Source organism: Pyrgilauda ruficollis, unplaced genomic scaffold, assembly GCF_017590135.1.
Source record: "Pyrgilauda ruficollis isolate IOZ18807 unplaced genomic scaffold, ASM1759013v1 scaffold28, whole genome shotgun sequence".
In the NCBI taxonomy this organism is placed as follows: domain Eukaryota; kingdom Metazoa; phylum Chordata; class Aves; order Passeriformes; family Passeridae; genus Pyrgilauda; species Pyrgilauda ruficollis.
In genome coordinates this window covers 76,063-220,100 of record NW_024524155.1, presented here as the reverse complement: position 1 = coordinate 220,100, position 144,038 = coordinate 76,063, and the positions used below count along the sequence as shown (strand labels likewise).

Below are 144,038 nucleotides of genomic sequence, written 5' to 3'. Positions count from 1 at the left end.
ATTACACTGTATAGCACAATATGAGCTCTTAGATACTTTCTTAGTCATTATCAAAGCATAACCCAGAGCCCATGACAAAAGCCCAGGTAAAGTACAGATGCATCAGACTTACGATTATACCAGCAGAAGGCAAAAAATGTTCCCTTGTGAAAAGGGCTGACATACAATGTATGATTACAGAAACAGAATGATTACAGAATGAAAGGTTAGACTATTATTTTAGACAGTACGGGGCTGAATAGCTGCTTAAGGGATTACAACAAACATACATCACTTAAAGTTGCAAAGAAACAAACTAATGTTAGGATACATAAATATTTCTTACCCTCAACAGAGTATACATTCTGTTTCGTGAAGGACTGGTTGGAATAAAGTAACAGCTCCCCAAGAGCAGTATTAAATCATCAACCAACCAACTTGCTTTCCTTCACCTCTGCTGTGGTTATAGCAGCTGTACAGTCATATTGAACTTAATCTTTCACCTCCCAGAACAATTGGCATTTGCAACTTGGACAAGTTTAACAAATGTAGCACATTTCCAAAAGTCCTGTGGAAAGGTAAAGAGTTAATAAATAAAGCCATAGCTGTTTGTGTGTGCTAATAGTTAATTGTCCAGCTTCTATCACACAGCTATCTATTGACCATCATAACCATTTCCTCTCAGCAGGCTGCTCAGCAGCCACAGCCTGAGCTCAAACAGCTCAGACAAAAGCTTGTCTGACAGCAGCAACAGCTTTCACCAAGATATACACAGGAAGACAGACCTCCGTCTTCTAAGCATTTCCAGTGACTTTTGCTTGACTCTAGCTCTTCAAGTTCTTGTATGCTAGACAAAACGTTTCTGCAGACTTTTCTGAGATGCCATAGAGGAGGAGGACAAAAACCCTGGTGCAAGAAAATGGCGCTGGGAATGTTGTTACACATTTGCCAGGAGTTTTATTTGTATCAAGCTGTGAAAGGCCATGTAAATCACTAATCCATTTAGATGTGCTCCTATACAGTTGAACTCTTGTTCTTAGCGCCTCCATCATGGATGTATTTTTTTTTCCAGACTTGAGATCCTCAGGCAATTTTTCTAAGCAGGCTTCAAAGTATTTTCTACCTGGCTTGCTAAGGTAAGAGCAATATACACTTTGTTCATTCCAGCATATATCTTAGAATTAACAATTAACACATCTTATACTTTAAAGGAAATGCATTTTCAACTTGCCCTTGTCTCTACCAACACTCAGCTAGTGACAGCTCTCTTTGTATCTGGTTGCAGTTTTAGTACTTTGGAAATGGTGAACTAAAAGTTAAAATTAAATGTAGGCCACAAGCTGAAAATAGAGTTAAATTGTTGGTAACTTGACAGTCTGACCGAGCCTGTCCTGGAGCACAGTGCTTCACTGTTCATCCTCAATATCCCTATTCATGTTTGATTTCCATCAAAAGCATTAACCATCCACTCTCCCCTAGGGACTGCATTTCAAACCAAGATTTCATACTCTTTCCTGCATGGTTTTGCATGTTGAATTGGTTTATACTGCTCAAGAACTGAAAATACTATAAAAAAGAAAAATCAGGTTTTAGTAAGCACACCACTTCAGAAGCTGAGAACAGCTCCCCAACAAGCTAGTGATATGCAAGGACTCATTATTTTGTTAGAGTTAAAATACAGAGATTCAAATTAACTGATCCTTTTGCAGATTAATGCTATGCATAAAATGCAGTGCATCTAGATAGATGGCATACTTGGAAGATTTTTCAGCATCCTCCCTATACTGAACACATACCATTAATCAAGCAGGAGATAGTTTCACATTATAAGCTACATTACAGCATAGCTTATGTTTTATTAGTGCAAGAGTCTAATTTCATACATTAGACATTCCCTGTTAGCTGCCATCTCAGAGAACTGGCTGACAGAGGGACCCAACTGTTTTAACTACTGCATTTAACTTTTATCTAGACAGCAGCAACAGGTGTCCATTTACACACTAAACACTGCAGTATATTAAAATTTATAATACACCCTCTTACCCTAAGATAAGGGTACAAGATCTTACCATATTTGCCAAGATCTATGTTGGATTTCAAGGTTCAAGGTCTACTGATACTCTGAAGTGTGCCTGTGGATTCTACCCTTTCTACACCAGTACAGTAAACTGAAACACTAAACTGCTATAGGAAATTAAGATCAGAATGCAGCTAAATTGGGGCACTATGCTCTGTTAAATACAGCTATCTCTGTTTTCAAGTTCAGTACCAGCATGGAATTCCACCTAATATGCTTTAGAAATTACCTCCAGAACAAAAGAACTGCTTAACTGGCAGCCTGGTATGAAGATTATCTTCAGCATACAAGACAGATTGGTATCTGCACTGTATTTTTTCAGTCCTTTGATTCTTTGTGTATAGGGGAAGAATGATGAAATTCTACACAACAAAGTCTTGTACAAACCTGAGCACAGCACATCCACATTCTAAAAATGCTCCACAGATGAGCACCAACAGCACATTTTTAGCTACTGAACTATTCTTATAGTACCTATGCCAAATGTGAGTTACAACAGTCTTCAGGAAAAAAAAAAAATCAAACTAAGAAAACAATCTTATTACACACTGAAAGGACAGTTAAAAGGAACTGAAGATACAGGCCATTCCCTTGTTTATAACCACTTAAATTTTATTTTACAGTATATTTGTGACATTTTATGTTACTATAACCAAAGATCAGGGTTCTTTACAAATGTAATGGCTGCCATTTGATGTAAACGATTAAAAAGTGTCTCTACATATTAAAATTTTACATCATGATTTTGTTTTATTAAATTGAATTGCTCTTTGTGCCATCAGTTATTAGTGGAGAGGAACTAATTTAAGCAAAAATAGTTTTCAGAAATTAGATGTAGAAACTGAGAAGCCTGGATAAGATTTCAAAAGACCACTCTCTCATCACTGTAAAAAGGAAGAAAGCAAATTAATTCACTGAAGTTGCAATGAAGAGTCAACCCAGTCCATTTGTATTAAGGCTTCTTTACATATTATTGAATCCCATCATGCCTTTCATATTCCCAGCAGCACCTTGTTGAAATTGTCTCATCATTGACTGCAAACCAGCCATGCCACCTGCAGAAAATAAGTGAGAACATGAATGTGTTAATGAACTCTGAAGCACAGATCTCTTGCTTGAAGCATCATTACTGTACACATGCTATTCCAGTAATATCCAGAGGCAGAAGCCCAAACCGTCAAACCATGTTGAAACAACTATTGAAAATAAAGAATGGAGTGAGTAATTACAGAAGGCTGTGCAAAACACCAGGCTTTAAGATGACTCATGCATTAAGAACTAGACAGAAGAAAAAAACTTGATGGAACGACTATTAACAATCAGTAAGGTTCAGTTATGGGAGTCCTTATTTAAAGTTGCTCTTGTCAAATTTAATTACTTGAGCAAATCTTCGATGAGAAGGGAAGTCTAGGAAGATTTGTTTTACCACAGACATCTTTCACCATTCCAAATGCTCATTTTGAAACCAGAATCCAAATGAAAGACTAGATTAAGCACTGCTAAGTGCATAGTATTTGGACTCAACTTTCTGATTCTTGTTAGAAACCCTAGAAATACTTAATACTGATATATATAATGCAGATAGTCTCCCATCCCCTTCCTCACTTCTGTGTCTCAAATGCTCCACTATAACTGACAGTCCTCTCTTGAAGCTATAAACAGTCAGCACATACCCATATGATGAAGAACTCTTGGATCCATCATCTTTGCCATCTGCTGATTCAGTTTGGCCAGCTGAGATGGGTTCACGTTCTTGGACATATCACCGCCTAAATAAAAAGAAAAGAGCAATTGTAAAAAAGTGGATTAACAAATGGTGCTAGAAATAAAATAAATCCAAATGTTACCTTCTAATTCTAGATTCGTATTAATGAGTTCGTTATTAGAAGTTACTACATCAGCCACTAAAAGTCCATTTAGGATCAAGACTCCCTGCACTCCACATAACAGACTGAAGTGTTAGTACTGTAGTAGTAATCAAGTCTGCATTGATAGAAATACAGTAGCTTTCCTTGCTAAGTTACACACTGGTGTCATGAAGAACAGTGCAGCTCTTACCAGTGACATAAATTTCACATGTCAAAAATGAGCAAGCTACAACTAATTTTCTCCTCTCCCAAATCAGTATTTTCTCATTTCCTCTGTATACACACATCAAGTGACCTCCCCCTCTTAATAAATTTTAGGGTGGGGTATCGGGGTAATAAATTTTAGGTGTTGGTTTGGGGTTTTTTGTTTGGTTGGGTTTTTTTTTTTACCTTTGAAAAGCCCTTTGATGCCTCCCATCTTTTTCACCATCTGTGCAAACTTAGTGTATTGGGTCAAAAGCTCCTGAACATCTCTGGTAGAAACACCAGAGCCTCTTGCTACTCTTTGGATTCTTCCCGGCTGCTTACTGAAAACTTTGGCACCATCTGTACTGTCAAGTTCTGCAATTACAGTGTGGAAAAGAAAAATCCATTGAGTCACTGACATTAAAAACTGCTACAATTGGTAACAAACAGCAAACCTGTTTTCATTGTTGAGAATTTAATTTTGAGCCAGAAAATAAAAATTTAGTTTTAAAAGTGACAATGCAAAATTTTACATAAATCACTGAGACATAATATTCTAGGCAGTAATACTAAGAAGCTCTTATCTCCATATGTTAATCACTGTGATAGAAAAAAGCTGTGTGCATTAAATTATGCTCTTGGGATACTTGCTCTTAAGCCATATTAATGGGTTTAGCACAAGGGTAAGAGCATACTGCTAAAGGAATTGCAGGTGGACTAGAAACAACACTTTGAATTCCAGAGACCAGGCTACATCACCAAGTAAATTTGAGGGTGAGTAGGAAAAAGACAGCAATGCCAGATTAAAGATTAACATATCTTATTAATTTGCAAGTATAGCATTAATAACTTATGAACAGTTACAATACAATGAATAAAAGTACATTGATTTCCAATAGAATGGAAATTATTTGAAATCCCACCTACTCTATCTCTAGATATTTAGATTTATTAAGAAATTTGGAGACACATGTGCTCCTTGCTATTCCCAAGAATGTTAAATTTTCTGTCATTGTACATGCTGCAATATGAATTTTTGTTTCCAGAAAGATCTCTCTAAATAAGTTTGTTCAACAATCAAGAAAAAATAGTGGGTGAAATCTGTACTACCTTGATCATTCATACTGTCCATTATAGTCATGAGTTTCTTTAGCCTTGCCATCGATTCCTGTTCATTGCCTTTACTCATGAAGTCAGTTCCAAAACCAGGGATCATGCCCTTGTTTCAAGAATGGAAAACAAAAGCTGTGTCAAAACAGGCAAAGCTAACTTTAACTAAGCAGAAAGAAATATAGAGAGCAACTGTTAGTTCAGTAGTCGCATACTGCAGTAGGCAAATAATTTCACCTCTTTAAAAAACAGTACACAGATATAACAAATTTCAATTAAGAGTTTTAAAATAAAATTATTTTGGGGATAACTAACCAAGATCTGACTGAATGGTCCCATTTTCATGATGTTTTGGAATTGTTCATACATATCTCTTAACGTAAATTGACCTGAAGCACAACAACAAAAGAAAAGTTAGCAGAAGTCACACCAGCATTTTGCTCTTACTGTCCTTTTTTAATTATTCATTGTATTTATAATGTACAATATTACTGTACTACATAGATAAACCTCTTCACTACTAATATGGCTAAACAGTTTCAGATGGCACATGCTGAACCATTAAGCTAGTTTTTCTGCAGTTGTAGTCTGACAGACATTGTTTAAAAAACACAACTTAATTTAGTTGGCTGCCACATTTACTGGAGAAAGAATAACTATTCTTCACTGTACACATGAACCAGTTGTTTGTGTCTACACACAGCACAAATTAACTCAGTGGCCTCTGTCACAGAGAACCTGCCATGGTCAGGTCACTGTAATGCATCTGCTATTCAGGCCTTGGGAAGTACTTACCATGTTTTAGCTTTTCTATGAGTGCTTCATTATCATCCAACTTTAACTCATTTACTTTATCTATCAATCCTTCAATATCACCCATACCTGGATAAAGAAAGCAGATCTGAAATTAGCATTAAAAAAATACACTTTGACTTTCCATTATCCAATTCTAAGTGTCTTTTAAGTACAGTTGTACATTGGACATACCAAGCAGCTTGCTGATGAAAGGCTGTGTTTTAAAGGGTTCAAAGTCATCTATGTGCTCGCCAGTTCCAATAAAAATAATAGGACTCTTTGTGGCAGCAACTCTGCAATAAAATATATTTTATGAAATGGCCTCTCAAACACCATCCATCTTTTACACTATAATCAGCTAGGCATCATCAACACTATGCATTCTGTCTGAAGTATCTGCCTTACTCCTCAAAGTGTTAATGAAAAAACACCCAGCACTTGGATGTTTAGCTCATAGTTAAAAATATTTTTCTCCAATTAGTACTTTATAGAATACAAATTCTGTTTGGAAAAAAAATCAGAAATAGATTTCTGCTAATTTTCATTGCTGAGTTTAAGAAACTTGAGAGGAAAGAAAGAAAAATAAATCATCTCCAGTTTATCCTAATACTGGGATATTACTGATACATACACTGATACTAATGATAATACTGTCACATGAGAGGCATTGATTACAATTTCTTCAAGGTACCTCATACAAAAGACAATCTCATTTTGAACACAGGAAAAAGCTCAGACATAAGAAAACTCAGAACCTTTCCACCACACTGGCACTATCCTTTAGATAAAACTTAGTTTCCAGTCCACAGACAGTACAGAGCAAACACAGCACACTTAAAGCACACAAGCATACGACAACTTGAATAAGAGCAAAAATGAAAAATACCAAAAGCTTTAGTCTTCGAACACTATACTATAAATAAAGCAAAGTACATATGGCAATTTACGAACTCTTAACACTTCAGGTCAAAGACGGGCAGGGAATTAGCAAGTCAGGGTCAGTTATTTTGACTGTTTTGACAAAACATCTCAGCTCCAGACAAGCTGTATCATTGAAAGGCAGTTGAAACAATCATATAAGGCTGAAGATAAAATGTAGCATTTTCTGGTCAAAACTCTGCCAAGATACAGCACATGGGAAGTCCAACAAGAATGGAATTTGGCTAAGTATGACTGCAGACAACTTTTCATCAAGTTTCTGAAAACTGCCAATCCCAAAGTTTGATTTGCATTATAGTTTTAAGGTCACATATGATGAGATACAGTTTTTCCCCTTTTGGAAAAAATATCTTGAGGTGCAAAACACTTCATTTAAGGCCTATCTATTGAGCCCAAATTTATCTTTCTGGAAAAATGCCTAATACACAACAGGCAATGAATATTGCTTGATGCTGATTTCAGAAGACAAAAGTCTGACCTGTGACAATACAAACTACTGTACTGAAAATACATCCTATCACTGAATGCTGATGTTAAGTATCATCAACAGGTGATCCTACCCACTAGAAGAAGGATAAGAATCTAAGTGTGACTGTGACTTAGATTCTGTGCAGTGTGACAGTGACATTCCCCAGGACAGGTTTCTGTGAGACACTAACACATTTTGTGGCTGGCTGTGCATGGCCAGATGTTTGACACTATTCTAGCACCATTAGTACTTACGCGCTAAGAGCTCCACCTCCTTTGGCATGTCCATCCAGCTTAGTAACTATAACAGAAGCTACATCTACTTTGTCTTTGAAAGCTTTAGCTTGAGCTTCACAAGCTTGGCCAATGGAAGCATCCATAACATAAACAATGTTATCTGGTTGCTAGGAGAAATGAGATACACAAAATAACTTCTTGCTTTATTAAACGACGTTCATGCATTATTATTATTATATAGTTTCAGTAGCAGAACTTACTGCAATAACAGTATATAATAACTGTATGCTAGAGTTTAAAACAGGACCACTGTTTTATGAACAGTATTATCTAAGGACCATTAAAAAAACTCTGATGCTGAATGACTATACGATTTATCTACAACATAAAACATTACAATTTAATACGTATGTGCTTATTAGTTATGCTTCAAGTGATTTTAGCCAGTATCTTTAGCAAGATACTTTTAGCCAGTATCTTGAGCCAATAAGATAATTAGTATCTACAAGCATTTGATAGCTAACATCTTCCATTTGGTTTTACATTCAGATATTTAAGACATCCATGCCTCTAAAAATGAGTTGGCATTACCAGGAATTGTTTGGGAAGTGTTATATTGTCATGCAAGACCACAGAATCAAACAAATAGCCAGACTTTTAAAATCCATAGAAACAACAGCTTCATTTACATATCAAAACTGTTGAAAGTGATCCAATCATCTTCTCTGTCTCAGTACAACTATTTGTGACAATCACAGAAAGTTTAGTATTCATAGTTAAGGGAAACCAGACCAGACTGGCTCTTTCATCTAGTTTTTCAATGCAAGGATCCTGAAAAGGGAAAGTTAAAGCAGGAATGGCAGTCTGATTATATGCAAGCATCCTTGAACAGAAGAACAGAATTAAAACCATAACAAAACTGACAAGCACTGGTCATTCAGCCTTTGCTTATTCATATCTGTTTGTAATTTCTAATATCATCTAGGAGTTAAAGAACATTAGGATACAGATTAATCAACCATCATCAAATGCCAAATTACTATATTTTTCAAAACTACTCACTATGGCATTAGCAACTTGTAACATTTCTTCAAACAAAGAGTCTTCTTGTTTGTGACGTCCACTTGTATCAACAATAATTATTTCAAAGTTTTCATTCTTAAATTTCTCAACACCTTCTGAGGCAATTATTACAGGATCCATTTCTGTATAACTAATCAAAAAGAGAAACAAAGAGATTCAGAATTTCATCATTTGACTATAAACTTGTTAACAATAAGTCTATCTGGATTTCAAGAGGGAACTTCTCTTATGTAAAGCAAAAATTGGTTACAAATATGTCTTCCTAAACCATTTACCCTTATTGCTCAGTGAACTGAAGCACAAAGCCTGAAGTCTCACCTGCTGGAAGCTGCAGTAAGTTCTACAAGACCCTCTCTCAAATAAGATTTAGCTGAGCATCTAGACAGTTCACCTTCAGTGAATCTCAGGGGAAAGTTATTTACTGCTTTATAAAAAGACATTTCAGGTCCACCTCTGTCTCTATTTGATAATAAAAATTAAGCAGCCAAAAATTACATCCTTTGATCTGTGAGCTACTTCTCAAAAATCTGGCCATGTCTGGTAAAAGTCTGTGAACTGCTATACATTGAGTAAGTACTATAGGGAATTATTCCTGGATACCTGATCTCTTTGTACATTATCCTACCTGCTACTCCTGGCAATATACTGAACTGGACAGAATTTTCATCTGAAAAGAGCAAGTATTACTCAGAATATATTATTAAAATGAAAGCAATTAGGCCATGCTAGATGGGGTTTAGTGCAAAATGTTCAGAATAGAACAATACATAATTGAAATAGAATTGTTCTCCAAAGTGTTTCTGAAAGATGCTTACCTCCCATAAAAGGGAATTCTTGCTTTTGTGGCATTCTGCTTTAACTGGTCAAAAGCACCTGTAAGACAGGCATAGTCAAGGGACTACTTAAGGAAATCCTCAAATATTATAGATAGAGAACTACATCATTAAAGGCTGTCTTACCTGCTCTGTATGTGTCAGCACATATTAGACAAGTCTTCCAGCCTTTCCTCTGATAGAAGTATGCTAACTGAAATGAAACCCAAAACAAGTGGTTACACCAAAGTCCCACTGACATGACACTTCTAACAGCCTGAAGTAACACACAGAGGACACAAACTCAAGCCAGCCCTTCTATAACTGAGGCCACAGAGTAAGACTGTTCATGGTTAGCATGGCCATGATTTAGAAAAGCATGTTATAAATAATTATTAATGGCAAGATGAGAACACCGGCTTGACTCTGCTTCTGATTGCAATTTCTTGAAATGGCAGTCTCTAGGAATGACTATAAATAACTTAAATTCCCATTTTACTAACTCCTGAATTCTTCTTATTGTTAATAATGCAGATTGGACTAGCATGTAGAAACTACCCAAAGCAATACTTCAATATCAAGTACCATAATGGCTACAACTTGTACAGCTCTGTGTTTTTGTACTTTCAGAGGAACAAAGATATTTCCATTGAAAGGACATGTTTTAAAGTAGTGGACAGAATCCTTAACCTTCCTACAACACTCAGCTTCACAGGTGCTACATATATTCACAAAACACTGGCCAAATACAAACATTCAAAATAAAATTCACCCACATAAGCACTAAGAAAGTCTTCTGAAATCAGAGCAGGCTATACTGAATATTTCACTCTGTGTGCATTTCAAAAGGAGATGACAAAAACCAACGAAGATGTCTCTTTTTTCCACAGGATAATTTCTCCTCACAACTTGGAATGTATCAAGCTCTGTCCTGGGGTGAATAATGAGTGAGTTAAGTGCTTATGGTTTAAGACAGAAGGGCAGATTAGTGAGGGTGATGCTGTTGTGGGTGCTTGTTACAAGCCACCTGGTCAGAAGGAGCAAGTGGATGAGGCTTTCTACAGGCAGCTTGAAGCAGCCTCAAAGTCACAGGCCCTGGTTCTTGTGGGGGACTTTAACTACGCTGACATCTACTGGAGAAGCAACACAGTGAAGCACAAACAGTCCAGGAGGCTCCTGGAAAATGGAAAGCAGAGATTACAACTTCCTGTCACAGGAAGGGGACAATCCCACAAGGAATGGTGTGCTGCTTGACCTTACACTAACAAACAGGGAAAGCCTTGTTGCAGATGTGAACATATATCGATTCAGAGCATTCTTTTTTTAGCCTTAAAAAAATACAAACACAAGTTCCCTCAATGAATCTGGGGCTGGAAGAGGTTTCACATCACCAACTTACACTTAACTGATACTTTGCATCTAATACAAAGGCCAAATTCCACAGTTCTGCTAAATAAGTAATGGAATGAACACCCATTCTTAGTATTTAGTCTTAAACCTAGAAAGTGAACTACAATGTTGTGGTTTAACTAAGTACAAGGAGAAAAAAAGGTTCTCTTATTGTTTCATCAAGAGTTCATTTTGAAAAATCTTTGAAGGAAGTCCTACAAGCCATAAATTGCCCCAAAAGAATATTAGTTCAACATTCATTTCATCTCAGAAACCCCTCTGCAAATGTATCTTTACATGGTATTGAGTTAGAACTTTCCTACTAACAAAATCAGAACAGATCACAAGCCAATTCTACCTAAGGAGCCCAATGACCACCAGCTTCCCCAGGCAAAAAAATAACCAAAAAACCCACAAAACCAAACCCGACAAACAAACAAACCAAAAACCATGCAAAGAGATCCACTGCAGTTACCTTTGAACAAGTTGTTGTTTTACCACTTCCTTGCAAACCAACAAACATTATAATATTCTGTTTTCCTTTGGTAGGTGTCCATGCCTTGACTCCAGGATCTACAAGCTAAAAAACAGAGTAACATAGATAGCAGAACCAAATTTCAAAAGCACAGAACAGTTGGTGTCACAGTCATGCTAGGTGCCTGGTTTCATATTCAAAGGAGAAAAACAGTTTTTGCAGTCTCATCTTAATTTGGCTTAGATTTTTCTGATTTACAGTGAATAACAACAGCCCTTACAAGGTATCTGTAGGATATAATGTTCTACATAATAATTCTGCAACAACAACGTTAATTTATTTCTAACACCAAGCACAGTCAGGATGGCCTGTATACATGGCACAAGGATAACAACAAACACAGAAAGGTGACCTCCACCCCTCTTGTTACTGCTCAGGATGGGCTTCTTCCAGGGAGAATCCTACAGCACAGAAGGCTTCTTAGGGCTGCTGCCTCACTTGTGAAATGAGTAGTAGGTAGATACATTCCTGAAAGCTACCATATCTCTGGGCACAGACTACAGAAGAAGAAATGACTACACTGTAAATTGGAAAGAGGGCAGAATACAGATACTCAAGTCCTGATTTGACCAAGCAGAGCAATGAGAACTGTTGCATTGAGCTGCTGGGTTGTTACTTAGCACTTTTCCAAAGGCTTGTAAGTAGTTGGAACATGGGGGTAGCAAAGCTGTTGTCCCAGAAGGACAACCAGAGTTAGACTAGAAACTAGCAGTACTTTACTCTTGTCTTTACATCTCAATTAAAGAGTAAGAACAATTGAACTTGAAGCTTAAACTCAACTTGATAGTTAACTTGAAGTTAGTTTGAGAAATGCCCAGGATGTAGTTTCAATGAGAACACTGCTGTTTGCAGTACTGCAGTTATGCTTTCACATCAGAAAACTTAACTGCAGGTACCACACAACCACCTAAAAGCCTGGCTTGCTACTGCACTACTGCCAAGCCCAGACTGTACAAGGAAAGTGTTGAATTTTGAAGTCCTACCTTAACAAGCTCTTTAAAGACCGCATGCTGGATCATTTTTCTTTTGTTAAGGCCAGATGCCATTTCTTCAAGATCAATTGCAGACCTGAGTTTGAGAAAAGCATGAAACACTAGCATAACTTAAAGCATCACTTGAACCTAGTAATAAAGTTTTTGAAAATGCAACAGCACCCTGATTTGTTCTGAGCTTTCAGATAGGATGTACTTCAGAAGTGACATGCACTGGAGACATTCTTATGCGGAGGACAAAAACAGGTTTCTAAAAAGCATCTTTCAGACTTGTATTTACCTAAATTGATCTGAAAATAGGCAAAGTAACAGTGCTAGTCACATACACAGATTTATTTATAGCCAGTACAAGAACATGTGAAGATGATGTGTCTAGGAAGTAATGAAAAACTTGTTTATCAGACGACTCAACTGATGACAGAGCACATTTTCGAAACAAGCCTGTAACAGCAATAAATGGCTAAATTTGACCAAAGACTCTTTTGATGGAACTGGGTAAACACTTAGTTCAAACAGCTATTTTCCTATTAAAAGTAAACTGGGTGCTTCTAAAAAAAAAAACTCCAACATATTAAGTTATAGATTAGTTGTTCTTTTGTAACCTCAAATTGCAACTTTTGATATGTGTAAAAGTTAAATGCATTTTGATTATTTCACTTACTTGACATTTTCTCTAAGTTGCTTCACAAGTTTGATATTAACATCAGCTTCCAGTAATGCTGTACATACTTCTTTTAACATAGCATTTAAAACCTTTGGAGTATAAAAGAAAAATCAGAAAAATTGTTTTACAATACACAGAGATTAACTAGGCCACTATTAGGTCAAAATAAGAATGTGAAAGTCTATTTATGATATAACCATGGCTTTCACAAATTAAATGCGTGTAGTCCTAACATTAAATCAACTGTCACAAAGAAAGTCTGTGCATTTGCTCCTACGTAAAAACAATTTAAATCTGAAAGGGAAGGGCTCTCAACTGTAACAACTGCACACTAAAGAACACTAACACAAAACACTTCCTACTTATGGAACAACATAAGTATTATTATGGCCAACAGCTCACGTGGCAGCAAGACTTCCTGAACTCCCCTCTGGGTACTCCTTGGAGAGTACACCAAAAAAACCTCAGATCACAACACCATTTCTCTAACAGTATTCCTCAGCTAAAGATGGACACCCTGCTACCTGCATTTTCAGTAACTGGACTGCTGCCCTGATTGTATGCCTTTTAGGCAAGCGGGTGCCTCTGCTAGAAACTCTGCTTATTCTGAGTTTCCAAAGTCTTGAACAGAAAGATTTTTCTGAAAGTAACACCTGCATAAATGGCCTCATTTTCACATCTTGAGCTCTTGCAGGAAAAAAGTTTCCATTGATGAAAAAAATTAAACTGGGCTGTATTTAATTCAATTAAGGATTTTTTGTCTCCCGGCAGAAGATACATTAAAGCATTTTCTCTGTGCGTAAGTTCTAACCCTCCAGCTCTCAATGAGGCTATTTTTTAGTTACTTTAAGCCACACATCTTTCTGCCTGAAAAGAATTCCTAGCAATCTGTGTACTCAGAGACACTTTGAAACCATCACATTAGTTAGTTTTCCATCTTGCATTGAACTCCTATGACAGAACACACTGAGTTCTACTTTAAAACTCTTACTTAGGGAAAACACAGGCCATACTAAGCCAAACAAAATTCCAGAACCACACACTGGTTTGAACATAAATGCAGCAAACTCCTCACAATTAAGACAATTAAGCTTACATTTGTTCTTCCACATTTCAGCTTCTAGCAGCCTAATACACATCTACATAGTCTGCCTGTGCCCACACACATAAATCAGAGCAGGCACCTACCTTCCATCCAAACTTAGGCACACACTACCTCCACAGAACACTCATCGCCCTAAATACAGCCACCAGGCTCAAGGACCCTTTGACCATGGGACCCACTATGTCTGAGGTGATGACCCATGTATAAATCCAGTTTTAAGTTCTGGCAGTACTGTTAGGGGGTCAAAACCTTTAGTAGAAATTTTACTTGAAGGAAAGAAAAAGTCTAGGTAGCCCAGTTCAAGCTTCTCATCAGCCTTTAAGAACATTTCCTCAGAACTTTTCCAGTGCTAATGCCATCACATTTGTACACTACATACCTCTTCATTGATAATTGTGGCATTGCTTAGTGAGCGCAATGCTGAAGTTATTTTTCTTCCAAGATCTGCCAGAACCATTTTGGCGGTTTCAAGTACAACTCAGAAGGACCTGGAAAAAAAATTTAAAGATAAAATTAAAAACTAGTTGAAGCTATGCCTTCACAAATTAATTATTCAAGTAACTTTTGGGTAAGAATCCTGCTTTGCATTCCAGAAAGTGCACAAGTTTTACTTTTTAAAGTTATTTTTAGGAAATATTGGCCTGAAGTTAATTTTAGGCAATCCTGATGGCCTACTTAAAGAAAGAGATACCACACTTCCATTAGGAAGGATTTCACTGTGTTGAATAAATGTGCACTGAATTCACCATCAAAAAAAACAAACAAAACAGTCCAGACAGACTTCCAGAAAGAATTCAAATTGCTTTTCATCCTCCTATCAGCAGTATGCTACATGACAGAATAAAGTTAAGCAGAACAGCCTAGAAACTCTGCATCTTGCAAGGACAATACGACCAGAAGCAAAATATTTTGCCAGCAAAATTCAACATTATTTATCAGTTGCATTTTATGCAGCTTTCATTAATCAAGCTGAATTTCCCATTTCAGTAATCCTACAAACATACCTGCATTTTAATAAGCAAAATTCATACTGTAGTTTTTAATGGCTGTATTGGAAAAACAAGACTATTTTTGCTCACTAGAAGCACAAATCTCACATATAAGCCTAAACCATACCATAATTTACACTTAGGAAACCATAAAAAGTTAATTTCTGAGGGGTACCCATTCTAGTCAACGTGCTAAACCACCCCATCCCCTATATTAGGTGGCAAGATATTCAGAAGAACACATGGTAGAATCAGCAATCTAAAATTCTGATTAAGGGCAAACCAAAACTTGTCTGAAGAGCAAAAATTTGCAACACCACAGCTACTGCTGAAACGGAGCACTTCAAGTACTCCTTGTTTATCTTCCACTTTCAGTGTTGCTGTCCTGTACTCAGCTGAAACAACTTCCTTGCTGATAGCCCAAATTGCAATCTCACATTTGATCTCCTTTCAGAACTGAAAGCCAAATTCTCAATAATGGGAGTCTCTGTAATCAAAACAGGTGAGAGTTTCAAAGATGATTTGCCTCAAACGAGAAGAAAACAAAGAAAGGCCAGCCCATTTATTGAAAGGAAGAATGCACCACTAGCTACATTCTGATTTTATTTAATAGACAGGGCATCAATGTGGCTAACAAAGCAGCTCACTGTATACACACATTGAGATTTATCAGCTGCACAAACCCCAAAAAGCATGGTTTAAAATGCTAAAATGTTTTATTATTTATAAATAATAAAATATATATTCCAAAACAGCTAAAACAAGAGGCTCCCATGTAAGCCAACCTCCAGAATGCTTTGTCTAATTGAGAGCTACTATTGATACCAACCTGGTAGGTTAAACCAGCAATAAAACCCCAAAAGCACCTGCCAGTCTCACCCACCCTCCCCTGATACTAAGGTCACAATGCAGAACAAAGTCTCCAGGAGCTTCAGAAGATGTAGGATAAATAAATCTCATGTAAGTACAGGAGTTGGGTATGGCAAATGACACAAATAAATATATTTACACATTTTAGATTTAATGTACATTGAATGTACGGGCAATGATATCCATTACAATGCCATCTCAATATTAAATTAGAAAATAAGTCTGTGTTTCCTAAGGAACTCTGCCAGTACAGCATCTGCAAACCAGTACACTAAAAGAAATTGATGTCCGTCTTCTTACATTGCTGGAAGGGGACTTCAGGTTAGCTGAAGTGGTAAAACTCCAAGGTTTCCTTACAAGGCCTACAAGTCATATTATTGCAGAATAATTCTAAAAAAGCATTATCTTTAATAGGCTCTACCAAACAGCCTCAACAAAACAGGTGTGCAAAATGTTTTCCAGGTCATTTTCTGTGATAATCAGAATGTGCAAGAAAAAACAAAGTCCCAAAATCTTTAAAAATAGTGCTGCACCTCAGTAAGCTTTGAGCTGCTAAAATGGCAATCAGTGACAGAATTTAACTATAACTCTCGGATGTATCAGCTGAGAAATTTGATAGGATGACCAACATAGAGAAGTCACGGGAATACTCCATATTTAAAATTAGTTTCCAGAGTTCCACATCTCTCCAAATACAGAAGATTAATTATGTCCTAAGATATGAATGTTTCCTCTGCAGAATTCCAAAAGGCTTACAATAGGAATAATTAAAATCCTTTGCTAAGGAGATGAGTTTCAGCATTTTCATATAAACTGCTCTTACCAGCACATTAAGAAATCGTAAACCAGAATTTCTAAGGGCTGCCAAATACAGAAATTAATAGACCTTGTGACACAGTCCATCCAAGTTGAGAGACACCCTCCAGACAAAAAGACACTCGAGATGTTTCAGCAGGTAGCCAGCTTGGGCTGGCAGACAGCCAGAAGGGCATTAGCAGTGAGTGCACTGCAGAAGGTGTGTGTGCTGAGCAGCCCAGTTCTGGGCAGAACATTTACAGACTGCAGCCCCCCACAGACACACGGAGCAGGGCTAAGTCCGGCCGGGCCCAGCACACAGCCGGGCTGCCTGCAGCAGGCTCGGGCTGAGCAAGGCATGAGCTCCACACAGCCCTCCACCAGCAGCAGCCTGGGCACCGCCACACTGAGCTCCAGCTCATGGGGCTGCTGCAGTCCCAAGGGCTCCGTGCTTCGCCATAAACGGGCATTCCATGGAAAAAGGGGCAGCAGAAATAGTGGACGTCTTACTATGGCATAGCAAACCAGCAGTGAAGCAATTCTGAGACAGACTGCCCACCCCCCAGCATAAACCTCCAACCAGATCCCTCTAGCTAAACTAGCAATATCTAATGTGCAGGGTTTTGGAAAAAAAATAAGATTAACAGGTAACAGCAGTTTAAACAGCTGCTTTAAAAGATAACAGCTGTTTAAAAAGATAACAAGCAAAAGGTACACTTGAAAACGGCACAATAAACTTGTACTACATGTACACATCCATGGATTAAGACCAACTGCAAGTCTAACACCGTAACGGAGAGGCGGCAGTTTCACATCTGGGAATGCCTGGAGCTACCGTAGCTACGCTCAACCTCAAATGAGGAGTTTCCACCTTCTAAAATTACCCGGCTGACGACGGGAAGGCGCCCCCAAGGCAGCAGCAGGGAACGGCTGTCTCGCTTATGGCCCAATGCCCTCGTTTTCACGGGAAAAGGATGAGGGCAGAGCCCGGTATACGTGCCCGGCCGCTGCCTTTGCCCTGGGCAGGCACGGACAGCGGGCGGACAGCGGCGGGGCGAGTCCCGTCCCGGTGCTGCGGCTGGCAGCAGCTGGGGCCGGGAGGCCAGACCTGCTCCCGCGGAGCTCCGGCGGACTGAGGGCCCTGCCAGGCCGGGCTGCCGCAGGACAGACCGCCGCCTATCCCCGGGGTCGGCAGGCACCGGCGCCCCCTCCTTCCCCGCCGGGACTGGGCCGGGGATCCCTCCGCGTCACGAAAAACCGCCGCCGGTCGCGGTCCCGCTTACGGAGCAGCCACGGCGGCAGCGCGGGCACTCACCGGGAGCGCGGCGCGAGGCCCGCGGCGGAGCCGTGCCCAGCCCAGCCCGCCAGGGCAAGGCCGCCCAGCGAGACTCCGCCGGATCGCGAGGAGCCGCGGCCGCCGCCGACCAGGCAAACGTCAGCACTGGCCGTCACCCCACAGGCCCCCGTTGGCTTCCGTTTCCGGGACGTGCGAGGGACCGCTGCGTCGTTAAGGTGGCACCGTGTAAACGTCTACCCGGCACCCGGCTCAGCACAGGCGAGAATTGTGCAGCACCGCCTTAAGGCGGGGAGAGAGGGGTTGCTGTGGGCGGGGCAGGGAGGGCGAAGCTCCTCCCCCCGCGGCGGCGCCTCAGCGGGGGCGGGGCCGGGCGCAGAGCCAAGCGGCAGCGCGAGCACACGCCAGGAGAGGGCGCCGAAGGGCGGGGCCGAGCATGCGCACAGGGCCCCTTCCGGTCGGTGTCGCCCTCCCGCATGCGCACGTGCGGGTGGGTGGGCGCGCGGAGGGAGGGCTCCTCCCGCGGCGCGCACGTGCGTGAGGCGGCGCGCACGTCGGGCCCAGGGCGCCGTGCGGCTGCCAGGGCCGGGGGAGGGGGGAGCGGACCCTGGGCGGGGGGCAGCGTGCCCGGGCCGGGGCACCGCCCCCTTCCGGCGGACACCGGCCCGACGCCTCGGCTGGAGCCGAGCCCTGCCCGGCTCCGATCGGGGCCGGCCGCGCCCGCCCGTCCGTCCGGGGGCACTCGGGCCGTGCGCGGGTGCCGTGCCGGGAGCGCGCGGTGTCGGGGCGCGGGCGCGCCCGGCAGCAGCGCAGCAGGACGGGCTGCGGGGTGACCCTCAAAGGCAGCACAGGTCGTGCGGAGCCAGGCTGCTCCTGCCGCGCCGAGACGGCTCTGGGTCTTAGGCTTGTCTTGTGCAGCTTCACACGTGTTCACAGCCGCCCTTCAGAAGTTTGGAAATAGCGGTTTGAGCTCATTTACAAACGCTGCTTTCCGCACTCGATGTCACCTTAAGTTAACATAGCTTTCTGTTTACTCCCTCGTTTATGCCTGGATGTAATTTCATCAGCGTGCTACAGTCAAACATTTTGTGGCAGATGAAGAAAGGAAATGTGGGTCAGTGCAGAAGCTGTAAATTTGCAACTGAACCCAAAGGATGACACGGAAAACTTCAACACCGGCAGTGCGTTAAAGCTGTAGTCACATAGTGCTATGCTGAATAAAGTCTAAACGCTGCTTAGTCTCAGGGGGCATGTGCATTTTCCCATTGCAGATAGGAATCTGGAAGACCCCCTCCAATTTTGTGACTCAGTCTCAAGCATCTAGTATGAGTGTGTCCTGTTTATTAATGATTGTCTCCTGGGATGGTAAACCTACCCTGATGATTGTGTGTTAGCAGAAATTCATCATATGATACAGTACTTCCCCAAGTAATGCCCTGCTTTGCTTGGGTTGTGCTTCTTGTTTGGGTCTTTGCTCCAGCATGTCCCCTTTAGGGTGAAAACAACTTCCTAAGCCAACACACAGGGACTGTCACACAAAAGCCAGCTCTGACACCAAGGAGTTGTCCAGCTGTCTAGGTACTTGGAGCTGCAAACTCACTCACTGTTGCCCTGTGGTTTGTGGCTCCCACAGTCACTCAGATGGAGAGGCAGGACAGATCTTTCCCAGGTGGAGCAGGCCCTCTGTTGGATTTATGGGAAGAGAACCAGCTGGGAGCAGCCTTTACTGTCTGTGACAGGCATGCAGCCCTCCCACCCAAATGGGCTCTTTCCTAGGAGAGGCATTGCCAAATGTTCCAGGGCATCTGGGAGTCAGTCTTCATGACTAGAGCACAGACAGGCCTCCCTAGGACTTGAAGGCTGAATTTTGATGGAAGTAGTTCGTGTTAATTGCAATTAAACGTTCTTATTTTTCTGTGTGTGTATGTACACATACTTATGTGTATGTATATGTCTACACATGCACATATCTGCCTATGTGTATGGGCATAATGCTAGAGCTATAAGCTCTGCTTATATCTTGCTTATATCTGCTATAAGCAATTCTGCATCCTTCCATTTTTGAGGTCTTGTCTGGACACTTCCTAAACAGTGCTTGGGTTACTGTAAATAATCTTGTTAGAAGTGGTTTTCTTCTCTCCCATATGCTCTAATATATAAAAATCTCATTGAATTTCACATGCAGTCATTCATATTGATTATTCACTTAACACAAATCATTCAGCTCCTACACACTGTATTGGTTTGTGTGGTGTGCATATATAGCTTTCTCAGCTTCCTGACCCCTTTACAAATATAGTAAAGCACATGGGAGCTTAGTAGTGAAACTTGAAAATGCTGAACTGTTTCAGTTAGGAAACTAATACTTACTATTTTCTCTGTTTCAATTCTATGATCATGTTTTACTTCTGCCATAGGAATTTTTAGCCAGTGTTTTAGCATAGTTTATGTAGACTCCAAAATCCTATGTCAGTGAATAAATTTTATTTTTTTTTATGCTACAACTTCCAAAACTTACCATGGATGGTTTCTGTGAAAGATAATATGCTATGGTCACTAGCCTTTATTATGATCTCTCAAATATTTTTTCTGAGTTTTAATGATTCAGCTTTTTGCCTAGGTCTTTCAGTGAAAGGATACATATATTCTTGCCTCATATTTGCTCTTCATAATTAACATACAACCTAAAGAGTAGATTAGGTTCCAAATCTTGAACTACTTTGTGTGTGTTGTACATCTGAGCAATCTGTGTCCTTCTATTTTTATACTGTTTGCATAAATAGTGATTGCTGCTGCTTCACTATGTGCAACATCTTTAAACATAATTAGCTTTACAGTTGCCATTCAATGGCTTTTCAGCTCATATGCTGCTGATCAGGGAACAGAGTGGACAGGGCAATCAGGATCAAGCAGCTGAAGTAATGAATATAATTTCATTTCTGTAGTCTAATTGTCAGGCCATCTTCAGAATCTTTTTTGGTTTAGGATTCTTTGCTTACAGGCTTGTGCTCTGATAATATTTTTGCTAATTTTCTCTTTCAAAAATGCTCCTTGTTAATATCCTGACTGGATGCTATTAATTAATATTCTGAGAAATCAAGTTGTACTTTAGTCATCTGCATCCTTGGCATTTGCTTACATTTTGTGATTGTATTTTGTGAAGTGCTGATGCAGTATAGAACTATAGGCAACCATATTTGTTCCAAGGTGTGTCATTTAGAATGTATGACTTAGGCTAATCTTATTTCCCTGATTGCCACATTTGTGGAGACATTTAGAGCCTGTAGAATTTGGCCTCATGCTAATGCTTGTAAAAGTTGCCAGTGGAAAAATATCAATGTTTACACAGTTCTTTTGCTCTCTCAAGGTCCTGCAGTTTCCCTCTCTAACATACATATATGTTTACATGTAGATATATGATAAAAGAGTGGAAATGAGAAAGCTTTATGCCTATGTGTAAAAACTTTTAATTGTTAAATAATCAAGATATGTTTCACTGCCTCTTTGGGTCATTAACCTGTTTCTGTTTTTCTAATCTCTTTTGTCTGAATGGCTATGTCCTGCTTTATTTCTTTCACCCTGATGAGTACAGGACTAGAGTACCAGATCAGTATCTGTACCTTACTGGTTTTATTTTCTTGCAGCATTGGACAGTAAGTGAGCAGAGGCATTTGTCCTGCAGGTCGCATTTCTTTAGTTTTTTTGCATTTTCCTCAGAGATGCAAATATCTTCTGTGATGTGGCTTTTTTTTTTCTTTTTCCCTCAGAATTGTTGCATTTGAATAATTATACTGCCCATTTTAATTAACTAGATAGTCCTGTGATAATTAATAGTGCTTGGGCTGAGGATAATGAGGAACTGGTAGAGGTTTCTGCTGCTGTACCCTGAGTAGGGAATGTGGTGTTCTCTCTGTGCATAAGGAAGACTGTTTCATGTGAGACGTAAAAATATACCAGATCTTTGTGCCACACAGAAATAAAAGCCTGGTATTTGGTGATACACATGTAGGAAGGAAACAAATGTCTGATGAACAAAAGGGAAAAAAAAAAAAAGTGGTGGGGATGGGGAGATAATATTCGGAATGAAAACTAGGATAGGATAAATGGAAACCAAAATGGTATCCCCACAGACAAAACTTTTTCTGTGGGCTGTCAGTTCTCTGCCTTCTCCTCCTGTATCCCATTCCTGTTTCTGTCAAGATGTTGAGCTTATACTTTTACCTCCAGCTGAGGAGAACTGGGCATGATTCCAGCGTTAGCTGGAGTCAGGCTTTTTCCTTCTTCACACCTCTCTCTGAATTAAAGTGTACATGCATCCTTAGAGTAAAGTCCTGAATAAAGTGGTTGACCTTTAGGATTAGTGTTGTTGCAAAGACAGCCTTAGCTATTACTGTAACTTAGTTGGTGTTTTCTGACTCACACACTGAAGGCATGAAATGTTATTGACAAACTTCCATGGAAGATACAAATTGATTTATAGTAAAGTGACTTATTTTAACTAAAGTGAAGTCTTACATATTTTGAACTGAAAGAACATTGTCCATGTTCTCACTCCAATGATTTTTGACTAACCTTACTTGGTAATTACGGGAATGTAAGTGAATGAAAGATTCTATTTGTTTTTTCTATTTTTTTTTCTTTTCTTATGAATGTGGGGTTTTCCGTATTGAGAATTTTAGAAATTCCGAATATTTATGTGTGATGGAAGACGTTACTGTTTTAAAGCAGCTGCTTAGCAACACTGCTTGGCTGTTTCACAATCAGCCAGCTCTTCCCACACACTGCAGTGAGATGTACGTCATTTCACGGTGACTTGCATTCCAGCTTTTCTTTTGAGTTTGTCTTAGATCTTAAAGAAAATTAAATAGCAAGAGTTGGAAAAAAGAACAGGAACCTTTGGTGTCTTAACTTTTTAATAATCAGATGATTAATGCTTTAATATCCTTTTGCAATAACCATGTTCCAGAAGTTGCAGCTAAGAAAACCTGGGTGAAGCCCAAGAGCTAATTCAAACCACTTGGGAAACCCCCCTGACAATCCCCCTCAGCTGGGTCCCAGCATTTGATGTATAGCTGGGGCCATGTGAACCTCCACTGCCCAGATTTCTAACATTTTCAGTAGCAGAAAAGGCTGCATTTGGTAAGAATGGATGCTGGAGGAGATAACCAGTGAATTGACCAAGCTTTCTGTTTACATGAGCAGCAACACAGGAATCAGGGGAAGTAAATAGAGGAATCTGAATCTTGAGTTTGAGATTGAAGTCACCAAACCACTCTACCTACTGGCAACTACCGAATGCTTTTGCTGTATTTAGCACTTAAATGCAGATTACAAAGCCTGTCTCTCAGTCAATGTCAGTAAAGCACAGATAAGGTGATAAGACCCTTTTTGCTTCTTGTGTTCTATCATGGGGTCTAAGATTGAAATATTTTTCTGTCAGGGCTAAATCTTACTGTTATGATACTAACTTATAAATTTTTTTCAGTTCATGTAACCGTGTAATAAAACACTCTGACAAACCTTTTCCAATCTGTGCATTCCCTGAGAAACTTAAATATGAAGCTAAGATTTCAAAGTGATATACTGGTCTGAATTGCTGATTGTTCCTACATACTCAAAATATTCAATATCAAGAGTATCACTCAAAATAGCAATTGAATAATAATCATTGCAAATCTTCTAATTTAAGAATAAACAACATATAATTAAGTACAAATTATTTTTTTATGGATTCACTTGTACTGGGAGCAAACCAGCTTTTTAAGAGGTTGGTGTACAATTTAATCTTGTGACTTGAAAGTTGAGGGCAGTCAGTGCTGTAAATTCAGGCTTTTAACAGGCAGTGAGGGAGGAGTATCTGATAAAATCAACCTAACTGATTGTGGAGGATGTGCTGCTTTAGTACAGTGTTCTGCATACAGAGAAGAAACTTCTCATCATACTCTAGGAACAGACCAAGTGTGTCCAGCATGTTCTATCATGTGTTTTGTTATCTAGGAATTAGCATGTTCTCCAATAGGTAAAGTTATCAGATGATAATTTTCACAAGACAAGAAGGGGAAGTAGGATAAGAAAAAACTAGATTCTTTAAATGTTTCCTCTCAGTCTGCAGGTGAAACTAAAGTGGAATAAGTATCTTTAAAAAGGATGAAAATGTGGGTTTCTGTAATGTGACAAGTATAGTATGTGTTTTTGTGTTTGTGTGTATGTGAAAAAGTAATTTAGTACAAAGCTTCATATCCAAATCTGTAGAAGTGATTTATTCAACTGAAATATCCTTTCAGAAGAGATAAAAATAACATGGCATTTTCATGTTAACATTTATTTGTTAAAATGATACCATACCAAAAATCTTTTCCACTGTTGTGTTTGATAAACTAAAATGGGATGTTACCTATAATTGAATGAATCATCAATTGTGGGAATTGGCATTAATTTCCTTTGTTGTGACAAGTGATACCTGTGTGAGAGAGGTCTCAAGAAGAATACCAAATACTTCTAAGTTGTTAGTCATTGAAACGTAATAATGGTGGGGGAAGCTAGGGATTGTGAAAAAGTATGAGACTTACCTTGTTTAAAATTTAACTTCAAAGCTTCTTTCAATTAACCAGTGTAAAAGACTTAAACTAATAAAATGAACTCTGGTTATATTTCTGTTGGAAAAAGATTCCAGTTACTTTCTACCAATAACTATGTATGCTTTGGGACAGAAATAATATTTAGAATTCCTCAGGTACTTGGTATACTAAGGTCACATATTGTTTCTCAAAATATTTAGCCAAAAAGGGCAATACTAAAGTTTTAGGGATGTGGTGTTTCTTCCTTGACTTGGTTCTCCAGTATTATTAAAACATGAATTACTAAATTAACCTCGTATTAAGTAACACGGCTGTTAATATTTGCTTTTCTCTTCTGAGTTGGAGTATATATCTAGAAGACCATAAGGTGCTTGCTGCTGTGGTTGCCTTTGCTAAATCCTCTTCTTTCCTCTCCTTCAGTGACATGTAATCTTCTGTTGTCATTTGGAAATCACACATTGCTTGTCTTCAATCCTGTATTTTGCAGGGGCGTTCAGATGTTGGTGTAGCGGTGCTCTCTATCTGGTGTGAGGCTTTGTGATGTTTTCTTAGCTTCTGTACAAAGGCTGACTAGTACCAGGGTGATAATGAGGCTTTTTGCAATGTGTTAATTAAATTTTATAAATGCATGTTGAGTAAATCCAGTGGAACCGGTTTTTGAAGTAAAATACAAACACTACGCACTCAGACTTCCTCCATAAACAAATGATTGTGATTCATCTTGCAGTGTTTCATGAACTGTACGTTTCTTTCCTGGTTAGTTGTCTGTTCAGTGAGCACAGTTGGCTTGCACACTCTCCATTTCATGTTGTATACATTTCACGTATGTAACAGGTACTAAAATAATATATAAAATACTTTGCTATTTTCGTTTCTTCTTTGAAGATCCCTTTTAAGGCGATACTGAGATTCTCAAGAGTGAACAATTTGTTAAACACGAGGGTGGAGTTGATAAAACCGTACCAGCAGAGATGCATATTTTCATATTTGGCACTGGTGTTTCCTACTTGGTGGCAATCTACACATATTTACATACTGCAAAAGTAAATGAGTTATTGTGGTAGCTGTTGCTCTTTCTTGCTTTGACAGGAAGGAGTCGAGTCTCCGTGTCAGAGTTCAGTGACAGACTATACACACAGGTGTGGAGTGTTGCACACACAGCTTCTGCTCCAGCTGCCATTTTGTCATCTCGGATGAAGTCTGTTCAGACCTCCTTCACCTTTTTTGTTCCTGCTTATTGTGCTTTAAAATATTAACTGATAGTTAGAAAGGAGCATTTCCATTTGTCATTTATTTTTCAGGGTCAGTGTTTCAACATATTTTCTTTGAGCTGCATATGTGTTGTCCTTAGGACTTGTTTTGTACAGATCATACAAGAACTTGTGTGCGTCATGCTTTGTTTCACAAGGAGAGATCAGAGGGCCCTGTGGGTCAGCGTTGTGACAGGTACTGTACAGCCTGAACTCAGGGAAGGGATATTCTGGATTAGAGGAAGATGGATGTGCTGCCTGTGTCCCACTGAAGGTGTGTGTTTCTCTTCTGTGGAGCTGGAGCACTGAATAGTCTGGAGAGCTGTCTGTCACTAATGTTGGCCAGGAAAGGTCACCCATGCCATGAGGGAGCAGATCCTATTGACACACTAGATCTGGGAGGAAGAGAGCTGAAGTTCTGTATTTGTGGTGTGATGTGGCTGGCCTGGTGGTCTAGGAACACTTCCTGCATTTCATTAAATGCTATATATGAATTTGATACTCTTAACAGGCACTATAACAGCTGGATGAGCTCTCTTGCATAGTAATAGTATTGTTTTAAAGCAAGTGCCAGATGTAGAGGCTTATTGCCCACAGGCACTGATCTGTTCAGCTGCTAATATCAGCTTTCTACTCTCTTGTTCTGTCTGTAGCACAGCTTTTCCCCTTGCTCCTTCAGATGTTATCCACCTCAGCAAACTGGCACCTTGGCACTCTGAGGGCATGTTGTGGTGCTGATGGTCTCATTTAAGCTACAGTTAGATTTGCCCACCTTCCCTTCCCATAATAGCTGGGTTTACTGTGCTGTGTCATGTCCATAGAAATCTTCCCCGAGCTGCTTGGAAAAATCACTGTGCTTTTGGGATGTTCATAACAAATCTGCAAATTGTTGGATGGGCTGTGAGTTTAGCAGGATGGCTGCTCATTAGAGGTTTCAAATTAAAATGCTGACAAGCTGGAGCTGCTGCATTGCACCTGTTGTGTTGGTGTTGCTGCTGTTGCAGCTGCTGCCTCTGTCTGTGTTCCTCGCTGCAAAGTGTGCATCTTTTTAGGAGCTGAAGTTCTGGAGAACCTAACTGTAAGCACTTTGGAGCAGTGAATTGCCTTCCTGAAGTATAGCAACTACCAATGGTAATGGTCCATCAGGGCTTTGGAGCATTACTACTGTACATTTAATACATTTTAAACCAAATATATCTTAGGGAAATACAGATAATTTAAAGTTTCTGCTGCTTACTACAGGGTATTCAGGATTATCTGTTTGGGTCCATTTTCACATGTGTTGAAAGAACCATTTACATTTGCAGTCTAAAGAAGAGAGCCTTTTGCACTAATGAATGATGCTTTCTTTAATCATATTGCTCTCACTACGGTGCTTAAGCAAAAACCATTTCAGAGACATTTAATAGTTTAAAGGTTTTCAGGTTTCTGATTCCTATGCTAGCCTTAAAATTTTTCACTCTTTCTAGCATTTCCTATCATCCACAGGAAAGATTAAATATATTAGCATAGAGAAACTTGTAGTGTGTTCTGTAGATTTATTTTGAACCTGGTTGCCATCACGCTTTTCTGTACTAATATTCCCACCTGGAACAGCAGTGCTAACAAACCTTGCTTTTTTTAAAAAAAACACCTGTAAAAGCTGTCAAATTTCCTTTTTGTGAGTGATGCACGTACATGTCAAAAAGCGCAGTCACTGCCCAACATGTTGGCAGTCTAAGTAAAACAAGAAGCAAACCAGAAGGGGTGGAGAAGAGGGGACATACCTGTTTTTAGACATACCATCTGGTTTTAGATGAGACTCAGTAGATGGGTTTGGTATATTTTTTCAGGATTAGATTAGTGGCTGCTTTTTGGTGGTGGTGGTTGTCTTTTACGGGTTTGTAGCTTTGACCTGAGATGTGCCTTTGTTTAGAACCAGTTCAATAATCCTCAAAGCATTGAGATGTCCAGACAAAAAGGAATTTCATCTAGTTATTCTTTTGAGGAAAACATAACAAGAAAAGAGCGGAGTACAGGCATACAGCAGATCTTGTGCTGAATGCCAGTTAGGAACATCATACTCTTAACATGAAATTGGGGGATATAAGCAGGATGTTGGCTGCAAGATGTGAAAACTCTGGTAAGAGTAAGTAAACCTTTAGCTGGAGTGTCTGGTTCTCAATACTGCAGGTCAGAAAGGATGAGAGAGTCCAGCAGATCCAAAGGGAAATGTTGAGAATCTTCACACACTAGGGAAAAAAAAAAACAAACCAGGAAGGGTCTGGATAGGCAAATCTTGGTTTTTCTTGGAAAGGAGACTGATGTGACACGTGATGAGTCTTCAGGGAAGTAAATAGTTACTGTATAATAGAAAGGAACAAAGTTTTCTGTTTCCATTGTGCGTGGGGCAGAAAATACTAAGTAGTGGCAGAGGACATCTAAATCAGTAATTAAGAAGGGTTTTCCTTTCTAATATTGAGGCTAGTCAAGCACTGGAATAGATGGCTAAGGGTGGTTTTACAGTCCCCAGCATTAACAGTCATTTTTAAAAGAGCAGTTTGAAGAAGTAATGACTCTATTGATTGAGCCTTGGAAGAAGAAAAGATTAGTGTCTTCACATGGTTTCCTTCTGAATCTTTTTTCTAGATGTCTTTAAAAAAAAATGTGCTAAAGTAATACAGGAAGATTCTGGAAAAATAGCAAAATTTACACTGTGGTTTTGCAAAAATGTATTGGTTTGCATCCATTCCTATTTTCCTTCTCATTTGAAATATTTTGATAGTTTAGGTAATGTAAAATGTGTTGTGAGTTGAACTGTTGAACTGTGCATTATCCCCAATTTTTTTGTAAGTTTATTAGAAAGATCATACATATAAAAAGAAACTTGTATTTAAAAAAAATGCCTGCATTCAGGCAACTATTCAGTTTTGTAATTTCTCCAACAGTTCAAAAACATCTTTGATGTTTTTTATATCTTAAACTGAAACAATATCACTTTGGTGGCAGCCCAGACCATCATATGTGAGTTATAAATTTATAAATATGAAAATAATTTGAGATTTCAGAGAAGCAGTGCATTTATTTTACGTGGCAAAGTTATTACAATCCAAATCTGTCATTGGCTGGAAAAGCTAACAAAGGCTGAAAAATGCATGTGAATAATAAATCTTATCCATCTGGTGTTGTTTACGTCTTGCAACTGTATTGTACTGGTCATCACTTAGTCCACATGATCTGCATATGATTGTTCAAGGGTTTTTGTTTGTCTTGATTTGTAGATGACTTTGATGAGCTTGTGGTGAGTAACAATGATGTTGTGCTCAGAAATATCGCTGAAGATTTGCGGAATCGTTTACCCATCGAGGCAATGTTTACTTCAGAACATCAGGCTGTTCAGAAAGTAAGCTAATTGTTGTGGTCTGCTTTTGCTGAAGCACATCATTTATTCTGATAGCATTTTTAGCAGTAGTTCATAGTAGAGAATGAACATGGGTTGAAGTATAGGAAATCTCAGTTTGGTTCTCAGGTCTGTTGTTCTATGTTTGCATGACTCCAGGAAAGTTGCTTCATAGTTTTTAATACTTTGATCATATGTTATTTGGGATAGCTTTCATTCTGTGTGGTATGACACCTGTCACAGTGATTCTTCGGTGCTAGCTCCATAACTCTAACAGCCCCCTTAAAGACAACAGGAGCACAGGGCCAGTGTTTTGCTGTTGCCATAATGTGGGCAGCCCAGAGATGATATCCAGCTCTTTCAGATTCCTGTGGCTCAGAAACAGGTGGGCTGTGAGTTCTGTGGGAGGAGAGTGCACCTTTCCTATTTGACCTGTCAGTATACAAGGAATGTTAATGCATTTCCCAGAAAAGTGGTGTGTGGCTCTTCAGTGGGAGAAGTGGATTGGCCATATGCAGTAAGCCTGGAAAAGGGAGGAAAACTGAGTAGGAGGATGAAGATTATGCCCCTTGAAATGATGAGAAGGCAAGCATCCCAACTAGTATATTTTTGATTGAAAGTGACACCCATGTTAATTAGGGGTGCTTCTGGATAGAGGCATAAGGCACAATGATGAAAATAGTCAGTTGAGGCTGAGAAGCAGAATTGACATTTCTGCTAAATTTAAGTTACATTCTCCTCATTAAAAGAGGAGAAAAATCTTCCTTTGCCCTGTATGTTCTCTACAGCCAAGCAAGCACTGAAGAGACAAAATTCACATAGGGCTCCCTACTCAGATATCAAAACCAACTTGCTTTTGTTTGTCAACTACCACTTACTGGCTATCTCAGTGGAATTTGATGACCCAGTTTACGTACAGGATTTCTGTAGGTTTTTTTTTTTGTTTTTTTTTTTTTGGTTTTTTTTTTGTTTTGTTTTGTTTGTTTTGTTGGGTTTTTTGTTTGTTTGTTTTTGTTTTTGTAATTGTTGCATAGGGAAAAACATGGATCTTGGGGGTTTTGGGAAAGGTAGGATGGTGGGACAATTAACGTGTGATTTCACGGTGTAAGTGAAGTTAAGAGACTTGGTTATGCCTTTCTAAGGTTTTGTTCCTCTTCTCAGATACACCAGCATCCACTGCCCGTGATTCATGTTGATGCATTCCTTTATGATGATGATGTTGTTGATTCATTGTGTGAGGAGGGGAAAATGAGTAGGAGCTACTGCACAGAGTGTGGTTCATACAAAACTGCATCTTTAGGTAAGTGTTCTTTCGGGAACATGAGAAACAAATTGAGTTTAACTAAACTGGTTTGTGCAGTGACTCAGCTGGACATGACAACATCCAGCTGATGGGGGACTTTGTCCAGTCTGCTGCAATATACAGGCCAAAATTATTTCCCATAACCAATGGAAGGAGCCTCCTACACATGTAAGTTGAATTAATTTGCAGTGTATGAGTGACAATTGTTGCCCACAAAAACTGGGCAGGTAAGAGGCTAGCTATGTATCACTGGAGAGGAAGATGCAAGAGGAAGACAATACTGTAGAGTCCATGCAGTAGCCTGGGTCTCCTCTCACATGCCAAAAAACAGTAGAAAGCACCATCTGTCTTAAAGCTTGTGTATGGTGTGGTACAGATAAATGCTGCTGCCAGTAGAGCACAGCCATTGAAGGAATGGTTTATTTGGAGAACGTTCCATTCATTAAAACTTTGGAGTTGAAATTAAAGTTATTAATATGTCTGCCCATAAAAAGTTTTGCACAAATTGTGTTTACTACGTTTCCTTTTTCAGTTAAACAGTTCCAAGTTACTTTGTTTTGTATTCTTTAACATACATTACTGTGCAGAAAAAGGTAATTCAGTTTCATGAAGGATTTCAAAATTCTCCATGTAAGGCAAGGAATCCTCAGACTTGGGACAGGCTGCTTGGCTGATTACCTCTGATTTGCAAACCCTGCCCTAGTGCACTAGTGCAGGCAAGAAACCACACAAGTTTTCAGTGAAGATAATTCTTCAGGTTACTATTTCAATGGTTAATTACACAGTAGTTAGTACTGCCCACCCAACACCTTTGTTCTGTTCTTATTTCCCAGAGTTTATTTCGCATTCCTTTTCCCTCATGGAACTGAAGTTTCTTTATCACCATGTACTGCCTGACCTGACAGGAAAGGTAGTGGTTGACGTTGGCTCCAGGCTTGGTGCAGTGCTATTTGCGGTAACTTCCAGCACAGGAATTCATATTTTATTACTGTGACAAACATTTTCCCTCTTTTCTGACTGCCTACTCTCATTACTCAATATTGGATGGGTCATTCTGAGAGGCACCTCTGATCTGACTCTCTGAATAGTGTAAAGTGCTGTTTACTAGCAATTTCAGTTCTTCTTCTGTTCCTCACAAGAGGGACTACAAATGATCTTTCTTATGGAGAGGAAAAGTCTGTTGTCCAACAGAGTAGCATATTGCTGTCACACATGCTGCTCTTTTGCTCGTTCCTGCTGTCTCTTTCATAAGCGAGTTTGTCCTCTTATGTCTTGACCATGCCTATATATAGATTAGTTATGTTAAATTCCTTTATGAAGCTGATAAACTGTTAAAATATACAAAGGAAGACTTTGATATGAATTTGTCTCCAAAAACATATTGTCCTGCTCTGCATTTTAAAATGCACATAAAATACTTCTTCGAGAAACTTGAGTGCAATTTTGATTGCTTTTGGCATGGCTGGTACAACATATGGCCAACAGCAATGCAAAACACACATTACTACTTTCTTAAAAAAGTCAATGTGTGTTTAGGGCTCAATCTTGCAAACACTTGAGCATGTGATTTTACGCATTTGAATAGTCTAATTTTGGGATCACTCAAATGAGGAAAGTTACTCCCATTTGTAAATATTTGCAGCATTGGGTCCTTAAATGGTAGCACTTCGGCTAGGCTGAATTTTTTTTTGAAGTATTTAAATGCTTGTATTATTATTATAGTAGAAGATACTTTCAAAGCACTCTTTCAAAAAAGAGTTCTGCTTTGTAATATGGTCTTGCCTTGGAGGAGGGGTGACTTCACAGGTTGCTTTTCTACTCTCTGAGTTGAATGGTTTCAGAAAACCTTAATAATGAAGTTGTAATACATGTGGATCTCAGATATTCTGTATCTTCAGCATTGTTTGTCTTTGCCATTGTTGGCAAAGTGTAATTATTGTGCTCAATGGAGACAGTGGCACTTGAAGCAGTATCTTTGTTAGGGCACTGTTTGCTCAAGTATTTGTACTTTTTTTCTTAACATTTCCAACAGCTTCCCAAAATCTTAGTCCAAAACTGAACTATTTTTTGGGCTTAATATTAAGTCATAATTTAGCTTTTTTTTTTTTTTTTTTTGCATATATATCTGTGTGAAGCATCTGAAAATGTCAGTAATACAGTAACTTAGAGAAGCTGACAAAGACTTGATATCAAAATATCCCACTATATTATTGGTATATTGTCCTCCATTTTCAGTCATTTTCACTCTGTTATGTCTCATGTTTTTGTTCTTTTCTCTTGATATATTCTTCTTCAGTTCTCCCAAGGATCAAAAATGACATGTAGAGTCTTTTTCCTTCACACTATTTTCGTAATTTGTTTTGTACACCTTTTTTCTTTCTTAGACTATTTTCCATCTGTTTTGCAGTTCAAGTGAACTTGGAGCTTTCCTTTTCTTGTTATTTTGATGTGTCATTTTGGATCTCTTGCTAACATTTGTGAGGCTTAAGTAGGAATTGCCAAATCAGGAGCTTAGCTCTGAAAAATATTTCACATCCACTGAAAGACATTTCTCAACTCATTGTTTTAAAATGTTTCTTTAATCTTAACTCGTGTTTAATTCTCTTCTTTTTAAATGAAAATTTTGAACTTGTTTTAAACGCATCACAGTTACTAAATTTCCTTTTCCTAATGTAGGGTTATCTTTATAGCTCAGCTTCCCAGCTGTATGGAGTAGAAATGAATGCAGACTTCTGCCAGTTGCAAGAAATGATGATTACAAAGTACGAGTTCATTGACAGAATAAAGGTAACTTAAATATATATTTTAGTTTTTGTATTTTTAACCACTGTGTACAAGGTATCTGGTTTAAGTGAGTGGCTGGTAAATCAGCATTCTGAGAAGTATCTGCCTTTGCTTGTTTTGATCCTAAACAAAGGCTTTGCATTAGGAAAAAAAGACCTTATAGTAAAGAGGAAGAGGGAAAGTATCAAAATATTAATCATTTAGCCTTTTTCGTGACTGGACTTACCCATTGGCTCATACAAAACAGATAAATCTTAGCTGATTCTCCTAGGGAAATCAGTGACATCATTGCCACTCACTTTTGTGAAACAGAGTGTATAAAGAATTTCTGTCACAAACACAAAAGTAAATGTCTGTGATTCACTTTTGTTAGCAGAAAAATGTTTGTAGGATTTGCAAATTTTCATCTAATGATACTTAAAGGACTTAAAATTATTCATATTTCCTTTCATAGAATCTCAGTGTATATGTACCTTCCACAAAAATAACGGTTTCTAACAAAATGCTATCATTATGGGAATCATTTCCCTAGTTTCATTATGGGAATAGCTACTAATATTTTAAAGAGGAAAAATAAATTCCTTTCTGGACCAGACCCATTATTTTGTTACCAGCAAAAGTTGGTAAATAGAATATGCTAAGTAGAATACTGGCTTTAATCCTGTGTTGTATGCATGTGCTCTTGAATGGAGTCACATGAAGTGCTGAGTATGGTAATTTCTTGGGTATTAAGGTAACCTCATTTTAACCTAGAAAGAAATAATAAACATATTTAATATTTAACACAGGGTAAGCAGTACCATTGGGTTGCTCAATTCAGTCGCAGTTGCTGACAGTTTATCCATAACCTTTGGGTTTTGCTTGTGTTTTGTGTTCATAACACTTTACTGTGATGAAACTGAAAGTACAGTTAGGAGCTCTGTCAGTTCAGTGGAGTTGGAGATCTATAAGCATGCTTTTCAGCCCTGTATATTTTTTATTGTAAGCTTTTATGTATTTTCTTCACACCTTGTAATTCTGCTGAAGTATTCATTTTGGAGCATAAAGATAAGATAATAGGTTTTCAAAGCAGTGCCGGAGGACTTAGCTATTTGAGTCTCATTAAATGCTAATTTAGTCATGTGACTCCTGTTATCACACTGCTTTGAACATTTCAATCTTATATTTTTATTTCACCCCCAAATGAGTTCTCTCTAGAGGTACATATCAGGTTGAAAAATTGTGAGAATCCAGATGCTGGTCATAATTCATGACACAAGTTTGAAAAACGTTCTAGAGACTCTTCCTAAATAGAGATTGTTTTTTTCAAGATATTCTGAATTTTTATTAGAATATGTTCCTAAAGGATAGCAAAGTGAAATGGTACCTTTAGTGGCTAAATCTTTGAGCGAACCTTGTGTTTCTTTGGTCAACACTTGGTTTGTTAAAGTACATAGAAGGTTGCTCAGCATCTTTTGCCATTTGAGGAAACATTTAGCTACTGGGAGGAAAGTAAACAGTTGAACAGATCTTAGGAAACTTGAGACTTCAATTCAGAAATTGACTGTAGTCATGAAAGGCTTGGTGTGTATTTCACTGGATGACAGGGCAGTTTTAAAATCAGTTGCTGCCTCCTCTGTTGTGCCGGCACACAGCCAGTCAGATCAGAGAATGGATTCAGCTGAAACCAAACCCAGCAATACTGGAGTTTTGACTAGAGCAGTATCTGAGTCTGGCTCATTGTGCAGCCAGACATGCTTATGTGGTCCCAAATTCCCCAAGAGGAGTGAGGATATGTTTGGGGAGAATGAGGTGCTTAGGTCACTTTGGTCAGCATGGTCACTGACTCTGTAAATGCAGAGTAATTTTAGGTCAAGTCTTAAGCATCATTCAAGTCAAGGAAACATCAACATAAACTTTCCAGTAGTTTAAGCATCTTTCTGAGTTGTGGTTTAAAATATTAGGACTGCCATTAGTATCCTGTCCTGTGCATGGGGTTATTCTTCCCCAGGTGTAGGACCCTGCATTTGCATTTGCTGAATTTCAGAAGGTTCCTCTCTGCCCATCCCTCCATAGTATCAGCCACACCTCCCAGCTTTGTGTCATCAGTGAACTTGCTGAGGAGGCATCTCCCCTTCATCCAAGTCATTTGTGGATAAATTAAACAATACTGGACTCAGTACTGAGCCTTGGGGGACACCAGTAGTGACAGGCCTCCAACTAGACCCTGTGCCACTGTTTAGGACCCTCTGGGATCTGTCATTCAGTCATTTCTCAGTCCTCACTGTCCACTCATCCAACCCTCATACCCTGCGTTTGCCTCTGAGGATGTTGTGAGAAACAGAATTGAGAGCCTTCTTGAAGTCAAAGTAGACAAAATCCTCTGATCTCCCCTCATCCATGCAGGTAGTTGGTTCATCACAGAAGTCAATCAGATTGGTTAAGCAGGACTTCAGTGAATCCATGCTGACTACTACTTATCCCTTCAAAAGATATTCCAGTTTACATTTCTCATCAGATCTGGGATGCATAATAATAGAATATCCTGAGTTGAAAAGGACCCGCATGGATCATTGTGTAAGACAATAAGATTTCTCTGTCTTAGGAGGAAATCAAACACATCAGATTGTTAATGAGCATCCATATTTTCCTGTCTCGCTTGTTTTGAAAAATGACATGATGTGCTAATATCCTTTTTGGTAGGTGAAGGTAGATGAAATCAAAACAGCTCCTCTTGTGCTGACTGGAGAGGCAGTTGTTTAGTAGGATCCTCCAGTGCTACTGAGAATCCTGCCTTTCCAACATTCCCAGTCCCAATATCCATTGTGAGAATTCAGCTGTCAAATCTGGATCTGTAGTGTCTTTTCTAGCTATAATCCTTCAGTAACCCACTGACCCTGTGAGATGCCTTTTATTATCCTCAAAATAGCTTCAACTAGCTTAACTTCTTTCCTGAAATCACTGGACATTCGTGATAAAATACAGGGAAGTTAAATGTAACAGCCATCGCATACACCATCTTCTCTTTTATGGCACGCAGTTCTAAACCAAAATTCAGATGTACTTTATTTTACTTAGCATAATGGATTAAGTATCTTAATTAGAAGTTAAACCTGATTTTTTAAAAAAAATTTTTGAAAGGTTATTATGATTCTGTATGTCAGTTTTATCTACTGTAAAGCCAGTGAAATACCTGTTTTTGTGACTGGTTCAAAAGGGTGGTAGCAGCTGCTGTATTAGGCTAACAGGCTTCATGACTTCTCAAAGGCTGTATTTGTCTCTTAATTTATGCCTTGGGAAATTTCTCTCCTTCAGGTGGTTCATGCAGACATCTGTACTCAGCCCTCACTTCTGCAGAAGGCTGATGTTGTTGTAATGAATAATGTCTTTGAATATTTTCTTGACAGACAGGAACAGGCCAGGTAAGCTCTGTGTCCAAACAAGTTACCTATTTCTTTAGCAATATCTGCATAACCTTGTGAATAATAGAAAACCTTAAGGTTGTGCTTTTTGAAGGCATATACATAATTTATATAAGGAAATTGTTTTATACCGTCTACTTCTAATTGTTATACTTAACTGCTAAGGTGTTCTGACAGTTGTTTATTGTTAAACCCACTAAACACTGCTGCTTTGTTTACACAAACCCTGGCTTGCATCCTTGCACTGATATGTTAAAATAGTATCTTGCTGCTAAAGAATCTGGGATTACTGTATCAGCATAAAGCTTAATCTTCAGAAGTAAGAGTCACTGTCTCGTTGATGTCAGAGCTTTAATATATACAGACTACAAAGCATGGTTATGAATGATATTTCTAATAGATATTTGTAAGGATGTGGTAGCAAACAAACATGTGGCTAAGGTTCTCTTTCAGGTACAAGGCACTCACAGATGATCTTTTGCTAATCCAGCAGCATCCGTTTAAAGTGTAAATAACTTGATCATCGTAAGTTTAGAATGGGCAGTCAGAAAAAAGGAGTACCTGTGTCTCCACTTGGTCCCAGCCAAGTCTGTCATTCTGTACCAGCTTCAGCTGAGGCTTGCCCTGCTGCCCTGGATACCAGGTGATAATACCAACCAGCGAGGCACAGAGTGGATGGGTGACAGATAGTGGGTGTTTCAAAATGCCAGGAGATATATTTCCAGGCACAGGACTGAGAATTCATTTGATTCTGTCATAACTTGGGAATAGTGGTTTAGTGTTGCATTACTAGCATGAAGACGAATGACATTTGAAGAATGCTGGAAATTAAATTCTTTTTAGTCTGAATTGCTGTGCTGTGAGAAATGATCTTACTTGCAAAACAAAAAAAAAAAAAAAAAAAAGGGAATGCTGGGGGCTATATTTAAGTACTCTGATTACTAATGTCTTAAGAGAAGTACTTTGTCACGACTGTACATGAAGTATGTATGTAAAGAGAAGCTTGCTGTGAAGCTTAATAAAGGACTGCACTTCAGGACTGGATTTTCTTCAAAGCAAAGGGGCCAAATATCAATGTTTAATCTTTGTTCATAGTGAAAGTCTTGACAATACCAAATTATATGCATGTATGTATGAGAATTATAAAATTACAAAATCTAACATTGTGAGGCCATGTATTCCCTGTGTTTTTAATACAAAGCTTGGTTTTATTCCTGCAAATACATTTGCTTAGATATTAATAATGACTGATAAGCATGTATTGCAAGTCTTTAAGCTTAGTCTACCACTGGCCAATAAACTGCAAGCGTTAGATTCATTGTATGTCAAATATGTGTGGTTTTTCCCCAAAAAACTGGTCACCTACCTTTAAATATGTTTCAGAGCTTGGAAATTTGTTGCTTGTAATGTAAGGAAAAGAGGGTCCTTATTAGTGACAGTTCCAAGTCTTGAGGAATCACTTTCAAAGCTCCAGGTAAGTTCCCTCGGCCTGTTTTAGCTGACACATTTTTTATTTTCTGTTAAAGCAGCATTTCTGTAGTTGAAGTTAGCTGCTTGCCAGTATTGCTGTAAGGAAGGATATATAATTTTGTGCAGAGGTTAAAAGGTGGAAGACTCAGGATTCTCTTTTGAGGTTGACCACCAGCACAATCTCCCTGTACTTCAATTGTCCTCATGTGAAAAGGAAAATCCCAGCCTCTATCAGCAGGCTGCATGAATCACTGTATTAACATGTGTATTAATATGGCAGTATGAGCTTTTGGAAGTACAGATTAGTGAGAGATATGGTCTCCCAACTAGCCAAGTGACTACCATCAGGCGTCTTGAATCAGTTACTTAGCTTTAAATTGCAGTTGGAAGCAAACATAAGGACAGTGCATCTTTCAAAGATGCTGAATTCTCTGTGCTGCTCCCAATGGGCCACGCTCTGCCCTCCGTCCGTTCTGCCATCGGTCATCAGTAGATCATGTGTGTGATACCTGGTCAAATTATGTGGTCTAGCTTTAGTTAGGAGACAAGATACTGATCAGACTTACGTATAAACTTTCTCGCAACAGTAGTTAGTTTTAGAGAGATTGAATCACTTGTTGCCTGTGGGTGAAGTAGATCCTCAGGCCCAAGAGCAGCAGTGGTGTCATTTGAACTTTTCTTGGAGCCGGCTGTAGTCACAGAGCAGCTGAGAAGCCCTTTGTAGCCTTGATACAACACTCCCTGGGTGTAAAAGAAGAAAATACCTGTGATTCTTCCATGATACTGTTAGCTGCTCCCTCAGCACGTGTCACTCAGAGAATGTCACCCTCTGAATTAGGATGCTTGAGGCTTACACAAATGCATAAAGAAAGGCAGTTGTAATATGCTAACAAAATATCTAGACTATTGACTAGATAATTTTTAAAGTTACCTCTATTATCTCCTATTTGAGTTAAAATGGCTTTTCCAGAAATTAATTTATCATTGCCATATAATTTGGAATGACTAATCTCTCATATTATGTCTTGCCTTCTTAATGTTGAAACTCCTTAACCTTGAAACTCCTGCTGTTTCTTAACATGGTGTTGATTTAAGAATCTGCTTTCATTGTTTCAGACAGATGTACAGCTCAGTCAATGGGTTGAAGAGGTGCAGCTGAACTATGATGTATATATAGAAAAGGATGTTGACAGAGAAGCACTCGAACAGATTCATTTATACAAGATTCTCTAGTACCTGGAAAATTTACTGATATCCTTATGATATATATTTTGGGCCTAAAATGAACTTGGATGGATTTGTGTGAATAAATCAGGTCAAAATTCATATTGTGGTTAATTTGAGTGATATATGTGGTTTTTAATGGAAAAGAGTATTTTAAAACAGGTTTTAAAAGGTTTTTAAGGTTTTTAAGGTTTTCTTACTGAGGCATTTTGTCTCAACAGGGTATTTTGACTTTTGACTTAGGAGATATCCTCATGATTTATTTTTTGCAGAAATGTTAAAAAGAGCGTCTATATAGTAATGCTAAAAGAACTTCTGGTCATCAGTAGCATTGTGCACTACCAATGTTTGCTAAATATATCAAACCTAAAAATAGTGAATTCTTATTGATGTGATTGATAAGAATGCATTTAGCATAATGTTACGTAAAAGCTGTAGTGCTGTTTCATTTTGATATAAAGCATTTATTCTTATCATTAACAATATTTATTAACAGCATCATCTTTGGTGTTCCTCCTATGGAATTTTTAGGTTTTCTCTCCAGGTTCTGCTTGATAACCAGATTATCTATTGGCATATGTTATGAGAGAGGCAAGTTCATCCATTTAGTTAGTTGTCCTTAAGGTGGATATTAACATAAAATACTGAAGGACACCGAGGAGCCATGGAGAATTAATACAGCAAATCCAGGATGATGAAACTCTTTCCCTGCACTTCTTCTGTGGATGGTAGGAAGTGTAATAAGGGGTTAAGAAGCTGAAAATTCTGAACAGGTGTCATGGCTTAGCAGAGGCTTGGTGGTGGCGTAAAACAGTGGAAATTCGTAACAGAGCCTCCTCAGAGAGAAAAGATCCACATACGCCCACCACATTTATATTTAGATTTTACGTTCTAAGGATGTAAAGCTTTTACTCAGCTGAAGAATGTTTCAGGTTTTAGCAAACATTAACAATCCCAAGTGCAAAAGTATTAAAACTTCAGGAGTTTTGGACTAAGCGTGTTGTGAATTTAGAAGCATTGTTAAAAAGTTTGCTGCACAACTTATGTCTAGTGTAAATGGAAAAACATTGCATTGGATTTCAGTCTTCAAATGATGTACAGGTTTGTGACTTTGATAATACATGCTGTGAGCAAAAAGGATCAGTGGCCTATAGGCACTCACCAATTAAGTAAATAAATGGGACTGTAGAAGGGATAGTGAGTTTTAAGAAGTCTTACTTTCATGTCCTGTTCAGAGTGGAAGAGGATGTTTTAACTTGAGTGATACTGAACTGCTGCTCAAATACTGTGTTGAATCTATTCTTCATGTGTTTAAAAATGTAAAAAGATGGAAAGCTTTTCTTAAAACATTTATTTTATTGGTTACTTCGTTGTCAGTGAGACAAGTGCCCCTAGAAAAGAAGCCTAGGAGAGGCTAAGCAACAGCATGGAGGGGTAATGCAAGGCTAACAGATCTAATAAGGAGAGAATAAAAATGAAGAAAAGAAATGCATGCGCAATTCAGAATGGGGAAATGAGCACTGTAGTAATCAGTACAGTGGAAGCTGTGACTGAATTGGAGTATATAAATAGGCTGCTATAAAAGGAAGACTGAATGGGTCATAAAAAGCTACTTCATAACCTTACTACCATGTGAGAAGAAAACACCATGCTGGAATGTTTTTTACTTTTTCTAGAGTTCCTGAAAGATCTCTCAAATCAATTGTCAGGACTTGGGGCTCATGGTACTGAGTATGATCTGTGCCCTGCACCTTGTTTTGGTAATATGGGAACTACAACTTTCATTGCAGTTGTTTCCCCTCTTCATGCTGAGTCTTCAAATACTTTTTTGGGGTGTTGATCTCAGATTTAAAAAATTCAATAGACTGGAGCAGATCACCAGCATATTTAATGACATCTGTATCCTCTGACTGAAAATAGCATGCACGCATCTGGAGCTCATATGCAGCAGAGGGTGCAAAAGGGAAGCTCCCCCTGTCTTTTTTAGACATCAGGACAAACTCAAGAGGTGAGTTCAAGCTGCTGAAATGTGTGTTTTCCTCTCCTGACCTTGATGGGTCCTCAGTTAAAATCCTCACATTGACACGTTCACTGAGAAGAGGTGGTGGTAATTCAGTTCGGTTTTATCAAACTCGTGTTAAGAGACATATCTCCTCTGTCCTTTTAGAAACCTCTTCCTAACTTGACTTCATATGGCCAGAGATCACAGGGCCATTCTTTAGGATGTTATGAGCTGCCTAACTCACCTACTGAAGGGCTAGAAACAACTAGTGCATCAAGAAGGTAGTAATTGTTTCTTTTCCAGCTGGCCCCTTTCAGTCCTGTTATACATTCCCACACACAAGGGTGGCAAAGGTAAATGGTGATGTAGTTTGCAAAACCTCGTGTGAAAGGAGGCAAATCAGTCCTCCCTGTGCAGGCTCAGAAGACCTCAGACATCAGCTGAAATTCTCCCAAGAGTGTGTGTATTGCCTCAACTAAGGTTTTGCTTGTTCAGCTTGAGGAAGCTGCCAGAGTATATTCAGCATGTTGAGTCCTTGTCCTTAGTTCTGCTACTGCTGAATTGCATGGTATTTGGCCAGTGATTGAACTTTTCTCCTCCTTGGTGTCTGCAGTGAAAATAAGAACAACAAATCCAAAATCAGAGCAAGGTTGTGAATTAATTGAATATCAGTTGCTTTGAGATTGTCATATAAAAAATGTTAAACAGCAGAGCTCTTCTTTGTAAAGTGACCTAATTAAAAAAACCTGAAAGGCAAAGATAATACCAGTACCTCTCTGCGATACTTTCTGGCTCTTTCCTTCACCTGACAGCATTGAAAAGGAAGCACAGATTAGCCACAGTACAGTGTTGAAAATGCATAAATAATTGTTTCCTAGAACTCTGTTTTTACACTGCCCTTGCTGTTAGCTGGCCCCTGGTATTGGGAGGAAGGGAGAGGGGAGTATCTGGTACCCAGATTTTTGGGCCTGCGTGCAGGGCAGCCCTGTGACAGCTGCTGGAGATGTCATGGTGGCTGCCACAAGCTGCCAGCCCGAGCTGCTGGCTGCCCTGCACAGCTCTGGGGCTGCACAGCTGGTATGTGCTGCCACTGCCTGTGAAACACAGCTCTGTATGGCCTGACAGAGGTCCCAACCCATGCTACAGCAGCAGTACACTCTGGTCATGAACAGCTTGTAAATCACAAGATTTCACTTTTGTGGGCCTGAATTAGAAAAAAATAATGAGGGAGATGCATATCTGCAGCACTTAAAATCGCCAGAAGTTTCTGTCACACATGAAAGGCAGCTCTGCTATTCCCCAGTAGCATAACTTCCCATGCAGTACCCTGGTTTCTGCAGAAAGAGCCATCTGAAATTTGAATCCATCAAGAACTAGTAGTAGTAGTAGTAAAAGAAGTACTCCGTAGTAGTAAAAGAAGAAAAAAAATTAAAATATTCTGGATCCAGTGTAGTAGCACAAAAAAAATGTCTAGCTATAAGAATTATAGATTCACTTTGCAGACAGGAAATGTTGCAAATATCTTTACTTGAAACTGTTTTCAAAAAAATCACCAAATGCCTTGTGAGAACAGCCTTGGCTTTCAAAGGTGTGTCATTTTCCATGTGCCTTTTTTCACAGTAAGCAATATTGGAAGGGGCTAATGGGCCATGCTGAGGAACACTTGACAGTGGAGCAAGCTTGAAAAAACCCAAATCCAGCTCCTTCATTCCTCACCATCTGTATCCTCCTCTCTTTCCTAGGTTTCTCCTGTCTCTTGTCTCTTCTCAGCTGTCTTTTCTCTTGCTGCTGCCAGTGCCAGGACCAGCCCATGGTGCAGCAGGAGCTGTGCCTGAGTGTGGCTGCAGCCTGCACATTTTCTCTGTTACTGGAAGGCAATAATAGAAAATGTGACTGGTAACTTCAGCTGAGCAGCTTTTAGGGTTCGCTGCAGGCTGGAATAATGACAGAAACATTTTTAAGAGGTTGCTTTGTACTCTTCAGGAATTCCTGGTGGGGACTCCAGTGAAAAGAGCAGACCCTGCTCCATCTCATCTCTGAGACCTCACAACAGACTCAGGCTCTGGCTGCCCCCTGCCCACCGTGGTAAAGCAGGAGTTGACATGCACAATGCCAGTACTCTTTGCCAGCATTTTAACAAATGGCCTCTCATATGCCCTTGGGCTGTCACAAGCCCTCTGCTGTAGAGGGAGTTGTATTTGTAGAAATAAGTGGGAGAAGAAGGCAGTGCTGCTTTTCCAACAAATGCATGTTAAATGCTCCTAGAAATGTCTATACTTCCACTCATTCATTATTTGAGAGCAGATTAATGAGACACTGTGTTTTGGGGAAGGGAGATGGAACATCATGCTTAAGTGCACATGTTTTTTAAATTCCTTCACAGAAACACAGTGCAGCTTGTATATCTTTAAAAACTGACATGTTTGTGTCACCCTAGGGGTGAGTCTTTTCCAACAGGAACAAGGTAGCAGTATGCTGGAAGGCTTAGTTAGAACTGATCACCTCCAGTATCCCTTGTAGCTTGTAATGTAGGAGTTCTCTATGTGAACACATGCTGGAGTTATTCCCCATCCAACAAAGAGATATTAAAACCCCAAACCCAGAAGTTCACTATTAGTTGTAAGTCTTTTGTACTAAGCATTTGCTTCCCCCCTTTTTGTCTGCTGCATGACCTGTGTGATGTCCCAGATCCTTTGGCAGTTGTGGTATTACTTTACCTGGAGACCCTGTCTGGGGGATTTTTGCATTCATGCTTCTCTGCAGACTCCCCTCCTTCCACGTGGTGGGACAGAAGAAGAAAACAGTTTTCATTCTTCATCACAGGGTGCATCAGAGGTCCAGGTTCTTCTGATATGCCCCTCTCTCTGTGAACGTGGCTGTGATGGTTTACTTTCCATCAAGCCCCACCAAACACCTATGGGGCAGGTGGGGGAGAGGGAAGGTTCTGCATCTTTGCTCAGCTGTGCTTCCAGGGGTTTACCCAAGCAGGGAAGGCAGCCAGCCAAAACTGTCAGCCTTAGCTGGAAATAGCAAGAATAGACAAAGTTGGCAGGAGATTTCATGCCAAAATTTGAAGAACAATAATTTACCAGAGTTGCTAGCAGCCCCGACAGAAATCAGGTCCCAATTATCTGCAGTATTGTGTGAGCATATATATTGTGTATGTGTGTATATATATCCACCAACATAATGAGACTGCTTATCCTCGAGAGTCAGCTGTGTACGCAGACAAAGGTAGAAGACAGGAAATAATATTTCCTATTTTCCAGATGGGGCATTGAATTTTGTGTAGTTATTGTGATTGTGTAAACGAGGTAATTGCACACACATGGTCTGCTGTAGGATTGCTGAGTGCACTTTTTGTGGTCAGTATTTTTAGGGACTTAAAATTGGGAGCATGAAAATACATAGGCGTTAAATAATCTCTATTTTAAAAATTACATTAAGAAGATAAGTAGTACACAATTTACTGGTGGGGTAGGGGCTAAGGGAGGGGAACAGAACATCACTGACGGCTTCCTGGCAAAACAATTTAAGACACAAGCACCAAGCTGACACACAGATAAACATTTTAAGGGCACTGGTGTAATGAAGAATTTGGGTGGAGCTGCCTGCTTCCAACTGCTTGGACCAAGAAACTAACAAAAAAAAATTACTAATTTTAATAGTAAGCTAAACAGAAAGTTAACAAAACATCAGGCTTAGCATCTTAAAATGAAACTTAAGCATGATGTTGTGGAAGTGCTTGCCAACTAACTAGGGTTGGATGCTGAGGAGCAGTATTCTCTACTAGAGATCACAGATGCCTGCATGTTTTTCTTTCAGTCCTGTGTAAGGTGTACATGCTGAGGATGTAAGTAAACAAGTACATCAGCTTTGTAACTTTGAATAGTGAGTACATTTCAGTTAGGAGCTGTGGTAATTAAGGAGAACAATTATTTGAGCTAGTAAGCTCAAGTAATCTTGAACTACTATGCTACATATATGCGCTAGGGGTGTCACTCAGAAGTCTACACAGGAGCATCTCGGGCATTTCCACTGATTCTTTCCCACTTGTGTATGTTAGAAAGACTGAACTAGTGACTGGTAGGTCATTGTCAGCTCTCCATTCTTGCCAGGGCAATAACCCAAAAGGTCATCAGCAAAAAAAATCCAAACCAGAGCCAGGCAATGAGGGGGTTGCCAAGCATTCAAGGATTTTATGGTCAAAACTGCCGCATGTGTGAGCACAACGTGGTGTCGCAACACTGTGAGTCTGTGTTTCTTAATGCACTTACTGAAATTAGTAAGGACCACCACCGTCTATTTAAAATCTCTGTGTCATAGACTGACTCTCTACTTCAGTGTCATCAAGGTGTCAGCCAAAAATTCTGAGGTGGCAGTAAGATTTGCTATGGAAGAATCCCAAATATGTACAGTTTTTGGCCCCCTTTTGGGAAGGGGCTGATTGTGGAGTACAGTACATGTTGTTGGCCTTTTTTTATTTTTAATGACTCATATTTTGGACCGCATTCCTGTTTGTCTTTCAATGCCAAACAGAAATTACTATTTAGGTCAAACTGCTGTTGTGGTACTAATAGAAGCAGACATCAGTTTTGCCGATGGATTTCACAGCTATGCATTTTGCAGAGTGAAGTTCCCTCTCTAGGCTACTTCTGACATTTAGCTGTGATGGTGTTAATAGCAGCTTCTAGTGCTGCCTCTGCCTTTTTACTTGCACATGCTCAGCTGGGGAATATAGCTGGGAAGTTACCTTTCAGCTATAGCTTTTTTTTTCATGCAGACTCTGAGTACAGCATCTTCTGCTCCCAGATCCAGCTTTCGGGCCGCTTCATGCTGCTGCTGCATGGTCCCAGCTCCTCCCTTTTCAGCTCTTCCTGTGCACTGGTGTGATCCAGCCTCTCGGCCTGTCCCTGGCTGCTGCCAGCTTTGCTATGTTCTGCTTCTTTTAGAGGGTTGTTTTCTAACTCTGACTCCCCTGGCTCTTGCTTAATGCTTCCTGATGAGTGACAGCTTTGGAGAGGAACCTCAGCTCATGCCCTGAAGTTTTCAGCCTGTGTTCTGGTCCATGCCTTGACTCAGATGCTGGTGTGTCTCTGAAGTGAGGTTTCTGCACTGCTGCCCTGGAACCAGTGCCTCAGGCATGCATGGAAACGGGAGACCTGCTAGCTTAGGTGCCAGAAGGCTGGCACCAGCAAATGGGGTTGCTGCAAGCCTCTCATCCCTTCCCATCAGGTAACAGTGAATTGAAGTATCTCTGCAGTAGAAAGTTGACACAACTTAAGAGCCACTGTGACCCATTAGATGGTCCTGAGCATGGGAATTGTTAGATAAAATCAAAGAGGGGTGGGCTGGTTTGGCTGCCTGCTGGTGTAACTCTGTGTGAGCAAGACTTCACTGAATTTCCTCCAGTTCTCATCATCTGAGTATTGGCTCCCACCTTCAACCCTGAGCATCGAGATTTCTGAAGATGGATCTTTAAACCAGTTTATGCACAGATGCTCAGACCCTGAGCTACAGCCAAAGATATGTGCTGAGAGAGAAAGTACAAAAATGGATTTGAGGTACCTTTGAATTTCTGCATTATCTGTATTTGCTTGCTCTGATTAAATAATATTTTAATTTGCAGAATAGCCAAACATGAGCTGGTTAGCAGTCCCATGGTCTCTACCACCAGCTAATGTCTAGAAGGCTGAAAGTACCTCTTAAGGCTACTATTTTCTTCCTTTTCATCCTCAGATTTTTCTGCAGGTAAGAGGAACCCTAAAATTACTTGATTTTTGTTCACTTTCTGAGAGGGCTGTGCTAACAGGAGCAGTGTGACTGAGCACAGCCTGATAATTAGTCTGATCTTACTTACATAGATAACAAGATGGTTTCTGTGAAATTTCCCAATCCCTTTCAAATGGATCCTCTTTTACAGTACATGGATGATATAAAATCCAACACTGCATTAATTTTCTCTTCCTGGTTTTGTCTCTTGTTTTTGGTTTCGTTCAGTGGGGTTTTCTTTCCTGGTCAACTGTTTCACCCAAACTTTGCATGCAAAACAGTTGATGCCACCCTGAAAGTCTCATAACAGAAGGATGTTCTTACCACTTACTGCTTTGAGTTGATAGTCCTGCTCTGAATTAACAGAAATTAGTTGCAGCACCCACATTTAATCATAACTGTGCATATGGTTTAGCTCTCACAGATAATAGGGATGAGTATTTAGTAGCTAGAAAGATGTATTTTACTGAGACTTTGAAGCAGACCATTCAACCCAGAGCTAATGGCCTTTCACTATTAGGCTAATGGCCTTTCATTATTAAAATAAATAAGGATTTATTTTATTTTACTGTCTTGTAGCTACAGTGATATGGTATCCAGATTTGGGATTATTCCTTCATTCTTCCTGCAAGTGGCTGCAAAGGGCATGGAGGGAATGGAGAAGACAGAGCTGGTCAGCAACTAATTCTGTCTCTTCCCCACGTAGGCCTTAATAGTAATGAAGGGCCTCGGCAGAGAGGAGAGCAGACAAACATCCTGCATGTGTGGATGATGTCCCTGCTCACAGCCTAAATTAACTGTCAGAGATATCTGGGCTCCAAAACAAGTATTTCCAGTGCACGGGAATGAGCTCACCTTACTGCTGTGATCACAGCACAGGAGAAACAAGGTGCAAACTTCTCAGCATCACCAGAGCAGCCTGGTGGCTGTCTGGTGGGAAAAGCAGTCATACACTGCTCGGTGCCCCAGAGAGGAGGTAAAGCCTCCAGATCCAGCAATGACCTGAGCCTAGTGCTAAGCCCTGTTCAGCACTGCCCCACAGCTGAGCCCTTTCCATCACTCCCAGCCCTGAGCAGCCGTCTGTCTGTTGCTGCTGCCATTGAGTTTGTTAATTCAGTGAGGACTTCTCCCCATAAATTCCCACTTTGCTCCTGGCATGACCTGGACTGTTTTTTCTCCCCTGCCTTGCAGAACCATCCCACCTCTCCCAGTCACGTTTCCTTTACTCTTCCTACAATGTTTTCAGAAATGTATATGAGCTATCCAATTACCTCACCCCTTGGTGAGGGAAGTTGGAGTACAGAGGTCAATAGACTGGGATCTCTTTCTGCCCAAACTGGTTCACCTGGGTATTGGTTCCCAACCAGTCTTCCTGTGAGGTGGGGAAGGGGCATGGCAAGAGGAAAATTAGGAGAAATCAGGAGCAGGAGGGCTTGTTCTGAAAGAATTAGGGGAAGATTTCTCCAGGCAAGGAGTCTACGTATCTGTCCCTGGGAGCTGGGATGATGCACAGCTGATCACGCAGAGGAGAAAGGGACAGCCATCCCTTTCTCCTCTCTGTGCTCCCTGTTCCCAGTTTTAGGGCACTGGGCATCCAATCAAGAGGAAGAGGTGGATTAGGGGGAAGAGGGAGCAGGGAACCAGCCGAGGTCTGGCAGCACCTAATGAGTGTGTAGCATGGGAGAGCAGTCAACACTCCTCCTTCCATGGGGAACAGCCCTCTGTAAAGTTCTGGTCTTCCACTGCTATGCTCATTGGCCAGAGAAGATCCTGAGCTGGAAGAGACCCTTAAGAACCATTGGATGCACCTGCTACCTGTGTTTTCCGGAGAAAGGCTTTCCAGACTGGCTAAAGGCTTTCCAGACTGGTTATCAAGAAGTCTCTTTCCCATCTCCACTGCACTCAGACCCTGGTCTTAGGAGCTCTCCCTGCAAAGACAAGGCTCAGCCTAATACTTTTAAACACCCCTGCCAGTGTTTTTTTCAGAAGCCATATTTATGGCAATGTACACATTAGACACAGATTGTTTAATTTGCATAGGTGCCAGACACAGAGATGCACAAAATTTGGCAGGTAAGCCCAGACGCAGAGGGTGTGAGTGTTGCAAGAGGGAGGAGACAGGGCCCTTGTTTGTGTTCCTGTGAGGATTGCTGCTGGCAGAGCAAAATGGGTTTAACTGGAAACCAAAAGGTTTCAGATCAAAGCTGTGAAAAATCTTTAAAACACATTCTGCTCTCCTCCTGCACTGCACCAGCACTCTCTTATTCTTTGCTTTAAGCAAAAACTTTGACTGTGGTCAAATAATTATGTGTGTGAAGAAGGTGCCACACGAGGCAGCTGCAGCAGGTTTTGGCAGATCAGCTAAGTGTGAGACATCCTGGTGGAACCTTGTCAGGTTTAGCAGTGATGGTTACACATTGTCTGCCTGCCATCTCCCACACCTCACTGCCGGGGTCCTTGCCCTAGCAGTGGCCAAAGCAGGGGCTTGCTGCCTCACCTGCACAGGCCTTCTGTGCCCTTCTCAGCATCTGCTCGTTTCCCCTGCTGCTGGGACAGACGGCGCTGGGAGAGGGCACAGCAGACATGGGGGAGCTAAAGCGTTGCAGATTGCTGCTGTTCATTCGGCAGAGCCCATCTGTCAGGGCCTTTAAAATGCATTCAGTCCCAAGATGGAGGTTTCCAGTTCAAATCAAGCGGCTTTAGTTTGATGCTAGTTAGTAGGATCTGCTCATAATGAACCAAAACTTGGATAGGCACGTCTGCCAAATCTAGCTAAGCAGTTCAGTGTATTAGCATAAGCAGCTTGCTACTCTTCCCTGCAGAGTGGAGCAAGGTGGGTAACACACCTCATCCTTTCCTGTTCACGGCCCAGGGTTTTGTCTTAAGCCAATAACAATGGTGGGCTTGTACAAAAACACAAAGCTATAAATGAGAATTTCCCTCACAAATGCTCAAATCCTGCTCTGCTACCTGGCAAAAGAGATTAATATTTTGTGACTATGATACCTAAGTAGGGGAGATGTTAGAGTTTTGCAGATCCTTTGCTCTTGAATGAGAGGATCTATGTAGAGTTTAAGATGTCTTAAACTGTACACATTTTAGCTGATTCATCTTGAGTTTTCTAAGAGGAGATACGGCAGAAATTTGCTAAAAATGCCAATTGAAATTTTGCCTGTTGGCAAAAGGCCAACAAGTAATTATAGTGAAGGCACCTGTTGACAAGTGAGGTTACTTAAACCCTCTTTGATTTGATCACTTGTCTTTGGTAAGCAGAAGGCACATCATCGGAAATTCTGCTGTCTGAGAATGACAGCAGATTGGGGATGTGGTTATGTGCCTTCACTTACTCCACTCTGAACACTCCCTCTCAGAGGCTGAGTGGGATGGCCAGAGAATAGAGAGGATGTGGTTTCTGAATTCTGAATCACGACAGTTTTCCCCCAATACTCTTATCTGTAGTAATTTAAAAATTCCAGCCTGGTAGTTAGACTGTACTTGGTCTCAGGCTCTATGGGCTTTGACACTAGCTTCCTAAATTTTAGGACTAACCAGACTAATCAAATTAAATTTTTAAACTGATACTCAATTGGAGGTCAAGCTGAGCAATAGCATTTTAGAGGTCATTCTGTTACTTCCACTTCTGTTTGCATTTCTTCCAGAGGAACTCTTAAGTCCCACAGTAATTCTTTTTGTAAAAACTTGTAGTAGAGTCAGATTCAGGCTGCACACTAGAAACAGATAATATGAGTGAAAATACTCCAGCAATTTGATCTTTGCTATTTCAACCTGTGTTTGAATAGATGACCCTCAGAGATCCCTTACAGCCCTATTTGTTCCACTCTTCATAATACCTAAGGGAACATGATAACTGTAAAGATGTCTATTGCTTTCAAAGATTTATTTCTAACTGGTAAACCAGTTAATTACATGTGTAGTTAAAGAAAAAAAAATCAACCAAATCCAATTAACCAATGAAAAAACAATCCAAAAAAAACCAACTTTGTGAGGCCTCCAGAACCTTAAATATGTACCCCAGAATAGCTGAACTCTATTTCTCTGTTTTAGACAGTAAAGATATGATTAATATTTCTTCTCATATCAGGCTAGAGCACTTGGAAGGGAAATCTGGTACTTTTGTCAGTTTTTACCCAAGTCCTTCCTGGCTAGGGGGTTCAGCTGCTGCTTGGGTCCTCTTCTGCATCTGGGTAACAGCAAGTGATCACAGCCTCAAGTGATTAGCAGTGGTTCCTGCAGGACCACAAGAGGTGGCTTTTAGAGATCTCTCAGCAGACTTCAGCTCTGCCTGGTGACAGGATTATCTTGGTCCCTGGTCAGGACAAAACAGGGATGCAGTGCATGCCACAGGTATTCCCCATGAGAACTTGTGCTTACAGCCTGAAGTTCTGTGCGAAGCACCAGCTCCAGTGGTATGTACAGGATTAGATACCATTGTAGTACCTGACCCTCTATGTAATTTAACACCAAACTCAAATTCATTCATACATTCAAGCTTCACTTGATTTAATGATCACCTCTTCTAGTCTTTTCTCAAGTTAGCTGACACATATAAACCTGTTACTTCTGTGATATTAACCTTTTTCCTGGCTACTGTTCAGTTTATCTCTGAAATTCATCTTCAGGCTTTAGACCACTTACCATGAAAGCTGAACAATACTAAAATGCAGCAATCTGACCATCACAGTACATCATAAACTGCCTATACCTCATGGAAAAATCTGACAGATGCCTTACTTAGAAATGCTTGGTTTAGGTATGTCATTCTGTTTCCTTAATACGTTGCTATGAAAACAGGGTCATGGGTTAGAATTTAATCTTCTCTCTATTCTTTACTTCAGTTGTAACCTCTGTCCACGTCAAAATTAGCTGGAACATCATCTTTACAGCACACACCAGGTTTGAAAGAGATCTTTTAATCTTTTTTTTTTCCCCTGTAAAGATCTGAAACCTAAGCAGAAAAATAATCAAAGTTTCCTCATCCTTTTAAATTATTCTTAGTGTGAATTGATTTTGTGGTATTGATTTTAGGAATACTGTCTGTAAGCAGTTATATTTTGTGCAATATATTAAATAGTAAAAACAGTTGAGTGCATGCATTTATAAAAAATAGAATAATTCATTTATACATGTAACACATGTCCTGCGTACACAGATATAATCATAGAAATTCAGTCAATCAATGTAGCTGCTGGTTACATTATTTCATTTATTTTTCTATTCTATGTTCTCACTAGAAAAGATGATAATGACCTGGCAGTTGTCTTTTTCAGTGTAGAACAGCATACACATTTGAAACTTACTGGGGAAAAAGCACTCCATGAATTTCCATGCATAGTTGAAAAGCTGAGTAAGAAAATTAGTGAACAATTCATTGGGACATCACACAGAATAAACCAGGCAGCACTTTATAGGTAAAGTTCCATATTCACTACAGGAAGGTGGATTTAAATTCAGTGTCACAATGCCATCACCCGCCCTAGCTGAAACGATGCCTTGTTTTGGTTTTAAGGCGGTTGCATTGAAGCTATTAAAAACATAATCCCAAAATAAGCAAATTTTCCCTGGAAATTTTCTGCTTCTTCCTTGCTTCCAAAGGATCCAGGAAATGGTAGACATGTACATACTTCAAATCAAAGTCCAGGGCCTGATGAATAGGCTGCCTGCCCTTTTCTAGGGAGACACAGCAGGGAGGGCTGGAGAGGGCCGGTGCAGGGATGAAGGGCTCCTTGGGGCTCTCCCTGTTTGGTGCAAGAGCTGCATTTATGCATAATAATTCCTGAAGTCAGGGTTCACCTACATGCTGGTTTTGGGATTCATTTACCTGTAGATCAGTTCAGAAAGTGGTAGTTATATGTGTATAAGCTATAGTGCTAAAAGCACCGTTAGCCTAGTATAACTGTGTTCACCCTAGCAGGGCAGGAAGTCACTTTATTTATATTCATAAGTTAAAACATCTCAAAAGCATTGTAAAAATTAAATAATTCCTGAGAGCAAAGAGATCAGATGAATGAGCTGTATTGCAAAAGCTGGTCGGTATACTTTAGTGTTTATAGTGCTAATGTTTGGTACTTTAGAATAATCTGCATTGTAACTTAAAAATAAATCATATTCATAAATCTTTCAGTTTATTTTAGTTGTGATTATTTTGTCTTCAGCTCCCTTGTCAATGTGTGGCTGCTTAACAATAATTAAACTGCATCTTGTGAAATGCAATCATACAAGATGGTTTCTTAGAAATCTTAGCTTGCCATGAATTGCTTTGGTCCACTTGGTATTGCAGGTTGGGACTCATCTGCCTCACCACAGTAAGGAGAACAATTTAAGTAATTTCACTTGAGATCTTGGTTAGTATTTTTTACCACCATGAAATGATGTAAGAATTAAAGGATAACAGGAAACTCCCTCAAATCACATTTTCAAAAGCATTTTCCAAAAGTGGCTATGTTAGTAGACTTTATTGTCACCAGAAAGCCTCTGGTAATCTTACAAAGCATCTGCAATGAATAATCTTCCCCTCCCCCATCCTTATTTGTTGCCAGAAACAGCTTATAAATGCTCAGTTTAAGACGGTGCCAAATTTTGCTTTTAGGCACACTTGTAAATAGAAAATATTTCCACTGATTTTGGTAGAATTACTCCAGATTTACACAGATGCAAGTGAAAGCCAAATTTTCCTGGGTCTTCCCTCATGGGTGCCACTTGGTGCCCTGATCAGCTCCAGAACTGCTGCCTCTGGTGTCAGTGGAAGGCAAGTGCTTCAGCTGAATCTGCCCATAATTTGACAAACTGTTATAAACAGATTTGAACAAATATTTCTTTACAAAACAAACTGGTCAGCAGGCTCCAGGCTTTAGTCTCCTGATGCATTTTACAGGAAATAATATCAAGTTAGCTATTATGAAACTACCCCCTCCTCACACACGCATAATTGCTTCCAGCTTGCTGATTATTACCCTTTCTTTAACTGATAGAGTGAGAAGAGAAATAAAAATATCTCCATACAGTAGGCCAAATCCTCATCTGGTATAAATCGACATAGCTCCATCAAAGTCAATAAAACCATCTTGATTTACACCAGTCAAAGAGCTGATGCACTATAATTTTTTTACTTGCTTTTAAAAATAAAACCTTATGTGATTGTGTAACCAACATTACAACAGAAACCAGCATTTTCTTTTGTGAAGTTAAACGTGCCCTCCCTTTGACTTGCAAACATTTTCACTTAGATAGTCCTTCTATAGCTTTTTTTCTTTTGCCTTCTGGCAGAATTCTCCTACCACCCTTGTGTCATGAGTGAGATACAAACTGGACTGAAAGATAATCACACACAGAATAATAATTTCATGGAGTAATGAGGGCAAAGAATGAAATGCTACCACTACTCTTTCACCCAAAACAGGAAAGATGGCTAAGCAAATCACAAGATTTAAAAAATATATATATTTCTGACATTCTCTCTGATCACCATACTCCAATTAACAAATGTATATTAACAGCACCAAGAAATTAGTAATTCTTACTCAGGAATGACAGTACTGTAAATTACTATTATAGGTTAAGTTTCTTAAATAATCTTTAAAATAATACAGTGAGACTTATTACAAGGTTTACTGAAACTGATTTAAACTCTCTATGTGCTTTCTCTGGGCAGACATTTCTAAAGTCTTTTTTCGGTGTTCTCTAGGGGCTGTGAAACACATGGTGATTTTTTTGGGAATACTCTTTGTCTCTTGTACTTCTCAAAAGCAAAGTGAGCTGTTCACAGCAAATCTTTTACATTTATTTCAGGGAGTTCTAAGCATTTCTGTGCAGTGTGTTGTCAAATAAAGGTCTGGTCTCTCCCAAAACTTTAATTTTTTTGGCTAGTTGTTTTGATTGATATGTATATTCAGAAATTCATGATAATTTCAACAACATCTTGAAAAATTTGAATGATTTCATTGTTAATGCTGACACAGTTTTGTACTGCTTGAGCAAAGACTTTTAAGAAAATGTACATTTATTAATTCTTGGTACTTAGCAGCCCCTAACAGCATGCTGGTGGTTTTTCTAAAGTTAATGGTGATATTTGCAGGATTGCAGATTTTAATTTCCAATTGCTTTTTTTGAATACTGTAAAAAATTAAAGTGTAATAAAAAAATGCATTAGTATGAATTTCCAAATGTTTTCATTCAAAATGCAGTCAAGATTAAGCTTGCTTTTAAATACATATTACATTGCTTTGAATAGCATCTTGAAAATCATTCTATGATGTCTGGAATTCAGTTGCAAAGACTGAATTGGAATTCAGTCACACATTCTGGTCTCTGTTTTAATACATATTTTTTGCTTCATAGACCAGTCTGAAACACATTGAGAATTGAATGGAAAAGTTTTTATAGTAAGGCTTGAAAATTTGCATATCATATTTGGTGGATATCACTACTTATTTTGATTTGGAAAAGATTGCTTATCTCCATTACACTGTGAGCTCTTTAGCTTTGGGATCTTGCTTTCTCTGAAACGATCACTTTATACTGCAGCCTTTGTTTTGTGATGAGGCTTTTCCACCTGGTCAAATGAATGAATGACTGAGATTCTGATGCAGAAAAATTTATTACCCCTCTGTAAAATATTACTTGAAAACATGATCCCTGTAGAAGACAGTAGTTTCCCAAGTACCCTATAAGCGAGTATTTATGGGCAGGTGCTCTCCAGATCTCTGCAGAGGAAGTTAAAAGAAAACAGAAATGGACAAACACTTTCCATTCAGTTGGCATTGAAAGAGTGGCCCTGTCTGTAAAGAAAGGTGGTGTTAGTTCTTGCCAGACAATTCTGTCACATGCAGGGTAGGCCAGCCTTGCATAATATGGGCAAGGAGTATCAAGGCCTGCTGGGGACGAACAAAAGTCGTTCAAAAAGTCAGGTCCTGTCCTCCCTGGTACTGATGCAAACAAACAAGTTGCTACCAAATTAAGACAATGAATCAAAAATATTTTACATAGCTCGAAAGTGCAGTCCTTCACAGGGCCACAGTTCAGGCTTGCAGACTCTCTGGACGTTTCTGGGGCTGTGGGAGCTTGGCTTTCAAGCTGCTGGTTCAATAACCCGGAGCAGGCAAGAGGTTGCTCTCCACAAAGCTGGTCCCATTTCCTACATAACAGTGGAGCAATAGTCTCATGCCAGTATGTGCACTTGCAAGGGTTGAGTTTTTCCTAGAAAAATCCCAATTGTTCTTTGAGGAAGTTGTGTCAGCTGATACTGAGATGGATGATCTGGATGCTCTATGCACAGGCCATTTGTCAACAGGTTGAAGACCAGAGACCTGGTGGCTGTGGTGCCCCATTTTGGGAGACTTCAATCAGACTTCAGCTCTGATTGCTGAAAATTTGTCCAAGCAGGGTGATCCCAATGACATGCTTCAAGCTCAGAACTTGTTTCAGCAGAAAACGCAAATGTAACCAGTTCCAACTCAAGGTTCTTTCCTCTAAGCATAAATCACATATTAAATAAGTGTAGGGGATTTAGGTAACATCTTAGGCTGCTTTTATTTTATACACTATGGCAAAACTTTTATTTCAAAGTGTAGCAACAAAGATTGAAAAAGAACAGAGCACTGTCTTGCCCTAAGCATGCTGAAGCTTTGTGGCATCTTTAGACTGGATTCTTGGCTTTGGAGACTAGAGAAACCAGAAAGTGTACTGGAAGTGAAGTCAAAACAGCTTGTTACCCAACTTGCTTTTTCCACAAAGTATTGAAATATTAAGAACTCAGGCAAATAACGCTTGGATACAACTCTCTTTGTTTGTGTTGAGTTCCATTTGTTTGTCTGAAGCCAAACTGGGTGAATAATTTTGCATTCTTTATCTTAGCAGTCAATTGTGTAGTTCTGAAATTTGAGTAAGATAAGATCACAAACAAGTAAAAGCATGTGTAGGCTGAAAAATCAATATGATTCAAAGTAACAGTTGAGAAACAAATTATTCCTGTACTAATAGGCTGAAAACTAGGTTTAGAGATTCTGCTAGAGCTGATAGTATTGCTAACAGTAAAGCAGTTTAAAAGAAATTTGCCTCCATAGTTATGTCAATCAAGCCATCACACAGAAATAAGGTGGCCAGAAAACTAAAAATGGTACCTGTAACATTAAGGATTTTTTAAGCTTCTCAGTTTTTGCATAATAATCAACTGTAGTTCTTTTTAACTACTCATCCTGAGGTCTGCTCTTCCCATTTATCCTGAAATTTTCTGATATTTTACTTCAATTATTCAGAGTACTCTCTAGCTAAGATATTCTTATTTTTCAGTTCAGGACTCAAGGTCATTGTCACCAAAGAGTGGCAGAATTCCTGCTCACTTAATCACATTCAGATCTATACCATGCCTAACATCAGCAAGCCATTAATAACTAGCTTATACCAACTTAAGTCTGTTCTCTGAGTGATGACACATCTCAAAAATAGTTTTCCTGTAAATGAAATCTACATTTCTGTACTTAATTGTTACTTTCTAGGAGTCATTCTTTTGGTAACCTTTACACTCTGCTGAAACAAAACACTCATTGCGCTTGAGAAACACCTGAATAAGCCATACCTAATATACAATTCAAGAATAATCAAAAACAGTAAGTGAAAACTGTAGGCTAGCAGCAAGATAAAGGTTCCCTCTGCCACCAGAATCTGCCTTTTTCAGCCCCTGCCTCATCTAAAGCATTTTAAATGGTGTAGAATTCAAACACCTGTTCAAAAATAGAACCTCCAGTCTCTGTGTCTGGTACATAATTCACTAGGACAGAACTAAATATCACCTGTTTGTATTTCTATCTATATGATGAAGTCTCCTGAGTGCTGACTTTGTCTGCAAGCAAGCCATACATGTACTGTAAAGATCCGTGTATTTATAACACAGAATCCCCCAAATTCTCATCACCTCAGCAAATGGCTGACTTTTTAAAAAAGCTACACATGCAATGGCAGGCAGTCTCATTCTCTTTGAAGGTATTTGTTTGGTTAACAGCATTTTTGAGAGGAAAGCTGTGTTGACAGGAGAAAGGATGGGTTGTTGAGTTATGAGCCTGTGACATGATTGTGGTAGGGAGGACTCAGCAGCCACAAGTAGAACTGTAAACTAAGATGGGTGTCAATTCAATGCTTTGATGAAGCCAGACTGACTCAAGTGGCATGTTGAGACAACCACACAGAGTCTCATCTGCTTAGTTCTACACAAATGGTTCTAAAAAAAACAAAAACAAAAACAAAAACAAACAAAAAAAAAAAACAACACACCAAACAAACAAAACCAAAAACCAACAAAAAACTGAGGGGAAAAAACCTCAGAAATCAGCAGAGCTACATCTTCCCAGTGTGGATCATACCAACAACAGTGCTTAAGATGGAGTTTGGACTAGAGGCCTCAATGTGTGAGAAGCTGCCAGTCCAGACTCTCTGATTTTTATGAGATGGGGGAGAACTGCTGATTAAGGGATCTGTGTAACTTACAAAATCAAAATCGCCTCATGTGATGTTAAATGGCTGAGGAAAGAACAGAAATGAAAGAAGAATCACCTGTTTTTTAACCTGTTTAACAATGATTGCAAATAGTTTGATCTACATGCCCCTTAAGTTCCAAATTTATTTTTTTGTAAGTTTTTCAACAGCTGTGAAATCAATCGTTACTTGCCAATTGCAGTGTAAGTTAGAATAATGAAAGGCCACAGACATTCTAGAAGAAAAGCTGGCAACTGAGCATACGTATTTAAAGGGAAGATTATGGCTGGATGGTGAGGAGCAGAAGTTGGAAGGGATCAGAGCTGGAAGCAAAGGTAAGGCCGGGGACAGCAAGTGGGACTGGTGCATAAAGGACAAAAATGTGTTGTGTGAAGAAGGTGAAAACCCTTGTAGTAGTGCTAGGAGCCTCACACATACTGGGTGAGAAACCACTGTCATTTCCAAGGGACCTGGGCTTTCTAATCTGCAGAAGCCGGAATGAAATGTCAAATCTTAACAAACTTGGCAATTTCTGTTAGAATGTGGCCTGCTCCTGTTCTAGGAAGAGTTGTGGTGTTGTGAATTGATCCTATCACTTACAGGTAAGTAATTTCTAACTTTGTTTTCCAGCATATTGACAACTGTTAACTCCATGATGGGGGGATCCTTCTGGGCCAGTGACTGGAGCTTATTTAGATTCCAGAACTGGTATCCCAGCCCTTCTGAGGTCCCAGTGGTCGTTCAAGTCCCTCTTGCTTTTCTAATCCAAGCCAGGATGTACTGTAGCCCTCTCAGTGTTTGCAGGGGCAGCAATCCACAGCTACATCCCCTGGGGGAAGAGAATGCACTCCTGGGGAGAGGCTGTGTAGTAGAGATAGGAAGAGGTTCCTGTGGAAGGGAGAAGGGAGCCAGCACCGGGAAGAGCAGGACTCTTAGTCTGCAGGCCTGCTGCCCAAGCCATTCAAAGGTTAGTTCTGTTGTAACAAGCCCATTATCTATCTGATGGTAACACCATTTAGCCTGGGTTGGAGCTTTAGATGTAATCCAGTGAAACCCATCATGAAGTCCATACAATCAAATTGATGGCTAAAAATCCCTCTTTGGAGCTGTATTCAAAACAAAAAAACACAACATGGCATTAACAAGATCCAAATGGAATTCATACAGTAATACAGACGTGGTCTTTATTTTTTCTACCAAGTTTAATGTGGGCCTGGTTTGAAATGTACTACAATATGCATTACTTGTTATGAATAAGGAAACCATTTATGACAGAGTACCCAATGGCATCTGCCATTACAAGTGACTTAAAAGCATTCTTAAATACTATAAATATCCCAAGGAATTGTGAATTCTGTCTCCCATGAAAACTTTTTATAACATCAGAGCAAGCTAACTTTTGATGTACACTACTGCTGTGAAGCTGGATATGACAGTTCAATGCCAAACTGTGTTTCTGATTGATAAGGATGCAGTTAAAGTAACATTAACAATTGATTTTTCCTCATGATCTAAATAAACTACTATGGAACTATACATTCTAGGAACCTGTAACAAGTTCAGAGATAAAACAAAACCAAAACCATGATGAAAAGGGTGACATTAACAGAAATGTTATAAATCTATTATTTTTGAAATTCAGTGATGAAAGGCTAGGTGAAGTTCACCTTGTATAGATAACATCTATACACCACTTACTTTGCAAAGTGTCAGAATAGGAAGCCATCTGAATCACCTGGTGCATAACATTTTTCTAACCTTTTCTAACCTTTTTCTGAGACAAGGTTCACATAAAGTGATAAGGAGATGGAGCACATTAGAAGGTGAATGTTGAAACAATGAAAAGAGTAATTTCCAACAGGTACCTGTGTTGCCTTTTAATTTTTTTGTTGTCATGTGTTCATCCCTGTCACTACCTAACCTTCCAAAATAGCATGCAGATTAAAATCTTTCTTTGACTCAGGGGTTTCATGCACCTGCAGAAAAAGAGGACAGAATGTGATCATTTACACCAGTGAAGCAGCTTTAAACAGGCTGAAATCAGCATCTTTCTCAGGTGTCTTGGATCAGTTCCCTTCTCAGTCAAACATAGAAAGAGACAAGCCTGAGTCTGAAGAACATTAGCCATCATTTCATTTTGCTAAGCGAGCCTACAGGTTTATGGTGTCTCTAGATAAGGGGGTTTATGTGTTACCTACTACACTTTATTATAATCCTATCCCTGCACTGTTCAGGTAGCTTACTGTACTGGCAACCAAACAGTTTTTCTCATAACTGGCATCACCTATCTCTTAGATGCACATTGAGTGTTCCTCCCACTAAACATCTGATTGTCATAAAAGGAAAAATAACATTTTCTTCCTGGCATAGGAAGTCATTATTGGAATGTTTGAATTAATTTGTCTATCAGGAGGATAATAGGGCAGTATGAACTCTATCCCTTCATTTCAAGTTTTTAAAATAAACAGACAGTAAGAAATTTCTTCTCAAACCCTGTGCTTGGTCCTCAGGTCCATTCAGTGCCCCAAATGACTCTTTCTCTCTTTTCTTTCTTCTTCCTTCTCACACAGTGTAATACCCAGTCAGCCCCAGGATTTGTTGCTAGTAATAAAAGGGCAAAGGTTTTACATAACTCTAGGCAACAAGAACACAAAACCAAAATTTCCATCCCCTTGCTCTAGGCAATTGCTAGACAGAGGGTTGAGTTTTTGTTCTGTTTTGTTTGGGGCTGGTGGGGTTTTTTGCTCCTAGAGGCAGTGTCTTTGCTCTTAATTCATTCGCATCAACCTGGGAAAATCACATGTACTGCCTGGACTACTTCTTGCTCAGGCCTTCAGCAATGGCTCAAGCCCGTGCTTTGGAGTGCTGCTACCTCATGTTCCCAGAGTAACCACTGTACAAAGACACAGCTCAGAGCATACTCCAGTTAACCTGAAAGAAGAGACAGCAGGGCAGTCAGATGTATAAATCAAGTAGATGACTATCAACAAATTAAAACTTTTAAATATTGATTATTAACAATTTTCAACATTGTAAAATGTTGACTCCTTTTTATTACTCCACAAATTGTCATTACTTCCTCATTAGACAGAAGCTTGAGAGCATGTTTGTATAAAACAAGCAACAGGAATTCTAAAATGATACCTTGGATGATTCATTAAAGACCAAGGAAAAGCAAACATGCCCAAACCCTATCAGCTGACATTAAATGGTTTCTCAATGCTTATTCTATCCTATCTACAAAGATGAAGAATTAAAAAACACAAACCAAAAGAAACAAACAAACAAACAAAAAGCCCCCCAAAACAAAATGGAGGATAGGAGAAGAAAGATATGACAAACATTTTGTTAATTATCTTGGAGTTTGTTTTGTTGTTTAAAGAATTAATCAGCTGTTCCTAGCCCAGGGGGCGCATTCTGGTGGCAGAGATACACCGCAGAGCAGGTCCATGCTTCCCATGCTTTTTGTTTCTATGTTCTGGGAGGCAGAGTTCAGAAGTAGGGAAGTGTACCCTGTCTCAGCAGGCCTATGCCTGGCAGAGCTGTTTCTGGAGAAGTGAAAATACTTATGGCTGGGGCAGTTAAGCTGGCTCTAGACCTGTTTTGAACTATTGGAGTAGTGCCAAGGACCTGGCTCAACTGATAGATTTTGTTTTCAAGTTGCATAAGCACAAACCTGCAAGACTTGATTATTTTTTTTTTTTTTTGTACAGTGGTGCAGTTCAGATAGGATTATTTAAATAGCAACAACAATGGAACCCATATAGCCACCTTTTATTTTACCTTAATTATGTTCCTGGGTGCTGCATCCTTTCTTGTTGGCCTTTGTGTCCTGATCTTACAGCTGCTCCAGTGTTTGGACATACTGAGCACCATTGAATCTTTAAAGATTCTGCCCATATTCCTTCAGAAAAATTGCAGATCTTACTCATCCATATTATTTTTATTAGGAAAAGATAATCTGGTTTCATAATGAACACAAGGGTAATTTTAGTATGATTGAACTTATGTGGGTAACATTCCATCCTTCTGAATACTTTTTCATCTTATTGTGGACTCTTCATTCAATTTCTTTAGAAGTTCTAACACTTTCCCCCTTTCAGACAAAGTTCAAAGCTTTTCCCCTTGCAGACATTTTGCAAAGGCTTTAAAACATGTTCATCTGGAGAAAATAATTATCTCTTGAAATACATAGTTATTGATTGCCAAAGGAATAAATACATTACACCTAAGTGTAAAGGAAACAGGGTGTAAGTCAGCTGACAGAGATGGATTTTTATCTTCGCTACTACTGTAGGAGGGAAACATACTAGGACACATATTTCAGATACTTTGAGGCAAATTTCCCTTTGGTGGGACAGGCATATACTTACACCAGTCATCTGATACAGAATTAAGCAAATTTCCTACACAAGCCAAATCCAGACAAAAGGAAAAAACTAGTCTATGCACAAAGCTTTCACTGGCTCATCTAGACCCCTTTTTACTCCTACTTAACTGAATACCTTTAAAACTCTGTGTTAATGTGCTAATGTAGTGTTTACACCTTGTTTCTCAATGTGTCCACCTGACAGTTCTCAGCACAGCCACTAAACTGATGCCAAAATAACACTAGTTAAACTAGTTCATGGTCTGGTCTGCATGCAAAACTTATGATACATCTAAGAGTAGGATTTAGGAGTAGAATGTGTTAAAAAAAAAAATCAAGAAAGTTCTGTTCTGCATTCCCTAACACTGTGAAACCATAACAATTTACAGGAGCTTTTATCTTTCCCTAAATCCTTATGAACTGATAGTTTACAAAATAAAGAGAGAGAAGGGACAGACTTAATTTTAGAACAAAGGATGGTCACATGCATAAGGTCTATACACCACTGAAATATGAATCACTAGTAGATTCATTCTGGTTAACTGAAGAAACAAAGTCCAAATTATTCCCAGGAGTATTTTGTTGTTTGACCCCCACTGGAACTGATTACATTTTATGACTCTCAGCAGAAGGACTCTTAATTTCCGTGAGCTTTTATATATACCACGCACCGATACTAGTGCTGGACGCGATCCGGCTGGTGCAGGAGGAGCAGCACATCTTGCAGTGCTGAACCCAGTGCTGTTTCTTATGCTGTCGGCTAAAGGGGTGGCCAAACCCAGCACCCATAACCCACCGGCTTCAAAGCTTTTACCTGGCTTGGAGCCAAGAGACAATTCCTACCCAATTTTGGCAAAGGCCATAAAGGTAGGGAGGGATGTGGGCCTCTCTGGAGGAGGTGGTGACCTGCTCCATGGTGTGCTGGTGGTGCACGCCTGCCGTGCAGGGCCAGCAGCAGCCCCAGCGCTGCCCAGGCTCCCGACGCACCACTGGGGACATGCCGGATGGACGTGTGGAGGAGCCGAGGGGATGGACTTCCCGTGGCAGCCGCAGCGCTGAGCTGACCTCCTCAGGCAGCAGGCCTGGGCAGTGGTGGCCTCCAGCCCCTGCACACCCCTGCAAGATGGTGAGGTGAGCTGTGAGGGCTGTCCCTACTCCTCAGCCCGCTCTGGTTAAGCTTTAACTATCCTCCCTATCCAGAGGTGAGCGGGCGGATGCTCCACCTGCAACGAGGCCAGCCCCAATGGGCAGCTGTGAGGGCCTTCCCCAGTACGGCTGCCATGGCCCACTACAGCCCCCCCAAATGGATGTCGCAGCCCACTGGAGACCCCTGAACTGCTCAGGGTTTAGGCCCAAAATGTGTAGTTCCTGAAAGTGGGTTTTTTTTCAAGATCCCACCATTAGTGCCAAAGTCCATCCAAATCCCACTGACAGGCCAGCCTGCGAAGTGGTGCCCACCAGGGTGGCAACATCAGCCTAACAGAAACAAATGAATGGCAGCAAATAAAACTCTGGCAGCATTCCCTCATTCACACAGTCGGACTGAGCTTCACCAGATGAAGAGCACTGCTTCTCTTTGGTTCTGCAAAGCTGTTTGGAAAGTCACCACTTTTTGTAACCAGGTTTTACATGAAGGTTAAGAAGAATCCATATGTGTTGGACTCAGAGATGGGTTGTACTCACAGCCTGTTGTGGAACTCATTGAGAATCCCACCATCAACACAGACAGGAGCTGCATTTCCTGGCATACCTTTCCCTTTCCTCCTCCTGATTTTTTGACAACCTCTCCTCCTGCCAAGGAGATTCTTTTAGACGGTGTGAAAGAATTATTATTGGGGGCAGGGGGGAGGAAGTGTTTTATTTCAACTTTTGTCAGCTGCTAAACATTTTTATCTAAGCATGTGTGCATGCAATATGCACAAGTATTAGATAATGCTGAGGTTGTAACTCCTTTTGCTGCTAAACTCTCAGTTGCACAATAGGCAAGAAATGGAGAATTGAGGTCATGCATATGCCTTGCATGGTTAAAAACCTATCTATGAAGCACTGAACTTCACTTTTGTCACAGGTATAACACATCCAAACATTAGAAAATAAAAATCAAAGCAATTCAGGGCAGTAATGGGAAGGCATGGGCATTTTTAAACTTGATCTGACCTTTTAAACCTTTCTTCTTGGTACTGATTTAGTGGGGACACTTACTGGAATAAGGTGTAAAAGAAATACCTTGCACATTTTCTCCTTTTTTCTCATAATCAGCTGCACTTACTTCACTGTACCTCAAATGAGCCAGTGGTACACAGTGTAACTGAAAGTTATTTTTAAGCAGGGGCCTTATCTGTTGCATCCAATAAGGACTAGGCAGAGCTGTAGATTACTCTTTCTCTTTGCACTAAAGGAAGCTTGCAGTTATAAGTAACTTTCTGATTTCTGGGAGCAACACAGTGGCTGGTATGCTGGTTTAAGTGTTCCTGTCTCTGTAAATCTGGGTTTACATGCAATGTTATACAACATCCTGTAATTATAAAAAGGATGAAAACTTTTAAAATGTATTTTAGGCTGAGATATTTATGCCAATTCAACCTTAAAAATGCATACATTTAGAGATATATGGTGATACATTGAATCACTAGAAATTGTTCCTATAGAATAATAAACTATGTGGATATAAGCATTTTTGCAACTTTATATCTGTGTTCACACTGTAGTCTATAAGTTCTATGTGTGAAGGTAGTCTTAGGATTGCCCTTGCCTTTGCTTTTTGTCTAAGAACTTCTTGGATGACTGGAAATTACAACTGACATAATTGTTGCTTCTTAATTCTTAACTTAAATAAGTTTTTGAAACCAGCAATTTCATTCTATCAATGTTTACATTTTCCTCCTTGCTATGAATGCTTAGCAACTGTATGGTAACAATCCAAATAACTTTCCAGCTGTCATAAGTCTTCCAAAAAGAGCAAGACTAATGTACGCACTGGATTTACCAACTTTAAAATTTTGTTTCCTTCAATTCTGCTCTACATGCATGCTTTATTTAAAACAGACATATTTATGAGTGCCTGACTTTTAAGAAATGTAGAAATTCTGTCAGTATCTCACTTTCACTTGGATGTGAGGCACCAGCATGGGTATTGTGGGCAGTGGTGTCCACCTAAAACATGTCTGTCCCTGGATCTGTGGGAGAAGGGAGAATGATCATTTGGGCTTGAGCCTGAGGAGCTTTCCTTTGAGAGGATTTCCCTGGAGTATAGCGTTCCCCAAGGACTATATTCTGTGGCTGTGATGTAGTATGGTTGGCTTCCCTCCAGATGTAGGACTCAGCAGGCTTGGAGCATCCTGTAAAAGCTCAAAATCAAAACTGAAGCTTGCTTTGTACCCAGAGCAAGCTAACTCCAGCCCTGGTGTACCTTGGCTGAACTGGTCTGAGCATGAGCAGAGCATTGTGGTGGGGCTGTTCCACCTGTACACACCATGACTCACCCGGTGTTGTCAACTGGGGAGACATCCAGAGTCTTCTTCAGCCAGCTACTCTCTCCTTCCAATTCTGCTCTTATCTGGGATCTACCATCAGAAGAGTGCCTGGATTGTTAACCTCTTTGCCTTAGCTTTTCAGGTCTTCTGTTAGAGATGAGTAGGAGGTCAGAAGAAAATAAGGTAGAGGCCAAAGGAGTCTCATATTCAAGGGATAAATCAGAATACTGGTCACAGTTGTGAGTCATCACATTTGTCAAATGAATGACTCAAAGAAAATTCAGCATGGTCTGTATTTGACTGAGCAGATGTATATGCTTCAGATTGACTCATCACTGTACACTCTGACTAAATAACCCAGAGCAGCTACTGGGCCAACTTCTCTTCATGTGCTCCTCAACAGAAATTGCACTGCATGGGATCATTTCATTGTGCAAGCAGGTTTGTCTAATCTCAGCATTAGTGACAAAAAGCCCCACAAAAACCAAAACCAAACAAACAAGTTGGAACTGTACATAAAATCATAAAGCAAGATCCTTGAAATTATTTGTCCTACTCATCAACTAGACAGAGAGGTGTTCAATGTAAGAAATTCAAATAAGATGAATGCAAACTTAGTAAATGGTAGGTTAGTAGTATTCAGCTTGAGAGTTTCCAATCTTAAATTTGACTGTACAAAGAATATCTTAATCACCCAGGTCCAGGTTTCAAGCACGCTGATTCAGGATATTTAAGTCTATTGTAAAATGTCATATATTGCTCCAGTAGTGACAATGTGCATATGTAGCAAAAATTAGCAAATCTGCCCATCATTCATTCATTCATTCATTCATTCATTCAAAATCCTTAATCAGCCATCATTCATTCTAAATATTAGTTAACAATAGAAATTCTGCATATTTTAGTGTAAGAAAATTACAGTAATGTCAATACTCTGTATCCTGTGCACTACAACTGGAAGAGAGAAAACACGGTAGCAATCCTCTCAGAGTTTAAGCTGGTTTCAGAGACACTATTAGGAAATGAACAGTGGTTTCACAACATCATTTTATCATTTTGTAACCAGGTTAGAGGCCAATCATACATGGCCATTGCTGTAAAGTAGATAAGGTCAGAGTTCCTCCCCACTCGTATAAAGTTATCAGCTTAAATACCTTTAATAGTATTTTCTAAGAGAGAAAAAATAGGATATGATTAAACTTTAAAGGAATGTATCTCTTAATTTCTAGAGTTACACACATATTAAACATGCAATATCTGTTAAAAGCAGTGAGAGCCATATGTCTAAATCCTATTAAACTGTGAAAAAAAATTAAGAAGGTGGAATGCCTTTCCACAGAATGAATCCAATGATATAAGAAACATCCCAGTGCTCCCCGAGGGCTTTGTGGAGGGATGGGCTCCGCTGTACTGGGTGTTATTTAAGCTCAACAAGAGCCAAAGCAGACTCTGGCCATGACTTACTGCCCTCTATGATAGCAACAGACTCAACAATTATGCCTGCATTTGCAACTGTGGAATGCCTGGCTTAACGTTATTAAGAAACTACCAAAAATTGTGACCACACCAAAAATTCACTGTCAACAAGGATTGATTCTTTACCTTTATTTGTGACTCGTGAATGCAACAAAGTAATGAATGCATCCAGCAGCTGCAGAATAAGGAACCTCCTGTTCTTGTGATTATAGAACTACTTTAAAAGTATGTTGAAATATAACTGCACCAGAATGAAAGAAAGATTAAATGTGTTGTGAAGAATCATGTGTACTTCTTCCATGGTTTCTTTTTTTGACTGAAAAATGTTATTTATAAGGGAGTATGTTATTAAACACTGAACATAGTGCTTTACAGCCAGTAAAAGACAATAGACCAAATGTTACTGTTACCCACAGCTGGAGTGGATTGATAAAACTAGCACATTGTCTTTACTCACATAGTTTAAAGTCTAAATAAAGATATATGATCAAAAGAGTGAATTAACTTAGCAAGGTGACAGAGAAAGGGCAAAAAGTGAAAAAAAAGCTGTATCAGTAAGTTATAAAATGCATAACTGAATAAATATTTTGCTGGGTGCCCTAAGCTTTAAAAAGTGATCTATGGTTAATGTTTACATTACAGAAATTAAGGATTTTCAAAACAGCATTTGGAACTGAAAGGGATGACACTAGTCCCCCAAAATCTACTCAGTGCATTAAAATGAGTGAATGCTTGCATATATGTTATACTTCTCCCTTTATATATGATCCAGTAAACTGGGAAAAAGGTAGGTGTCATTGCTATCATGTTATTTGACAGAAGAACTTACTAGCAATCTATCATTTACACATTTTCACATTTATCTTTTCAACCATATGTTTTTTTGCAAAAATTAGAGTTAAGAACCTAGCATACCATTCAAGGTCCAAGGATGTTCTTCATGAAGAAATCCAATTATTTTTCCCTAACTTCAGCAAAACCTTGAGAGAACAAAGTGGCAACATTGGGGAAAAAAAAAATAAAAAGAACAAAAAAAAAAGCAAGAGAGCTAGGGGCTAAACACACAGCAGAAAATACTCTCCCAGTTGCATGATAATATAAGTAAAACTGAGTAAAAATTCTCCTTTTGCACTGTTCCAAGTATATGATTTGGACAAGTATTAGTTATTCCATAACTAAAATTCAAGTGTGATTTTTAAACTGACAACCCTTTTGTAAAATATTGCATGTGCTCTACTTTTTCCAGAATAACAACAATCACATATGGGATTATTTTGTAATGGACATAGTTGAATAAAAATTTTGGAGCATCTTTGTGTAAAGCAGCTCCTGGTAGTTTGAAGAGGGGAAGAAATAGGATAAGGAAATGAATCTGTAATACTGGAAGGATCCAGTGAAAAGAAATTTTAAAAAAATGTCAAATTGTGGGGAGCTTTGAAGGAGCAGCTGCACAGGGCGGGGGGAGGCTGCCCCAAGCCTGCATTGACTCTGTCCCTAGGAAATTGTTGTACCCTTGCAAAGCATAGAGACCAAGTGTTTTATAAGATTTTATGTTCCAAATACAACTACTTTTAAAGTTCTCTGAGTGAGAACTGCAATCTTCCTGACTAGGGAACTATGTTTAATATACCTGTTAGCGTATAAGTCATCTTCTAAAAGGAAAGCAGCTTCATTTTTGCTATTTTGTGGTGAAATCCACAGCAACAACCCCACTGAATGTTACCAATCATCCCATTCCTGCATCTTGAATTAAAATTATTTTCAGTAATTTGTAAAAAAGTCCCAAATTATTGTAAAGACTAAACATTATGTTAAAATAGAAGAAAAACTCCTGTGGAATGAAAGTAAGCTTTTTCTGATGTTTCAGAATTATTTTATGTTGATTTCTCAATGCCACTTAGCAGACATTTAGCTGGTGTCATAAAAACTTGTTCTAGATCCTGCTGGCCTTATTGGAAGAAGAACCAGAGCCTGGATTTGTAGATTTTAAAGAACAAAGGTGAAAACTAAATGAACTGCTCCTCTCTGTCCTAAGAACATGAAAACACAGTGCAACCCTATCACTCAGTGAGGATCTGTTCAAGGGAAAATCACCGAGGGAATAATGAGGGGGGAAGAACACGAGGAGGAGGAAAAGGTGAGAAGAAAAGAGAAAGAGGGCAAGAGAGAGTGAAGAAGAAAAGGGAATTTGCTTTTGATGTCACAGTTCTATCAGCTCATGCATTTTTCATGGATACCAACTAGTGCTAAAATAATGCTGTGCTGACAATACAAGCATGAAAAAAAGCAGCCAGGTTCCCAAACGTCGTGGCTTAAAAATAATAGGATTTACAAAAATTTGTAACTCAAAGCTTTCTTTCCCTTCTAATTCGTAAGCCTTATGGGGCTGCGTATTCCAGCATTTCTCTCAAACTTGAGATTTATTATTTTTAAGGTGACCTGAGGTTCCAATTTAATTGCATCTGCTGAAGAGCTTAAAACAAAGCGAAGTGTTGCAAAATCGCTGCAACCCTAAGAGCTGGCAACGCTAAATGTCATAAGCATGGCGTACTATACAGTTTTGAGGCAAAGTTGACTGAAACTTACCAGATGTTAGATACAAGTGCATTAATTCAAGTAGCATTTGTGCCCTTTGCTAGAAAGAAAATAAAAACTGAAAGGGAAGCCAGCTGGTAAATGAAAATAAATTGGTGGGACTCAGGAGTTAACCTGGTTTGCAGTTCAAGCTTTGTAAACTTAATTTGAGGAAGTGAACATTAACATTTCTCAGTGCTTTTGATTAAAACCTGATCTTTTAAAAATAAAGTAATTAATGGATTGTATGTATACATTCTTTTAGGTTTTACTCACACATGCTACAGCAGCACCGATTGCTGCCTTTACTTGCAGAAGAAAACAAACCATGCACAGGTGCAGGAAACAGCACCGGACCTTTATTTGCAGGAATGGCATTTTCAGTTGTTGAATTATTTAGGTATCAGCCTTGAGATATTAATCACCTCAATAGTCCTAAGAACTTTCTACAGTTACTCTGTAGATTCTTTAATAAAAACACTGCACTTAGTTCTGATGAATTACAATGGATGTGGACTTTCTGTGGTTTTTGTCTTCCAACCAGGCTAGCACTCTTAGGAAAGCAATTAATTTAATACTCCAGTTTTAATTACCAATGACACTGTAAATGCATTAGTGTTAAAAAAAAAAAGGTCATAAAAAAAGAATACATTAATGAAACCATTTAATGACATTTTCGGTGAACTGGGAAGAAAAGCAATGTTATGGGGCCCACGTACAACCCTCATGCTCATCTTAATTATAGACAATCGCACTTTCTGCAAAATACACCCGTACGCCCCCGCCCGCGCCGATAGCACTGTGGCTCGGGGGCTGTAACTGAGAACAACGTGCCCGGCGCTGCACTGTCAAACACCGAAATCCGCCGGGAATCAGCCCCGCAGGAGACGCGCCGGGACCCCTGCTCGCAGGGCAGGTACGAAGGGCAGAGAGGGGGTGGCTCCGGGCCGAGCGGGGGGTCCCTCCGGGGCCGGCGGTCTCACAGCTGCTCGGCGGCCCCTCGGCACAGGCTGCTGACGCCGCTGGCGGAGGCGCGGGCGGGCAGCACCGCACGCCGCAGGCTCGGCCGTCCCGCCGAGCCGTGACCGCCGTGCCAGGGTCGCCGCGCTTAAGCCGCCCGCAGCCCGGCCCGGCCCGGCCCGGCCGCAGCGCCGCGCCGAGAGAGCCGCCTTCCCCCCGGGCAGCCGGGCTGGGCGCACCCCCCGCACCGGAGGTCTCCGGCTGATAATTCAAAAATGGAGGATGCGCCCTCTCAGCCATTAATTAATAATGTAGCTCGCTGTCTTCCTGTGTGACACACGCTGGAAGGCACCGAGCGGCCAATAAAGATGTAGGGGAGAGCAGGGGAAGGCTCCTCCCCGCAGCTCTTCCTGATTGAGGGCTTGAAGAAGTAGATCAAAAACTTCCCAGGAGCCGGCGGGGGGGGGGGGGGGGGGAAACTGAGGAAAGGGAAGAAACGCGGCGAGGGGGACCGCGCTCCGCACCGCCCGAGCAGAGAGCAGAGCCTGCGGCCGCACCAGGTGGGCAGGAGGAGAGGGAGCCCCGCAGCCCCGCTGGACAGGCCGGAGGCCGGGCTGCCCCCCGCGCCGCGGCCGCGCTGTCCCGCGGCGGCGGAGCCCGGCAGCCGCTGGGCCGGGGCGAGGCGCGGGGCGGGAAGGGCGAGGACCCCAGTTAGACAGCGACCCGGCAGGAAGGGAAGGAGGGAGATAAGTGGTCGGCGCTGCCCCTCCTGGGTCGCGCTTAAGCCGCCCGCAGCCCGGCCCGGCCCGGCCCGGCCGCAGCGCCGCGCCGAGAGAGCCGCCTTCCCCCCGGGCAGCCGGGCTGGGCGCACCCCCCGCACCGGAGGTCTCCGGCTGATAATTCAAAAATGGAGGATGCGCCCTCTCAGCCATTAATTAATAATGTAGCTCGCTGTCTTCCTGTGTGACACACGCTGGAAGGCACCGAGCGGCCAATAAAGATGTAGGGGAGAGCAGGGGAAGGCTCCTCCCCGCAGCTCTTCCTGATTGAGGGCTTGAAGAAGTAGATCAAAAACTTCCCAGGAGCCGGCGGGGGGGGGGGGGGGGGGAAACTGAGGAAAGGGAAGAAACGCGGCGAGGGGGACCGCGCTCCGCACCGCCCGAGCAGAGAGCAGAGCCTGCGGCCGCACCAGGTGGGCAGGAGGAGAGGGAGCCCCGCAGCCCCGCTGGACAGGCCGGAGGCCGGGCTGCCCCCCGCGCCGCGGCCGCGCTGTCCCGCGGCGGCGGAGCCCGGCAGCCGCTGGGCCGGGGCGAGGCGCGGGGCGGGAAGGGCGAGGACCCCAGTTAGACAGCGACCCGGCAGGAAGGGAAGGAGGGAGATAAGTGGTCGGCGCTGCCCCTCCTGGGTGTTTGCTTTGCGGAGAGGAGGAGGAGGAGGCGGAGGCGGTGGGGGAGTGGAAGTTGGTGTCCGGCCCGGCGTGTGTGGGTCAGAGGCGGGGGAAAGGGGGTGACCCGAAGGCAGGGGCGCCGCAGGAGACAAAGCGCGGCCGGGGTATCCCCGAGCCGAGCACGTTGCGCGGCTGGCGCGGGGGTTGCCGCCTCCGCCCGCCGCTCGGCGTCATGGCCCCATTGTGAGGCGGGCGGAGGCGGAGGAAGGTGCCGCCGTTGGTCCGCGCGCAGTCCCAGGCAGGCAACGGCGTGTCGGGCACACAAAAGGCTCCGCCGAGCTGCCACCGCCGCTCCTGCTCGCTTCTGCCTTGGCTCCCCCGGGAGGAGGGACACGCCGAGCCCGCTCCCTCCTCCCCGGGCTGGTGGGCGCCTCTGCCTCGCTTAATTCCTCCGTGTTTTTTATTCTCCCAAGTACCCCCTGAAGCCGGTCCTGGGGCAGGAAGAGAGCCTGGAGCAGGGCGATGCCGCTGCTGCACCGAAAGCCCTTCGTGAGGGTGAAGCCCCCCGCCGACCTCCGGCCAGACGAGCGTGTTTTCTACTGCAGGGTCACTAACGAGATCTTCAGGAACTACGAGTAAGAAACAGCCCCGTGTCGGTGTCCGCGTCCCTATGTCCGTCCTGGACTCCCCCGCCAACCCCCCCGCGCTCCGGCGGTGGCAGGCAGGGAGCAACTGGAGCCCCCAACGACTCTGACACCTGGGCGGGCAGGGAGGGAGGGAGGAAAGGGGATTCCCCCGTTCGCTGCGGGGAGCCTTGCCGGGGGGTGTGAGTGGGGGACCGCGGCTGGCGCCGAGCCTGTGCCCTCGCGAGGGGGATGGGGGAAGAGAGGGCGGATCTCTCGCCTGGGGCAGGGATTCCCCCTGCCCCTCCTCGGCGGGGGTACCCCGCGGCCTCCTTCACCCTCGGGGAAGGAAGACAGCCGGCTCCTTCCCCCCTCCTTCTCTCGCTCCTTCCGCGGTGTCGCCCCTGCCGGGGAAGTGAAAGTTGCGCGTGTGGGAGGCGGCGGGCGGCAACGAGCGTCTGCCGGGCTCGGGCTCTCCCTCCCGTCCGCCCCCGCCGGCAGCCGCGTGTCGGCGGCGCAGGGCGCTAGGCCGCCCCGCGGAAGGGACAGCGCCGGGCCCGCGTTCAGCCGGCGCAGCGGGGCCGCCCGCCCGGCGTGTGCCGGTGCCCTATTGTTGTGCTGACGGCCGGGCACGGCGCACCGGCTGCCGGGCCCGCTGGGCTCGCCGGCCGGCTCCCGCCGCGGTTAACCCCTTGCTGCCGGCCCTCGCCGCGCCGCCCAGGGCCGTGCTCGCCCCGCCTCCGCGGGGAGCTGCTGGCTGATCCGGTTGGAAATGGCCGGCGGGGGAGCGCGGCGCGGGGTCGCTGCACCTGTCCGGCGGGGTAGGGGTCCCGCCGCGGAGCCCTCCCGTGCCGGCTGGGCGGGCGGGCGGCACAGCCGGGGGTTAAACCCCGCCTGAAGCCCAGCGAGCGCACCTGTCACCTTAGGAGCTTTTTTTTCTAGTGAGGCTTTTATCGCTCTTCCCATCCTTTTAATATATATTTTTTTTTCTTTTTTAAAATTATTATTATTTTCCCCCGAGTCTACAAAGCTGAACAGAGTAGGTGAAATTCCCGTTAACGAGTGAAGGTGGATGGCACGGGTAGTCCCGAACTTGCAGCCACTCACTTCACCGCTTGTAAGAACAATGGACAGAAAGTATTTACCAGGACGTTTTTCAAAAGCCGATAAATTACGGGTTTTCGCCACCAGTCTGATCCAGCAACATTCCCACATACAAAAGGCCCCCACATCCAAACTATATTTTTTTTAAGATTTGCAGACTAATGAGGTTAAATCTAAAATGCATTTAGTTTGCACATCTGAAATAAAAGCACACCTAAATCTTTTTCATGTTTAGACATTTTTTTGTTGTTCAAATACACTTAATAAAATTGTAAAGAAGCTGGATTAGGTAACTTTGAAGGGCAGTGCCTTACTGTTCCCTGAACTATATACTCTCGGGGTGCTGATTATGTTGTTGGGAGTTCTGTAAGGAGTATTTTCTTTATAGGGCGTATAAGAACCTAACAAGGGAGAGGTGACAGCCTCCTGTTTCTGTAGGAATTAAGTCCCTCTCCCCCAGCTTCTGATATTACTTTGCTTATTGATATTGAATTGCTTATTCTGATAAGCTGCTTTTCTGGTTACAGTTATTATCACGTCATTAGATGACTCTAATGTATTTGTTGACACTGGGAAAATTTGTTGACACAGGGAAATATGTTTCAGGTACATGTAGTTTTACTAAAATTTCAGTATGAAAAGTATCCTTTTAAAATGTCTGTCTGTTCTCAAAATGTTTGGTGACAATTTGAAGTATTCTGACAGGCTTATTTATACTGCAGAGGTGTTGTCAATAAGTATGAAAGACCAAATTCCTTACTTAACCAAAGTTCATGAATTAAGGAGTAAATTTAGATGTGTTCACACAGGCGATCCCTAGAAATGTCAGTAGGTGGTTAGCTGAGAGGTCAGGCCTTAGAATGTGGTGTTTGGGAAGACTACAGAAAATTCTGCTATGCTTGTTTTTTGTGTATGGGGGTGTGTGTGTTTTTTGGTAATGGGTTTGTTTTTGTTGTTTTTGTTTTCTGGCCCTTTTTGTTAGGCTGGGTAAAATTGGTGCATTGGATTGGAAAATTTAGTGCTTTCTTTACCTAGCAAAGTGTTCTGGCACAGATGGGTTGTAAGTTTAGGTTACTGTTAGTTGTGGCATAATCTGCTGGAGAACATAAGGTTGGTCATCTTTTAGACTGTTTTAAAGATGCTGATCCTTGTCTCTGCTGATTGATAATGCCTTCTGAAAACAATATTACCTATTTCTTTGCCTAAGCAAGAGCGATTACATTAATAGGGATAGGGAGGGCCCAATTCTTAAAAATTGTATTAGCTGTTTCATGAAAGAAAGCCATTGTCTAAGTCGGACTTCTCTGAATCTACTATTTAAGAGGAGAATTTAAAAATTACAGAGCTGGCTAGGTGAGGAGGGCTGTACGGATATATATGATAATCTGAATTCACCCCCTACATCAACTCTGTGAACGCTTTAAAGTAGTACAAACAGTTAAGACTCAAGCTGGTTTTGTGTTTGTTTTTTGTTGGGTTGTTTGGTGGGGTTTTTGGCAGAGCACAAACTTAGTGGTGAAAAGCTGCTTACATGCATGTGTCTGCTTTAGTAGAGTTGATTAGAAATCATACATTAGTATTACTCTCTTCTATATAAGAAATGGTTATACTAATATGAGAAAAATTTAGCAAGACTAGTATTTTGTAAAGTGACTTTCCTGTAAAGAATGTATTTCCTCTTTAATTGGAAATGCAATCACATAATTTTGTAACCCTTTCAGAAGGGGGGGAGTATGTCCAGTTATATTTATCCTTAGTAAAAGAGACTGGGAAAGCTGATGTTTTCCATGCTTGGTTATATTCCTGGTTAGAGGGACAGACCAGCAAGGAAAGTCTGTAGAGTCAAAGTAGGAAAATCGAGTATGGATGTGCATGAGATATATGGAATGCATGAAAAACATCCTGAACCAGTGGGATGTTACCACCAGTCTTTGACACCTTGTCTGTGAAAGTTAATAGCTGATAGAGATGTGCAGAGAAAGCTACTAATAAAGTGTGGGAAGTCTTGTATATGAAGATAATTTGAAAAAAACAATGATGAGTAGTATAGACACAGTGGTAGGAATGTTTCTCATTCTAGAACATGAGAGGGGGAGGAAGAGCAGTTTCTCCTCGCCTTCAAAACTTTGTGAAACTTCTTTACAGATTGGCCTGCAGAGTTCTTGGTTACAGTCAAATAGAGTTTTTTCAAAAGGCTTTTTAAGTGTCCTTAGTTAAATTAGGTGAATTTTCCTGTTTTCTTGGAGAGAAACTCATCACTTTAAATGTATTCCTTAATGCATAATTAACCTACAAATATTAAGGAATAAATATATTTATCATGGTTTTCTTGTTTGTTTTGTGCATTATTTGTAATGCAAATTCTTGACTACTTCTGGAGACCAAGAGTATTAAGAAAATTCTGATTCAGAATGGCAGTTAGTCTTCTCTCATTACCCTCCTGTGGCACACTAAATTACTTGTTTTTAACATATGCTAAGCAAATGAATGGAAGTAAATATTTGCAATAAATGCTCTTGAAGCACACTAAAAATATAGTCGATCTTAAAATCAAGAGGAATATTTGGTTAATTCAAGAAAAAGACCGCCATAATTTCTAGGCTGATTTTTATATCCATTGCAAATGTAGTCAGCACAGAGATTACAAGTAATTCATTTCTTGCTTCTGTTAATGACCTGCCTCCTATCAAATACCTACTGAGTAGTGGCATTAAACTACTACTCTATGATTTGCTGGTAATTTTACAGTTTGCCTTACCTTGCACAGAAAACTAACTAATTAAATAAAAAGAGGCATCCAGCTGAGAAGTTGGTGTTAATTACAACTACAAAGACAAATTGGTTTTTAGTCCATGCTCCTCGAGTAGTTGAGCTGATGTGGACATCACCAGGGTGCTGCAGTTGCATTTGACTTCTCCAATGCAGATGCACCCATGCAAGTGACCTTTGTGGATGTGTTTTGTATGAATTTCTTCCTCCATGTTGCCAAGAGTCACAGAGATCTTGAACCAGCAAGGAAGCCCCAGAAACCATAATACCCTAGATAAAGACATAAGTAATGCTTGAGATGTGATGTAGCAGCAGATGCTCTTGCTGTTGTGAAGTTGGATGTAGAATATGATCAAGGGCATTACTACCCTTCAGGTAAAGGGAAAGGGTATCACTGCTGCTGCTGCCATTCCTTGGATTGGTAGCTGTTGTGTCTTCTTTGTCAAGCGTTTTGTGATAACTGATGTGCCCTGGAGAGAGACAGGGACAGAAGGAGTATATTTAGTGGTATAGTGTGCAATTTTGTTTTCTCTCAAACCAAGTTAAAGTGAGATCCTTAAAACGTTGCAGTGAAACTCTGCTAACAGACTAAGCCACAGATGGTTTTGATGCACTATAGGTAAAGATAGCTAAATAATGCTTTCAAAATTGGATGTCGCTTTCTTTCACACTCTTTTTTTTTTCTTCCCTGTAAACTCACAGGGGAAAAATCCACACAAAACAAAAGAGGAAATGAGGGAGAATGAAACTAGATACACAAAATATGCTCGTATGTAAATGGAACATATTTTCTTCAAATATGTTTCAGTTAAAGTAATCTTAGCATTTTGTTCTTGTAATAACCATGGATTAGGAGTTTTTAGAAAGAGGTTTGTTGACTGGGATTTTTAAATTATTTTTTTCGTTGTTTTTTTTAAATTTTTTTTTTCTCCTCTAAGTTCAATGCTGCTGCTTTAAATAGCATGACTGCCTGGTATCCCCTCACAAAGAATAACAGCAGCTCTTAAAGGGACACTGTCAGTGTGAACCTCTGTCTCTCCCTTGCTCTCTGATACCTCCTTGACTATTTTTTTTAACTTTACTTTCATAATTTAAAAAAAAAATATATTTTGGTACATTTTTTAGTAACACTTTAGAGTGTTTTTCTATTTCCTGGCTAAAGATACTTATCTTGGGTAAGTGAGACACAAAAATGTATGTAGAAACACAGCTGAATGAAGATTGAAGTAAGTGCTATTTTGTGCATTGAATATCCATCCATAAAAATTACTTATTCTAATACAGAAATATTGAAATGCAGGGCAAGACAAGACCTGAAGAGATAACATTTTATCTATTCTATCACTTCACAAAAAACCCCAGTCCAAACTCATGAAACAGATTTTTGTCTAACCTGTTCTTTAATATGTTTAAATAAGTATAATACACAATAAAGATGCACAGAGAATGACTGACAGCCATCTGTTCTTCATATCTTGAAGAATAGTTTATCTATGTCTCTCTCCTTTGTTCTTCTCCTTTTTGTCTTTAGAGTAAGCAGGCCCACATTATCCATGTACTGTCAAATATATTAAGTAGATAGCAGGATAGCAGATGATACAAAAATCTGAAGTTCTGTAGCTATTAAATATTATTCAGATAATTTATCTATCCCTTCCTCTTCTGTGCTTTTCCCCTTCTTGCAGCTGATGGTTCTTCCTGAAGCATATCTCGCTCAGAGGAATCCTGGGCTCATACAGAAAGGATTATCTGAGCCAAGACCCTTCATTGTCCTCAATCTGAAATTTCCATTTTCATTTACAAAATGTTATGGTTCATCTGTCCATCTGCAGTGAACACTGTCATCTGCATCAGTGTCACTGATGAACATTTGCCAGCTTGGGTTTGCAGGGAGACAGCAAGAAAAAATTCATTGTGAACTGTCCAATTTTCTTAACCTCATTACTAGAAATTATTTGAGCAGGTCTGTCCTTTTGAAAATGGTTTAGTTTTGGGTTTTTTGTAAAAGAATAAAGTGAAACTTCTGTATAGGTATCTCATGTATCATGTAGTTGACTGAAAGTACTGTGTGCTTTGAAATAGCTATGTTGGACTGATAAAGACAAAACAAACCTTGGTTTGTCATGTGTATTCAGTAGTTATCAATACTAGTCCATTAATATTTGTAAAGGCAACTAAAAGCATTGTCTGAACTGGGGCATATTGAAAGATTGCTTTGCTGTATGATCACTGATCCATAGTCTATGATATGTATTAACGTGGCTTTGTGAATAGATGCATCATCTACTTCATTTAGAAAATGTTTTAATAAGCTGCTGTTCTTCTGACACCTGTCAAAAATTGACAGATTTTGACTAATGAAAGCTCTTAATTCTTGATTCCAATATAATAGCTAGTAAGCAAGCAGTAACAACAATGCAATTTTAGCCTTAATTGGAAATGTGTGGAAGGAGGAGAATCAATATTTACTAACGGAACAAGGGAGGAAAAGAATCTGTAGGAAAAAATATTTCAGTGCTTTTTTGTAAGAGCTATGCAAACAATGAAGGAATAAAAACTATTTAGAGAACTACTTGACATTAATTTTTTACCTCTCCCATCTTTGTGAGTTAAGGCACTCGAAGTCTGGAACTTATTCAAGTTGCAACATGTTTTTGTGATCTTAAAGTTATTTCGTGTTTGTACAATTTTAGGCGCTCATCTTACAAATATTTGTGGAAATGGGGGAGATGCAAGTATGATATGACACCTATTAAACTCAGTGTGATTATTATTATGCAAAAGGTTTCTTATATGAATATTCTTATATAAATATTTATTTGCAGCATTTCTAGGTCTTGATTCTTTTACTGTAGTCTGTAATGAGAGGAGACTTTGTTTGTACAATAGCAATTTACCATGCCGTGGCTGAAAAATGGCAAATACCCCTTGATATCTACAAACTGTAGAGGAGTAGAGCTGCTTTTGCATTTCACGCTTTTAAAAGATATTTGCAATCTGCTGCTGTATCAACTGTGAGCAAGTTTAAAATGTCAGTCAGAACTCAACTGTTTTCTTTCTTTCTTCCCCCTCCAACCTTTCTTCCTTTCCAGTGATTTTTTTGAACGCACCATTCTGTGCAACAGCCTTGTGTGGAGCTGTGCTGTCACAGGTAAACCAGGACTCACATATCAGGAAGCTCTGGAATCAGAGAAGAAAGCCAGACATAATCTTCAAAGTTTTCCAGAGGCACTCATCATTCCAGTTCTCTACTTGGCCACCCTTACCCATCGCACCCGACTTCATGAGATCTGTGATGAAATCTTTGCTTATGTCAAGGATCGGTATTTTGTTGATGAAACAGTGGAAGTACTTAGAAATAATGGTGCAAGGTAAGTATATTTAAAAACACTTATTTTTGTTTGTGTGTGCATTTTTGAACCCAAACCCCAGGGTAATAAACTCCATCAAACAAATACATCCAAGTGAGTTGTGATTCTTACGCTGGCGATACTATTACTGCGCTTCCCTACTTTAATTAAGAGCAGGATTGTGTTGCTGTGCTTGATACCTTCTCTTAGCTTTGAAACAGCTGTGGAGATACGACAGTGCTCTCAGGTCTTGACACTGCATGTTTTTTGGTTTATGTGGTGGATTTGCAAAGGAATGTCGGTTTTTCGGTGTGAGAAAGGTGGGTTGTTTGTAGAGTAAGATTTAATGAGAAATTAGGGGAAGATACAAATTTAAAAAACACACAACAGTTTTGATGAATCATTAGAATTAATGGCCAAACTACTGAAAGCTTAAAATAATAGATAAATGTTGGATTTTTGCTTCTTAGGTAGTGCAAAAATTGTGATTACATTATCATTGAAGTTGGGAATTAATTGTATAATGTTTATAATAGTTGATTATCTGGAATTTAGGTTGATAGGGGTGTCCTCCCTCTCAGAGTTAGTGTTATAGTTACTGTTATACTGGAGTATTTACTGCAAATGTTTTTATTTTTGTCTTAGACTGATTAAAACCTTGGAAGAATTTTAAGCTTCAGATGCATTCTTTCTCATATCATTGGTACATATGCTCTATAGTCTAAATAAGCTTGATCTTTCTTTAAAGCAGCTTCTATGAGGGGTCCAAAAAACATCCATATTTTGTCTAAATGAGTTTACAGTTTCACCTAATTGAGGTTTAAGATGTGAAAAAAACATGCTTAGCTTGGATGTACCTGCAGAATGGTACTAAAACCTTTGTGGGTACAGCTACTGCTGCTGGGGTTTTTGTTGTTTGTAAAGTCATTTTATTTTGCCTTTTTTCAGAAGGTAGGTGACAGCTTACACTTCAGAGTAGAAGGGACTCCTCTGGGTAGCCTGATACTTAGTGCATAGTCTGGTGTTTGTTAGGTGATAGGAGTGGGCTGGTTCAAAATGGTCATTGGAGAATGGTTATTCTCTGTGAGTTTTGTAGTGGCTGATCGAGATACTATTTATGGCAAATTTTGTACTACACCAGGAAGAAAAATCTTGATGCACTGCAGGAGATAAGTTGTAAGGAAATTGGTATGGTTATGTACATAAGGTCAGTGCTTAATAGGAAAGCTTTCCTTCTCTTCACTGCTCTATTTTTTTCAACCAGTAAAGTGCCAGTCTGCAAAGCCAGGATGAGGACAACTTCAGTAGGGTTACTGCCTTCTGTACGGAAAATGTATATCCAAATCTTTCTCATCTTTATACTTGTCAAACGACTAGACTGAGGATACCAATGGTATTGCAGTTATTTTGCTTAGAGAATAAGGTGTTTGTTTGTTTCATTTGTTTATTTAGAAACATGAATATTATGAACAGTCAGTATAGTTTAGGTGTTCTTTTTCTTTTGCTCAGTGAAATGCCTTAGTATCTTCAGAGGTAGAAAACAATTCGTTTCCAAAATAATAGCAAAAAAAAAAAAATTATTCTACAAGTTTTTTCCTCAAGAATAACTCTTTCTATTACTTTTCTAAAATATTTGCATATGTGCATTATAGCTTTCCATAGGTAAAGTTATTATATCTTCTTAAGAGAGTGCTGCAGGTTTTTTTTACCAGCCTTTAATTCAACCTTCTTGGTTACTCGAACTTGTGTTGAGATAAACACAAAATTGTTAGATGTGTATGTTCTACTTTCACTGATCAGTACATGAACAGGATATAAGCTAAGTTTCTTGAGCATGTGAGATGGGCTGGATACCATTCAAAAGATATAAAGTTTCAAATAAAATTTATTTCCATCAGAAATTAGCCTGCTAGAGATGGCATGTTTTAAACTACGTAAGTATAAATTGGTGTAAAATGAAGAATAAAAAACTTGCCTTAGCTGATTGTATGCCACTGATACTGTAGACAGAGGTATAGCAGGGAGCTAGTTCTGACCTTTAATACTAAATCCAGGAAACACTGCAAATAGCATGGTAATGTGGAGGGACTTTTATGCTCAGAGGTACATAATTAAAGAATACAGAGTGGGAAGAGGTGAGGCGTAGTTATTTGTCTGCCAATTAACAGTTGACTTTGACCTGCATTTTGAAGTACTGTATTAAGTGTGCCAACTCAGGTTACTTGTACATAATACGGCTTTTCAGCAGAACTGTTTGCACGTATTTGTCATTTGCAGCTATGTTTTTGTGATCTTTTCTAGAAAAATTTATCACAGTCCATCTATATTGTAACAGCATCCTATGAGAGCAACAGAATTTGGCAGGTCATGAAAACCCAGTTGTTGTAAATTCTTTCACTGCTTTTAAAGTATTTTGCGTATGTAATGTCAGCAGGATTTTTTTGTTTTCTGAGCTCTGTGCATCATTTAATGCCAACTGTACTACATAATGCATGTGTAACCAAGGCTTGCTCAAACAATTTACATATTGATATTTTATTTTATAACTGCTGACTTTGCATGTGTAATATTCTTTTAAGATCTGTTTCTAGATTTTGAACAAAATAAGTGTTAGGGAGCCCAAACACTAGAAGGCTTTTAGCCTTCAACCCAGCATTTTGGCTTAATATAAATGTTTTTATCCTTGAGCATATGAAGTTGTCTATAATACTGCAAGAGATGACAGCTGATTTGCAAAGAGAGGACAAGTGCTTTGTTCAGAGTCTAGGAAAATGCTGGGTTTTTTGAAAACTGAGTGCTCTGTTTTTTGTGGTTTAATGCTCCATTACTTTTTCTGGTCTTATGTCTCTTGTAGTTTCTAGCCTTTTGCTATGCTGCTCAGTTTTGAATTTGGCTAATTTTGCCTTGTTACTGAGGTCTGGTAAGAGGAACTCAGGAGAGTTTGGGATATACTGCCCTCCTCTTGTTTTGTATGTCTGGGCTCTCCAACAACTGTTGTCAACCAGAAACAAATTGCAGGGAAAGCCCCCCCCCCCAGTCCTATCATATGCCTTGTTCAGGTGGTCTCTAAAAATTATGGGTGCATTTTGGTAATCTGTTAGAAGCCACAAGGAGATAATTCTGTTTGCTCTTTAACCCTTCAAGTGATGTATTGATTAAAAACGGCCATCTTTCTTGGTTTGTATGTGTCTGACTTTTCTCCAGAGTGGCAGCTGTGCTGTGCTTTCAAACACAAGGTGCTCAGACTTCCAGTTAAAGAAACGTAGGAAATGTGTAACAACATTTTCCTAATACTGCCTTCACAAAAGACAAAATTACTATTTGAAATATTAGTCAGAAACATTACAGAATAAAAAGAGAAAATTTAATCTAAAATTAAGTTTGAGTTGCTAAAGAATTTAAACCAGTTGACACTGTGAATATTTCATTAGATTGTCGCATTGCAGTTTATGGAAGGTAGTTTATTGAAAAAGGCATGGAAATTATTTGAGATTTTGTTGGGGGAGGGATTAGAGCAATATTTCATGTTAGCCATGGGCAATTAAGATATAAAATAAGCAGCTAATGTTTTAGCTCACATTTTATTGAAGGAGAGGAAATACATTGATCACATTACTGGAATTGCTTCCCATATTTGACATTCAGAACTGGAAGTTCAAGACCCATCATGTACTTGGTCTTTTGATTTTCCACAAGGAATAGTGTCTCTTGCAGTAACCTGTCCATTTGTTGCTGTCTTAGTATTATTGATACTTGAAACTTGTGAAATTGATTTTCAACATTTTTACATCTGAAGACAGTTACCTGAAAGCTGAAACTATGTGGTATGGAAGGCCTACCTGAAAATAATAACCTCAGCTAATGCCTCAGACATACTAAAAAAAAACCCCTTCAACAGCTTAACTTGCTCAGAAGTAAGACCTGTTCTTTTCTGCTTGAAGTCAGCAGCATGCTTTTTGGATTTTACAACTATTTTAATTTGTTGGAGGAAAAACTACACTTAAAGCCCATGTAAACAACCTATTGTGAGTATTCTGTGTGCTATCACAAGAAGTAATGTCCTTTTTTATCAGGATATATAAGTGAGTGGTTTGATAACTAGTTAATTAAACTATAAGCTTTTGGTCTGACTTGAGCAGTGAGATCTGACAACGCTAGATCCACTCTTAAAAATAGCTTATGTGGTGATGTCTTCTCTTTCCTATGTGGAGGTTGGGGCACAACCAATTCTTGTTCATCAGTTAGTATGGCACTTAATTAAAAAGTCAACCACTTACAGACTGAAATAGATTGCTTAAAGGTCAGAGTGTAAGAAGGAAGAAAATCATACAGAAAGGAATATCTTTTTTTCATTGAATTTGACCACTAGATGACACCACTGCAAAAGAATACTTGCCTGATGTCTGTGAGCAAGCAACACCAGAATGCTTTTAAAAATGAACCTACTTACAGAAGTAGTAGATGATGTTGTTAGGAACATTGCTGCATCTGATCATACATTTGAATATGTTAAGATCCTTTCTCTGCTTTGAATGATCTGATGTTGATAATTGTCAGGCTGCAGGAGGCATCATCAGAGATCAAACTTCTTTTAACTCGTCAATTGTTTCACTGGTGTCCCAGTGCTTTAGGAGTGTTCATTTAGGAGTGGATTAACCATTGCATTAGGCCAATTAAAAGATTTGCATACTGTTTTCATCTCTGTAAGTCTTAACTGGGGCACAGGAAGCATGTTGCTGGTCACGACTGTAGCTGATAAGGAGTTAGGATGGTGGAAGACAATCCTTGCAAGAGATAAAGTTATAGCTAATTTTCCAACTTTTTTATTCAAACTGGCAAGTTGCTTATACCTATCTGTCTATAGATAGATAGATAGATACTTGTAGCTGTTGTCTGAGTGCTAGGATGAGTTATTATATAAAAGATCACTAGGTAGTAAGTGACAAAGTGTCTTGCATGTTTAGACTAATGAGTTACAGAGAATTTAAATTATTTAAATTATAATTATTAATTGTGTGACTTTTTAGTGGTAATGCTTAAACGTAAGTTCCTGTATACAAAGGAAGTTTACTACTTTATTTTGAAAGGTGAATTTGAATTCCAGAGTGTGTCAAAACTAGCATGGTGTCTGTGAAACAGCATCTCTGATAATACTGGAGAGCAGTTTACCTATTCATAAAGCAAATACAGTGTGCATTTTTTCAGCATAGCTGCTTAAGGATCAATCAACTTCTGGCCTGGAAAAATCATATTTAAGGAATTTACTTTCCACTGCCCTTAAATCCTTTGGGATGTAAATGTAAATTTGTTGACTAATAAATATGTTTGTATTTGACTAATGGAAGCTATATGATGATGATATATGGGAAAGAACCTGCAACTCCTTTCTTATAGGTTGTTAAACAGCTGTTAAACAATTGGCACTGCCAGTCTCTGGTAGCTCTGATTCTCACACTCTGTATTTTATAACTATAAATTCAAAGGCCAAGGTTTTGGTTTGTTTTAGTACTTACTTGTTTTTAATCAGTACAATGTTATGAACCAAAGGCTGGGCAGTCAAAATGATAAATATACCAATGTAGTACTGTCCTAGTTCTGCAGGAGACAGCTGATACAGCTAGTCTGTACTTGCTCTTGTCCTAAGCAAAACCATGTTTCTTACTAGTTTCTTTGAATAACTATAACTTGACAGACAAATGAAGATGCTAAAACCCAAAAGCAGCAGCTCTTTCTGTACTTTAGGAAGCTGTTACGAGCATAAAACTTGTCTCCTTGTTGCGTGCTTTTGTTTATGTGTGCATTAAACATTATCAGTTAGCTTAGTAAAAGATGTCACTTATTCCTTCAGATCTTGTCTCTCTTACTTCTTTAATTACTCCTAAGCGTTTGAGAACTGTTAGGATGAGGAGATGAGTGACTGCACTTACTTGACATTTTCTTCTTAAAAACTTCTTAAAAGCTGACAAAACAGAATGGTGCCATAGCTTTTTTGGTGCTTTTTAGCACTTGCTACTACAGCTTCTTGTTTTATTCTTATGGGGGTTTCTGTATTCAACTAATTTTACATACTGTTAGAAAAAGTGTGCTTTTTAAACTTTGGCATTTGAAAAACATTACCTTCATTTATGTGTCTTAAAAAGTGAATTTGCTTCTGACTCACTGATCATTGTGGGTTTTATTTTAAAAGTTGGCTTCAAAGTGTTGCAATGTTTCCCCCACTGTCTCCTTTGAAAAAGCCATGTGCCATATAAGGGATAGTTTTTGTCTGCTTATCATAAAGCATAAAGAGACACATTTACAACTCATCTGAGCCTTCAGGGTATCTTGTTTTTTTTACTTGAAATGAGGACATAGCTGAATACCAGAGTATTATTTCTGTCAGAGAATTAGTGCCAGCCAGATCAAAAGCTGGTGTGCAGAATGCTCAATTGAGGAGCTGTGAGAAGTGGTCTCTCCTCTCAGAGCCTCTCTTAACGCCAGCCTTGGTTGGATGTAAAGGCCTGCTTGGCATTTGGGAAGAACTTTACTGGGAAGCGAAGTGCCAATAGTTGCAGGGTCGAGGTTTTTAAGCTGGTATCCTGTAAGGGTTTTGGCCTGTTACTGGAGTGCAGATTCTCTTCTTTTTTCAATTGTGTTCTTCTACTTCTCCAGAAGCGGTAGATGGAGATACCTGGCCTGTTTTGCAGCTCATAATGGCTTGTGTACATGTCTTTGAGTTTCTGAGATGAATGAAAGAATTTGTTCTGGTTTGTTTCATTCTAAAGAGGAAGGGAAAAGGAGAGAGTATCAGGGAGAGTGAGAGAAAACAGACTGGTAGAGTCACATCCTTCAGTCCCTGAGAGAAATGCAGTGGATGGAAGCTTGGCAAGAGTCAGAGATACCCTGACCCTCTCACCATCAGGCAGAAGTGGGGGACCTGGAAGGTATGGGTGAATGGAAACAGGTCCCTGCCCAGGGAGATAGGACAATTCCCCCCAGCCTCCCTTTCCTTTCCAAGTGCCCTTGAAGTAAATGTATGAAGCTCTGTAATATCAGGGTCAGGCAGATAATAGTGGGGATGAAGTTCTCTCTTGGAGCTTGCCCAGAACAAGTCAGTCAGCTCGATGGATCACAACTTTGGGTGTTAAGAAAGAAAGAAAGAAAGGTGACTGTAGGTGAATCCCTTTTGCAGGGGAACTGAGGGCCCCATATGTCAGCTGTACCCATTCCACAGGAAAGTCTACTGCCTCCTTGGGATTTGGGTAAGGGATGTTACCAGGAGACTCCCAGGATGTTATCAGGAGACTAATTGAGCCCTCTGATTATTACCCACTTCTAGTTGTTGTGCATGTTGGCAGTGACAAGGTTGATGAGAGAAGTCTTATGGCAGTCAAAAAGAACTTCAGGGCACTAGGGCAACAGATTGAAGGAACAGGAGCACAGGTGGTGTTTTCCTCAAACCCCTTGGTAGCAGGGAGGAAAATTCTGAAAGGAACAGGAGAACTCACCTGATCAACATGTGGCTTAAAGGCCTTCAGTGGTGTTTTGGCTTTTGCAGTCATGGGACAGTTTCTGTGGTGCCAGGCCTGCTGGAGACAAATGGGGTTTGCCTGTCTAAAAGCCCATAAGTTGGCTGGGATGATTGAGAAGGCTTAAAATCAGGTTTGAAGGAGGAAAGGGATAAGACCAGGCTTGGCAGAGATAAGCCTGGGTGCAGCTTGCCAATATTGGGGATGAAATCAGTAGCTCATCAGAAGTGCATCTATGTTATACTGACTCGGAAATGTGTGAGCCATGTTGGAACATGCAGTCTTAGGGAGATGAGCCAGGGTTTCCTAAGGTATTATAAACCAGAAGGGAAACCACCAGAGAATTAGCTCTAAGGAATTCAGGCATGTGCTCCTCTAGGAAGGTGACAGCCCAGCTGAGGATGCCTTTGCATCAAAGCACACAGCATCAGCAACAAACAGTAGTTGGAAACCACTTAGCTGCTAGAAAGCTATGACCTTGTTGCCATTACTGAAACTTGGTGGGACAAATCCCACGACTGGACTGTGACCATCAATGGCTACAGGCTGTTCAGAAAAGATGGGAGGAAGAGAGGCAGAAGGGTTGCCTCCTACATCAAGAGGTGGATTGAGTGTAAAGAGTTTGTCTCTGAAGAACAGCCATGAGCAGGTTGAAAGACTGAGGGTAAAAATCAGACACTGAGGCAACAAAAGGAAGCAAGTGGCTGGTGACTGCTAAAGACACCCTGATCAAGGGGAGCCTATTGACAAAGCCTTATTGCTTTGTCAGGAACTATTGCTGACTACAGGACCCATTGAGCTCACAGGCTCTTGTCCTTCTTGGGGCCTTCAACCACCCTGACATCTGCTGGAAAATAGCACAGTGGCCTGGCTAAGTAGGAACCTGATGTTCAAACTAAAGAGAAAGACAGATGAAGATAGGACGGACAGGTGACCTGGGAAGAGCAAGGCAAAGCTGGAATTGAACCTTGCAAGGGATGCAAAGAATAACAGGAAGGGCTTTAACACGTGTGTTAACCAGAAAAGGAAGGTCAAAGAGGGTGTAACCCCCTGATAGACTGCTGGAAAACTGGTAACAATGGATGAGTAGAAGGCTGAGATAATCAAAAACTTCTTTGCCTTGGTCTTCAGTGGCAGCCCCTCTTCCCACACCTCTTGAGTAGGACAGCTCTCCATCCTCGTCTGCATTTATGTGTCTCAGTGTTTGTATCTTGCCTGTGCCCTAGTTCTCATCCCATCCTTCAGTGAGCTGCTTAATGTAGGTGATAATGACACAAGCTTACCCAGTGTTTCACACTGGGATAGGGATTTTGTTTTTTTTTTTAATGTATATTCTTTTGTTTAGTTGTTTTGTTAGGTAGTTGAATCCAGTTTCATGACAATTAATCAATGAAAGTGATTGCCAGAGCTGCAGAAAGCCAGCACCATGTATGTGGCTAGAAAGAGGAGTGGCAAAGGAAGATCTCCCCATTTGACAGGAGCTGTTAAGTCATGTCTGCATCTTGTGGAGCAGCAGCCTAGGCTGCAAGTGCAGTTTGCTTTTGTATTCCTTCAACCTGCTTCTTTCTTAGAGTTGTGGGAGTGACAAGGTTCAGTCAGACTTTAGTTTTCTGTTAGTTGTAGGCTCTTCTAAGCACAGTCCAGAATAGTTTCTGCAGAAGGAGACTGAGTTGGGTTTCCCGAGAAACTGTCCTGTGCCAGTCTGTAGTCCCTAGCCCTTGGATTGCTGGAGTTAGTTCTGTTCTTTCGCTTGTGCAGCTGACCAGCCCTACACAATGTTCATGGAAATCAATGGAAGTTCTCAGACTTCTTCATTTGAGAGAGAAGATATGTTTTAAAAATAAATCACGTTTGTGATACCAGACTCTGGCTTTGTTGAAAACCTTTGGACTCCTCTGTTGTTCTTTGTTGTTTTGGTTTTTTAAAAAAAATAAAGATAAAACCATAAGGCTAAGCATTTATTGGAGCCCTTACCATAAGAGACCTCAAAGATCTTAGTTTCTGAGCCTAACAAAAAACAGATCTGTAAGCATGTGGCCATCCTTTCAATAAGCCAGAAGACCCCACTGTTGATAACAGCCTGTAGTGCAGAAACAGGTAAGCAAAATTGCTTTAAGTAGTGTCTGAGCTAGAGTTGCTGGGACTGTTGTGTCCAAGTTCCTAATGGTTCTATTCTCAATCTATTTTGAAAATCTTTGGGATTCACTCAGTGTGACTGTAATCTTTATTGTAATTTGAATAAAGTGCTTCCTGACTGATGGGGCTATTTAGGGTACATATTTATGTACATTGATGCTGCCGTCTTTTTAGATTGAGTTGCCCCCAAATCTTATTTTATGGGGAATAGTGAACATGGTTTGACGTAAGCTGTGTAAAGATCTTGAAGTATCTTTTTTAGGAAGTAATTCAAGTAGTATGCTTCATTTAAATGTCTTGCTTCAGCTTTCAGCTGTGTTGCTTTATGTGCCTTATAATATAAAATAAGAGTTGTAGTGAGTGAACTCAATTACTAGGTTATTGAGAAGAGCAGACTACTTGCACTAGAAACAGTGGTTTTGCCACTTAGTCCAGGGAATTGGTGCTGTTAGCCATTACTTGACTACAGGCTAAAAATATCATTCATAGATTATTTCTTTAATGCTAGAAGGAATGGTTGCATCGCTGTCTTTAATCTCCTGTCCATCAGTAAGCATTAAATTGCACAGGATTGTGCTTTTATTGCACCAGGTAATGTGTGTTTCACTTGATTCCATCCCCAAAGGTTTCTGGTAATGATTTGAATGGCATAGAAGATGGAGTATCACTTCCTTTCTGAGATAGCTTAGTCTGTTAGTCATTCTTCCTGCTGAAAAATAAAGGGGAAGGGGGCGGGAGTGGAATGCAGCTGTATTGGGGATTTTGCCGCTTATTGAATCAAGCGTATAGAATATGTAATTTCCATTCTTAGATAAAGAGATGTGATTCCCTGTAAATTACGGGGCTGCTCGATGGATGAGCAGGTAAATTCAGTGCTGGAAAGCTCCTCGGTGACTCGAGTACCGCAGTGTTTTTGTGCAGGAGGCCGGCCTGGGCCGTGCGTGCGCTGCCGCCTCTTTGTCAGTGCGCGCCCCGGCTGGCGCGGCGGCTGTGGCGGCTGCCGCCCCCTCTAGTGGTGAGCGCGGTAACTGCAGGAGCGTGTCGGGAGCTTCCGCTGGTTTTCCGTGAGAAATTGAAAGGGTGTCTTCATTTGAGGTGGACTCGCTAGGAAATGTATTTTATAATCTCAAACAAAACTAATTCTACTAAGAAGTCTTTTTTTTAGGAGATGATCTTTGCTGTATTTTAGAATACTCAGCCTAATAATATACATTCTGTCATACAGTTGGTTCCACATTATTTAGTATGAAGAGGTAACTGTGATGTTCCAAATGTTGGAAAACCAAGTTACTAATAATAGACTTTACTTAGAGGACTCAGAGTCTGATGCTGGGCCAGGCCTTAATAAACCTTGTTGGACTTAGATTGACTTTGTGAACAGTCACCAGGTTCTACCTCCGCAATACTTGGACATTCTGGGCTCTTCATACAGAGTCTGTTTAGATTTCTTACAGTTAATAAGCTTGGTCTCCACTGTCTGGGAAGACTTGTCTTCCAGCCCCACACCAGCCAGCTTTGGAAATGAGATAGGCTGCATTGGAATGGCAGTGTGCCTGTGGCCAGCATGCCCAAGTGGGCTCAGGCTGCTTCTGCATGCAAACAGCTCTCGTGTCCCCATGGATACTGTAAGCATTGGTCATACTGTTGTCTTTAGGGGTATAGAAGGATGTAAATAGTTTTGTCGGTTTTTTAAAATTAAATTATTTTTGTGTTTTTTCAATAACATGCTGGAGCCTTCTGGACCTCCCTTCCTATTGCAGAGGGCAGCTACAGGGTCTAACTGCATTACTGATCCTTGATAATGTCACAAGAATACTACCTAGGATATTTTAATGTTATTACGTTATTTTAATTCTTTGGGGTTTTCTCGGGCTGCCACCATCTTTTCTTTCTCTCTCCCCAGTCTTTTCCGTGTGTGCAAGATTTGGGTAGTACTGTCTGCTTGCAGAAAGACATGTTCAAGAAATATTTTGATATTGCTTCCTTTTTGCCAATGTTCAGTTCAGATAGAAGAACATTTAGAACTTGTCATGGATTTCATGAGGTTTATTTGTTTTTAGCCTAAGTGGGACACCACTAGTTCAAGCTTAGGACTTCGTTTATTCTTCATTTTGCATTTCAACTGGGACTGCTTGGTGCACTGAGAAGAAAATTATTGTGTTCTTTTCCTCCATGCTTTGAGCTTTCAGTGGTAGAATGTGACAACATCCATTGACTACAGCAGTTAATTTTCATGAATCAGACAAGGCTTTCGGATGTTAAGCTAAATACTAGGATCCATGGAATTCTAGAAAGGGATGAAAGTTAGTGGTTAAGAACCAGCTATAGTACAGTTACCCAGCATGAAGTGTTGATTAATTACACTTTTTGATATGTAGTTAAATCTCCCTTTTATAACTAGCATTCAGGATGGCAAAGGAATAGGCTTGTTTTGTCAATTGTGTGCATGCCAGATGGAGCTTTAATATGTGTCAGCAGATAAATGGGACATTATTAAGATTAGATGCATAATGATCATTTCAGCCTTGTTTATTTAGGTCATCAACAGTAGTAGATGATCTCTTACAAGTAAAAATACTTCAGGATCTCAAAATCTTTTGCTCTTCTTAGACTGCTATGAAAATAATCTAGAAGTTTTGTAGTCTAGTTTTAAAGTAGCACAATAAGTTAACTTTTTAATTTACTTAAATGAGAATAGAAAAAAACCCTCACAACCACAAGTAACTTGATTTTTTTCCTGAGAAGTGTAAGCAGATGAATTTGTCCATTTATTAGATGGTACTTATGAAATGAATATTTTACCTAGTATTTCAGTTCAAGGCTCTTAGTTACTTACTTAGTAGACAATACAAAGTTCTATTATGTACATATTCTTAAAATAACATCTGCTACAATTTTGGGCTCCTTGTACTAGTGAAAGACTTTTGACATTAATAAATGTCTGTGTTTTATTGCAGGTTGCAGTGTAAGGTTTTGGAAGTCATAGCTCCAGCCCATCACAATGGAATGGCAAATGGCCACAGCAGCAGTGCTGATGGGGACACAATTGTTATCAGCGACAGTGACGACTCAGAAACGCACAATAGCTCTGCACAAAATGGGTATGTGATACTTTTACTGTGTGATATTCTGACTGGGTGGAAATGAGATTAAAGCCAGATGTGTCAGAGTCTGACTGAAACAAATTACTTCATCTGTATGGATTGTGAGCGTTCAGACAGCTGAAGGTGACAAGCCGAACCTGCAGAGGTGCCGGTTATGCTAAGGCACCAGAAAACTGCATTATGACCATGGGAATATCTACAGATTGAACATTGTTTATCTCTTTGCAATGACAGTGTTTTTACTGAGCGATGGTGGAAGAGCTGTGTGTACCTCTTGGTAGTTCTCTCTGCTGGGAAATCTGTGCTGCTGTAGCAGAAAGTGCAGCATGTGCTGCATGTTTGCAGTCTGGTATCTCTTCACTTCCATCATGGGGCTCAGAGTTGAGATTACCATATGACAGGAGGACACACTTTTACTGGAACTCTCTGAAAAGTCTTCCCAGAGACTTCTTGTGTTTGTGTCCAAAAAACGAAAAACATACCAAGCTTTCTTCATTGTGTATGTGTCCATATAAATATATCATTGTATTTGATGGATTTGGTTATGATGTTAGTTGAAGTGATACTGTGTGTCTTGTCTTGAGGAGCTTTTTATGGGCTGGAGTAGCCTAATAAGATTTAATAGGAAAGCTTCTTGGTTGTAACTGTGTTGTTTATTGTGTTGGAGTGTCCCTTTGCTGAGCAGTAATTGAGCCTATCCTAGCAGTATAATGAGAAGAAAGACTTCTATGCTTCATAGGCATGATGATGAAAGAGGAGTGTTTGAAGTGGGCCCTAATCTAGGATCTAGCAATATAAAGGCTTTGCATGAAATGTTACTGACTTTAAGATGTCACATGGATGCAGAAGTTAATCTGGCTGATTGCTTTATGATGAAGTCATGTCCTGACATGCCTAGAATAACTAGGGTAGAGCTCCTCACTTGGTTAAGAAAATAACATGGGATAAATAATTTTTAAATTTCTTTGCTGTCTCTTGAAGGCAGTGTCTTAAGTTTTTCATGAAGATGTCCTGCATATTTCAAAAAATAAATGCATTTTCAGTATTCCAAAAGGCATGTGGCATTTGAAAGGAGGTTATTCTTGGAATTAGGCAAGCATGTGCAGAGCTGACTGTAGGATTGATCCATTATAGTGCTGTCACTTCTATGCATCCAGAGCTGGTGGTAAGACTAAGTCTTGCACTCCCGGTCAGTCTGTGGTTCTCCCCAGCTGATTAGTTATTTTGACAGTGCAGAGAAGGGAGGGAAAATAACTTCTTTCTCTTAGAAGGGGAGTTCTTGTGAGAATATACAGGCTTTTGAAGCAGTGTTCTGTGACATATGTAACATTTATGCTGCAAGTTAAATTGCAAACCTCTTGTGTCTTTAAAATGCTTACTGTAAGTTTTAAGTGAGTCTGTTTATAACAAATGTGAGAGTGTAGTAACAGTCATTTTCTAGATATATTCTGGGTATATGCAGACTTGAAAAGCATTATTTGCAGTATGTGTAAAACCTATCTGTAAGTAAAGCATTGTCAAGAATTTTTCTATGCTGGCATATAAGATTCTTTATACCATTGCTCATAACAATGAAATCCCACTGAACTGAATGGACATTGTTTTGCAGCACTAATCTTTCAGAGACTATATTTTGCTGTTTATGGAGAGTCTTGCATGTGGAGAGTATGGATGTTGTTAGTCACCTTGAGACCAATGTCAAGTTGATATGTGCAGGACAGTTCTGCCTCAGCCTGCACATAAATCTCCAGGTTTTGAGACCCAGTCTTTGTGCAAAGCTGCAGTGCTGTTAAACAATGGTACAGCAGATGCTCAGGGTGTTTGTGAGGGAGGGGGAGGGGAGCACAGCACAGATTGATGGGCCATCTGCAAATATTTTTCCTAAAGAATCTGTAAGGCTAGAGAATCTTAACTGAAAATAGATGTCATTAGAGATCCCAGCCTTTCTGTGACCCTACTCCTCCTGTATGTGTGGAGCAGAAATAGCTGTGTAGTCTGTACAAATGTTCCTGCTGACCTTTTCTGTTGTGTTCTTCAGTAAAAGTTGGGCTGGTACAGGAAGAAAGAGGCTGTGATGCTCTTACTTTCCCTCAGAAAAACAGGCTGCTTTCTAAGCCCGGGGTTACATAGCAAAGGTAGCAACTCTTCTGAGTTCTTAAAACATTTCTGCTATGCTCTGGGAGCCTGTGGTAGCATAGAATAGTGGTCACATGGAATAGCAGTGTTCACACCTTAAACTGCTAGACTTTTAAAGGCAAGGTTGAACTCTTGAGTTGGCTTTAGCACTCAGTACTCAGCCCCTGGAGGTTTGAGGGGCTTTTGCTGCCAAATGCATACAATTCAGCTGCAACTTAATGATTCATGTAATTCCTTTTGCCAGGGCTATGAATAGTGTGAATCATCAAGCATCATCAGAAATACTAGGAAAAAAAAATTGGTTTGCTGGCTGGTTTATGGCAGTAAATGTGGATGTTTGTTCAGTTTGAATTGAAGATGAATTTTGAGAGAGGGCTAATTATTTCTGCAAGTTTTGGGGTATAAGAGGTAACAGTTTTTGGAAATAATGTCAGTGGAACCTTACCATCTAGGCCTTTTACCATCTTCAAATGAGTTTTTAAACTTCATTTGGAGAAAAAAATTATGAACTGGATATGTCAAAATGTGGGCTTGTCATTAAAGCTATATAATATCTTCAGTACAGTAAATATTTCTTCATCTGTAATTCTTATCTTTCCTTTCTTCCTCTCTCATTCCTACATTGCTTGAATCCAAGAATAATGACAACGGGTAGTCCTCTTTATGTTTTAAGGAAAAACCAAAGTACCTGGATCAAAGGCACCTTAAAATCTTCACCAAAAAGTTAAAAATCAGGATTTTGTTGCAAAGTGCTGTTGTCTTGTCCCTAGAATCTTGTTCTTAACAGTCTTCAGGTTGTTTGCTCTGTTTTGTTGTTGAAATTTTATTTAAGTTGCAGAAAATATTTGCAATTCCAAATGGGCAGTTGTTGTTATTGCTCAGTACAGAGTTGCTTGTCAGTGGCAACCTTCAAAGATGTGCAGAGGCAGCCTTGCCATGGGGATCAGTTTCCTGACAGGTTACCTCTGTGTAAGGCTTGCACTGGAGTGTGACGAGACCATAAATGGTCGTGTTATTTACCTAGCATTCTTCAAGGGAGTTTTTCCCATTCCCAGATTCAGTGAAAGAGAAGAAGAAAAGCCACTTCCTTTTTATGGAAAAGTGGGACAGCAGTCATTTTAGCACTTCAGGACAGCATTCCAGTTCCTCCAACTCTCCGTATTTCTCAGTGCAATTTTTCTATTTCTGTTAAATACAGTAAGATACAGGTAGCTGTGGCAAGACTCAGACCAGGTGGTGCAGATAGGTGTCCTGGGCAAGGTAATTCAGAAGGATAAGACTGAAGGAGCAGGGTTTGTTTGGCCTGGAGAAAAGGAGGCTCAGGGGCACCGTAGCACTCCCTACAACCACCTGAAGCGAAGGTGTGGTGAGGTGGAGGCTGGTCTCTTCTCCCAGGTAGCAAGTGACAGGATAAGAGGAGATGGCCTCAAATTGTGCCAGGGAAGGGTTGTATGGGATAATAGGAAAAATTCTTCCACTGAAACATCAGGCATTGGAATAGACTGCCCAGGGATGTCATGCTGTCCCTGGAAGTGTTCAGAAGGCCATGTGGGTGTGGCGCTTGAAAATGTGGTTTAGTGATGAGCATGGTGGGGGCAGGTTGGATTGTTGAGTTCAATGCTAGAGACCTTTTCCAACATTAATGATTCTATGGTTCTAAGGTTTCAGAGGTTACTTGGTACTGTGCTGTCAGAATGTAGCATAGCTGTAGTGTAAGAAGAAATTGATGTTCAGGTCATGTGGGCACCATGCCAAAGTAATTGAAGGCCTGATGAGATTATTACCTGTCAGTGGTTCAGTATAACCTTATTAAAAATGCAAGATTCTGACACAAGTACTAACCACATTCACTTGAGTGCAGTAGAAACTAGTGTAATATGGGTGAGTCAGTTGTAGTTTTTACCTATTAAGTTACAAAATACTCTGTATTTTTCCTCTGGATTTCGTTGTGTGTCAGAGTTGTGCTGTGAAGATTTTTTGTAAGGGATCTCTGCTGTGAAATGGATCTAACCCTTGCTAACTCTAATGTGTTTTATATAATGCTTTACAAAATAAAATATAAGCAAAAATAATGTCTAGCATTTTAATGCTAAAACTGATAGATAATCTATATAATTTTTAAAGCTTGCTTTGTGTATTGAAACCAAAATTTTTACTCTAAATTTGGAGGAGGATATGAGTAGTATATTTACTTCTTGGGATAATAACTGGAAACTCAGAAACTAAGCAGAAAAAAATGTAGTGTGTTTTGAAATTACATTTGGGCTGTTATATATGATCCACTGAAATTGAGAAAGATTTACATTAACTAAGAGGAAAAGATTAATGATAAAGAGTTGAAAATTTGATTTTTCTTTGGGACCTGAATTTGATTGCAGACAGTATTGAAGCTTAGAATCTATTCAAAATGTATAAATAAGCTGATATACTTTTGGTTTAATATTGGTACTCTGATGCCTTTTATTTTGCATCTGAACATTATCTGTTTGGGCCATTCTTCAGCTTACTAGACCAAAGGCTTGGAAAGGCAGTGGTGTGTGATGAGGTGCAAGTTTGTCTTTCATACTATCCAAAAATTCCTGGGGGCAGCCTTCATTACTTTAGCTTTCCTATTTTTGAGACTGAAGGTGGTCATGGAAGACCAAGTCATGGTATGACCAGAATATGAAGGCTCTTTTAACAAACTTACATAAAGATGTTAAAATCTTGCCAGTGGATATACTGGATTACAGTTGATCGCTGTTTTGCTAATATGAATAGCTGGGTGGGCTTTTTTCTGTTATATTTCTTAAACTGTGTTTGGTCTGAGTGACTCAGCTTTAGACTTCAGCTGTGATGTGCATGCAGTATCATGCAAGACACTGTATGCATATCGCAGCACTTATCTGTAGGTCTAGTAGATGTGTTGCTGTTTCAAAGTCTGTCTTTTTTTGTCAGTCCATTTATTATTAACTATGCTGATAATTTAGTCATTATAAACTATTTTTCTTGCGAACTTTGCAAATTATTCTCATCTGAAATTACACTAATGGTGAATAAGTAGTTTCATTTAATCTGTAATTAATAATGTATTTATTAGACACTAGAAGATTAACATTTCTTGTATTTCTCTTTCACAGAGTTAGTGGGGAAAAAGAATTGTAGCAAATTTTATTTTCAGAAGCATTGCCAAGTACAGTTCTCAACATCTTGTGCATGTTTTTCACAAGGCTAAAGAACAGCAAGTGAGCAAGTGATGTACTGGTTTATTTTGTCAAACTCCACCTGAAAGCATTTTGTAAATGCTGGAAGGACTGACAATGATGAAATGCATAGTTTTAAATCTCCTAGTTCATCTACATAGCTGCTTCAGCTTTCCTTCTTGATGAAATGAGATGATGACTGAATTCATCCTGATAAAGCAGTACAAGTCTTGATTACAAATTGTCAGCTCAGGAGAAGTTAGTTCTGTTGTTTAATGCCAAAATGGAGCATTATTTAAATAAAGTCTTACTAGTTTAGCTCTGTTCATGAAGTCTGTTCATAAATACTACTGTTCTTAAGGAAAGTATATTGTCTATGGCAATAGACAATAGATGGTAGCACATCAGACCTGGGTGTTACCCACCTAGGAAGAGGAGTAACAAACCAGTTAATGTTACGTTAAAACTGAAGAAATCTTTTCCATGATGGGGGAAACATCTAGGTCTCTGTAGCAACAACTGTAAAAGGGAAATGCACTTTGCCTAATCAAGTGTGTAACTTGAGCATTTATTTTGAAGTGTAGATATGTTGCTTTATGATTTCTGTTACTTTCTGTTATTTTATGCTGTTGATAAAATGTTTGATTTGTTCTTTTTCCTAAAGTGTTATTTTGGAAAAATATTTTAGGTGGTTTTTACTTGTTTTGCAACGCAGCTGGTAGATCAAGGGCTACTAGTTTTGTTAATTTTATTTGTTTCTGTCTTTTGGATTCCTTTCTCATCATCTTTTTCTCCTTTTTCCTGTCTTCCTGTTGTCATCATGAGTACTTAGAGTATTAAGGAGACAATTTTCTGAAGTGCAGGGATGTATCATTACTTCTGTCTCTCTTTATTCCTTCCTTTCTTATCTTCCATTTCCTTGCTAAGGAAACATCCCTCATTGTTTTTCTTGTTTCTTGCATTAACTGGTTTTAACGCAGATTTAAATATAGTAGCAGAAAAGTTAGAATACCCTCTTTAGTACAGTGGGAGTTATAAGCTCGGTATTTTCAAGAAGTCCATTGTTTAGGCATATAAATATATTAAATGTGTAAAATATGAGGCTGATGATATGTGAATGTAAACTTTTAATTTTTAATTTTTTTTTCCTAGGGAGAAGAAAGCCATAATTGATCCTTCTTTGTTTAAATACAAAGTCCAACCTATTAAAAAACACTTATATGAAGCTGTTATTGTTAAAGCATCTCAACTAAGGTAAAAATTAGTAGGTGGAAGTTAAAATTATACTTTGTAACTGTGAATTGTGTAAGATTTTTTTATATAAAATGACATTTTGAAACTATATTAGAGCTGTTAATTAAAAGCACTGGAACAAAATACTGTAATACAGACCTTCTGTATCAAGGATTCCACGCTTTGCTAGCATTAACACAGGTACCAACTCCTTGCAGGTCTCTGCTTTCATTGGCACAGATGAAACCTGCTGTTGTCTGCAAAAGTCGGATTAGTTACCCAGTGTGTGTGCAGTGAGCCAATAATTACACACTCAAGAGAGACAGAGGTTATTTATTTCAGAGATGCACAAGCCTAGGTGGTCAGTGGAATTCCATAAATCAAGTGTGTTTTAGCAAGCAAAAGAATGAGTGTTCATTGGCTACAAGTTACATAAGTTCTCTTACTAATTACTATTCTATTTTCTATTGGTTAATGATTCCAATTAATTGATTAATTACGGCATCTTATGGTAATTAGTCCACTTGCTCAGTCTTTCTCTTTTGAGTCAGTGAGTTTCTTGTGTCAGTGGTCCTGAGTCGGTGGCCACAGATTTCTCCCTGCAGAATTACCTTTTACCCAGTTGGAGCTGGTTTAGTATAGTTGCTTGGTTGGGTTTCCTTACCTTGGGAATTTTGCTAGGTGTCTTTGTGACCCCTAAATTCTGTGTTCTTTGTGACCACTGTCAGTGGGTGTTCTTATTCCCAAGCTTTGTTAACTTCCCGGCAGGTCTGAGACTGGTACCTGTCTGAACTGGTACCTAGGTCTGAAGCATGTCCCACCCTGAACCTTAAGGGCAATTCTACCAACAAATGATTTATTTTTCTAACACCTGGACATCACTTATAGTAGCTGACAACCAACCTCTCTGTTTCATGCATTAAATTTCCCTTTGTATTGGTTAGGCTTGAAAGTATACGAAGATCAAATGTCAACATCCTTTCTTAAGAAAATTTTTATATATTCCACGTTTTGCAAGACTGTGACTTCTGATACCTTGGCTACTGTTGTGATTGATGGAGTAGATGGAAGAGTGTGAGAATTCTAATAACCTTAATAATGAACTATTGGTGTTGTGAGCACTGGTGGCATTGCTGGTTTGAAATGTTAGAGCAGACACTGGCAATCAGATTGATTTAAAATAGAAAGGTGTGGAAAGTTTGCTTCTTAAATAGCAAATTTGTCTCAAATTTAGTTAAAATATATGTTTAGAGTAGATTGTGCGTCAAAACTTTATATAAACAGGATGCTGTAAACAAACTTCAGTTTGTGTGATTACAAGTCATTTAGTTCCAGCACAAATCAGGATTTATTATTCCATTAACTACTCCTGTGTGGTGAAGCCTTTTCCTTCCCAAGAAGTAATGCAGGTTCCCTGGAATGCCAGGAGCCAGTAGAGTGCACACTGTCCTGTAGAAAGGAGTGGCATGGCTTGACTGAGAAGTGTGTGAATTCACCTTGTCACTTGTTGGCTTGCCTCCCCGCTTGAGAGATGTGGATGCTGCTTTCCTGCTGTCCCTGTTTGCTTGTTGTCCTCCCTCTCTTCTGACACAATCAGACTTGGATTTTATTTAGGAACTTTAAGAAGTATTTGGAGGATCTACTATGGATCAAAAGGGTGTTTATAAAAGAGGACATAAGAGAATCTTCAAAATAAAAATTGCAGATGCATAAACCAACTGTTCATGTACTACTTGTGTTTTGTTTTATTCATAAAATTTTAATTCAGTTGGGCTGTCAAAGAATGGATGTTAATTACAATGGTAAGGGTGTTATTTATAATTAAGAAAATAAGAAAAAGATCAATAATATGGTCTATCACATGTATTCTTGCACATACTTTTGGCTGTACTTAAATACTAATTAAAGATGTTAGTTGATAATACTTCCTTTCTTTCCTAATGCAGCCGGAGGAAACATCTCTTTTCTCGTGATAGACTTAAACTTTTTCTGAAACAACACTGTGAACCACATGATGGAGTAATTAAAGCTAAGGTAAGGAAGAAGAAATAATTTATGGGGTAGAATATTGACACTATTTAGTATTTATTTGCTCTTCTCTACTAGCAGCTCAGAGCTCCTTTTAAATACTACGTCAAATTTAGGTTTTTGTAAGTATAACATACTTTTGATTAGTCTAGCACATTAATTGTTTAATTCTTCAGGGTATGTACCTGGTATTTCTAAGTTGAATAAAAATAAACTGGTTTTGTGTTGGGACGGTAAACCAGTATTATTCTGTTTTAATTCTTTTAGCTGGAAAATATTTTATAATAGATTGAATTCAGTCTCCAGATCTTCAGTGAGACAGGTACCAGAGTTGAGGTGGCTGGAATGGATTTTTGATAAGGCCTTGGATTTTGATTGTGTATATGTTTGTAATTTTAGATATATGGTGATACTTAGAGCAACTCAGACTAAAGTTCACATCTTAGCGGGCACCAGAAGACTGAGAATTTGAGCAGCTTTTCCCACAAGGCAGCAATTTCCTTTGCTTTGCTTGCTGTACCACAAGAGATCCTAGACTCCTTCACTGTGTATTGCAACCTTGACCATGAAATCCTTGCTATCTTCTTGTTTTCAGAAAGTAGCAGGGATTTTTATTATGTCTGTTATTTTCTCATACAGCTATGTAACTGCTCATTCTGCACAGGAAGGCTCAGAGAGATGAGAGTCTCTGAGAGTCTTGCCTCTGAAAGTTGCGGGAAATAACAAAGGCAATGAATTTCTAAATAAAGTTGTAACTCTAAGAGTCTGTCTCTTCTAAAGAAATGGAAATAGAAGAAAATAGAGCTGAAAGAGATAAACCACCCCATTTCTTGGCTTGTTAGTGGTCATTTTGACCCAGCTCACTGTACCACATTAAGGACTAGTGATCTATTAGTGATGCTTTCTGGAGCCTCAGGAAAATTGTTACATTCTGTGTATTTGTCATCTTGTCTTTATTTGGGCTTTCTGTGGAGTGTCTTCTTGTCCTCTTGCTGACTGCCTTGCATTTCAGTTATGTGAACATGTCCTATTTGGAATGTCTCCTTTGTATCCTCATCTGTATTGTCCAAAAGGGGCAGATTTTCTGAAGCCATCAGGTCGAGAAAGTAGACTTGAAAAAGAACCTTTGACAATTTGGAAAAATCTTCCTCCAGAAATAAGTGCCTGTGTAATAGAAAATTATATAACTCTTCAATAAGTTCAGGTTCTGCTTTTATCTGTCAAAATTTATTCTTGACACACTTCAGTAACATACTAGGAAGACACTGACAATCTATGTTTGCTGAAAGGCATATAAAGAAACAACATCTTACCAAATGAAGCCAAATTCTAGTTTCAGATGTGTGCTCCATACATTATTATCATTACCCATTTGGTAGATTAACTCTTCACTTACACTATTTCAGAGCTTTATTTTTTTATCCTCAGTTAAGTAGTTGTGGATGTGGTTGCTCTTATTGTCTTCTTTTGTGAATTAATGATTGATTAATTAGCTTATATTTAGATTTTTTGGCTTATATTTGTTAAAAAGTAAGAACTTCACCATTAATATCTATTTTTATATTTCTTACTAAGGCAACATCAATTGAAAAATATAATCTAGCAGAACAAAACTTCTCCTATTTCTTTCCTGATGAACCACCCACATTTATCTTCAGTCCTGCAAGCAGACGGCGAGGGCGACCTCCGAAGAGAGCATCTGCAAGTCTTGTAAGCAGTAACGTTTTTAATCCCAGATGAAGACACATCAGCATGGTCTATGAAGTTCTTGTATTTGTCTGAGTTTTCAGATCATTTGAAATACAGGGTTGACATTGTGCTTCTTTTATTTTGAGGGCAATTGGGATATATTCCACAATTGCTCTTAAAGTAATTGCTTTATAGTTAAGCTGGTAAAAGGGATCAGAATTGATATGTTATCGTCTTATTTTTGTTATTATTTCTGGGATCCTATCAAGAAACTAGTTTCTCAGTGTGTTGTGATGACAAACAGAGTACTTTTCCATTCTGGGACTAATAAATAATTTACTAAACAGCTTTAATTTGAACTCTCAGATAAAATTATATCACTTGCTCTCAGATACAGGTATGTGACTTGCCTGTATTTAAACACTGAGACTCTTAGTCACTATGCTACTTCATTATGTTCTGCAGAGCAGTTAAAAAATTGGGAATATCTTTTGCTGGTCATTTCACTGTAGTTATTATGCTCTTTTTTTTTTTGCTTCTCCTCCTCCAAATTCTCTATCAGGAGGACAATATTAAACCTAAACAAAACACCCCAGGAAGCAAAAGTAAAGTATCAAAGGAAAGGGCAAGGTTCCAGAAGCAAAAAGAAGATGTGCAGGCCATAGGTAAGTTGAAGTTTACTCATATGACCAGTAGAACTAGTTTTTGCAGATTTGAGAGCAGGCCTCAATTAGAGTATTTTTGGAGTTGTACCTTTCAAAGGAAAAATGTATTAAGAGTGTACTGCCACACCACTATGACCAAGTGCTCCTTTCAACAGTTAGCATGCTTGTTTCCTAGTTTGGTTTTTTTTTCCATGTTAGTTGACTAAATTGGGGAAATGTAGGAAGCTAGTGGTCCATCTGTGTTGATTTCTCTCTCAGATAAATAAAGAGGTAAATATTTTTTTGTAGAAGCTTGGATGGTGAAATCATATGTGAATTTTACTAGCTGAAGGTATATTAAAGCACGAATGTGTAACACAAATCCCGTAGTTTTTCCATTTATGCATTTTCCTCATACAACAATCTCAAAATTCAAAAGAACTGAAATATAGTCTGAATTTTTTTTGTTTTAAAAGATTCAGAGATGTTTAGTTTGGACTGATTGAATTATTTTGGCTTAGTTTTAACCTTTTCCTGATCAATTTAAATTTGATTTCAAATGAAGTAAGGGAACCCATATGCCTTTTGTTTGGGTTTAACTAGATAAATTGGTATGTCTTCTTGAGGACAAATGTCAGACAAGGAGATAGTCTTCAGATTGTAAGGATTGTCCTTCCTATGGAAAGGTTTTCATCTGTGGAAGTATTTTAGTGAACTTCTGGTTCCAGCCTTTTATCTTCTTGAAGATAAAATTTTTAAGATGGCAAGGATATTTAGAAATTACTAGTCCAACATCTGCTTAAATAACAGCAAAGTTGTCTGACACTGCTTTGGGCCTTTCCTGTACAGGAGATGGGGACACTAGAGTTTCATGGGGCCCATTAAACTTGTGTGTCCACATTCTTACACAACAATCATCTATTTGTTCGTGTGCTGGGAATGGCAGCACAGACCGAGGTAACAGCTGATCAGCGTCAAAGCTGCTTCCTCTCTTGCGTGGACAGAAACTGCAGCTTCTAGAGGGGTAGTTAAGATGCATTTTCACAATGTGGAAAGGTAGCAAAATACCAAGTACCTTGAAAAATTAACCTTCTCAGTGTGTGAAGACCCCGAGGATCAGCTTCTCTGCTTTTGTTAGCCAAATGCGTACATTGCTGCTAAGTGCAGTAGCTGTCTGTTGAAGGAACCTAGCCTATTTTCAGAATGTTATAGGAAAATATAAGGAAAGTTTTTCTTGTTAGTACTATCCACTTGGTAAGAGTAAGGATATTTTCTCATTTCATTCACATATGATTCTAACTTTCCTGTTCATTCAATTAAAACAGTAAGACCCCCTTTTATTTGTTAGCCTGTGTGTGGGCTGATGGGCACTGTCTGCCCACAGAAAGTGGAAATTCTATCCTGTTGTTCTTCTACACATGACTGCAAAGAAATCTGCATCTCTTTAGGCAGCAGCATTTATTATCATTTAAAGTTCAGCTTAAACTGTGTAAATGAAGTAAAATTTGAGCAAAACACACTGAAATACTACAGAGGTTTCAAATGTATTGACTTCAGTAATTCAGTAAGAACTAAATATTTAAAGATCACTTATTTAAAGGTTTTTACTATCAGAGATACTTCACAGTTGTATGCCACACTTGGTTGTGACATGCTTTCATTAACCAGTCATTACCAAATATGTTGCTGTAATTGTATGTTGGAATCAGTTCTCATCTTTATATGTCAATTGATAGAAACCAATAAACAAGTAATAACTTTCTGTATACTCATAAAACCAGATATATTTAACTTTATTACCTGTTGACAACCTCGTAAAACATGTCTAATACATAGGCTTGAAACTCTGATTCTGTAAAGAACTTCCAAGTGTTTGAATTTCTGGTTGGTGTGGAAACAATTCAACAACCATATCTTTTTCATATGTTAATTATAAAAATACAGTCTGTTTATCAGTTAAAACTAACATTTTACAGAAGAAAAAATAACTCAGGTTTTCATTTTCCTTTATAGCTTTTGAAAAAGCTAAATTAAAACAAGAGAAGGCAAATGCTATAGAAGCTAGAAAAAAGGAGAAAGAAGATAAGGAAAAGAAGAGAGAAGAATTAAAGAAAATTGTGGAAGAAGAAAGGATGAAAAAGAAAGAAGAGAAAGAGAGACTCAAAATAGAAAAGGAAAAAGTAATTCTTTTGAACTATATGTGTTTCATATAGGAACAGTATAATGGCTTTCTAGTATAGTGGAACAGTATAATGGCTTTTTGTTTCTTAGTCTCTGAAGTTGTTTTCCATTAATCATTTTCAGTTTTTAGAAATGCACTTTAGAAGAATAGGCAGTTACAAGATTGGCTGATGGATTGTATTTCTGGTTAACATTCTCTATGATTTTAGTTTATCAAAAGTTAATTTTGAATTTGAACTTAGTTCGTAAGTTCTGTGTTTGGTTTAGGGTTTTTTTTTTTTTTGCCAATAATGCATAAAACTATTTGATTTAATGGTTGTGTTTTTCAAGAATCTGTTGTGCATCAGATTGACAGCATATCTAATGGTTGTGAGTTTCTGTGTGGACTCTTTTTGGATGTGAATTGCTAAATAACTTTTTTGTCAAGTTGAATATGAAGAAATTATAGATAGCACAATATTTTACCACAGCCACATTCACTGTGGTTGAATGGACATTTTGAGGCAACATTCATAAATGCTCTCTAGTTTTTGATATTTTTTGTTTAGCCACTTTGTTAAAAAGAAAAAGCCCAAAAGGCCCCCCCAACAAAAGCAACAACTAATCCAACAACATATCACTCATTTAAATATTTTTGCCAGTATCATTTTATACAAAATAAAAATGAATAGATTACTCCATTTTAATTAAATGTGATGTTTTGTTTTTCAGTATGATAGAACAGTAAATGGTGCAGTTTTAGAAATTTCAGTAAGGCCATGTAACAGTATTTATATACAGTTGTGACTATTTTTTTAGGAAAGAGAGAAGCTGCGTGAGGAAAAAAGAAAATATGTGGAATACCTGAAACAGTGGAGTAAGCCTAGAGAAGATATGGAGTGTGATGACCTTAAGGTATGATTGAATTTGGAATAGCTGAAGATTCTAGTTTGCAGGGTCCCCAGATGGATTAGATTCCCTAAAATCTAGATCTGATAGGAATGCTAGAGGCTGTGAGTCACCTGCAGTGTGTAATACATATTTCCCAGTGGCAGTTCTAACGGGATGATCTGCACCTGCATTTTTAACCTCCAGAAAAGCTGTACAGTACGCTGTGCTCAGTCTACAATGGAGTGTGTTCAGTGTGCTGGCATTACTGAGTGAGGGGTATTGAGTGTACCTGATTTTTCTGTGAAGTATACAAAATGAGCTCACTTACCAAAATGTGAGTTACGTAAAAGATTTGAGTAATGAAAAAACTAAATTTTTGGCTGCGAAGGTTAGAAAAGACATTGGCTTGTTACTTCCTGAGGCATTGTTTTGATTTAAACTGTAGCAATATACTATATATATCATGTTTAATGAGCGTTTGTCTGGAAACCTGTAGAAAGTCACAAGAATTTGCTACTCAAAGAACTTGGGTTTCAATGTACTAGAGTATAGTGTGGTTGTACACAACAGAAGATTTTCTAGTGTTATACACTTTATTGGGATTCATTCTGGCAGGGATAGCAAAAGGAGGCAAATAGTCAGAAACACAAGGATGAGAGTTTGAGGTACACAGGGAACTGTAACAAGTGTAAGGAGGGTAAGTGGAAATAAAGGGTAGTGTAAAGTGAATTCAAGTGAAAGCACTGATTGGGAGAAATAAGAGAGCTGAACATATTTGCAAGGAGAGCTGTATGGCCGCTGAAGATGGAAGTGAAAACTCCTAGCTAATTAGAAAGGGAAAAAAAGCTGAAGAAAGTTAAAAAGGCCATTGCTGAAAGAAGAGCAAGCTGTGAAAACAGTGGTGCTGTATTTCTACTGGAAAGAAAAAAAGGAGGGGTGGAAAAGCAGTGTCATCACTGCACTGAGACACTGCTGCTCTACTCACCCCACTCTGCCTGGTGGAGCCTCACCTGGAGTACTCTGTGAGTTTTTGGGCACTGCAATATAACAAAGACATTAAGCTATTAGAGAGTGTCCAAAGGAGGGAAAAAAGGATAGTGAAGGGCTTGGAGGCAAAGCCCTATGAGGAGTGGCTGAGATCACTTGGTCTGTTCAGCCTGGAGGAGACTGAGGGGAGACCTCATCACAGTCTACAACTTCCTTGTGAGGGTAAGAGGAGGGGCAGGCACTGATCTCTTCTCCGTGGTGACAGGGACAGGACCCAAGGGAATGGCCTGAAGCTGTGCCAGGGGAGGTTAGGTTGGATATTGGAAAAAGCTTTTTCACCCAGAAGATGGTTGGGCACTGGAACAGGCTTCCAAGGAGAGTAGTCAAAGCACTAAGTCTGACAGAGTTCAAGAACCATTTGGACAATGCTCTCAGGCACAGGATGGTTCACATTGATGGTTCTGTGCAGGGCCAGGAGTTGGAATTTAAGGTCCTTGTGGTATTTACAATTCCAAATAACCTGTTATTTTATGAGTCTGTGAATTGACAAGAATATAAATAAAGATGAGTTTAGGTGGGGACTGCTTTTGAAAAGATTCTCATCTATGGAAATTTATGAAATATCTTACTGTGTTCTTTTGAAGCATACTATTCGGCTTTTTTCTTTTTAATATTTGTGAACTACCACATTTGTGGAAAAGATCCATCATTCTGAAAATTATTCAACTATGTGTGCTAATTAACAGTAAATGAAGACAAATCTTGAAGGATTACATGAAGATAGTAATTTCAAAATCAAACTTGATGTTAGGCACTGTAATCTGTGATTTGGAGGTGGTGTCTCTGTTAAGCAGTCTTGTTATATGGTTATATCAGCTCCCTTTAATGTCTTCAGCTACCGTAAGTGCCTTACAAATGCAAAAAACCCAGTGCCAGAACACACATATGTTAGACATGATCTTGCATATCCTAGAATTAGAAGGGTGTGTTTTATGTGAAGGTGTTAGAGTTTTGGTTTGCTTGTCTTTGCAAGCAATCATAAGTAACTTTTAAGAGTATGTTTTTTTTTGCTTGTCCAGACAGTTCAGGAAACTGAAATTCAAAACTCTCGTGAAATAATACAGGTATAAAGGAAAAAGCCAATGACAGTCAATGTTTTTAACTGTAGTGGGATGAACTTCATTTAATAAAGATACAAACTTCATGGACATGAATGTAAAATTCTTGAGAAAGAAGTTTACTCAAGTTGCATGCTCTTCAGTTTCCAAAGTTAGTACTATCACTGGTGTTACAATGACAACTGATCGTGTGTCCTGTGGGACTCGTTTTAATAAAATGCTGAGAAACTCAACAAATACATTCCTTAGAATAATAGTGTCTTTGGTTTTAATGACTTGTGTGCTTTGCACAAACCAAATACTGTATTAAGTGGTCCCATTTGGTTTGCAGGAACTTCCCATTCCGGTGCCAGTGAAGACGAGACTTCCTCCTGAGATCTTTGGTGATGCTCTGATGGTTTTGGAGTTTTTACATGCTTTTGGGGAACTTTTTGATCTTCAAGATGAATTTCCTGAAGGAGTGACTTTAGGCAAGTTGTGGCTTATGTGGCAAGGTGCCCCACTTTGGTGGTTTCCATTCTACCAAACAACCAAACATCTTAAGTACGCACAAGTACCACTGCTACAGAATTCTCTGTGTGGCTTTAATGTGTCAGTGCTAGCACATGCATATCAATCCAGTTTTCAGTTCACGGTCAACTCCAAGGGACTTGTAAAATCAAAATTAGTTCTGGAGTACAAGTTGTTATTCTGCTTATCAAAAGAGCTACTTGTACTTTTTTCTTGCAGTTCTATATTAAGAAAACAATGTTTGTTCAGCACTTTTTCTGGCACCATCACTCTAGGAATATATGCAGTAAATTATGGAAACGTAGTTTAATTATCATACCTGAAGAAATAAAAATGTTTTCATTCTTCAGTACATTATTTTTTTTCCAACTTTGCGGCAAAAGTGACGCTTCTTAAACTTTATTCACAGAGGTTTTAGAGGAAGCTCTTGTAGGAAATGACACTGAAGGCCCACTATGTGAATTGCTGTTTTTCTTCCTGACTGCCATCTTTCAGGCAATGGCCGAAGAGGAAGAGGAAGTGGCCAAAGATCAAATAGCTGATGCTGAGACCAAAGGTCAGATCTTTAATTTTACTGCTGAAAAGCTGAAGTTGCACTGGAATTAACTTTAAGCTGCATGATATATGGCACTCCTTTTTTTTAACCTTGTCGTATTATGCATGGATATTGTATGTAAATGGGCTTTGTTTTTCTCTTTTATTGGAAATTAAAGCCTTAAACTGGGCATGGACTTCAGGGTCTGGGGGGAATAGAGGAAAAGGAAGCTCATTGTTACTATGATTGTATCCAGCAAAGCATAATAAGCTTTTAACAGCATTGCTTGTGTTTTGGAGGCGCAGGAAGCATCTTTACCTTCCTCCTCTTCCTCCAGCACTGTTACATGTTTCTCCTGAGGGTCAGGAAACAAGTCATTTTCCTAAGTCTTCTCAAAGATATCTGTATCTATAAAAAAACGTGTACCTAACTAGATTAAAAACTAAAACTCCTCAGCACAACTGTAATGGAGAATTGAATATTCATTGTCCTTCAAGGCTTGAAGTTATGCATCCACAGCTCCTGGATACCACCATTTGTGTTCTCTCACTAAAGACTCTCACAGTCACTCTGACTTTGGTTTTTGCTCTGAAGCTGATGTTGCCCCCATTTTCAGAGGCATTCAGTGTATACTAACCACTGATCAGAAAGACGTGCAGGCTTTGTTACAAATTTGTGGTCCTGTGTTTATGGACTGCCAAATTTGCTGACTAAAGGAGAAGCTTTGACCCATCCTACTAGCCTTTATTTCATTAGAGGTAGGTACATAAGAACACTCCCTGTTTGAGGTCAAGTGAGTTCCGTGGTGCCCCTCCAAGCCAGGTGTGTGAGTTAAGCAAAAGTTCCTTTAATTCCTCCCTTGAAGAGTATTTATCTTCAGGCTTAAGATTGATGTCCAGTCTATAAATTATTTTTATATAAAGCGTGGGCACTGTCTTCAGTATCAGTGGCTGCTCTTGTTACTTGAATAGAAATTTGAGACTGTGTTAATAAATTTAGACTGTATTTTCATTACTGTTGAATTTAGCTATTAAACTGTATTTGTTAACTACTGAGAGTATTGCCTTTGCAATACAAACAAGGATTATCAGGTAATAATGGAATAGTTGATTAGATTCTATATTATTTGTATGGCTGATCAGAAAAAACATAATGTAACTTTCATATTTTAATTTGACATAATGGGGCTGACAGTTGCAGTAGTCTGCCATTTTGTTTCTAGTTTAGCAGAGTTGTGGGTAAGGCACTTCATTTATTGTGTTTTACTTGCCTCAGAACTTTCATTTCTTGTCACTCTTGTTTAGATATCTTCTTTTCCGTAAAAGAATTACATGGTCTTGGCTTTGTAATTCTGGCTAACCAAAGTAGCAGTAGTCAGCATGTTTGCTCAGTTAAATTCTGTACAGGCAGCGTTTCTGCAACAGGGAACACCACGGATGTGTGGTTTTGAGGTGTGCAGTTCTTTCTCAAAGTGTGTTATATAGTTAAAGTGAGAGGGGAGGTGCAGAGATCTGTTTTGCTGTGTCTGGGTGACAGTTTTCAAACAACATAAATCATCCTAGAGAACTGTTGTGGATTTGCATTTATGTGTTTGTATGGTGTGTATGTGTGGTTTTGACTTGGTGACTTTAACTGCTTAATAATTTGGATTTGAATAAAGTGAAATTGTTGAAACAGCATACACTGCTGAAAATATTCTGCCAACCCTCTGGAGAAATACCTGTAAGTGCTGAGGAAATCTTTGTTTAAGAAACAGGAACTTGCTGTTTCTCCCTTTCACTTCCCTGCTTTCCTGGTCAGTTTGCTTATGTATGATGGTCATTAAGTGCACGTGCTTGATTTGGTGAAATATGATTTATTTGTAATGTCTTAGTAATTGTGTTTGTGCAGAACAGGCTGTATCTGAGTTACAGATAGAAAGTATCAAGTGAATGGTGATAGCCAGTATCAAAATACATTATTGTTTTGAGTTATGCTTCCTAAAAACAAAATTATGGTAAGAAAAACAGTTTGTATGAGGAAAAGAAATACAGGTGTTCTTGCATTGCTACTTGTCTGTACTTTCAAGTGTGTTCCTGGATTTGTTCTTGCTGCCTTTTGTGTTGCCATTGTGCATGTTCTGCATGTTGCAGTTGCTTTAACAGCTTAGATGGTGTTCTCCCTATATATAGCATGTGGTGCATGTCCTTAGCTTTTAGTTGGATTTTTTTAGTTGCATTTCAAGATCTGTAAATTTTTGTTTGGATGTTGAATTGAGTTTTGAATACATTGATGCATCTGTAAATATCATCCCTCTTTTTGCTTTGTCTGCAACTCTCAAAATGCAGCTTCCTTTCCTCCCCTCCACAGTACAAATTTTAATTTGCACTAGAATAAAGTGTTTATTTCCTTAAAGATTTAACAGAGGCTTTGGATGAAGATGCAGACCCCACAAAATCTGCACTGTCTGCAGTTGCAACTTTGGCAGCTGCATGGCCCCAGTTACATCAGGGTATGTGTGGGTTTCACTTCTTGTTTTGTTACTGTTGTTATTTTGCTCTGTATTTTAAAGAACTATTTTTATATTTATATACATTTAAATATCTGTATAAAATAACTGTTCATTCTTCTCAACTGTAGGCTGCAATTTGAAAAACTTGGATCTTGATAGCTGCACTCTTTCTGAGATTCTCAGACTTCACATTCTAGCATCAGGTGCTGATATAACATCAGCCAATGCAAAATACCGTTACCAGAAACGAGGAGGGTTTGATACTACTGATGATGCTTGCATGGAGCTGAGATTAAGTAATCCTGGTCTCTTGAAGAAACTTTCAAGTACCTCAGTATATGATTTGTTGCCAGGTAATAAAAGACGATACATGTTAGGGAATATTAGATTGCTCAATAAGTGATCAATTTTTCAAGTGCTTCAGACCAATAATAGTCAAAATTTATTGTCTCGTAGAATAATTGAGTTTGGAAAGGATCTCTGGGGATCATACATAGACCAACACTCACTCCCTATGCTTCAGTCCCCACAAGCACATCCCACCGCATCAGAGGTTGCAGAGCTAGGCAGTCTCATTAGTTCTGAGTAGCTTTTCTTTCATCCCATTTTAAAAATGTTAGTGTTACTTGAATAAGGGGATCTCTCTGAAAGCACTGGTGTGTTTGATTCAGCTGCTGCTTTTTTCCCCTGTTTGTATTTGGGTCTTTTGTTCATTGTTTGGAAATGGAGAAAAATTTCTGTCAACTCTTCCTTTATCTCTACTTTGAAGATAATACTGCATTTTACTAATTTTGGTGGTAAAAGTTAATAAACTAAAAATAAAGGCTTGTGTCTCTGAGCAAAGCAGATAGGATTTCAGGAAATGTCTCTGGGAATGCACCTAGTGCACTACAAATGTTTATTCACTTATTCTTAAGTGAGAACAAATCCAGTTTGGAGTCTGTAAGAGTTAGGCTTGTTATCAGTTACATAGTGAAATATAAACATCAATCCAAATTTTATTAGGAGAAAAGATGAAGATCCTTCATGCTCTCTGTGGGAAACTTCTGACTCTGGTCTCCACTCGAGATTTCATTGAGGACTCTGTTGATGTGCTACGACAAGCGAAACAGGAGTTCCGGGAATTAAAGGCAGAACAGCATCGCAAAGAACGAGAGGCAGCAGCAGCAAGGTAGGACTAGGATATAGAAAACTAAATTTTGGTGCTACAAATGAGATTAATCTCTCTGTTGCAGAAGGCATATGAGAAACAGTAGTAATGTTTCTGTTCTATGCTGGTTTTCTGGGACAGTAGACAGGAGTGAAGCTTAGTTGCACTGAATGTTGTTGTGCTAAATGTTGTTTTCCCATGTTTCTGCTATTTTTGGATGATGTTTTAGTATAAAAGAAAACTATCTGGTGGACAGACCAGATAGCAGATTAATTGCAACTGCTTTTCTATATCCTTTTTACTATTAGAATACGTAAGAAAAGAGAAGAAAGATTAAAAGAACAAGAGTTAAAAATGAAAGAGAAACAGGAAAAGCTGAAAGAAGAGGAGCAAAGAATTCCTGCTGTAGAAATATCTGTTGGGTATGATACATAGTATTACTGTTATATATAACATAGAGCACTTTCCAGCTTTGTGGCCAGACCTCATACATGTAGTTTCATTGACTAGATCATATACAAAGTGTAAAAACTGCCTGTTTTTCTGTAGGGTATTAATTATATTTGCTAGATGAGACAAAAATGTGTAACAAGCGTTTTACAGAATGGTACATATATTTTGGGAAGGAAACTTCTTAGACATGAAAAAAATTCACCACAATAGAACTACCCTAAGATGTCTCCAAAAACGATGTGATTGTAATAATAATACTCTTCAAATGTAAGTGTGGGTACCAAAGAGCAGGTTTTAGTCCTTAATATAGAACTTCACATTTACAGTTCAGTGGGTTTCTTTTGGGCTTTAATATAGTCTGTAATGTACCGTTTATTTTTTAAGAGCATTATAGGTATTTTACTAGTTAAGTACTTTGAGATAAAAGTACTCTTTGTGTCAAAGATGCCATATTTTATTGTGTATTTTTTATGGTTGGTTAGTCACACTTTGTTTATTTTGCTGTGTCAGGGAGGAGGAACGGGAAGAGCTTGATACTAGTACAGAGAGCAAAGAGATGGAACGTAAAGAGCGAGATGTGGACACAGTCACAGAGGATGAAGAAGAGCTGGGACCAAACAAAAAACGACGGAGAGGTAATGCTATAATGGATTTGTTTGTGTACCTGTGCACCTGCATGCACTATAAAACACCTGCATACTATAAAACACAAGCAAGCACTTGTGTTTTATAGTAAAAGCATCAGTCTTTGCTGTAATTTTCTTTTAAGGAAACACACTCAAACATGATCACAGTGGGCTGTTGTACATTGAGCCAGCCTGGTGTACTTCTTATGATCAGCTGTATGTTCTTTTGCACTTCTGTTTCTTCTTGTCTTCCATACATGCTGTGTGGATTCCTCTTTTCCTAAGAGGACTTTTTAATTCCTAAAAATGTTATGCCATTACAAGTACTTGCCCTCATAGAGAGAGTCGTAGCAGTTTCATCTAATAGGACATGGTGTGGGTTTGATGTTTTTAATTTTTTTTTTTTAGTAAAGTGCAAAACCAACTGATATTTGAAAAGAAAACATCAGATGAAGCATTTGGGTTTAGTTTTCCTTTGTAATGAAGCAGCATGCCTCCTATACAAGAATAAAAGCAGACTTATGCCTAGATTTAATTTCGTCAGCAGTGTGCTAGTAGGAACTGCAGTGCAGTAAATGGTGCTGCCTGCTGTTCCTAACTAAACATAGATGTCACCACAGGAGGAAGAATTGTTGGTGGCTTTGGGCTGTTAGCTCATCCATGTCTTTCTGCTGGGAAGGCTTCATGCTGGTGTCAGTGAAAGTCCTGGATGATTGTGGACTTAAGTTGCAAACTTGTACAGCTCCTAACTGTATCCAGGATGGAAATTCTAAGTAATTCAGTAATAGAGATTTGCATGTTTGTAACAGCTTTGCCATGAAAAAGCAAGGAGATCTTAATCAGAATTTCAGGTTTCTCAAATACCCATGTTTGAAACATTGTGACTGAATGATAAACAAGTGTTATTTTATTCATACGGCTAGGGAGCTGAAGGTCACACTGGAAACAGGTAGAACTTGAGTGTTGACTGCACCTTTCAGGTTGCATGCATCAGTTATGAGACATACTGGTCAGATGACAACCAGGACTTAATACTTTTGTGTAAACTAAAGATGTGAACTGAAATGTTTTCCACTGGTACAAATTGAGGGGAGAAAATAATTGTAAATACTTGATCACTTTAATTTTTAAATGTAAGATAGCTGAGTTTGCCATAAAAGCTGCTATGTAGGAATTCTGGTCTTTCTTGAGACCTTTGGTGGTTTAAGATCATCATTTTGAGTATGATAAATAAATACTGGATCATAGTTTTTATTCAGTAGTAAAATTACTAGCATTTTACTTTATCCTTATGTTTCTATTACGCATTTTTGCATTCTTAAAGTTTTGATTTTTTCTGATATTGAACGTGACAGTGACAGTAAATGAGACTTAATCTAGTTTTTGCAAAGTGAAGGTGAATCTAGTTTCTGCAAAGTGAATTACCTGTTCTTCAAGGGAATGAGGGTTAATCACTTGAGTTTTTCTACAATAAAACCAGTATTGCCTCTTGACTGAGCTGATTGTCTTTGACAGTGTAAGTTTGGATAACCCAAAAGGGACAGAACTAAAACCTGCCCTTTACTTGAGTTTTTGGTTTAAAAAATATGTAAATTAATTGCTGTCATACTTCTTTTAACTTTAGGAAGGCGAGGGCAAAATGGATTTAAAGAATTTACAAGACAAGAAGAGACCACTTGTGAAAAGAGCGAACCTCTTACTGCTGAAGATGAAGAAGCTTTAAAACAGGAACAACAAAAGAAAGAGAAGGAGCTGTTAGAAAAGATTCAGAACGCAACAGCCTGCACAAATATCACCCCGTTAGGTCGTGACCGCCTGTACCGACGCTACTGGATTTTCCCCTCTGTTCCTGGATTGTTTGTAGAGGAGGACTATTCTGGTCTCACAGAAGACATGTTGTTGCCTCGAACCTCTTCCTTTCAGAATAGTGGACAGTCTTGCACAAGTGAACCTCAGGTATTCAGTAAAACTGGAGAGTCTTTGAAATCCTCTGAATCTACCTCCAATATTGACCAAGATTCACATACCAGTGTTGTCGTAGAGGTGCCAAGGCCAGTATACAAACCAAACCGTTGGTGCTTTTACAGTTCTCGGGAACAACTGGACCAACTCCTAGAGGCTCTCAATTCCCGAGGACATAGGGAGAGTGCCTTAAAAGAAACTCTTTTACAAGAGAAAAGTAGAATATATGAGCAACTAAGCAGTTTTCCTGTGGAGAAATTCCATATTCCAGGTAAATGAAAGATTCTTGGTCTTAATTTGATTCTACGGATAAAACTTCTATATAATATTATAGAAACCTCTAGTTCTAATTCAGCTGTAATTTCTAAGATCTAAGAATTATTCTTAAGCTTTTTTTCACTCAATGGAAAACACGTTTGGTTTTTTTTCCCTGCCTTCCATTTTTTTTCTTCCTGCTTGACAGATCTTTATGGTATTTTCTGGTGTTTCATGCTAAAAAAAAAGCAATAATTTTTCTGAGATCTTAGTGCTTAGTAAACCAGAATTGACTTTTAAACAGACAATTTTAGGAAGTAATTTTAACTTTGGAAGAAGATTAACTGGGGAATAAAAGTTAATACATGCTAAAAAGCCATGTAGCTGGGTTGGTTGTTACATGGATTAACATCAGTGCAGTGGCATTTTGTGATATTATTCTTTTCTGGGTTTTGTTTCCCTTTTCTTCCTTTGGCAGACACCCAGTGCAGAAGGAAGCAGCAGGATAGCAGATGTTTTTATGGGTTTTTAAACACAGGAGTGTACTGAACACCATCCTGGACCTAGGATTTAGGGCTATTTCCTTTTTCTCCTAGCCAAGTATTTTGCCATTTATTGGCCAGCTATTGGCTCCAGTCACAGATAAAATTCTGCATGTACAGGCTTACAGCTGGCTTGCTTATAGTGTGTTGGTGGGTAGACAATGTTACCAAAGTGTGACGCCCTAGGGTGATGTTTAAGAAATTGCATTTTGTTTTTAATTATGACAAATTACCTTGAGGATCTGGGGTTATCGGTACTGGGGCAAGGGGATATTATTCACAGCAGACACAAATTCTGTTTTCCTGGAGTGGGTATGCTAGGGCATGCTGTGAGCACATCAGATACTGCTAAATTTATAACTGATCTACCATTTCTTTTGGTGGAAACTAGCACAGGACAGAGGTTTTGCATAGTAATTAAGCTTTATTTTGAGGCCCTTTTTCTATATTGGGGGGTTTTTTTGTGAGAAAATCTCCATCATCTTCTGATATGTTGGAGTTTGTACATATGGTTCCTTATTTTCTTAATTGCTGCACCTTTGTCTGTATTTTGTGTGTTGCTTTCTGCTCTGAAGTAACTTGATGTCCACAGTCACAGATTTTTCTTTTCTTTTAATGTTAGATCTGTAGAATAACTGTTTAATAATTGATTTTCATTTAAAAAAAAAGAGGCAGCTTTGAACTTCACTTGAATAGAGATCAAGAAAATTCAAATGCAGTGGTCCAATACCAATGGTGCCACACCACTGTATGATAAGCAGGGATAAATAGCCACCTGTAGGTGTCATGGGTTGGGAGCTTTTCTGCTGTGGACTCCAGATGCTGCCCTATTGCCTTTACTCAAATGACTTGTAGGACAAGAGGGATTCTCCTGCAGCGTAGGCTGTGCTTCTGCCTTTTTCAGTTCCTGCTCAAAAGAGCATGGAAATAAAACTGATATGTGCTATTACTTGATTTTATTCCAGTATCCACTAAATTCTCCTTGTCAATTACTTGAAAAGCAGTTGCTGCTTTTCTAGTTCTGCTTTTTCTAGTTCTACTCAAGAAAAAATAATGCATTTCTTCTTTGCTTTTAAACTAAAGAAGACCTTTCCCACCTGCAGCCATTAGAATTGCTAGTCTACATTTTGAGAGTCTTTGCATGATTACTTTCATACAGGGAATTGCTTCAGCAATTGAGAGCACCTTAGAAATTCATGCTGTGCTTTCTTAGCAACAGCTTTATTTTTATTATTTATTAAATACCTCTTAAATTGTTGCATGTACCTTCTTATCACTGCACTCAAAGGTTTTAAGGTAAATCCTGTGAACAAAAACGTTCACCACCTATGCAGACTTGTGAGACTAACTTAGGATTTGGGCAGACTTTCAGCTCTTTCCTGTGGGTTTTGAGTTTTTGCATGAACTTTGAGTTCTCTTGGGAGTAGGTTTTTACTTGAAAACCCATCATCATCAGCTCTCTTGTTTTCATAAATTAGGATGTTGTCTTGCTCCTTTTTTCCCTGCCTTTAATTAGAGGACACAGTCAGTCTTGTCTGTGCCTGTATCATCTTATCTTTTTGTTTTGTTCTAAGGTTAGGTTTTTAAAAGAGTTTTTATCTTGTCTTTTTCTGTTAGGTTTTATGATTTTCAGTTGCACATGCTGATTTTAAGTGTTTCTGTGATAAAGATACACGCACGAAAGACAGTTGAAGGGTTCTCTTATAAAGTAAGAGCAATCAAATAATAGAAATGTGACTTTATTCTCTTTTTTTTCCTCCTCTGAGATAAGTAACACCAGCCTTGCTCTACTACTTTCAAAGAATTTTAAGACAAAAGAACTACTTTTAAATTAACAAGGATTTCTTTCACGAGTTGTTATGAGTGGATGCCAATCATCTATTGGTCATCATTACCCTGCTTGGTTGAATCAGATTCCTTAGTTGGCACAGATGTTGGTGTTGGCACCTAGTTACAGGAAGGGAATTTTGAAAAAAACCCATGTTTTCATCTTGTTCTGTCTTGTACTATTGTTCTCTCTGCCAACAGCTGCTTTAAAGGAACAAGAAATACTAACACCAAATTACTTACTTGCTGTTCTTGCAGAAAAACCTCAGAGTGATGTCAGACCTCCTATAGGACGGGGAAGGGTGCAGAATGTCCACGATGGATCTCACCCATCTGCAGAGAAGCAGCTTGAACTGAGACTTAGGGACTTTCTTTTGGACATTGAAGACAGGATCTACCAAGGAACATTGGGGGCTATTAAGGTATTTGTAAATGGTACAATGTAGGAACATAATGGTGCCATCAAGTCTGTAACTTAAATGAGAACTCTTTCATGCAATGGTTTTACTAAAAGCATAATTAAATTAAATGTAGATAGTAATGAGTACTAAAAGTCTGTGTCCTTTGATTCTTTAGAAACCTCAAATTTGTATGTTTGCTTCAGGTTACAGACAGACAGGCTTGGAGAGCAGCCCTAGAACATGGGCGATACGAATTTCTGAATGATGAAAACAAAGAAAATGGCATTATTAAAACTGTGAATGAAGAATCTGAAGAAATGGAAACTGATGATCATGATAAGTTTATTGTGAAAGACAGGTAAGTGCTATAGTTTAAATAATGGTTCTTCTCTCTTTTTATAGCAGTGCTCTGCCTTTGTTTGGCTGGGGAATTTTTGACCTTCAAATTATTTTTACCCTCAAATTCTTCCACATGGTGATTTTTAAGACTGTAAATCTTAAAATGCAGGATTTTACTTTGGCTTATAGTCTGTAAATGATGCTGTTCTATTACCATGTAAGACTAAGGCACCAATTTTTACATCTTTGAGTATTCAGATACTCCACTGCTCACAGTAAACATTAATTATCAAAGAAGGAACATGTGGTTTCATTTTGAAGTAATTTTAAATGCAGGGAGAAATTATACTGGCAATTGATGATGTGTTTTTCAGAAGAACCTATCCCCAAAAAAGCCCCAAACCAAAAAACCTCACACAAACAGAAAAACCTCCAACAAGACACAAAACCAAAACCCACCAAACAAAACAGCAAAATCAAAACACTTCAATTTCTGAAAAGAGTAGGGGTGTTGTAAAGGAAAAATGGTAATTGTAACAAATCTCTGGTTGAACTGGCATGTTTACTTGCCTCGTGAGTCATGGTAAGAACCAGCAGGACAGCAGGCCATGGTCTGGATTAACTTTAAGCATAGCAGCAAAATGGAGATGTGATATTACATCATTTAGGAATGATAATACTTCTGTGGAGCAAGCTGCAACGTAGTAAAAGGAAGGAAACCTCCAATCCTACAGTGTTGTAGCTGTAAAGTGTTCTGTGATGTTTGATTTTTAAACATTTGAGACAGATGTGGTTCTCTGATAGCAGTTCTTGTTGTAAATAAAACTTCAGAAATGGTGAAGATTTCTAAACTCTTAATTCTCCAGAGTTGCATACTTGTCAGAAATAAAGGTCTACCTTAATATAGTTAATGCATATGAAATTGTGTCTCTTGATAGGGTGTGAATATTGAAACACTTGAGGAAAAAAGATTCATTCGAGACAGTCATTGTACTAACATACTGTTTGCCTTAAACATTTTGTGACATTTCTGCTGTTAGACTTCTATAAAAGCTGTATTTCTGAGTGGACTAATGAATGCTGTGTTGGATGTTAGGAATTTGAAGTTCTTTGGGGTTTTTTTTTATCATTTTATTTCCGTTTTCATTCATCACTGTGAATTAGAATTTTCCTGTAAGACTGTCCTTTGAATCAGAGTTCTCTAGTTCCATGCAAAATGATTGGGATCATCCTTTCTATTAACTACACAATTTGCAGACATTTGGTTCCTGAAAACCACAATATAGACGTATTCCACTGTTTTAACTAAGAAGCTGAAATTTATCTGTTTCCGCTCAACATTGGGTACTTGTTCCATTGCCAACTCTCAATTCAACTACAGAACTTTGTAGCATAATTTTTTTCCATTTGATACTGACTCCATCAGAGTTTCTGAATAAAGTCTGCTCTAATAAAATCTTGCATATTAAATCAGAGTGTGGGATTCTGAAATCATGTGACAGATTGCTTTTGATGTGGGGCTTTTTATCCACCTCAGAGCAAGTGACATCTCATTAAGACCTTGGAGTTTGACTAGTGAAATGTAAATAACTCCGCAGCTTTCTTTCTGTTTGCTTTCAGGCTCTCAAAATGTGTGTGACTGCAAAATATAATGAACAGCTTTTAAGTGTGAAAAAAGAACAGGGACAACCAAAAGCATTGCTTATTCACGAGAATAAGGCACAATCCAGACAGTTTTAATTAGTTAATTTTTTATAAACCCCAAGTAGAAATGAAATTTTATTTTCAGTAGTGTGAGCTGCTCTTCGCACATTACTTAATGTTTATGGTTCAGAAAGATTAGCTACATTTTGAAATGATTACTTAGTATTTTGGTCCTGTTTTATTGGAAAACTACCTCTTTGGTGGTCTGCTTGTTTGTTTGTGGGGTTTGTATGGTTGGTTTCAGGGGTTTTTTAGGGTTTTTTTTATTGTTTGGAAGGTTTTTTAACCACCCTTACATAAAAAATTACTATTTTATAAAGCATGAGGACATATAAGTTAGCAATTCTTGATTTACATTTAAAAATTACTTTGTTTTTATTTTTTTATTTTCTTTTCAAAAATCTTTTGAATTTTAGGGATCTGTGTAGTTGAACTTCTGTGGGTGGATGTGTTCTAAAAGACTACACTTTGCCACTGGAAGTGTTTTCAGTGAAGAATTGTTGGGACTACATTCTTCACAGAAATCTGTCTTAAACTAGCTGATGGATGCCACATCAGATTTTCTGGAAATCTTAATTGTTTTGAAATTTGTCATCCACATTTCTTGCAATTTATGTAACTGTTACATAAAAATGATTTGTCTAGGTCAACTAGGCTAGCTGAGCAAACATAAACATTAGGATGGCTCATCACACTGTGTAGTACCCGTTCATGTCAGTAATCCGTGCGAGTACATGGAGTTCAAGTAAGCAGCTTCTGTAGATACATTTGCAGGTATCTCTGGTATTAACTTCAGAGACTTCAAAGATAATTTAATACATTTCTCTTCTAGACTTGTTGGGTTAAAAACTGAAGCTCCAAGTGCTGCATCAACAAGCACAAGTACTCCTCAGCCAGTCAGTAATGTGGTCCACTACTTGGCATCTGCACTGCTTCAGATAGAACAAGGAATTGAACGCAGGTTCCTCAAAGCACCTCTTGGTAAGTCTCAGAATTGAAACTATGTCTCTAGTGTTGTGTAAGATTTTGTAACTAACAAGCCAAACACATCCACCCTAACCCTGCAGTAAGACCCCTGACCCCAAACCCACTTCCTTGTTTTGTAAGACTGGATGCTTTGGAAGGATATCTTGAGGAAAAGAAGAAAAAGTTAACACACACACATATGTATTGATTTTTACATATATATATATATATATATATATATGTACACATATATATTGTATGAATTAACACGCAAATTCTTAAATGCATGCTTATTTAACATAGATTTTTTTCAGTGATCTTGTTTATGTGGTGTTACAGTTACACTGATGCATTGGCAGACAAATTGTACCCTTAGGCAGAAATGATCAAACTTTCTGGGGGAACACTATAGTTCAGAATTACTGCTGAGACCTAGAACTATAGTTCTAGGTTGCAAAAATGTTTCTTTTTATACTGTTTCAGTGAAAGCAATATAGGCCTAATTTACCTGGATCACCTTGTTCAGCAATAACAGAATACTTACAGTAAAGTATAGGAAATACTTACATTGCAAACATTAAAATTCTCAGGTTTTGCATTTGTGCTGTAAAACTTGGAAATAAAAGGTTGAAGAAAAATTTAAACCAAAGCAGGATTACAGCTTGACTGTGACACCTCTTACTTGGCTTCCTCTGATGAGGCTTCAGAGGTGAGATAGAGGGGCCAAAGTGCATAGTCAGTTTGTTCTCCCATAATCCTCAGGTCTGGATTCCTTAGGATCCTTTTGCAATTCAGAAGTGGACTTTGATCTTAGAGAAATGTGTCAAGGTAGTTCCTCCTTCCCAAGGTGGCTGTCTTGGTCAGACTTGCTGTGTCGATGGCACGCGGGGGATGAGCTGTGCTCTGTGCTTGCTGGGCTGCTTTGCCTCTCACCTCTTGTTTGCCAGCACAGTGCATTCCAGGGTCCTCCAGAGCAGCAACTGCTACGCACCCTGGTAGACTGATACTCTCCTCTGAAAGTCACTGTGTATAAAATCCTTCTGCTCTGGCAGACTCTGCTGTAGTAGTTAGACAAAAATGCAGGTTTTGGTGTGTTAACACAAGATGTTAATGCCCTGTTGGCGCAGTTGACCTGAAGTTGTTTCTGCATCTTGGCTGCTCCTGCATGGAGCCTGCTGTCTGGGTATCAGTTGCCACTGAAGATGGCTTTGAGCTAGATTTGTGCCAGAGACTGACACGTGGGCATGGGTTCCCTTCCACAAGCTTTTGATATCAGTGTGATGACCTCTAGAAGAGGGAAGTGCAGCAAATGACTGAGATGAAAGGGGAGAGCACAGGAATAGTTGAAACCGCAGCTGTTTAAAAGCTTTACTTGGCTGAGTGTTTAGTCAACTCAAATATGTCTGCACTTTCCAAGCCAGGCATGATACAGCTTATTTCCTGCTATATGACTAGATTGCAACCTGTGCAGCAGTTAATTGACAGTGCCTCTAGCATTTGTCCTACTTTTCATGTACAAGTTGTAAATACATTGTGCATTATATGCCTCCGTTTCCATACGAGGTCTGTGAGTATTTTGCTGACAGTCCCTTGCTGACAGTTTTAAGTTGACTATTCTCCTAAGGGGAAAAACCGTGGTTATTAGCAGGCTGTGGCCATGCATCCTGTGTTAGAGGAGAAAGACTAAAAGAAGAAAAATGCCCCAGAAGTATTGGAGAGAAAGAAGACTGCTAAAAAACTTTCTTATTTTTGGTGGTTTCAACTCTGCCATAATCTTATGTTGGTTCATGTTTTTGCCTTGCCTTTGGAGTGATGGTGGGTTGGCTTTTTTTTTAACTTGGAAATCCTGTTCTCTTAGGCATTTTATACTGAGTGACAAAGGGAGTATATAAGGAAAGCAAATATATGCATTTTGCATGTCTTAAATCTCTGATGTTTGTTTACTGTAATGTGCCTGTGCATCTCTTCTGCTGTGAAAAATGCTACTGCTCTAAGATTACAGTAATGTATAGAATAACCTACATTGCTGAGGAGCAGGAAGGATCCCAGGTGTCCTCTGGTCTGGCTTGCTGCCCTAATCATTAAGTGACAGTGTCAGGTTCCCTCTTGCTTTTTGGTGCCAAATGTCTCATGTTTTCAGTTGCGTAATGGGCTGCTTTTAGCAGGAGGTGAATCTGAATGAAGGCAAGATTGTGTATGTACAACAGACATAGAAATGTTCTCTACTTAGCTTGACAAGGAGGTGTTCGTAGTGCTTTTAATGAAAAGTGGACACTTGTTTTTCAGGACTGCTGTGTGTTCAAAGCTGTGATGCATTTTTTCCCTGACCCCTCTAGAGTGTGACCAACAGTTTTCTGATGTTAGAAATTAACTCAAAGTTTGTAACCGCTGGGGTTTAGTTTGAGGAGTTTTTTGTTTTGTTTGACTGTTCTTACATAGATTACTGTGTCTCTGCACTCATCCTTCTCTTTTTTTCTTTTTTCCAATAGGAGGGATTTTTTTAATAGTTGTTCCAGTTATGTAAGGGAACTCCCCCCTTAAACAAAATATCTGTTTCTCATGTTCAATCTGATCATCCCAACTTTTTTGGCTGATTGAGTTACCATTGAAATAAAAATATTGGAAGTCAAGCAAGTGCTGTGAGTTGTGCTTTTGTAGCAATAGAAGGGAACACTTGTAGTGAAAAGAGTCCCCTGCATTTCTGCTTTAAACCACACTGAAAATGCTGTCTTTGTCATTATTTCAGTTCTTGCTTTCACTGCGAAGTTTCTTTGCCCTCTCTCTCCCTCCCTTTATCTGCTCTGTTCCTATTAGGGAATGGAGCCATACTTAACAATTTTTAGTTTTCATTTATGGCTGCTAGTCCTAAAGCCAGCACACTGAAATTCCCTGCAGTCACTGGCAGGTTTATGCTGGTGGCCTCCAGGGTGCAGAGCAGACAAAGGGACCCAGCACAGCAATAAAAGGACCAGCTGCTCCTCTCGGCTCCGTTTTTGTTTGAGGCTCTATCAGGCTGCCAAGAGCCTTGCTGGTGATTCTGATAGGTTTAGAGTTGAGGTGCATACCAAATGTTCAAGTGGAAGAGCAAGAAAAGACTGACAGAGAAGATAGCAATGTGAAAGGAGATCTGGAAACCCCAGAAATGGCCCCTTCAGCCTCACAGAGCTGCTACATGCCCACTAATCTTCTGTTGTCTGGTGATCAAATGTAACGTGATTTACATTGTATGCATTTCTTAATTATGAACTGTCTTTTTGAAATCTTTTCATTAAATATTACTATGAAAATTTAGTTTTTCTTCCTTCAGTGCAACCCAAGGTAATTTTACAGGAGACTCATGGAAAGGAGGGAGTGTAGTTACAGTATCTTGTTTTCCTGCAAAATTTTCAGAGTTAAGATGTAAAAAAGCCTTTTTCTTTTTTTAATAATTGTTTGAAGGAAACTCTGAAGTCCTGCTTCTCAGAAAAAAATTGTTTGAGAAGGAAGAAATACAAGCAGTTTTTATTATGAATTTTGCTTCTTTTTTGATATAAATTTACTCTTCCTTGCATTTCAAAATGCTTTGCAGTGCAGTAATAGGTCTCATCATTCCTTTTACAGAGATGTGAAAGTTGAGGTATAAAATGATGAAGTGATTTGGTTGTCCTGGAGTTCAGTGAGGCATCCACAAAAAAAGTCTGCCTTGTGCACTAGTTCAGGACTTCAGTCATTTAAGCATCCTTCCGATTTCCATGCAAAAGGTTGGATTCTAATTCATGGGAGCACCTTTGAGACTGATGGAGGGAACCATTTGCCTGCTTTGTAACTTGTACCATGCACTTCTTGCGTGACAGAAAAAAACCAAAACCAACTTTTTTTGTTCCTTTTTGCTTGTCTTTATTCAATTCCTTTCTTTTTAGATTTTATCTTTGTTTCCTGTACTCCCAAAGCTGTTTCCTTTCCTGTTTATAATTGTCCTCATAATAGCATCAGACATCTTCCAACAGTATTCTGGGATATGATAGGTATATACACATACTTTTTTATTATACTTTTATTACTTCCCTGCAGAGTTTCATGAGCAGAGGCAGCAAAGGTGGAAATGGGCTTTTTATGATAGAGAATTTTTGTTTACTCTTCAGAGAAGACAGTCAAAGAAGGTGCCTTGTAATCGGAGCAGATGAGGTTGACCATGGCTCTTCCTTCCTGAGAGGTTAATTTAATCATTTTAATACTTGAGAACACACCTGCACAAAAACACCCGAAATACATGTTTCAAGTGGACTGATGAACTAATTCTCTTGGTCCTTGAGAGCTGTGCCCATAACCTGGCTACATTTTTTGAGCTGTGAGGAGGTTTGTGGTAGCACAGACCAAACAAATTGTTTGCTGAGAGAGAAAGCTGTGGTTAGTGTCTGCTCCTGTGGCATTTGCACCAGAGATGGACAGAAAGGTAAGGCAGGGTAGGATTCAGAGCTTTTAGTTCAAGCATTCTGTTTGTACTGGGAGTCAGAGTGAACACTGGGATGTGCAATTCCTCCCTGCACAGTACTCCCTTACCCTTCACTGTCTGCCTTCACTGTCTGCACATAATGAGAACCACTGTTCCCAGTTCAAGTCATGTTTTTAGACTACACATTTATGGAATATAAAAATTAATTAAAAAATAATCTGCCGTGCTTCAAAAAGGTATTTGAAATAACTCTATGAATTTAATGTTAGGTAATGCAGAAGATGATGAAAGGCACCACTGGGGGTATAAAAGGAGGAAGAGAGTGAAAGACAAGACTAGTCAGAGAGATGGTAAATTTTAAATGTTACTTGTATTACTAAGAATTAGAAAGCATTGAATATTTTATCAGGTTTTCTTTTTTTACTGTTTTTACTTAATTAATTTTGTAGCCAGTTCCTTACATTGAAGGTAGTGAAGCCAAAGGTTTAAACATGAAACAAATACAGCTCAAATACTTAAAATGAAGAAAAAGGTTTCTGCAACCAGAAATAAAGAACTGTATTTTTTTTTCACTTTGGGATCAAAATCTGCCTATTCACATAATCTTGGGGTTTTCTTCCCCTTTCTTTTAATGTTTCCATTTTTTCTGAAACTCCACAGCATTGTGCAACTGCATATCCTTTCTAGAAAAACTGAAATGGAAAACCCTTCCCTGAACTCAATTAGCTATTGATAGATGAGTGCATAGATCTGTCAAATGACTTCATTTGCATTGTAGCAAGGCTTGGAGGACTTAGCTGACAGAAGGGTATCCCACTGCGCAGTGTAGAGCTGCTCAGACACAAAGAAAGAGGCCATTTCTCCCTCTGAGTTAACAATATAAATGAGAAAGATGATGGATGGAAGAAAAAAGTGTTATTCTTACTTTACAAATTGGGATCTGAAACAGGGGTGTTGTTTGGCTTGTTTGTTTCAGCAGAAGGGCATGCTAAAGCAGGTTGTGGTCTTTAATTTTCATCTCTACTTGCTCTGCAAATTCACAATCACAGTATATTTGTTGCGTTGTGCAATGAACTATATTGGTGAGCCAATCCAGGCTGAAAATAACCTCCAAATAAAAGTAATAATGATCCAGCTGTCATTGTTAGCCAAGAAATGCTCGTCAGGCTATATATATATGCTTAAGATAAAGTGCCTTTAAGAGTAAGAGTTACAGTAAAAATCTGATTTAAGTGATTTTAATTTTCTTACTTAATAAAAGAAAATACATGGAGATATACTGCAGTACTGTGAAAAGGACCTTGTCTGCTGTCTTCAGAAGACTGAATTTAACATGGGAAGCTTAAAGTCTCAGTAATAGGAAATGTTAGGAAATACAGGTTTGCAGTTCAGGAGTGGCTGTATTTTATTTATGAAGCTGTGTTGCCTGTTTATCCTCTGCCTTCTCCTGTCACTTCTCTTGTGCTGCTTGCTGCTAATGCAAATGTATGCAAGATTAGACAAATCCTGGCAGCCAGTTGATGAGAAGGCAGAAGGGCCTTGCCAGGAGAGCAATTAGTCTCATTTTTGTTCTTTCATTTTATTTGTTATTAGATATTTTCCTATTCATGAGAATAAATCATTTGGCAGACAGGTGCATCACGGGCCATTCATGTGCCCACTGTCAGTAGTCCAGCAGGCAGGGTGGCATTATATACTGGAGTGCATCATTAATCAACTGAGGTCACACAGTAGTAGCTGGACTATCACTTTTAGAAGGGAAGTCTGCAGACATCTCTATAACCAAAAGCACTGTTGCATGGTCTCTTCCTGTCCTCAAACCCTCTTACTTTAAAATGCAAGAAATAACTTTTCAGCTTCAATAAAGAAATCAGCTTTCTGCTCAGCAGCAGCAGTGCAGGGTGTCATGTATACCTTCTATTTTCTCTCAGGTTCTCAAACAGCCTGTTTGCTTCTGTAGTTCCCAGCTGCCTATTCCCCATTCAGTACTGTCCCCCTCATTACTCAGTGTGTGTGTTTTTGTGGCTGCTTCCATGGCCTGGATTGCAACCCAAAACTATTTGAAAATACCATTTAATTTCTCACCCCTGTTCCCTTCCCTGGTTATTTTTAACTTAACTAGGGACTCAGGTGTTACTTGGTTTGAGACTTGATGTGCACCACAGGTCCCTCCTGTGTGCTATGTTGCTTAAAAGGTATTAAGGAAACAGTTACATTTCATCCTGGTCAGTCACCCAGCGTGGTCAGATGCACAGAGATGCAGGTGCTTGTGAAGGCAGAGTGCAGGGCAGGAGTGAGAGCAGTGAGGCATGGGCAGAGGGCTGAAAGGCTCTCTGGAACACTGTGCTGGAGCAAGTGTGGGTGAAAAGTGCCCTTCAAGCTGTTCTTTGCCAGTGAAGTTTCAGGTACTTAAACCTGTTGAGATTTCCAGGTGTAAATACAAAGGAAGGTAAATTGGACATGTGATCATTTTTTTCATGATCTTAAGTAATGTTTTATACTTTATAAATTGAATCAAATTAAGGTTCCAGGTTGATATCTGAGTTTACTGTCTTATTAATGACCTCTGTGTGTGCAAGTTCTAAGCTGAATAGGTATTGAAGAGTAACATCTTAAAGCTCCAGCATGTTGGAAACTATGGAGAAAATACTCCATACTGAAGAGATAAGACAAAGGTTGAATTACTATCTCAGTTTGCTACTTGCTGTCTGTTTGACAGTCAGACTATTACCTCTTATTCTAGAATAACCTGGATCTTTAAAAAAAAAGTTTGATAATTCTGTGGGGATTTGTCATTTTTCTCATTTTTTTTTAAATCCCCTTCTTCAATGGAAGATGCCAGTGATGGTGGACGGTCCTATAAAACAGTTTTGGATCGCTGGAGAGAGTCCCTTCTTTCTTCGACCAGCTTGTCCCAAGTCTTCCTTCACCTGTCGACATTGGACCGAAGTGTCATCTGGTCCAAGTCCATCCTCAACGCTCGCTGCAAAGTGTGTCGGAAGAAGGGCGATGCAGAAAGCATGGTGCTGTGTGACGGCTGCGACCGAGGATATCACACGTACTGCATCAGGCCCAAGCTGAAGGTATCTCAGGAGGAAGAACTGCTTCCTTTTCACACAGAACTTGAATAGTTCTTACAACATAATTGTATATTGCTAATGCTTTTTCTCTTCATTGCCCCTTCTGTTTCTAGGTCATTCCTGAAGGAGATTGGTTTTGCCCAGAGTGCCGACCGAAACAGCGCTCTAGACGCCTCTCCTCCAGACAGAGACCTTCTGTGGAAAGTGATGAAGAGACTGCTGAACAACTAGAAGGGGAAGAAGAGGCAAACTATGATGAGATGGGACAAAGTGAGGAGGAGCATTATGAGGAAGAGCAAGATGAGGAGGATGAATCGCAAGAGGAGGAAGAGATAAGGTAAATAGATAGACTTGTTAAAATATCACCTTGATCATTATTTGGAGTAGTTGCTCACATAAGCACATATCTTGAAACTCTAGTTTGAAGAAGATGTTTATTTTTAGAAAAATGGCAGCTTGTTATGAATTTGGCTCTTACCAAAAGATTTGATACTGACAAAAGCTAGGGCCACTGGACTTGGGTTCACTTTTCAGGATAAAAATTCCGGCTTTGAATGTATGGGTGAGAGAAGGCCATCGGAGCTTCAGTTCTGTACAGCTGCTGTTTGAATGTAGAGACATTCAAACAGTAAAAGTTTTCTGGAGAAAATCTGGAGTTATTTTTGTCCACTTTTGAATTTTGGAGGACTAGATACATACAGCCTTAGAACATTAGAGAAAACAATCTGTCAGAGGAGGCCACATGACGTTGGGAAGGCTTGAGGACTAATGCAGTAGCTGTTTTAAAAAGGCCAACGAGCAAACCACACCACCCTTACCCCTGAAAAAGCCCCGCAAAACCATAACAACACCAAAACAAACAAAACCCAAACAAACAAACAACCCAAGAAAACCTCTTTGAAAAACAACCAACCAAAAAACGCTATACAATCAACTAAATAATACAAAGTGATAATTTCAGTAAAAAATTTGATTTGATGCACATGCCAGCAACATAAAAATTGAAGGAAACTTTTCTGATCTCAGAGTATTTTTCTTCTCTTTTTTTGTAGTCTTTTGAATTGACTAAAGCAAGGTTATTTGTAGCTCTGACAGTTGAGATTCAGTAGTTGGAGAGAATGTGCATGTCCTCGGGTAATAAATTTATCTCTGGGATCTTGTCTCTTCCCTGTAAAGGAAGGGGAGTCTTGAGTATTAGTTATAAACTCTGAGTAGAGCATAACTCTTATAAGTAGCATTTTACAACTACATTTTATGTATGTGGCTGATAATAATGTTCAGAAATCCTACTAGTTAGGACTTGCTATGAGAAATAAGTGATTTAAAGAAATTGACAGCTGGTGCTCCAGTTAATGTATTCCTGTTGCATAAGCTGCAAAGGTGATCAGAATTCTGAACATTTCTTTAAGGTGTGTACTCCACGTAATATTTCATTAAGAGACCCCAGAGGAGTATTTAAGGTAACGGTAATTACGGGTGACTGACTGCATCAGGTTGCAAGGCAGCTGCTTACCAGTTCAACCTTGAATGGCTGGGGTTTTTAAATGCTGAATTAGAAAACTGAGGGAAAAGAGATGAATGGAATTTTGGAATAAATAAACATAACTGTTCCACTTTGTAGCCCATCAAAGCAAGGAAGATCTCAGGTCAAGTTTCCATTAAAAATGAGAGCAGCCAAGCTCAACAATCCATTCTCAAGTCAGAACAGCCAGCGTCAGGCAAGATACGCTTCTCGGAGCCAGCCAATTGAATCTTCATCCAAAGTGACCAGAAGGGGTTTAAGAAACATAAAGTCAGCCTCTTCAGCAGTGACAAAGCCCACTTTAAGACTTAATAGCCGGACCACTCGTCAGAGCCAAAGTGCATTACCAGCAGATGTTTTTGTGGAGTTACTTGGTCCTCGAAGAAGACGAAGAGGAAGAAAGAGAGCTGATAGCACACTGGGAAACAGCCCTTCCCACTCTCTTGGGTTTAGAATTGTGGATTCTGCAGACCACGGTGAACGGCTTAGGAAATTGCCGGTTTCTGCTTCAAAGCTTTCTCTTCCTGTTGCCGAACCCAAGAGAAGAGGCAGAAAACGACAATCTACAGGTTAGAGAAAAGTGTTTATCACAGCAAAATCCACATTCTGGTCCTTGCTAAAATATTTGTGTGGTAGAGCATGGAGACTATGAGTAGTGGTTGAAGGCAGTTTTGCCACTTCCAGTGAGACAGTTTGTCTTTCACAGAAGTGAACCTTAAAATTTTCAGCCATCTGAGATTTATTTTATCCATATTTGAAATTTCATATTTGCACACAATATGCTCTATAATAAATGGATCGAAGTTTGGAAGTGCCTTAACCCACACAATTGCAAATGTTTACTTGTAGCTTTTATGATTTTATTTTATTAAAGAATTAAACAGTGAAGAACACAAATAGGGGGAAGGTAGTGAAATTAGGAATATACACACAGAACAAGAAACTGCTACCAGAAGAAAAATGTTGTCTGCCTGGTATAGGGCTAACAGTGTCCTTGCTTGTTAAGGTAATACTTAGATGGTAAGGAAACACTTGGAAAGATGCAATAACTTTTAAAAACAAAAGGGACCCAGTGTGAGACTGAAGAGTGTAAAAGAGCATGCACTCCAGTGTAGCAGCCTTGTATTCTTCACCGATTCTGTCTGTCACTATTCAGAATTTCTGAGCTTTTCCTTTAACTACCCTGCTGACTTTTCTTGAAAGCAGATAAAACCAGTCTGAATAGAGGTTTTGTGGAAGTAAAAGTTAGGAGCAGACAGCTTATTGTGGTTTTTCTCTAATAGGGTTTTTTTTCAAGTATTTAACAAATTATTTTAAGATTGAAATCAGTGAAAAAAAATAACGTCCAAAATTAAGGCAATGGAGGAGGCACTCAGCTAAGGCCTGGTACTTAGCATTTTGTGTAAGAGAGACATTTTAAGTAGTAAATGACAGGACTGGAGTATAGTTAATACTTTAGGCCAAACTACATGCCTTGTGCTTTTAAACTACAGTTTTAGTATCCCAAAATAATGGTGTTTCAACTTCTTTTTTTTTTAAATTTTATTTTACTTGTCAGGCTTTAATTTTTATCTGGTGGGGTGTTGGGTTGGTTTTTTTCCAGAATCATCTCCTCCAGTACTGAACAGGAGAAGTTCAGGACGTCAGGGCGGAGTCCATGAGCTCTCAGCTTTTGAACAACTCATAGTGGAACTGGTGCGGCATGATGACAGCTGGCCTTTCATGAAGCTGGTTTCCAAAATCCAGGTAACTGACACAGCTGTGGAGGGAGCAGTAATGGCTGAGAGTCCTGCTTGCTGCTGGTAAACCTTGGGAATTTACAGCATGGTGCAAACAGGGGGATAGAGCCAAGCAGTGGGATTCAGGAGAACTCTTGCATTTCAGCTCAGATATTTGGTGGCAGAAATAACTTCTACAATTGATGTGGTATTGGCAAAATTTTAAATACGCTTTTCACTGGGCATTTTAAAATGTGAAATGCTTTGGTTTGAAAAAACCCAACCAAATAAGTAGAGTAGGACTTCTAATGGTAACCTTGTGGTTGTTAATTAATTAGCTGAATTAATCTTTCATTTATGCAAAGACGTTCTGAGAACAGACGTGATAAATAATAAGATAGAAACAACTTCACGCTGATCCTAACTATAATGCAGTAAAAAGATGATTCTGTAGCTTCACTCTTAATTTCCCTCTTGTTTAAATTTCAAAATACTGCATGATAATATGGGTACCCAAAGTAAGTGATGCTCCAGAGGTTTTTACTACAATAAAACTTCCCAAAGCTGCTTTCTGCAGGCTGCGCTGGCTTGTGCATTATAAGGCACTGCTGGAGCTATGGCTGGCAACTCTGCACAGGCATTCTTGGGGATCTGGAGTTTGGTGTTCAAGAGCTCTGCTAAAATTAGCAATGATAGCTGTTTAATGAAGGCCTGAAACGCTGAATTCAGAGTCACGAATAGTTGGAAGGGTTACTCTCTCTGGACAAAGAGAATGATGTACAAATGTGAATGAACAAAGTGAGCATAGAGGAGGAGAGGAATTTTGAATGAAATGGAGATTAGTGACTGCCTACTAGAGTATTGGAGTTATGTTGGGAAGGGCAAGAATCTGGTGAATGCAAGGAAGGATGGAGAATTCAACTTAATTTTGGTGCTGAAACTAAACTGTTAGAATTCAGTGCATTCTGGTTTGCCTGAATCAATCACTAAGGGATAGTCTATATAGATGGAAGGAGAAATTCATACCTGACCCAGATTTTCTTCATCATGATAGATATTTTGGTTTAAACTTTTAACTGCCTTTAAGACAATGTAAAGAATACATTGAATGGGCAGTGCACAGCAAGCCAAAAAGAGAAAAATACCTTTCCTTTTAGTAATTACATAACAGCACTCCTAAAAGAAAAGGAATTAAAAATATGTCAGTTTAATTCTGTTTCTCTAGTAATTCTTCCTTTAGGTTCGTTTGCAGGTTGCACTTGATCTAGAGTAAAATTACAGGCCATAATCAAAAACTTGGTTTTGAAACATACATGATAGTGCATGTGGGTATTTTTCCTTGGAGGAGGGGAAGTCATGTTTGGATCAGATACCTTTTTCTTTCACTTGCCCCACCCCACTTTGTGAGACAGTCACCCTAGACTTGGTGCTTACTGGATTTCAAAATTGGATCCAAATGATCAGTACACTTAAAGGTTAGGCAGTCCTTTTCCTCCCCTGACTCTTGATCCCATAGAAGTTGTTCTGGAGTGGTGGTTTCTCTCTGGTACTTGTGCACCGTCTTCTGCTTGTTGCTCTTCAACACAAGTAAATGGAATCTCTGAATTTTGAATGAATAGTGGTGGAGTCAAAATGGTTATTATTCATGATTAAAGAGCTTTTAACATTGTAATATATTGCAGGAAAAATTAAAAATCTAAAATATTGGAAATAAGTTTTGTACTTGACAGATGTGAATAGCTGGAACTACATGGAACAGCATAATGCTTATCTGCTCATGCAATTTTCTTATAGTTGTTCACAGGGCATTTAGGAGTAGATTTATTTATTAAATTGCTGGCTAATGTTTGTTGTGATCTGCTACTTGAATGATAGAAAAAAAAAAAGCAGTGCCTGAAAACTAGTATTCAGTTCAGGGAATGAAAGTAGTTGTGTAGGACTCCTCTGTTTATTTAAAAGCAAAACATAAATGCTTTTTGCTCATACATGATTTGCTTTAGTGTTTTATGTAGGCAGAATTTAAGCTTCCATTTGCTTGTCCATTAATCTTTTTGTTTGGAATCTTTTTTTTAGGTACCGGACTACTATGATATAATCAAAAAACCTATTGCCTTAAATATAATCCGTGAAAAAGTGAATAAATGTGAATATAAGTTAGCATGTAAGTATTATTTATTGAAAGGGGTATATTGTACCATGGTTTCTCACTTTAAATGCTTGTCCTAAAATAGAACTGTGTTGGATGATTAGAAAGCTGAAATTGTGTTTGCTTTAGGGTTTTGTGGTGTGTTTTGTGTTTTTTAAAAGAGCAATTACTAATATTTTTTAAAATAAAATCTGTTGAACATAGTTCCTTTCCTACTAACATACATGATGGATAGATAAGAAATGGGCAGCTATGAAACTTCCGGTAGTTCTCAAGCTTTTAATACCAAAGAGTGACACTGATGGAATAATTAGAAAAGGTACTGTTGTTCCTGTCTCTGATTTGTATTTCCTGTATTGCTAGTCAGAGAAACTGAAGAACGTTGACACGGAACAGCACTGATACAGTGATAGAAACTTGATACGCTTAAAGACATTTTTGTGTTGCAGCTCTGCATAGGAGCACTGTACTAATTTATTGCTGTCATACTGGTTTATCAGACTGCTGTTTGATGACTTAAAACATGCTAAATTAATTTATTTCATTCCCTAGCTGAATTTATTGAAGATATTGAGCTGATGTTTTCGAACTGCTTTGAATACAACCCTCGTAACACAAGTGAAGCAAAAGCTGGAACTAGACTTCAGGCTTTCTTCCACATTCAGGCTCAAAAGCTTGGACTTCCAATCACATCTGGTAACGTGGACCACACCGCTCCTGCGGCGAAGAAGTCACGAATCTAACCTCTGCCTTCCAAAGGATTATTTGAGGGAATTTATTATGTTCATTAAAATGGATTGTTAAATTACGCAGTCGTCATGTCTATTTAAAGCAATAACAACTGTTTAACCACCTTGAAGCGTGGCCTGCACTATATTCTCAATATAATATTAAGCACTCAGGAGAATGTAGGAAAGATTACCTTTGCTACAGTTTTATTCAGTGTCTAATAATTTTGATAGATGTACTGGATACAGTACTGGTTTACAGAGGTTTTGTACATTTTTAATACAGTCATGTGTCCAGATATCTTCCAGAAGTACTTTGCTTTTTCCTGCACAAAATAACATTGTTTCATCCTCTAGATTTTGTAGGAGCTGTGGTATTGAGGGCTTTATCAACTCAGAGATAATCTTCTGCTGTAGCACAGTTGAAGAAACTGTGTGTGTTGTTAAAATTTGTTTGAGCATATCTTCTCAACACTAATGACTACAACTGCATATCTTTTCAAGTACTGTACCAGTGCTGGCTGGAGGTATTCGGTCTGAGTTTATTAAGTAGATATTTATTTAGCATTCAAAGTAATTTGTGAATTTGTTTTGTATTTATAAAATTTGTACTTGGGGCAAAAAAAAAAGTCCCATAACTTTTTAAATTTTGGAGGGTGGGGTTTTGTTTGTTTGTTTGTTTATTCCCCTCTGACTTGATGATCAACCAATAAATACCTTCTCGTGTCCCTGGCAGTTCTTCTAGCAATGAGTAAATTTGCAGGACTGTACTCTTAAATTTCTACATTCAGCTTTGGAAGTGTACAAATAAAATGACACATTTTTTCAAAGTATGTTGAGCTTGGACTTCCTCTTGAGTTGTACTGCTACACCGCCTTCCCATTTACCAATGAGGACAATTTGCTGGAGGCAGCACAGCAGAATGTGGTTCCAATATGAGTACCCCAGCCAGCACTCTGGGCAGCTGCAGCCACTGTGGTACCTGGTCTCTGAGGGATGCAAGTGTCCATCAGTATGTCTGGCATAACGTGAGTAGTGTAAGTTGTACGGATCTTTCATTTGGATCTCTAGTGTGTAAAACCTCAAAGATTTGTTCAGTTGACCAGCAGCTTCTTTAAAGTATTCTTAGTATGCTTGATAGTTTTATTTTCAATATTTATTAATTAAAATGTATTAAGCTCAGTTTAAGTTTATAGGTTTAAATCAGTCCTCCCCTCTTGGAGATACCTTTTTCTCAGAGTATGGTGTATGGAGTGGAAGTTTGGGGATGGGAGGGAGTGGTAGGAAAAACTGAAACATGAGGCTTGCTGCTGCAGCAGCATCTTTTCCCCCGTGTTTATGCAGCTTGTGTTAAAGGGTTACAACCTGAATATGTTCCTAACAATTACTTGCTATGTAATTGTGGGCTTTCTTTGGCTGCTGTAGTGCTTACCTTGCCTTGGAGGTGGTGAGAATGGGCATTTCTCTTGAGTTTAGGGAATGGCTGGAGGTGGATAGGAGACTGATCAGTTCAAAGTGTTGCAGTTGTTGGGTTGGGGTTTTTTTAAAAATAATTTTTAAAAATTATAAGAACGAGAATGGGGAGGGATGTTATTCAGAAACATCTGCTAATACTTCCAATTTTCTGTGGAAGCTTTCCACAGAAAGCTGTCAGTTCAGAGCTGACATCTCTGTCCAGATTTAAGAGACATTGTTTGTTTGCACAAAAGAAAGGGTCCCAGTAGAGAATGCTAAATTCTGCAAGGAATATGAGCAGCAGAAGACTTCATTGCAGGGTATAAGTTGTACTTGATAGCCCTGCATCTGTCCAGTCCTGAGAGGCTGTGAAAGTCCTGATTGGTAGGTTGCACAAACAGTTGTGCTTGTTCACATGAATAATCCCCATTGACTTGAATGTGGATGCATTTTGAGGAGGGGCACAGTGAGCTGAATAAGTCTATCTGTGGCAGATGTAATTTAAATAATTTCTGTTCCAAACCTACTCCCAGCTGTTCATTCCTATTAGTCTTTTTCCAGGGTTATTTCCTTCAATAGCACCCCTTCAACAACGCAGCTGTAATTTTGGGTTTGGATAGAGGAAGTGGGAACAGTCCAACCCAAATCTCTGCTTATGACAATGGTGTTTCTATGCTTGTGCTCAGCAAAGTTACAAATTTCCCTTTAAGTTTGCAAGCCTGAGGCCTCACTCACATACACTGAAGGTGAAATACAGGAGGTAGTATTCTGCTTTGGACAGCTGTGCTTAAAATCCTCCTGTCTGCCGCTCAGCTCTGACTCTCCTTGGCTTTAATGGAGCTCGTGGGGCATGAACCAAGTTCCTCAGAGCAGACTGCCTGGTCTGGTACTTCCTTTGAAGCTTTTTCAGACTTCAGTGATGCTTTTGCTGAGCTATGTCAGGATATCTTTGTTATGGCCTTTGGGAAAAGGGGAGTTAACTTCTATCTCCCTCCTGGTCTTAGGGGCTGAAATATTCATGCTCCTCATCCATCTTTTCCCCCTGAAAGTGTGTTACCATGATCAGCCATCCCACCCGATGTTACCATCAGTGTAAGATCTGTACAGTATCTCTCAGGGGCTCCAAGCAAAGTTTTTCACAAAGGTGTCAAAATGGAGAGGGTGAACAGCTTCATCTTGGATTCAATGAGGCTGTACCAGACTCTTAGAGAAAACAGGCAGTAGGCTTCATTGAGCTTCAAGTGTAGCATCTGTGGTCTAAGCATTTTAACAAGATCAACAATTTTACCCTTCTCAGTAGCTCCCATGGATCTTAACCCTGCTATATATCTGGATACTGCAACACCAGCTGCTTTTCCTGCTGTGCAAATTCTGCCCCTTTCATTCATGTCAGAGCTGAATAACTACCCTAGGCACTTTCTTCTAATTTTTTTTGGTACATAACTCTTCAATAGTTCTGGGACCAGTCCCTTTGGGCTTCCAACCCAATGGATTCTCTTGTCCAGGAGACACCAGCATTTCCTCAAAGACAGCTTGCTCACCTCCTGGCCACCACAGGCTACTGAAGATGCACAAGACCAATCCTTACAGTGACTGCTGGTATTAGAAGCAGCCCTTCCTTCCCAAGCATGATGAGGTCACAAGGAGAAGGCCACTTCAAATGCTGGCTCTAGCCTTCTGTGGTGGCTGCAGTCAAGCTGATACTGACTGTGCATGTTTAGGTGTCAACACCAGTGTAGCTGGGACTTGTTGTATCAAGTCACTTCACCTGCATTAGGAGGCAGGTGATAACCTTGACTGACATATCCAGTGTCAGATTCACCTGCTGGAAGTCTGATTTCTGGAAGCCTGTAACAATGCTGGAAAGCTTGTGTTGCTTTGGTCTGGCAGCCTACATGACAGATGTGAGCTAGCACTCTTTTTTGTGAGAAGGTTTGAGCCTTTGTGAGGGGTTTGAGCTGGGGCCGGTGCCCCAGCACCACTACTGGATGCCTCTTTTGTTGGAGGGGTGAGGTTTTAAGACAGCACAGAGCACTTAAACATTAGTATTAACAATAAAAAAGATGATCTTAGCATAATCTTAGCAAATACGGGCATTAGAAACCAGTACATAGCACCTGAAAACCAGCCTGAATATATAGTTATAGGGAGGCAGACCCTGAACAGCCCCACTCCACTGACTGCAGTCACCAGCTGCCCCACAACCAGCTGTCCCTGCATCTGTCACAGTGCAGAAGGTGAAGAGCCTTCCATGGATGGACATGTGCAGGGAGCAGGTCTCTGGGGACAGCAGACTGTGCCGGAGTCCTACCCAGCACCATGTTTGTGCTGCACTGGTAATCTGGTACTTTAGGATTTAGGAGATTACACTTGTGGTTTATGAATCATTGATGTAACCACTGAGTTAACCCTTACCCTGCAGCGATCTTGTCTCTTCCAAGTTTTATCTGTTTGTATTCAATAAATAATATCTACCACTGATCACATTACCTATTGGCAAACCCTGTTGTAACTGATCAGCGATTCTAGATAACACTTCTTGAGGCTAGCAAGGACTATTTCTGCCCTCCAAGAGCCTTCTCACCCTAAATAAGTTGCCAGTGTCTAGACAGTTGCAGGAAGTTTCTTGTACAGCATTTGGCTGTAACTCTGAGAGATCTTTCCTTTGCACTGCTCAAGTACCTTGATCTCCACAACAGTGACATAATCTGTTCTGCAGAGCTGCTCCTGGTGCTTTAACCAGCCTGCTGCAAGGGGATATTCTGAGATTTCTCAGCCTGCTACCAAGTGATGTATTCTTCCTCCTGCCCTTCATCAGCTACCCACTTCCCTTAATTTGGTGCTTCCTTAGACAGTGCTATTCAAACCTTGCCTTTGAAGTGCTCAATTGAGTATATGTCCAGTATCAGGCCTGTGTAAAAACTCCTCAGAGAATCTTCAATTACCACCAATAAGAAAGATTCCCATTTCAGAGCATTCAGGTTTGAAGATGATGTCTGGATTAAGACTGATGCAAAAGGTAAAATAACTTGTGCTGCAAATCAGAAGAATTATAAAGGCAGGTAAGTAAACTGATTACCTTGTTTCCCAATAGGGATGCTGATGTAGCATCATCCCTAAAATACGTTTGTGTATTTGTGGATGTATGTGTATATAATTAGGCAAAGTTTGGGATTTTTAACTGCTCAAGTCACTGACTGTTAAAACAATGGTTGTAATTCATGAACCCTAGAACTTAGAGAATGGCTTGTGTTAGAAGGAACCTCAGGTTCCAACCCTGCTGCCATGGGCAGGGACAACTTTTACTAGTCCAGGATGTTCAGAGACCCATCCAACATGGCCTTGAACACTGCCACAACTTTTCTGGACAACCTGTTCCTGTGCCTCACCAACCTCACAGTGAAGAATTTCTTCCTCTTACATAATCTAAACCTGCTCTCTGGTAGTGGGAAGCCATTCTCCCTTGTCCTATCACTCCATACCCTAAAAAGAGCCTCTCCACCTTTCTTGTAGGCTCCCTTCAGGTAATGGAAGGCATTTTTTGGAGTGCATTAAAATGCACATCAATACAAGCTACACCTGAAACGTTATTGGGGCAGAAAGCCACAGACTGCCTGTGTTTTCCAAAAGGTGTACTGAGACAAAATTTAGGTTTGTTTCTTTACTGTAATATATCAGTTTCCTGCGTTTGTAGTGCTTCTTTCCTGGAAAACTGCTGAAATGAATTTTAAATATATATTTTTAGGTGCAACTCAACCTTTAAATTTTTTTAGGGGTGAAAGAAGGAAAAAAAAGTGTTTCCTGGGTCTCCAAAGACAGGGCTGTATCAGCGGCTGCCCTGTGAGCGGCTCTGGGTACACAGCACCGGCCAGGCTGGAGGTGCTCAGCCCACTCGATGTCCTGCAGCCTTTGCCAGAGGGGGGAGAGGGCAGCAAGCTCCAGCATTCTGCCTGCACCTCCCTGCTTGCTCACCACGTTTATCCAGCTGTTCAGGTCACTCGCTTTTGATGAGAGAAATGTTTGATTGGGCCAAGTTTCCTACAAGGATGTTACATGACAGCATACTCTCCAAAACGCTGGCTGATGGCCATGGAAGATCAGCTTTCACTTCTGTCTTCTCTGCTGTTGTTCGTCTCTTTCCTTAGATTGATTTCAAAGAACCACGAGAGAAAGGGTCTTTATTTGACTAACATAGAGCTGCTGCACCAGCACTGTGTCACAGCATCGTGGTCTGGGGCTATTTGGGTGCTTGTGCTGCCTGGTTTAACCATGCCATGTGGAGGGACTGAAAATGGCATGCTTGTCCCAGAATTTCCCTGTAACAAGGTTAGAAGGAATCCTTTACAAGGATTGCCTTGCGCTGCTAGGATAGCACACAATCCAACTTCAGCTTTGTCAATATGCTAGTCTTGTCTTACCAATATATTTAGGATTTATATTGATAGTTCCTAGGTTAACAGTTCTATAGGAATGTGTATTATAATCTATGTGCTTTCCAATTTTTCTCCTTCGAGCACCCTACAGATAAAATTAGCTTGGAGAGGAAAGGACTTTGAAGAGACAGGCAGTGCTGTGGCTCAGCTGCTGTGAATTCTGTGTTCAAAATGGCAGGATGCTAAAATGTTTGGGGTTTGGATGACAGTTCTGCATTTGACTCGGCAGCGTGGGGCTTCATAGTTGCTTTTCATGAGCATTCCTGTGCAGATCCCACCATCAGTCACATGCTGGGCTCTGCAGTCTGCCTGGCACAGCTCGTGAGTGCTGCTGTCACCAGAGGACACTTCTGCACTGACCGACAGGCTCCACGATCCAGCAATGGTTATAAATATTCCCGGGCCTCAGTCATCCTAAAGCCCATCCTCAACCACCAGATAGTGATCTCAACTCATGTATTTAGCATGTTAGGCTTAGCTAAAGTTCTATTTTTAGATTGCTGTCTGAAAAAGAAAAACTTTGTGGTTTTAAAAGGCGCTATCGACTTTTTAAGCACCTTATCTTGTGAGGGGGCTTTGAAATGCTTGAATAGGTTTAGACAGTACATCTTTTGTTTCCATAGTTGCTGCTTTTAAGAGGTTTCTTAGAACCAACCCTTGGAGTCAACCTTCATCAAACAGAATTTCCTTTCATTCAGATGCAATGTTGCAAACTGAGTCCAAGATCTGTCTGGAGCAATTTTAAGAGTGTTAAAATTCCAGAACCAAAAGTGTCTGTCCTTCTTTTTGTCTGACCTTTACAACTTCCAGTCAAAACAGGCCATATGAATTAACCTCTGCCATCTTTGCACTTAGTCATGGCTCCATCTATTCCTGGAGAGTATTTGATCCTTTACCAGTGATTCTTTTTTGTATTTAAAAGATGTCTCCTTAAATCAGACCTGCAATATCATAGAAGTACTGATCATTATTAGAAAACAGTCCATTTTCCAAGGGCCTTATTCCGATGTGATGACATAACCCCAGCA

General features: G+C 39.5%; 3 protein-coding genes across 8 annotated transcripts; 2 read left to right on the top strand and 1 right to left on the bottom strand.

Moving 5' to 3' along the window:
- Positions 1 to 2,647: 2,647 nt before the first annotated feature.
- SRP54 (signal recognition particle 54) lies at positions 2,648 to 18,362 on the bottom strand. 3 transcript variants are annotated; one of them, XM_041471830.1, is made up of 16 exons: positions 18,209 to 18,362; positions 14,619 to 14,727; positions 13,132 to 13,223; positions 12,462 to 12,546; positions 11,419 to 11,523; positions 9,702 to 9,768; positions 9,558 to 9,615; positions 8,722 to 8,872; positions 7,678 to 7,826; positions 6,208 to 6,308; positions 6,016 to 6,102; positions 5,536 to 5,609; positions 5,221 to 5,329; positions 4,315 to 4,485; positions 3,730 to 3,825; positions 2,648 to 3,111 (listed from the first exon to the last, which is right to left on the bottom strand). In XM_041471830.1, exons 2-16 carry the CDS (start codon positions 14,694 to 14,696, stop codon positions 3,020 to 3,022), a joined length of 1,515 nt encoding a protein of 504 aa, XP_041327764.1. In that variant the 5' UTR covers positions 14,697 to 14,727; positions 18,209 to 18,362; the 3' UTR covers positions 2,648 to 3,019. The 3 variants fall into 3 exon arrangements, with proteins under 3 accessions (XP_041327764.1, XP_041327765.1, XP_041327766.1); XM_041471831.1 differs by lacking the exon at positions 18,209 to 18,362 and adding an exon at positions 17,778 to 17,914; XM_041471832.1 differs by lacking the exons at positions 5,221 to 5,329; positions 5,536 to 5,609.
- Positions 18,363 to 20,639: 2,277 nt separating this feature from the next.
- Positions 20,640 to 39,678, top strand: LOC121356007. Of its 2 annotated transcripts, none has more exons than XM_041472006.1 (8): positions 20,640 to 26,289; positions 29,276 to 29,397; positions 30,556 to 30,694; positions 31,531 to 31,652; positions 33,374 to 33,484; positions 36,776 to 36,882; positions 38,266 to 38,356; positions 39,469 to 39,678. In XM_041472006.1, exons 1-8 carry the CDS (start codon positions 26,157 to 26,159, stop codon positions 39,583 to 39,585), a joined length of 942 nt encoding a protein of 313 aa, XP_041327940.1. In that variant the 5' UTR covers positions 20,640 to 26,156; the 3' UTR covers positions 39,586 to 39,678. The 2 variants fall into 2 exon arrangements, with proteins under 2 accessions (XP_041327940.1, XP_041327941.1); XM_041472007.1 differs by having other exon boundaries at positions 20,647 to 27,146.
- Positions 39,679 to 71,493: 31,815 nt separating this feature from the next.
- Positions 71,494 to 137,952, top strand: BAZ1A (bromodomain adjacent to zinc finger domain 1A). 3 transcript variants are annotated; one of them, XM_041471929.1, is made up of 27 exons: positions 71,494 to 71,642; positions 73,547 to 73,708; positions 80,662 to 80,940; positions 93,521 to 93,664; positions 100,138 to 100,239; positions 102,165 to 102,252; positions 103,822 to 103,956; positions 104,498 to 104,600; positions 106,593 to 106,759; positions 107,559 to 107,654; positions 110,067 to 110,205; positions 110,655 to 110,801; positions 113,176 to 113,271; positions 113,400 to 113,624; positions 114,277 to 114,442; positions 114,730 to 114,843; positions 115,385 to 115,509; positions 117,125 to 117,733; positions 120,345 to 120,508; positions 120,691 to 120,845; positions 123,363 to 123,511; positions 130,764 to 131,011; positions 131,122 to 131,345; positions 132,630 to 133,099; positions 134,134 to 134,276; positions 136,322 to 136,409; positions 136,947 to 137,952. In XM_041471929.1, the coding sequence occupies exons 2-27, from the start codon at positions 73,596 to 73,598 to the stop codon at positions 137,135 to 137,137; spliced, it is 4,680 nt and encodes a 1,559-aa protein (XP_041327863.1). In that variant the 5' UTR covers positions 71,494 to 71,642; positions 73,547 to 73,595; the 3' UTR covers positions 137,138 to 137,952. The 3 variants fall into 3 exon arrangements, with proteins under 3 accessions (XP_041327863.1, XP_041327862.1, XP_041327861.1); XM_041471928.1 differs by lacking the exon at positions 71,494 to 71,642 and adding an exon at positions 72,064 to 72,246; XM_041471927.1 differs by lacking the exon at positions 71,494 to 71,642 and adding an exon at positions 72,697 to 72,878.
- The last annotated feature ends 6,086 nt before the right edge of the window (positions 137,953 to 144,038 follow it).

Coding starts and splice junctions, on each gene's coding strand:
- SRP54 (XM_041471830.1), bottom strand. CDS start 14,696: ATGGTTCTGGCAGATCTTGGAAGAAAAATAACTTCAGCATTGCGCTCA. Junction 12,547..13,131: donor CAACTTAGAGAAAATGTCAA/GTAAGTGAAATA, acceptor TCTCAAACTCAG/GTCTGCAATTGATCTTGAAG. Junction 6,309..7,677: donor GGAGGTGGAGCTCTTAGCGC/GTAAGTACTAAT, acceptor ATTTTATTGCAG/AGTTGCTGCCACAAAGAGTC.
- LOC121356007 (XM_041472006.1), top strand. CDS start 26,157: ATGCTTTGTTTCACAAGGAGAGATCAGAGGGCCCTGTGGGTCAGCGTT. Junction 29,398..30,555: donor AACATCAGGCTGTTCAGAAA/GTAAGCTAATTG, acceptor TCCTCTTCTCAG/ATACACCAGCATCCACTGCC. Junction 31,653..33,373: donor TTGGTGCAGTGCTATTTGCG/GTAACTTCCAGC, acceptor TTCCTAATGTAG/GGTTATCTTTATAGCTCAGC.
- BAZ1A (XM_041471929.1), top strand. CDS start 73,596: ATGCCGCTGCTGCACCGAAAGCCCTTCGTGAGGGTGAAGCCCCCCGCC. Junction 113,625..114,276: donor AGTATATGATTTGTTGCCAG/GTAATAAAAGAC, acceptor AAATTTTATTAG/GAGAAAAGATGAAGATCCTT. Junction 123,512..130,763: donor GTTCCTCAAAGCACCTCTTG/GTAAGTCTCAGA, acceptor CTTCAATGGAAG/ATGCCAGTGATGGTGGACGG.